This window comes from Sander vitreus, chromosome 14, assembly GCF_031162955.1.
Source record: "Sander vitreus isolate 19-12246 chromosome 14, sanVit1, whole genome shotgun sequence".
NCBI lineage: Eukaryota > Metazoa > Chordata > Actinopteri > Perciformes > Percidae > Sander > Sander vitreus.
The window spans coordinates 26,395,180-26,528,125 of record NC_135868.1 but is presented as its reverse complement, the minus strand read 5'-3'; the positions used below and the strand labels follow the sequence as shown (position 1 = coordinate 26,528,125).

At 42.6% G+C, this 132,946-nt stretch overlaps 10 protein-coding genes across 17 annotated transcripts in view; 5 read left to right on the top strand and 5 right to left on the bottom strand.

Moving 5' to 3' along the window:
• abcf1 (ATP-binding cassette, sub-family F (GCN20), member 1) overlaps positions 1-15,319 on the top strand; it is a 20,526-nt gene extending 5,207 nt beyond the window's left edge. For both annotated transcript variants that reach the window (XM_078267520.1, XM_078267519.1), the window contains exons 4-25: positions 1,641-1,767; positions 1,856-1,890; positions 3,573-3,662; positions 4,949-5,005; positions 5,101-5,178; positions 5,490-5,585; positions 5,742-5,864; positions 6,084-6,184; positions 7,556-7,641; positions 8,176-8,315; positions 8,816-8,964; positions 9,054-9,137; positions 9,614-9,738; positions 10,961-11,073; positions 11,847-12,021; positions 12,435-12,509; positions 13,126-13,196; positions 13,275-13,307; positions 13,535-13,703; positions 13,784-13,848; positions 13,931-14,003; positions 14,981-15,319. In XM_078267520.1, the coding sequence (XP_078123646.1) occupies positions 1,641-1,767; positions 1,856-1,890; positions 3,573-3,662; positions 4,949-5,005; positions 5,101-5,178; positions 5,490-5,585; positions 5,742-5,864; positions 6,084-6,184; positions 7,556-7,641; positions 8,176-8,315; positions 8,816-8,964; positions 9,054-9,137; positions 9,614-9,738; positions 10,961-11,073; positions 11,847-12,021; positions 12,435-12,509; positions 13,126-13,196; positions 13,275-13,307; positions 13,535-13,703; positions 13,784-13,848; positions 13,931-14,003; positions 14,981-15,147 (2,232 nt within the window). In that variant the 3' untranslated portion in view covers positions 15,148-15,319. The remainder of the gene's footprint in view (positions 1-1,640; positions 1,768-1,855; positions 1,891-3,572; positions 3,663-4,948; positions 5,006-5,100; positions 5,179-5,489; positions 5,586-5,741; positions 5,865-6,083; positions 6,185-7,555; positions 7,642-8,175; positions 8,316-8,815; positions 8,965-9,053; positions 9,138-9,613; positions 9,739-10,960; positions 11,074-11,846; positions 12,022-12,434; positions 12,510-13,125; positions 13,197-13,274; positions 13,308-13,534; positions 13,704-13,783; positions 13,849-13,930; positions 14,004-14,980) is intronic.
• Positions 15,310-18,478, bottom strand: LOC144528734 (small ribosomal subunit protein mS40-like). The gene is made up of 6 exons (XM_078267521.1): positions 18,289-18,478; positions 18,111-18,208; positions 17,933-18,001; positions 16,385-16,451; positions 16,239-16,298; positions 15,310-15,628 (listed from the first exon to the last, which is right to left on the bottom strand). Exons 1-6 carry the CDS (start codon positions 18,461-18,463, stop codon positions 15,429-15,431), a joined length of 669 nt encoding a protein of 222 aa, XP_078123647.1. The 5' UTR covers positions 18,464-18,478; the 3' UTR covers positions 15,310-15,428.
• A 1,321-nt stretch (positions 18,479-19,799) lies between these two features.
• Positions 19,800-23,293, bottom strand: LOC144528625 (small ribosomal subunit protein mS40-like). The gene is made up of 6 exons (XM_078267328.1): positions 23,177-23,293; positions 22,272-22,440; positions 22,094-22,191; positions 21,916-21,984; positions 19,987-20,053; positions 19,800-19,900 (listed from the first exon to the last, which is right to left on the bottom strand). The coding sequence occupies exons 1-6, from the start codon at positions 23,255-23,257 to the stop codon at positions 19,833-19,835; spliced, it is 552 nt and encodes a 183-aa protein (XP_078123454.1). The 5' UTR covers positions 23,258-23,293; the 3' UTR covers positions 19,800-19,832.
• A 518-nt stretch (positions 23,294-23,811) lies between these two features.
• ppp1r10 (protein phosphatase 1, regulatory subunit 10) lies at positions 23,812-35,037 on the top strand. Of its 4 annotated transcripts, XM_078267327.1 has the most exons (20): positions 23,812-23,831; positions 24,002-24,289; positions 25,584-25,652; positions 27,519-27,627; positions 27,735-27,821; positions 28,142-28,277; positions 28,378-28,429; positions 28,572-28,661; positions 29,071-29,199; positions 29,294-29,399; positions 29,512-29,618; positions 30,165-30,292; positions 30,525-30,684; positions 30,775-30,918; positions 31,004-31,250; positions 31,365-31,440; positions 31,601-31,819; positions 31,998-32,121; positions 32,267-32,653; positions 32,991-35,037. In XM_078267327.1, exons 4-20 carry the CDS (start codon positions 27,521-27,523, stop codon positions 33,140-33,142), a joined length of 2,451 nt encoding a protein of 816 aa, XP_078123453.1. In that variant the 5' UTR covers positions 23,812-23,831; positions 24,002-24,289; positions 25,584-25,652; positions 27,519-27,520; the 3' UTR covers positions 33,143-35,037. The 4 variants fall into 4 exon arrangements, with proteins under 4 accessions (XP_078123453.1, XP_078123452.1, XP_078123451.1 ...); XM_078267326.1 differs by lacking the exon at positions 25,584-25,652; XM_078267325.1 differs by lacking the exons at positions 23,812-23,831; positions 25,584-25,652 and having other exon boundaries at positions 24,002-24,079; positions 29,515-29,618.
• Positions 35,038-42,160: 7,123 nt separating this feature from the next.
• On the top strand, positions 42,161-45,591 carry agr2 (anterior gradient 2). The gene is made up of 8 exons (XM_078268095.1): positions 42,161-42,244; positions 42,877-42,998; positions 43,087-43,150; positions 43,231-43,283; positions 43,610-43,686; positions 44,238-44,301; positions 45,183-45,266; positions 45,353-45,591. The coding sequence occupies exons 2-8, from the start codon at positions 42,890-42,892 to the stop codon at positions 45,400-45,402; spliced, it is 501 nt and encodes a 166-aa protein (XP_078124221.1). The 5' UTR covers positions 42,161-42,244; positions 42,877-42,889; the 3' UTR covers positions 45,403-45,591.
• Positions 45,592-55,638: 10,047 nt separating this feature from the next.
• tspan13b (tetraspanin 13b) lies at positions 55,639-63,735 on the bottom strand. The gene is made up of 6 exons (XM_078268479.1): positions 63,527-63,735; positions 61,447-61,614; positions 59,617-59,697; positions 57,710-57,823; positions 57,500-57,610; positions 55,639-56,324 (listed from the first exon to the last, which is right to left on the bottom strand). The coding sequence occupies exons 1-6, from the start codon at positions 63,587-63,589 to the stop codon at positions 56,250-56,252; spliced, it is 612 nt and encodes a 203-aa protein (XP_078124605.1). The 5' UTR covers positions 63,590-63,735; the 3' UTR covers positions 55,639-56,249.
• A 6,795-nt stretch (positions 63,736-70,530) lies between these two features.
• On the top strand, positions 70,531-83,805 carry LOC144529448 (ankyrin repeat and MYND domain-containing protein 2-like). The gene is made up of 10 exons (XM_078268543.1): positions 70,531-70,597; positions 71,070-71,134; positions 72,109-72,247; positions 72,421-72,519; positions 72,609-72,769; positions 74,624-74,838; positions 79,348-79,483; positions 79,602-79,730; positions 79,824-79,947; positions 83,651-83,805. Exons 1-10 carry the CDS (start codon positions 70,531-70,533, stop codon positions 83,803-83,805), a joined length of 1,290 nt encoding a protein of 429 aa, XP_078124669.1.
• A 15,134-nt stretch (positions 83,806-98,939) lies between these two features.
• LOC144529415 (sclerostin domain-containing protein 1-like) lies at positions 98,940-106,234 on the bottom strand. The gene is made up of 2 exons (XM_078268492.1): positions 106,039-106,234; positions 98,940-99,361 (listed from the first exon to the last, which is right to left on the bottom strand). The coding sequence occupies exons 1-2, from the start codon at positions 106,232-106,234 to the stop codon at positions 98,940-98,942; spliced, it is 618 nt and encodes a 205-aa protein (XP_078124618.1).
• A 2,605-nt stretch (positions 106,235-108,839) lies between these two features.
• ssr2 (signal sequence receptor, beta) lies at positions 108,840-113,714 on the top strand. 2 transcript variants are annotated; one of them, XM_078268011.1, is made up of 6 exons: positions 108,840-108,924; positions 109,478-109,662; positions 111,272-111,370; positions 111,923-112,031; positions 112,129-112,206; positions 113,229-113,714. In XM_078268011.1, the coding sequence occupies exons 2-6, from the start codon at positions 109,478-109,480 to the stop codon at positions 113,337-113,339; spliced, it is 582 nt and encodes a 193-aa protein (XP_078124137.1). In that variant the 5' UTR covers positions 108,840-108,924; the 3' UTR covers positions 113,340-113,714. The 2 variants fall into 2 exon arrangements, with proteins under 2 accessions (XP_078124137.1, XP_078124135.1); XM_078268009.1 differs by having other exon boundaries at positions 108,861-108,930.
• A 7,384-nt stretch (positions 113,715-121,098) lies between these two features.
• LOC144528730 (tropomyosin alpha-1 chain-like) lies at positions 121,099-132,711 on the bottom strand. Of its 3 annotated transcripts, none has more exons than XM_078267513.1 (9): positions 132,598-132,711; positions 128,230-128,355; positions 126,207-126,340; positions 125,405-125,522; positions 125,049-125,119; positions 124,050-124,125; positions 123,246-123,308; positions 121,942-122,011; positions 121,099-121,181 (listed from the first exon to the last, which is right to left on the bottom strand). In XM_078267513.1, exons 1-9 carry the CDS (start codon positions 132,709-132,711, stop codon positions 121,099-121,101), a joined length of 855 nt encoding a protein of 284 aa, XP_078123639.1. The 3 variants fall into 3 exon arrangements, with proteins under 3 accessions (XP_078123639.1, XP_078123642.1, XP_078123641.1); XM_078267516.1 differs by having other exon boundaries at positions 126,207-126,238; positions 128,254-128,355; XM_078267515.1 differs by having other exon boundaries at positions 126,207-126,289; positions 128,305-128,355.
• Between the last annotated feature and the right edge of the window lie 235 nt (positions 132,712-132,946).

The window sequence follows — 132,946 nt, the reverse complement described above, 5'->3', positions numbered from 1 at the left end:
TAGAACACTTGTAGGCATGTATACTGTCCCTGTCAGGTCAGGAAGAATCACATCCCCCGGTACCTGCGGTACAAGTCCGCATTTTGGCATGGACTTGGTACCGTATGGGTTCTGTTGACATCCCTAGCCGTTACACACTCAGGCGCACCGCTGTGACCAATGAAAATGTTTAGTGGCACCTGACAGATTTTTGGTCGCACTCCGGAAAGGACATCTCGATGGGTCTTTGTTCCCGGACCCAAAAAGACCCTAAAAAATGTACTACCTGGAATCAGACCTGTCTATTATTTGACAGCTGGGACCAGGACCCTTGCAGAACCGAGAAAGGTCTGACTCGCACCCGACCAGACCCGGGAGACACACCCGATCGGCAGCGATTTGACAGCTGATTGCTATGAATGTCACTTTACAATTTGTAACGGAGGTGTAACGTTATGAATGGCCGCTGTTCTGATTCGGGTGCCTGGGTCTGTTTCCCGACGGTTCAGTAAACTGCCGTTAGCATCCTTAGCACCGGAGTTAAGTGCTCACCGGGTTTGGATTGCTGTAATGATAGTGGCTGGCTGCTAGCTGGCTGGGGGCTGACTGTGGATGTGTCCCCGGGGCTGTTGTCAGCTCTCATCCTTACTGAAGCCTTGCAGCGCCAGGAGAGTGAGGCAGACCGACAGGGGTGTGTTAGCTGGCTAAATTACCATTAGATTAGTCGTCTGTCTATACAGTTAACGTTACTGATGAATTCGTGGGTTAGCCCAGAGTTGTTAACTATGGTCAAAACAATCATACTAAAAATAACTGAGCGTGTTGAACGATGTCGTAATCTTATGTTACCCACCAAGAATTAGCTAACTTTATAGACCAAACATTAGCATTAGCTACTTAGCACCTTTTATAGTAGGCTAACCTTAAAGCAACACCAAAGCACTTTTCCTCTTAGGTCCCTCTACAGGTTGGAAGTGGAATTGTCCATTACTGTTATCATTACCATTATTCTTATGTCTCACTCGAACAAGTTGATGAACCACTGAACCGATTTTGGAAACATTATTTTAAGGTACAAAAGAATCTTTGGTGTTGGATCAATCAATTTCAATAAATAAGGTCTCTGTTGTATTACTGTGTTGCAAAGTGGCATGTAATCAATGACAAAACGATGCCATGTGGCAGTATTATGTTTACTGAGTATAAAACATTCATTAAGGAGAATATAAAAACAGCTAAAATGGAGTAATACAGGCATGAAATACAAGAATAAAAGTGACCAGTGCAGTGTAAGAAATGAACAATTACTTAAAAAAGGAAGCATCAAACAGAAAGGTCTTCAGCCTTGATTTAGAAGAAGTGAGAGTTGCGGCAGACCTGCATGTTTCTGAGAGTTAGTTCCAGATATGTGGAGCATAGAAACTGAATGCTGCTTCTGTGTTTAGACCCCCCCCCCCCCGAGAGGTCTGGAGGGTTCATTCTCTAGCAGCAGATCAGAAATAAACCGTTCAGTGCTCTAGAAACCAACAGTAGGGTAAACAATGAGCATTTTACGAAACGTTAAGCCGGCCAGCTTCTTATTTTACTCGCTGCATTTCTGATCAACAAATGTCAATGTCAGCTTTTAAATGTGAAATTGAATTTGAAGCTGTTCTTTTCAGTCTCAGAAAAAGAAGAAAGACCGTCGGAAAGGCAAAGGCGGTGATGTGGATGATGATGATGATGAGGATGTCATGCTGAAGTTGAAGAAGCTTTCAGTGCAGGCTAGTGACGAGGAAGACGAGCCAGGTAGGATATGTCAAGACTTCTCCTAGCAATGCAACCCTCCTTGTTCTCACGTTTGTACAGTCATTGTAATGTTGTTTCTTTTCCACAGTCGTGGCCCCCAGGAAGGGAAACAAGAAGACTAAGGTTAGTATCAGTCTACATGGCCCGCTGTGCTCACTCTCACATGTTGCAGTGTAAAGGCCGTTACATGGAGCTAAATCAGGGCCAAATGTTTTGTTAATTTGAAAAAAATATATATAGTTGAAAAACTAAAGCTTGAAATTGAAAATTTAAGTTTTGGTCTAAAACTTGAACAATTAAACCATGTATTCGAACTAAAAATAAGTTTGAATAAAATTTAGATTAAATTCTGGAATTATTTTTGAATAAATTATTAATTTTCATTTTTCACTTTTATATTTATTTTCAGTTCCACATTTCATGTTTTCAGATTCAAAACTTGTTTGTTGTACCGAAACCCGGTTCCACTATGGAACTGGTTCCTACGCAACCGGTAGGGATCGGACCAGATTAGAACGCAAATTTCGGTTCCTCATTTTGGTTCCACTTAAAGGAGAATTCCGGCCAATTTTTACGTTAATCTTGATCGCTATAGCTACGCGAGTACTTTCGATAGAAAAAAAGCCGACCCGAATCAGTGCAGGTAACACGGAGAAGCTGCAGCTACGTACTACAAGCGTCCCCTGAGCTAAAACGGCAGTGGTTGGGGCAAGTTTTAGAGTGCCTTCGTCCCTCTTAACAGACACAAAATGCAATTAATATGTCTGTGCCACATGAACAGGGACCTTACATGTCAACAAGATGCGTTTTCAACTCACATTGTTTAAATTCACTTACCCTGGTCCTTGTATCGATCCTGCCGGTAGCTAGCTTGCCCTTCTAGCTGATAGCCGTTAACCGTTAGCTGCTAGCTGCCGTCCAGTGAGTGTATTCAGACAGGCTTCTGTAATAATCATCCCAATAACAATCCATCCGGAATTCTCCTTAAATGTGTCGACTGAAGATTTTTCCCTTTGTCGCTCCGAAACGGACGTTAAAATATCACACTTTCTCTGTAGTCTACCGTTAGCTAGCTACCGTAGATGTAGGCTACTTTTAAAATGCCATATTTTCGTGCTGGGCTCACCAAAACGGCATATTAGCCATTTACTGCACGTGATTGCTAGTAAACCTATTACATCTTGGATGTCATTTTTCAGTTTTTCAAGAATCGGTTTATGAATCGGAATCGTTTTAAAAGTACCGTTTCGGCATCGGAATCGGAAAAATCCAAACGATACCCAACCCTACGTTGCACACTGTGCGTGACGAATTAGCGAAGCGAAAATGCCAAAATAATCGCCTGGGAATAGTTCACATCAAAACTGTTCACGCTGGCAGCGTTGCGATTTTGCGACAGTTTTGAATAAAGTTTTGGATATTCGTGCCAGCTCATCTACCATGTCGGTGGGACAGCTGCTGAAGAGAGAGAGAGAAAGTGACGGTGACGCAGTGTCAGCGGACGAGAGAGAGCAGAGGAGAGTTAACATTCAAGATATCAAGCGATTGTACAGTAGCTAGAGACTGCAGCCTAAGCACAAATAAATGCCGCAGCTCCTCAAAACCATTGCAAAAACTCAGAAATCAACCTTGTTTCGGGAAAAAAAAATGAGGTCGCTTTATCACCACGTAATAATCTTGCTCTGTGGGAAAGTGCTCGTGACAAAAACAGCAGTTTGAAAAAATATATTGATGTGCAAATTAATCGCACGAAAAATCCGTCCCCGGTGTGTAAAAGACCTTAAAGCAGCTGTGGTCTCCTTCAGGGGGGAAACATCTTTGCTGCTCTCAGCCAGGGCCAGAGTGATGAGGATGAGGAAGCTGACTTGGATGAAGACGATAAACCAGCAGCAAAGGTACAGTGCTGTTTTTCTCATGGCTTGAAATTACCCCCAAACAAATGCAGCATGAGTCTGTGCGGTGTTCACTGATCTCATCTCTGGATATTGCACTTCTCAGAGTTGAAATGATGCTACCTTTTGGCTGGAGCAGACTATTTTAGTTGTTTTGGAGGGGTGGGAGGTTGGCACACATTTCCTAAAGGGTCCTTAGTGTGGAAGATTTAAAGTGCCGACATGGAAATAAATAAAAAATAAATAAATAAAGTGAAATACAGTAGACATTGTTATATGTATTTCCTTTTCATATGTTGATGGAAATGTGTTTATTGAATAAATAAAGATGTAGCCCTAGTATCATGCAGCCCTAGTTTTAGCTTAGCCCTTAGCCCGCCATCTTCCATCTTCAGACCCAAAGTTTTCAGTGAAAAAATAACTAGATCCTGAAATTAGCACCCTTATGTACTGAATCAAGAATCAATTTTGAATTGGGAATCGTGACCACAAGAATCAGAATCAAGAGATACCAAAAGATTTACACCACTACTGAAGCGGTTCCATAAAGGTTAATTCAAGCTCACTCAATCAGACTCATTTGAGACAGGTTCAAGCAGTCAACATAAGTGAAAGTCGACTGTCGATTAAACGTTGCTACCCTCGCTAGTTGGCACCAGAAATACTAGTCTGTTAAGCTTATTAAAATAATTTTATGAACAGGGTTATTTCTGCATAGAGGAATGTTTGCTGCCCCCCAAAGAGGTTTTAGCCTGCGCCAAAGGAAAATCACCAGTGCCGAAACATCTTTGACTTGCAGCAGAGAACTCCCCTCTCCGTCATCCACGGTGCTATTTTACACATGCAGCTGGCGCTGATAAGCCAGCTGCTGCATCGTATGACTGGACGTGAGCGTGACGTGAAGCTAGCGCTAACCCCTGTTTTCCACCAGCCGCGGTTTTGATCTGTCCTCCACCATGTGCCATACCGTCTCAGAAGCTGAGCGGCTTGCCTGGCGCACATCTTTAGCGAAGAGCCGCTTCACGCACGCTTCTGGGACGTGCCGTGACACTGGTGGTGAAATATCAAGCATTGACTTAAATGGCTGCGATTGCCTGCAGGGGTCGCAGTGCCTCAGGGAATGCAGAGCAGATGCGCCTTGTGGAAAATAGGGGTTAGGGGATCTCAGTTTGACCGTGCAGAGTGAGGCTGTATCGGACTCTCCCGGTGTGTTGATCTTGCTCTGGACACCTTTTTTTAATTGCGTGCATTTGTAATGTCTGAGTTTTTAACTGGGCTAACCTCTTTAGTCACCAGAAAATGATGAAGACGAGAAGCCAAAGAAGGGGAAGAAAGAGCAACACAAGGCAAGTAATAAGCATTGATGTTAGCTCACTTCTTTATCATTTTGATATCATTTTCAGCATGGTAACCCAAGTGTGATTGCACTTTATCCATGTAGAAAGGCAAAGCTGCTGAACGAGCCCGCAGCGAGGATGAAGATGAGGAGGAGGAGAGTGACGGAGGTGACATGATGAAGGTATGTCTGTTTTCCAGCAGCTGTCTGTTCTCCCCCTCTGCTCTGGATCAGAGTGCTAACATTTCTCCTGTCTGACTGTTACCATCAGTGTGCTAACGTTTCTCCTGTCTGGCTGTAACCATCAGAATGCTAACGTTTCTCCTGTCTGGCTGTAACCATCAGAATGCTAACGCTTTCTCCTGTCTGACTGTTACCATCAGTGTGCTAACGTTTCTCCTGTCTGGCTGTAACCATCAGAATGCTAACGTTTCTCCTGTCTGGCTGTAACCATCAGAATGCTAACATTTCTCCTATCTGGCTGTTACCATCAGAGTGCAGAGGATGTGATAGCAGATCAGGCCAAGCAGCAGGAAGACGACCCATATGCTAACCTCACCAAAAAGGAGAAGAAGAAGAAAAAGAAACGGGTAATTATGATGTCATTAAATATGCTGTTATGATGCACTCATTATATACACCATGTGAAAGCAGTTGTCTAATGCAATGGTAAACGGCTGCACTCCCTCTCAGGGATTTTTAGGGATGCAAAGATAGCGATGTTGTGTTGTGTGTCTGTGTTCCAGATGGAGTATGAGCGTCAGGTGGCCAGTGTTCGTGCTCAGGATGCCTTGGAGGGAGATTTCTCTATTTCCCAGGCGGAGATGTCCTCCAGACAGGCCATGCTGGAGAACGCCTCTGATATCAAGGTTCTCTACTTCCATAATGTTCTGTTCTCTTGACATGTGAACCTAATTATAAGAATATTGCGTAAAAGCTCTTAAGATGCTTTTAACAATGAAAACCTTTTGGAAAAAACTGCGTGCGGTGCAGAACTATGTACTGAAGATGTGTTCTGTGGCCTGTAGCTGGAGAGGTTTAGCATGTGTTCTGTTAGTGACCATGTGTTGTGTGTGTGTGTTGTGTAGCTGGAGAGGTTCAGCATATCTGCTCACGGCAAAGAGCTGTTCGTCAACGCTGACCTTCTGGTCGTGGCAGGAAGAAGATATGGTTTAGTTGGACCAAATGGGTAAAGATCTTTTAGTTTTTGTCCTTTTACCTGACTGTGAATACTCTGATGATCAGGTGTTGGTTTGGATATGTAACCATCAGAACAGGGTTGGGATTAGTTTAGAGGACCAACATGGTGAAGATGCTCTCTGACATACTAAACTATTTACACACCATTGAAAAGGAAAGATGGGACAGCTTTAAAGGAAAGAAACGAAATAATGATTCAATAAACAAAAAACGAAATTAACAGGTGATACGGGAAAAAGACGACAAAAAGACGGCATCACATAAAAGCAAGTCTATAAAATGGGTTTTAAGAAGTGATTTAAAAGAAGTCAGGGATTCAGCGGGCCTTATCTCCTCGGGCAGGCCGTTCCAAAGCCAGGGCGTCCTGACGGAGACGATCACCTCTGGTTTTTAACCTTGACTTTGGAACGGTCCTGCTCGAGGATCTAAGGCTGCCAACAGGCTCGTATGAGGGGCTGGATCCAGACGAGCTCTAAAAGTAATCAGTAAAATCCTAAAATCAATTCTGAAACAGGAAGGGGGAGCCAGAGAAGTGAAGCTAGGATTGGAGTGATGTGAGAAGCCTGAACGGGGAAGCACTCTAGTATTAACAGAAAGTTGAAACTTATTGATTTATTTATTTTATTTTTTAAATACCTGGGGCCTCATTTATAAAACTGTGTGGCAGATTTGCGTCAGAAGTGGCGTACGGACGAAACATAGGCTATGAGTACGCACAGAAATATTCAGATTTTATAAAACGGATTCCCTTTATAAATCACAATCGACTCTTAATGTGGCGCAGCTTTTGCGGCCCATAGTTTCCCTTAAATGGTCAGTGAAACGCCCCAAATTTAATATTCATCCATACCGACATCATGGGCAGAGAGGAAAACAAAACAAAGGGCTTTCACTCAATGTGAAGTTGTAGTTCTTGTTAGAGTGGTGGAAAAGAGGAAAATATGTTTGTAGAGCACAGTTTGGGCATTACGAATGTCAAAAAAGCTGTAGAGCAAGTGGCAGCAGATCAAGCATCAATCATCACATCCATACATATATTAAATAGATCCATCAAGACAATACAGGAATAAAAATAAAAACCTACTAAGATTGGCATCTGAGCCATTTTTTTCAGTGCCTGCTTAAAACCTCCTAAACTTATGACCATCTTTAGATTTCCTGGCAACTTGTTCCACAGGCTTGTTGCTACATACAAACATCTATTTAAAACAATGTTTGCATCAGCCCTGCATGCAGTACTTAGCTGTGACTTGAACCTGTGTTTTACTGCATGGAATCTACCTGTAATGTGAAGTGTGCAGGCTTCCTGCTGCTGTCTGTATCTCTGTTCACTGTCCACTTGTCTCTGTCTCGTCCTCAGCAAAGGAAAGACCACGCTACTGAAACACATCGCCAACAGAGCTCTCAGCATTCCCCCCAACATCGACGTGCTGCTCTGTGAACAAGGTGAGGGACCTGTCCCTCTGTCTGTCTCTGTCTCTCTCCCTCTGTTTCTGTCTGTCTTTGTCCCTCTGTTTATCTCTGTCCCTCTGTCTCTATCTATCTCTGTCTGTCTCTCTCCCTCTGTCTCTATCCCTCTGTCTGTCAATTCAATTCAATTTGCTTTATTGGCATGAACAGAGAAAACATGATGTTGCTTACAGAAAATGCATATATAGTACATATCACATATTAAATACATACAGTAGGCGTCACATGGATTCTATACTGCACTGATCGTTATACAACACGCTACATTACAAAACATTTACATAACACAATATAATACTTAACTGTTTTGTACAATAACATTACTGTACGATACTAAAACAGTCTTTAATGTTAGGATCTTATAGTGGTGAGTCCCTCAGGTTGTGGCAGGCAGAGACATATTGAGCTGCCAGTGGAGCTGCTGTCCCTCTGTCTCTGTCCCACGCTCTGTCTCTGTTCCACAGTCCGTGTGGTCTCTGACTGTGTCCTGTTGTCCTGTGTGTGTCCCAGAGGTGGTAGCAGACGAGACCCCGGCGGTGCAGGCGGTGCTGAAGGCAGACACGCGGCGTCTGAAGCTTCTGGAGGAGGAGAGACAGCTGCAGGCTCTGCTGGAGAAGGGAGAGGACAGCGTGGCCGAGAGGCTGGACAAGGTCAGAGACGGCCCGTCCCGTCTGAGAGCCTAACCCTGTGTCTAACACACACCGTCACACATATGTATTCATTGAAGCTCTGTTAGCATTCTCCTAGTCTATATCGACGGCGTTTCATTTATTGGATAGTCCCGGTGCCGTCGGAGGTTCCTTTGTTTTTCCTACATTTTCGGCCGGATGTCCGTCCCCTTCCTCTTCATTTTGTGTTGGAATTCTAACCTCCGGTGGATTTCTGAGGACTGTGGTTAACTGCTCCCCAGATCTCTGCAGGGTAAATCCAGACAGCTAGCTAGACTATCTGTCCAATCTGAGTTTTCTGGTGCACGACTAAAACAACCTTTGAACGTACACGTGTTCCACCAAAACAAGTTCCTTCCAGAGGCTATATTGCAGAGGCGCCATTGCTCTGCCTGGTTTAAAGAAATGCCAATAAAACAGAGCAGGTTTTTCTCCCATATAGGATTGAGTCATTGTTAAAGTAGCGGTGTGCTGCTCCACAGGTGTATGAGGAGCTGCGGATCATTGGAGCTGCAGCAGCCGAGGCCAAGGCCCGGAGGATCCTGGCCGGTCTGTCCTTCACCCCCGAGATGCAGAACCGAGCCACCAAGAGGTTCTCCGGAGGCTGGAGGATGAGAGTGTCCCTGGCCAGGTACTAGGTCACAAACATGATGTGTGGAAGGTGTCCAACAGGAGCTGTTGGAAGGTGTTTCCCCTCACTGTGACTGTGTGTGTCCACAGGGCTCTGTTCATGGAACCCACTCTCCTGATGCTGGACGAGCCCACCAACCACCTGGACCTCAACGCCGTCATCTGGCTCAACAAGTACACAGCAACTTTTTATTCCCATGTTTGCCTCAATCTTACCGGCGAGCATCTGATAATTGTAGTTTTTATATAAGTATTAAGAATAGGAAGGGCTGTTACCGCTGCTGGTCTGTGACTGAGACTGTGGAGACAACGAGGCTGTGCGTGTCCTGGCAGTGGGACACTGTGAGCCTGAAGCTGCTTGGCTTCAGTTAGTGCAGGGGTTCTAACGGGCCGCCTCTTTATTGCTGCAGCAGAACCATGCAGCAATATGAATAAATGCTGCATGGTTCTGCCGCATGGCCCAGTCTGTGAAAGGACTGGCAGGGCAACGCGAAGCAGACGATGAAGCCACACCAAACACCACAACCACCAAACAAAGACACGAGAATACAGAGTGGTGACCACAGGTCATCTCAGGAGCCCACTGCTGACTCATGTTTCTACTGCTTTTTTAATTATATCGATTGTGTGCTTGTAAACTCTTTCCACAGCTACCTTCAAGGCTGGAAGAAGACTCTGCTCATAGTGTCCCACGACCAGAGTTTCCTTGACGAAGTGTGTACAGATATCATCCACTTAGACAACCAGAAACTCTACTATTACAGAGGCAACTACTGTAAGTATCAGGATACACGACATAACCCCCCAATAACAACATCCTTCTCACTCCATTAGCTTTGTCAGTTGAGGTTAATAGCAGTTAGTTTCAGTCTGTAGAGCAACAGGACGTGTTGCACTTTACCGTGCAGTCAGGGCTGCACCATTTAGAGAAAAAGTCATGTTGGGATTTCCAATACTGCCATTGTCATAGAATGGTATCATGAGTCTACTTGCTCAATTAATAAGAAAAATACACCAAATTTCAAATGTGTATTTCTCAACTTGAACATACTACGGTAAGTTAAACGAGCATAAAAAGAAATCTCTTCTTAAAGTCTGCATGCTCTGAACCCCTCAACACTTCTGGTACTTGACCATACGGTCAGCACACTGACTGATCACTGGTTATCTTCAGGTGGCTTCATCTGACGGTAATACTGTCGGTAAAGTGAAGGCTGTTACAACATGGAGACTACAGTGCACACGGTGTCACGCACACACAGCACACCTTTTAGTTTATTTGAATTGCAGTTTTTTTGTTTAGATCATTTTTTTGGGGCTTTTCCGCCTTTTAATTTTTGACAGGACAGCTAGGACGAGAAAGGGGATAGAGAGGGGGAAGACGCGCAGGAAATCATCACAGGTCGGATTCCAACCCTGGACCTCTGCGTCGAGGCATAAACCTCTCAGTATATGTGCGCCTGCTCTACCCACTGAACCAACCCGGCCACGAATTGCACAGTTTTTGCAGTTATGTATCACGATTAGATTGATAGTGCAGCCCTACTTAGTTTTATCGCATATTTCTGTACTGGGTTAGTGTTCTGGTTAGACAGAGTAAGACATAGAGAGAGCGTGCACACACACGTTTGTTTCACTATCTTTGTGGGGACCCGTCATTGACATAATGCATTCCCTAGCCCCCTTACCCTAACCTTAACCATCACAACTAAATACCCAACCTTAACCCTTACCCTCACCCTAACCATAACCTAATTCTAACCCTAATCCTAAAACCAAGTCTTAACCCTCAAACAGCCCTTTAACCTTGTGGGGTCCAGACCCCACAAGTATACTGTGTTCCCTGGTTTTTGGACCCCACGAATATAGTAAAACAAGCGCACACACACACACACACACACACACACACACACACACACACACACACACACACACACACACAGCTGAAAAGTGGAACTGCTGCTTGACTTTGCTCAGTGTTTGTGCTTTTCTTTCAGTGACCTTTAAGAAGATGTACGTGCAGAAGCAGAAAGAGCTGCAGAAACAGTATGACAAGCAGGAGAAGAAACTCAAAGACCTGAAGGCTGGGGGCAAGTCCACCAAGCAGGCTGTGAGTACAGCGTTTCCCACAGGTTGAGAATGTCCTTGTGGTGGTGGGTGGCGCAGGATGCGACGGCCCGGCGTGTGAGGGCTGGGTTCAGTAATAAACTAGCCAAACAAAGGTTTATGAACTATTTATTGAAAACAATGACTAGGCAACGTAACCTTAACGGATCATTTTGAAATGAATAACTATTAAGTAATAGACATATCAGACTAAAAGATGGATCAAGATACAGATGGAGTGTATAGCCATGATGTGCTATGTCAGTTCAATCTGGTTGGTTTGTCAAATGTTATGGTTCAGCAGATAAAATACCTGATTACCCAGAGCCCAAATAAGCTATAACTTAACCTTAATACTATGATGCATACAGAAAGTTACATGTTATTAAAAATGTCATCACTGTCTCATCCTTATTCCTGTTAAATCATATAAGACTAAGGCTATCTAAAGTAAATGTTTGCTTGTTTGTTAGATCATTGTTTTCAAGTGTTGTAATACGTGTTTTGGGGATCCTAAACACACAGTTTTGTGTTGTTGCATTCATTAAGATCTCATCTGAACAGTTAATGGATTCCGGCACGGAGAACTGGAACTAAAGGCTCAGTTAGCAACTAGAGATGTTCCGATACTGATACCAGTATTGGTATCGCCTCCGATACTGCCTAAAACGCTGGTATCGGGAAGTACTGGAGTTAATGCACCGGTCCGATACCGCGTATTAAAGCCCTAAAGAAAATCTACGTTAAATTGTAATGTGTAAATGTGTTTCCTCTCAGGAGAAGCAGACTAAGGAGGCCCTGACCAGGAAGCAGCAGAAAGGCAAGAAGAAGGGCGGTCAGGAGGAGGAGAGCCAGGACGCCACTGAGCTGCTGAAGAGGCCTAAAGAGTACACGGTCAAGTTCACCTTCCCCAACCCCCCGCCTCTGTCTCCACCCATCCTGGGCCTGCACAGTAAGAACATCTGCACACCAAACCACACACGCCTGTTAGCCTGAGCGACCAATCAGAGCAGGGAACCGTGTCGCAGCGCTGAGCGGAGGCCAGCTGTGATGCTGGAGCATCATCAGGCCATCACAATTGAAATTCCAAACGTGTCCACGGCGCTCCTCCTGACTCAGCTAGGTTTTACGCTGGCCGCAGTGTCCCTGACTCGACGGCGCACCAGCCCAGTCATCGCATATTTTGCGTAATTCTACGTTCTCACCCCCCAAACGAAGCGTACCAGAGTTCATTTGTAGCCACCTCCTGGAGGTAAACGCTCCACGGGTTCCCTCAAAACAGAACTAAACAGGGCAGGTAGTCGTGGAAACTTGGTTGAAAGCTGAAAGTGCAACATGTGACTCGGTGCTTCCTCTCCTGTACAGGTGTGGACTTCGGCTACGACAGTCAGAAGCCTCTCTTCAAAAACGTGGACTTTGGAATCGACATGGGCTCCAGGAGTAAGTAGGCTGCAGCCGGCGTCACTCGGGCAGCGTTGAGGGCTCGGAGGGGTTTGGAGGGGTTCGGCTCACAAAGACCTTCATGTAATAAAGTCAACGAGCCAGGTTAGCCCTCTGAGCTAATGTGTGCTAACAACTGTAGCCGAGGGTCATAAACCAAAAACACAGAGGCTTCATAATCTGGACCAGCGTGAACCAACACGGCCCACACACTTTCATTAACTCCCGCAGTGACAACAGCAGCGCATGGCGCTGGCTTCACTTCTCCCGTTTCTACCCTTCACAATAAAAGCCCAGCTTAAATTCACTCCGAGCATTTCAATACATAGCTCACACAACACTGGCTTTTGTTTATTATCTATCTAGTGTCTGCAAAAAAAAATAACATCAGACACTCTATGGCATTACGTTTCTGTGAGCTGTAAACTGAGCCCTTCTAAGCAGACAGCAGAAGATAAGGGGCAGAGAGAGGTCTTTCTGCCCGTTGATGGATGTATCCTCTGTTCTGTACTCGCTCTGTGTTGGAGTAAAGGCAGAAGTTGAGATGAGTTTGTCGTGGCTGCTGCTGACAGGATTTTGTATCGATTCTGACAGGACTCTGTGTTCCTCCCTTTAGTTTGTATAGTTGGACCCAATGGTGTGGGGAAGAGTACCCTGCTGCTGCTGCTCACTGGGAAACTGGGTCCTGTAAGTGTGCACATCCGCAAACATGCGAATGGGACTGAAATCCATGGACTGCTGAGGTAACGCGTGTTTGTTTTTCAGACTAAAGGGGAGATGAGGAAGAATCATCGCTTGGTGAGTACCTCACCTCTGTAACATCCATCCCGACCACTCTGAGCTATTCCACGCTACTCTTGTATCACCATGTTTGGATGGAAACATTTTGATGTGAATGAGTGAATTAGAACTAAACTATGGAAGCGACCCCCGTGTCATTTTCTAAAATGAAAAGGTAGTAGTGTGGATGTAGCCTTAGACCAGTTCTAAGTCACTAAAGTGTGTGTGTGTGTGTGTGTGTGTAGAAAGTGGGCTTCTTTAACCAGCAGTATGCCGACCAGCTGAACATGGAGGAGACGGCCACAGAGTACCTGATGAGGAACTTCAACCTTCCCTACCAGGACGGCAGGAAGTGCCTGGGCCGCTTTGGCCTGGAGAGCCACGCCCACACCATCCAGATCTCCAAACTGTCTGGTAAGAACCTGAGCCTGACACCCTGCCTGCCAGCGGAGCAGACAGACATGTGAGTGTGTGTGTGTGTGTCTCTCTAACAGGGGGGCAGAAGGCCCGCGTGGTGTTTGCCGAGCTGTCCTGCCGCCAGCCTGACGTGCTGGTCTTGGTAAGGAGTCTCTCAGCACTCTGCTCACATTGTATCTGAAGGCCTCGGCCAGCCTCTGACTCACTGACTATTTCTCTAACAGGATGAACCCACCAACAACCTGGACATCGAGTCCATCGACGCCTTATCAGAGGCCATCAACGAGTATAAAGGAGGTAAGAGGAGATGAAGGGATGATACGATGAGCCACATGTTCGACTGTTGCAGGTTGAAGTCGCAGGCCAAATGGCCCTGCGTAACATTGACTGGCAGCCTTTTACATTTATTTAAAATGTTTTGAAAGTTTTTCTGAAAGAACAAAATCATCCATGTTTATTTTAGATTTGATCATTAACCCTTGTGTTGTCATTGGGTCAAATTTGACCCGTTTTCTAAAGGTCTCTTTTTAACTACCTAATTTTGATAACACGGATGATTCCATACAACGCTCTTCGCAAGTACAACAAAATATCAGATCTCTACTTTCATTGAATTTTGGGTGTTTTATTAAATTTTTTTCGCATTTGAAAAAAAAGAAAAAAAAAAGAAATTCCAAACAGTCTCCTGACTGAACGTTGACCCTTCTGTGATTGTCCTTCCTTTAATATTAGTCTAAACAATTCATAAAATCTGCTTTTTTTTAAAACTTAATTAGGTATAATTTCCTACAAATGAGATTTATTGACCATGAATTCCAAAAAAAAAACTAAGATTAGTAATAAGTTGGTATTAGTGGTGTTTATACACGGAAGTGAAAAGAAGCATTAAACGTCCAAAAAAAGGGCCAAAAACATTGAAAAAGGGCCACAGGTGTTGGGAAAAAAAAAAAGGGTCAAAACAAATCTATTTCATATTTTTGAAAATCGATATAGTATTGCTAAATAAAATGTCGCGATACTCAAGTGTATCGATTACGGAGCTGATTTCAAGTGCCAGTGTGAAGGCGGCGCAAGACCATATTAATGTCTTAGATGTTAAACTGACCTAATACCTGCCAACAATGTTGACAGTACTCTTTTCCTTTTGCTTTGTGTATGTTGAAACAAACAAAGTACAAAAAAATAAAAGTAGGCGGTTGAATTCAGAGCCTGACCGATGGATGTGTGTGACCTGTTCCTGATCAGCTGACTAACAGCCTGTCCTTCCTGTGCAGCGGTGATCATCGTGAGTCACGACGCGCGCCTCATCACGGAGACTCGGTGCCAGCTGTACGTGGTGGAGGACTGCACCGTCAACCAGATCGATGGAGACTTTGAGGACTACAAGCGGGAGGTGCTGGAGTCTCTGGGAGAGACCATGGTCAACAAGGTCAACCCCTGATGGAGCAGAGTTCCTCCCCCCCCCAGTAACACGGAGGATATTTCTACTGGACTCTAACATCTTCAACAGCATGAAGTTGCACACATATTAGAGTGTTAATTTCTACAAATGAAAGTGTAAAATCTGTAGGCAAGATCTACAAAGGCCAAACAATAAAATAAATCCATTTTCATCATGTTTTTATTGTGATTATTTGTATACCAGACGCACATATAGATCAGTTATTGGTTATTATTAATGGCAGCACCATGACCTCCAGCAGGAAGGCCTGCTCTGTCCTCTCAGCTCTTTAGGTAAGCCTTGTACGTCTTCTTGACTTTAGCCACTTCCTTCTCATCGGGGCTGATCTCACTGTACCACTGATACCAGCTGGTGCCGGAGATGAGGGATTGGGGCGGAGGGGTGGACCCCACAGCATCATGGGAATTGGAGTAGTCCTCTCCTGCAAATTCCACATATGGAATCTGAAAGGGGAGTAACCCTGAGAGAGGACAAAGGTGTTAGTGATGGCTGACTGGTTGAGTTAATAAAAACCACTTTGAGCATGTGATGAGAAGTTTGAATCCATGGAACAGAGAAATGCCTTCAGGGGTCAGACTGGGGTCTGCCAGTGTTGCTTAACAGTGTAGTGACTGCTGAGATGTTAAAAACACAATATTTCCCAGCTCAGCTTCTATCCGTTTCTCATGGATACTTGTAACAAAACAAAAAATAGTTACTGCCTGCAGCCTTAGTCCTCAAATACGGTTTCAGTTTCCTGACGTGTAGCTAGGCTGAAGGTCCAACCCTCATTTAGTTTCAGATAAATGCCATTGGCTTGTACAGGGGACATGGTAAACTGGATTGTCCTGCTGCCACTATGGCCCTACAGAGTCCCATTTACTGACGGGACCTGAAGTATCTCATGGCAGTTTGATGTCTGTTTAAATATGAATTTAATTTATAGTGTCAAATCATAACAGGAGTTATCTCAGGACACTTTACAAGTGCATAGATTACAGATGCATAGGTTACCGATGCAGGTTACCGTTCAAAGAGAGAAAAGAATGGGAATGCAAGGGGCAGCTGGTAGTTATTGTGCCGTTACGTACCGTGATCTCGTGCTGTGTTCACTGCCTCGTTCAGCTTCTTCTGCTGTTTCATACACACACCTGGAGACAGCGAAGGCAACACAACATGAGCCGGCTGCTGCTTCAGCATCAACACATGAGCTCCCTGTGACGACAAGCTGACTCACCTGTTTGAGTGGGGTCATACAGCAGGCCAGTGTGGGGGCTGATGAACTGCTGCAGCAGTTTTACATTCTGCGAGAGAAGACACGCCTGGGTTACCATGGGGTTGGCGCTAAAGCTGTGCACCTTGACATTCTGTTCATTAAACAAGCTGCCAATATCACAGTGGTCAGAAACAAAGCAAATACAGAAACCCCGAGCCAACGCAAGCCGTCTCCAGGAGACACTAAAAAGTGACGCACGTGGCTGGGACATGCGTGTTGTTGCCATGGTTTTGGCCTATGAAGTTATTGAAGTGGGCTGTCTGTCTGTCGGCGGAGTTGGAACTGGCTGACGTGTTTCAGTTTAACCATCTGAAGTTTAAACGGTTAAATCTATTCTCCTACTCTGAATTTATTTTGCATCTGTAATCTTTGCATCTGTAAAGTGTCCTGAGATAACGCACGTTGTGATTTGACACTAAATTAAATTCATATTTAAACAGACATCAAACTGCCATGAGATACTTCAGGTCCCGTCAGTAAATGGGACTCTGTAGGGCCATCTAGTGGCAGCAGGACAATCCAGTTTACCATGTCCCCTGTACAAGCCAATGGCATTTATCTGAAACTAAATGAGGGTTGGACCTTCAGCCTAGCTACACGTCAGGAAACTGAAAACGTATTTGAGAAAATATTGGGTAGATGAATCAATAATAAATCGTTATTTGCGTCCCTCATTAGCTTGGCATTGCCATCTTCTATCAGGGGAGGGGATACGGAACCACAAATGTGATGTCATTTAGAAACAGTTGCCGGAGCCTCGACACTGGGAAATGTCCCGCTCACTAAATAGCTTTCATGACCACCTATCAAAATAATGTTTGTGTTTATGACAAAAGGTCATATGGCAGATGTACAGTTTTTTTTAGACTCTTTATTAAAAGCTATACATATTTGTATCAGATGGACTGTAGTCCTGATTACGGTGAAAAGGTTTGACGTTGGATGGCTTTGACCTTTTTGTTTCAAACACGTTTTACACATTGTCTAGAAAGCCAAGATGCACTCCAGTTTCCTCTTTTTATACTGAACCAACTTTACAGAAGCACAATGATAAACATGATCACACGTTCACTTTCTTTCTGCATGTGGTTTTTTTTTTGAGGTTTTTGAATGGAAACATGCCTGCCACAGCCACAGGAATGAACACATGCTGTTCCAGGTGAGCTGGAGATAGCACTAAGATGGAGCAGTTTGCATAGTTTTCTGTAAGGCTGATGTGGGTAGTGGTGTGTAATAGAATTGTGAGGCTTTGTGCTTTCAAACTACACACAGTGTGTCATGGTTACGTAAGAATGCAACTAACCCTCCTCCCGGCTGCTACGTGTTATACACAGTCCACTCATGCAGCAAGATGCTCCATATCCAAATATTACAGACAGATTAAAGATGTATTGCTTTCCTTCAAACAAATGTGTTAAATGAGCAGGTATAGTGCTTGGTTCGAATAACTGATAACTTATAAATGATAATAGAAGACTAACTGTTATGGCATATGAGACGCTGACCCACCTGATGATGGATAATAACGTTTGGATCCCTGCATACTGGACAGGGGTTTCCACATATCTTGTCTCCTCTCTGCAGAAACAGAAGCACTGTTAATGTTACTTTACTTTACATGACAGATGTACAGTGCTGTAGGTGCTGCATGGAACTAATAGAAGATGGATTCAAATAGAAATCTTACGATGCAGGTCTTGCGTGTCTTCTGTGGGGGAATGCCACCTTTGTGGTTCCTCCTGTAGCCGGCCCACACCGGATTGGCTCCATACCTCTCAATGTACTCTGGTAGGGGAAAGGAATATATTGTAAAACCAAGTATCAGGGGCTAAAGATGTGACGTGACCGGACTTTCTTTGAGGTACCTTCACTCTCCAGATAGTCCCATGGTCTGTCCTTGTAGCGGAGGAGAGCCTCGGCAGCCTGAGCAGCCTCCCTGTCCTGCAGCGATGCAGTTGTGCACAAACAGTGATGCGGCGGTACAAACGGAGGGAGAGCCAGGTAGGATCTTACAGGTAACCTCTGCAGACACGACTGCATGAAAAAGAAAATCAGCACAGCATTGTTATCATCGAAACATCCCTAACACATCCGGCCAAACGGCCCACGACTACATGTATGTATTTTGGTCAGTCAAATGGTCTATGGTTGGTCAGTCAGTCTACATAAGATAGGATACAACTGTGTCTGTCCTGAGGGACAGCTGCACTACAGAGCGGCAAATGTTAGAGTACAAATTGATAAAATAAAGATTGTGAGTAAGGTGCAAAAACCAAAACTACGAAATAAAATACGACTTGCCTTTCGGACACCGTAGCTAAATATCCCGTAAACATGGCTCATAGCCCATGCTCATAGCTCACTGGGCGGGACGTTAAAGCTGCTGGAATAGTAATAAGTACTGGAATAGTTTCGTGAATAACACAAGCACTTTGTAATTACTTTAAAAAGGTACCAAACTCACTTTAAAAGAGGCAGAAGCTGTTATTGCTTAGGTTGTTTTTCTCTCATAAAGAGAATTGTTCTTTAGCGGTTGATGAAAATACTTTCTATAAATGCCAGAGGACTACGAAACATTGTTCAAAGAAAAGCCATCTTTATTTTTTGTAAGGACTACAATGCGGATGTTATTTTCATCCAAGAAACTCACTCATGTAAAGAGGACGAAAAGTTATGGAAGAGTCATTGGGAAAAGATTAGCGAGGACAGTAAAGAGATATCAAAAGTGCTTTTTATGAAAAACTTTACTCGAGAGATATTAATCTCAAAGATCCAAAGGAAATCTTTAGCTTGATTAACTCACCTAAATGTGTGGATGCAGAATATAATAAAATCTGCTGTCAGGACATAACTCTTGAGGAGATTATATGGGGAATAACTCAATTAAAGAGCAATAAATCAGCAGGCTGTGATGGTCTGACCTCTGAGATGTATAAATGTTTCTCTGAGTCACTAGGTACATTTCTTTTAGCTGTCTTCAAAGAATCTCTTGACAGAGGGGAGCTTCCTCCTTCTCTGAGGCAAGGTGTCATAACACTTATCCCAAAACCCCACAAAGACCCTCTATTAATTGAAAATTGGCGTCCCATTACATTGCTAAATAATGACTATAAGATTCTAGCATCTATCTTAGCAAAACGCCTCAAATCTAAATTACACACTTTAATTGATGAATGCCAATCTGGTTTCATGAAAAATCGTCACATAGCCAATAACTAGGGTCGGGCATCGTTTGGATTTTAACAGTTCTGATTCCAATTGCGGTTCTTCCTTTCAATTCCGGTTCTCATCGATTCTCGATTCCGATTCTTTGAGGGGTGGAGTTGAAACGGGTCACATGCCTCAGAGGTTACCGTTCAAAGAGAGAAAAGAATGGGAATGCAAGGGGCAGCTGGTAGTTATTGTGCCGTTACGTACCGTGATCTCGTGCTGTGTTCACTGCCTCGTTCAGCTTCTTCTGCTGTTTCATACACACACCTGGAGACAGCGAAGGCAACACAACATGAGCCGGCTGCTGCTTCAGCATCAACACATGAGCTCCCTGTGACGACAAGCTGACTCACCTGTTTGAGTGGGGTCATACAGCAGGCCAGTGTGGGGGCTGATGAACTGCTGCAGCAGTTTTACATTCTGCGAGAGAAGACACGCCTGGGTTACCATGGGGTTGGCGCTAAAGCTGTGCACCTTGACATTCTGTTCATTAAACAAGCTGCCAATATCACAGTGGTCAGAAACAAAGCAAATACAGAAACCCCGAGCCAACGCAAGCCGTCTCCAGGAGACACTAAAAAGTGACGCACGTGGCTGGGACATGCGTGTTGTTGCCATGGTTTTGGCCTATGAAGTTATTGAAGTGGGCTGTCTGTCTGTCGGCGGAGTTGGAACTGGCTGACGTGTTTCAGTTTAACCATCTGAAGTTTAAACGGTTAAATCTATTCTCCTACTCTGAATTTATTTTGCATCTGTAATCTATGCACTCTGTAAAGTGTCCTGAGATAACGCACTGTTGTGATTTGACACTATAAATTAAATTCATATTTAAACAGACATCAAACTGCCATGAGATACTTCAGGTCCCGTCAGTAAATGGGACTCTGTAGGGCCATCTAGTGGCAGCAGGACAATCCAGTTTACCATGTCCCCTGTACAAGCCAATGGCATTTATCTGAAACTAAATGAGGGTTGGACCTTCAGCCTAGCTACACGTCAGGAAACTGAAAACGTATTTGAGAAAATATTGGGTAGATGAATCAATAATAAATCGTTATTTGCGTCCCTCATTAGCTTGGCATTGCCATCTTCTATCAGGGGAGGGGATACGGAACCACAAATGTGATGTCATTTAGAAACAGTTGCCGGAGCCTCGACACTGGGAAATGTCCCGCTCACTAAATAGCTTTCATGACCACCTATCAAAATAATGTTTGTGTTTATGACAAAAGGTCATATGGCAGATGTACAGTTTTTTTTAGACTCTTTATTAAAAGCTATACATATTTGTATCAGATGGACTGTAGTCCTGATTACGGTGAAAAGGTTTGACGTTGGATGGCTTTGACCTTTTTGTTTCAAACACGTTTTACACATTGTCTAGAAAGCCAAGATGCACTCCAGTTTCCTCTTTTTATACTGAACCAACTTTACAGAAGCACAATGATAAACATGATCACACGTTCACTTTCTTTCTGCATGTGGTTTTTTTTTTGAGGTTTTTGAATGGAAACATGCCTGCCACAGCCACAGGAATGAACACATGCTGTTCCAGGTGAGCTGGAGATAGCACTAAGATGGAGCAGTTTGCATAGTTTTCTGTAAGGCTGATGTGGGTAGTGGTGTGTAATAGAATTGTGAGGCTTTGTGCTTTCAAACTACACACAGTGTGTCATGGTTACGTAAGAATGCAACTAACCCTCCTCCCGGCTGCTACGTGTTATACACAGTCCACTCATGCAGCAAGATGCTCCATATCCAAATATTACAGACAGATTAAAGATGTATTGCTTTCCTTCAAACAAATGTGTTAAATGAGCAGGTATAGTGCTTGGTTCGAATAACTGATAACTTATAAATGTGCAACGATGAATCGATTAGTTGTCAACTATTAAATTAATCGCCAACTATTTTGATAATCGATTAATCGTTTGAGTCATTTTTTTATTAAAAAAAATAAGATTTCTCTGATTCCAGCTTGTTAAATGTGAATATCTTCTAGTTTCTTCTCTCCTTTGTGACAGTAAACTGAAGATCTTTGAGTTTTGGGACAAAGACAAGACATTTGAGGACGTCCTCTCAGGCTTTGGGAAACACTGATCCACGTGTTTTCACCACGTTTTTGACATTTTTATAGCTCAAACAACTAATCGATTAATCGAGAAAATAATCGACAGATTAATCGATCAAGGAAAATCGTTATCGTTCGTTAGTTGCAGCCCTGATAACTTATAAATGATAATAGAAGACTAACTGTTATGGCATATGAGACGCTGACCCACCTGATGATGGATAATAACGTTTGGATCCCTGCATACTGGACAGGGGTTTCCACATATCTTGTCTCCTCTCTGCAGAAACAGAAGCACTGTTAATGTTACTTTACTTTACATGACAGATGTACAGTGCTGTAGGTGCTGCATGGAACTAATAGAAGATGGATTCAAATAGAAATCTTACGATGCAGGTCTTGCGTGTCTTCTGTGGGGGAATGCCACCTTTGTGGTTCCTCCTGTAGCCGGCCCACACCGGATTGGCTCCATACCTCTCAATGTACTCTGGTAGGGGAAAGGAATATATTGTAAAACCAAGTATCAGGGGCTAAAGATGTGACGTGACCGGACTTTCTTTGAGGTACCTTCACTCTCCAGATAGTCCCATGGTCTGTCCTTGTAGCGGAGGAGAGCCTCGGCAGCCTGAGCAGCCTCCCTGTCCTGCAGCGATGCAGTTGTGCACAAACAGTGATGCGGCGGTACAAACGGAGGGAGAGCCAGGTAGGATCTTACAGGTAACCTCTGCAGACACGACTGCATGAAAAAGAAAATCAGCACAGCATTGTTATCATCGAAACATCCCTAACACATCCGGCCAAACGGCCCACGACTACATGTATGTATTTTGGTCAGTCAAATGGTCTATGGTTGGTCAGTCAGTCTACATAAGATAGGATACAACTGTGTCTGTCCTGAGGGACAGCTGCACTACAGAGCGGCAAATGTTAGAGTACAAATTGATAAAATAAAGATTGTGAGTAAGGTGCAAAAACCAAAACTACGAAATAAAATACGACTTGCCTTTCGGACACCGTAGCTAAATATCCCGTAAACATGGCTCATAGCCCATGCTCATAGCTCACTGGGCGGGACGTTAAAGCTGCTGGAATAGTAATAAGTACTGGAATAGTACGACACTTCAATGTCATACATGCTGTTGGCGTGGTAACTTTACTGAGTTATAAAACAATGCCCTGCTTCTACGCATGACGTTAGACTGTTTACAGAGTGTATTACTGCCGAGAAGTTGTCAAATTATATTATATTAAAGTTAACGCAAGGGACATTTTTACCGAACATGATACTAACGTTACTGCACGGCTTGGGAATCTGAAAGCGTCCGTCCAGCCATAGAAACAATACCGTTCAATGTAAATGTCAGTGCGTCCAGCCTTTAAATCTAACGTCAGCCTGTATTAAAACCTTAGTACACTGAATACAAATAAATTAATCGGATGATGAGTATATCAATCATAAGTCTAATAAATACCTGATAATGTCGTAATGGTTGTAAAGTAGAAGGCGATAGACGGCACAAAAGTTTCGCGATGCTCTGAAAGGAGGCAGCCATGTTTGTTCTGTCACACTCACAGTGGGGGTTGAAGGTGAAAGGTTAAAGACCAAGCGATAATGTAGCAATATCAAGCTAACATTTTACATCAGAAATGTATCATTTATAATTCCTTTATATTGTGTGCAAATCCATGCCGTTTTATTTTAGTAAATATATACCCAATATATATATGATTGGTAAATGTTGCGTTCTCGCCGACTGCCACGTGATTTTGATCAACCCCAACAGACAAACCAGTCGCCATTTTAAAGAAATATTATTACCTAAATGTATATATAAAATAATAACTATATTCCAGCAAAATCAACTAAATGTGTCTGTGTGCTTTTTAATCTACTTAATGATACAACTATACAATACTTTCGAGGTAAAACTAGGGAGTAATTCAAAGATATTGTTTCCAAAATGTGAACTACGCCATTACGCCCTTGGATAGACAGAGAAGGTCGGTTATCCACCATTTTGTTTCAGTGGAAAACGGAGAAAAAACGTTGCTCGTGACGTAAAAAACGTCACATAGTATAAAAGCTAAGTCCCTCCTCTTCGAGCTCATTCCTGGATTTGGTCAAAGGTAAGTGAAGTCAGAAAGACAGCAAGGCTTATTTTCAACATTTGTCCGTTTAAAATGCGAAATTCCTTTTGAATGTATTCAACAACCAACAAAGGACTTTGATATAGACGAAGGACGTCGAAATTTGTCAGAGTCGGAATTAAATGTGTGCCTTTTTGTGTGTTTTGCAGGTATGAATTTGCTTTGCCGAAGACTGAACCGTCGAGGACTTCGAACAACTCTACTCAAATTCATATTTTTTTCTTCAAGTAATGGACATTTGATTACTATTTTTGCCTCCAGTTTGTTCCCGAAGGAAAGGCTAGCTTTTAGCTATCACAGCCCCACCCATAAGAAGTATTTCAGTTGATATTAAAACCATGAAGGTTGACGATATAAAATTGATGAAATAAGAGATATAAGTGCCTGAAAAGCACACTCTAATACACCAGAGACGCCGAGGATCTATAGTTTCAATAGTAAGTTGATTTTGAAGTTAAATTGAATCGAGATCAATCCAGTGAAAATGCTCGTAGATGGTAGGCTAGCTAGCGGTAGCTGGTTAGCCAGCACCGTAAGTTAGCTTGGTTCTTTGCAAACAATTTGAATATAGACAATGTTATAGTATGAGCTCACACAGGAAAGTGGACGGAAGCACAAGGCTCCGTTTCTTTGTGTGTGAGACGGAATGGGCGAGTTGTACAAATAAAACTAAATATAGTCAGTAAATTCGTAAAATAACCATAAGCAATCTATTCATAAAGATTGCCGTAGGCATAGAAAGCAAATTCCAGATCATGAAGTCGGACTTTTTGCCTGCCAGATTTGTTTTGTAGGGGCTGCTCCACGGAACCAAAACCCACCGCAATCTATACATAAAGATTGCATTAGCTTGAGGATTGTGGACATATTTTATACAGCACTGTGTGTGTGTCGATAATTAAAGCACAGGGACTTCCCGAAATCCCGCATCATGTACTCGGCAATCTGTGGATAAAGATTGCAGGATGACTCAAGCGAAGTGGTCTTTCGAAGCACAAACAGTCGGGATTGGCAAATATGGTGGATTGGTTGTTGTTTGCTCTTCGTCCTCGGACAGCTCCGGGGGCTAGCCGTGTTCTCGGAGCAACATTTGGGAGTTTTTACAAAACCGAAATGCAGAAAATGTACCGCTACAGACTGCTGTTCATTGTATTGTATGCGCGTGTAGCTCGGTAGATATCTGGTTCGTCGGCTTGTTTTCCTATCAACAGCACGGTCTTTGCTAGCGGAGCCATTGTTGCTTGTGTAGGGATTGGTTGGCCGTCGGCGAAGTGGTTAACGGAGGGAGGGCTCTGATTAGCAGCCGGCCTCCCGCACCCCTCCCCCCCCCCTCGAGCGGTTAGCCACAGCAGCAGCTCTGTTCTCAGCTGTGACACATGACAGGTTAAGGCAAGCCTTTTATAGGCTGCCTCAACTACCCTTATATAACCCAGGGCGTCTTACATTGCTGTTTGTTTGGTTCATTCAGTTTCTCCTTGATTAATATGCCTTGTTGCCTTAGTCATATTCAAGTCTGTTAATCCACCGTTTACAGTAAATCATATTTTTTTGTAGAGGACTCAGTCATTTGAGTACAGTCTTAGTTTGTTTTGCCATAATGTACCAGTGATATATGTAATAACTCCACAGTATGACTGCACAAATAATGTTCTTTCCCCCCACTGACCCAGGAGCCAGAGCCATGTTTAACACTGATTTTGTGTAAATGTGTAACAATTGTGGCATTTACAGGAATTGGGTTATTTGCAGTGTTGTGGAGTTCTGAGACTATATAAAACTTCTACTACAACAGTTACACGGGTAAGACCTAACTGATTCCTCACATCATGACATTTCCAATGAATTGATTTCCGCCAGAATTGCAGGTTCTGAGTTAAATTGGCACAAAAACGGTTTCATTATAAAATGCATAAACATGAAAAATATGTGCATGCTTATGAGACTCAACACAAACAGTCATATCATGAACCATTTGGAGGTTATGCATAAGACCCTTTCTCGTGATTATAATTTAAATCCATAAAATAGAAGACATTCATAGAGGCCAGGTACCTAGGTGTTGGCTGTCTTTGTTCGGATCACATAGGACTTCAAAGTTAATAAGTAGACTGATAGAAATGATGAAACGTCCAACACCTTTTATTCATTACTTTGTTGTACATGTGATGTTGCACTAACAGTTCTATTATTGTGTAATCCATTTCTCTATTGTGCAATACACAGCCAGTACAGTGGCAGTGTGTGAACAGGAAATGGCCTGTAGGGGACAGTGGTGCTCTGATTTGTACCCTGGCTGGAACACTTGACAGTGATGCCACTAACACCACTGAGGATTTAACATTTAACTAATTCTACAGTTGTCAAGCATTTCATACTTCAAACAGTTACCTTCAATCACATGTTTAATTTGTTGGTGCGTATAATCTATATTTTTACCATTCATCATTTCATCAGATAGCCTACCACATGAATTAGTGATAAAGGGGTTTACCAGTCATTATTGATGTTTCTTTTACAATTCTCCTTGATTGAGTTGCATTTGTGCTCATATGTGAATGATTGTGTTAGACGTGTGGCATTAAAAATTTGATAAATCATTACCAGTAACATTTCTTTCAAAAAATTCACCTCTTTGGCTATTGCTATTATAACAAAACTTTGACCTTTCACCTTGTTTTGTGTTTGATACATCTTGATATAATACATGTATTTGTACAAAAAAAAACAGCATTTGTAGCTATTGAATACATATTAATAGTTAAGTTTGATATGATTACGGAAACCGTCAAATTAAGTGAAACGTTAGGTAAAGAAAAGTTGATTTCTAGTGAATGCATATCATTCAGTACATCAGTTAATAACATGCAGTTTGGTTCTCTGCGTTGCTGCGCCTCTAAAATCCTAGCCTGACGGGGAATAAACTGTGTGAAATGAACAATCTGTCAGTGTATATGTCCTGTCCTGCAAGAGGAGACCCTCTGGAGGCACTGAGGAAGAAGTTCCAGCATCCTGCTGAACCAGTTGGCCCATGGACCCCCCCCCCACATCAGCATGGGTTTGAGTGCTTTGTGGCAGCCTGTACTTCTCTGACTCGTGATTTGAATAGGACTATATGAGCCAGATCAGCAGTCTAGATAATGTTCTAGTGTTACAGTCTTAGACTGATATTGAAATGGTTAACTGGATAGGTCAGAGTGCAGCGTGATGAATCGGCTGCTGTGTGCAGTGTGATGAGGCCTGGGGGGCCAGTCGTGGTGCAGACGGGGGTGTTGTGCGTCAGTTCTCTGCACCTCGGTGTTGATGGAATGTCCTTAATGCAAACAGGTTGGTGTTGTCAACCACTGAATGGCTAAAGTGAGATGAGTCAGAGTGGAGTGTGCTGTCACCTTGTTGGCCTGATCCAGTTCACATGGTTGTGTGTCTGGTGTGAGCTGGCCCTTGAGCCTTGATCGGACATTTTATTTGAGTTGAGTACTAATTCCTAAAGATAGTCTGGGTGGAATATGTAGCGTGGAGCTCCCTTTTCTACTTGGCAGGCAAACAGTCCACATTAAACAGCACTGTGTTGCCTTTTCCAAAGAAACATCATATTTTCTGTACACAGCAGGAAATGTAGCAGCCCGGTCCTGTTGCCAAGTGTATTAACTTTGAGGGTGTGTGTTTCAGATATGGCAGGGGGACCAGTGGACCCCAGAGAGATTCTGAAGGGTGTGGAGGCTCTGCTGGGGAAAGATGGAGAGCTCCGCAGCCTGGAGGGAGTCCCAAAGGTGTTTAGGTGAGGAACCAAACATTTCTGTTCCTTAACTGTCCAACCTTCCTCTCGCCAATTGAAGGACTCTTACACTGTGTGCTATCTTAACACCTTTGCTTTCTGTAATGCAGCCTGATGAAAGCTTCTACCAAGATGGTCAGTAGATGTATGTACCTGAGCATCCTCCTGCAGACCAAATCCCATGATATTCTTAACAGGTAGGCCTCTCTTTTACTTTGTATACATCGCAAGTCTTAATTTATATGAACACAGGTGTGGCTAAAGGTATGACACATCATAACAATGCTATGTTACCATTCATATAATGGTACATCTACTCTTTTGATCATTAGTCTCACACCTCCCAGACTTCTTACTGATCATTCTAATGCATATAGCACCGGCCTCCCCATTGGAGAAAATCAACAGAAAAGAAGCACTTATGATAATCTTGGGTAATGATTACCATGTTTTAGTGTCTGTGCTGCTTCGCAGGTGTAATCACTGATCATCTCCGTTTCTTCCCTCCCCGGTCCAGGTTTATCAGAGTCGGTGGCTACAGGATGCTCAACTCGTGGCTCACCTACTCCAAAGGCACAAACAACACGCCGCTCCTGCAGCTCATCCTGCTCACGCTACAGAAGCTGCCCCTCAAAGTGGACCACCTCAAACAGGTACTGTCCCAGTCCATCCTCCACAACTCTCCTCCACTGAGCTAAACAGGCCCCTGCAGCTTCTAACCTGCCGTCTGTGTTTACCTTTATCTTCCCCCAGAACAATACAGCCAAGCTGGTGAAGCAGCTCAGCAAGAGTGCAGACACCGAAGGTCAGTTTTGACTGTACAAACTCCACACACACACACACACACACACACACATATATATATATATATATATATATATATATACTGTCTGTACAGTATATAATGTGTATCATATCACACTAATCTACTTGTCTTTGACTTTTAGAGCTGAGGAAGTTGGCGTCTGTGCTGGTAGAAGGCTGGATGGCTACGATCCGCTCCCAGAGTGTCTCGAGCAGTATCAACTCTCCTGCTGGTACACACCCATTACTTCACTTTAAATGTCTGTCTGTGTTTCACAGTGGCTCCTCCGTGTGCCACACACTGTGTCCATACTACCATACTGTGTAGTATGCCAGGAAGAGATTTAGAATGTTCTTATACATAGCATGTCAAAGGCAGTCTGCCAAAAATACCAGGATGTCCTGACTGCATCCAGTCACTTTTTGCAGTATGCAAGCCAGCACGCTTTTCTGACTGTTCTGACCCACAATACTTTGCACAGCATATATGAGCAGGAGGGTCAAAGTTCAAGGTGCAATGTAACGAAGAAGTATGTCCCAACTGTGTGCCACAGTACGTACGGTACTTTGTGTGGGCAGCGGCAGTATGGAGTGAAAGGAAGGGTTTACAATGGTGACTCAGCCTCTATATTTATCTTGTAGAAAAGAAGAAGAAGAAAGAGGAGGGCAAGGTGCCGGTGCCGGGTGTGAAGGAAAAAAGTGGAGACGAGGAGAAGAAGAAGGAGAAACCTAAAGCTCATGCACCCAGCCACACAAAGATCCGCTCCATAGGTACAACTTTCACTGAGCAGCGATGCATACGGCCCTGGATGTTGTATTTGAAGAGGTTGTGTATAAAATAACCAATGTGTTTTGTGTTATGTAGGATTGGAGATGGACCCCCCCAGCCTGGCCCCTGCTAAGAAACCGCCCCCTGCCCCCCAGCTGGGTGACAAGTACAACATCAAGCCTCCAGTCCTCAAAAGGCCCAGGTACCCCCCTCCACCCACTGCCTCTGTCAGCACAGCCACAACTGCTCACTGCTGCCCTCCGCTGGCTCAGGGCACTACTTACATGTTTCTTTTTCTCTCCATTTCCTGTCAGCAGCGCTGGTCCATCAGATGCTCCACCTCTGGAGAAAAAGTACAAGCCTCTCAACATGCCCTCTAACTCTGCCAAAGAGATCAAAGTCAAGATCATTCCAGCACAGCGTGAGTTACACAGCCCGTCTTTTTCCCGTCTGGACGCTCAGACAAGACATTTTATTAAGTCTGACGTCTTGGTAGTGAAGTTTAATCATGTGAACATTGTCAACAACCAATGGGTGCGCTCCCTCCAGCACCAAACGGCTAGAACCAGTGTTGTTTATGGTTGCTATGGCGCCGCGCTAAGCTAAACGCTAAAGGAAGAAAGATTTCAACTCTTCTGAAGCGAGTCATCCAGCGGAGTTTTACTGGCAGATAACTGCAGACCTCTGGTTACTGGAGACTGCATGTACAGCAGAACAGAAAATCTGCAGGCTTTACCTTAAGTTACCAGCTAACGCTAGCGGTAGCTTGCTAACTTGGTTAAATCTTTCAAACCAAATCTAGTTGTAGTCTTCAATTTGTGAGCCTGCAAGATCTCCACTCTTGTGAGATGGTTGTCTTTAGATGTGAGACAGTGTCAGACTTTGGTCTTTTCATAGTCTGGTAGTATCTGGTAGGCATTAGAGACATGATCGTGGGGTTCACGGCTCTCTTGTGTCCTCTCTGCAGCGATGGAGTGCACAGGCTTCCTAGATGCTCTGAACTCTGCCCCCGTGCCCGGCATCAAGATCAAGAAGAAGAAGGCTGGTGCTGTTAGTCCAGCTAACACCAAGGCTGTCTCCCCCACGTCTAACAAGGTACGTACTCATCTCACTGTCACTATGGATTATGGGCATTGTTAGTCAAAAATATTCAGATATGTAATACTTTGTATTATTTTGTCTGTTGAATTTGAACCAAACATGACAGACTGTGCTGTCTTTGTGATAAGTTCCAGTCTCTCATCTCATGCAAGACTTAATAGCTGTCAACGTCCGTCAGCTCTCTGTCTTTTTGCACATACTCACTCTCACTCCTTTTTGTCCTCAGGCGAGTCCATTTGACAGCAAACCCTCTGCGTATTCTTCATCTTCTGCTAAGCCATCGTCTCCAGAAAGTTCTGCCTCCATCCCTCCAGGTGATGAGAGCCAGGAGCCAGAGCAGCCCGGGACCCCTGTCCCCTCTGAGGACACGGAGCTCTCTGACAACGGTCAGCTTCTTTGACATTATCTGTTATTATTATTTTTTTCTAGTTTGATTGAAAATGCGAGTGTTCTCAATCTCCTGTGTTTGTGTGCAGGTGAGAAGCCCAACGCTCTGGCAGAACCCCGGGGAGAAGAAGAGAGCTTGACCAAGAAGGGCAAGAAGAAGAAGACGGTCCACTGGGCGGAGGAGGAGCAGCTCAAACACTACTTCTTCTTTGATCTGGACGAGACAGAGAGAGGTAAGCCATGCCCAGCACACCGTTCTAAGAAACAAACCATCTGATACAAATCTGAATGATAAATGATATTACTCTGGATTCACAGTCAACGTCAACAAGATTAAGGACTTTGGTGAGGCGGCCAAAAGAGAGCTGATGATGGACAGGCAGATGTTTGAGACGGCCCGTCGGACCTCCCATGACACCATGGAAGAGAGGGTCCCCTGGACCCCCCCGAGGCCCCTGACGCTGACCGGCAGTCTGGTCATCTCCGGGGCCAACAGCACCGAGAAGCTGACCCAGAGAGACCGCGAGATGGGCATCCTGCAGGAGATCTTCCTCAGCAAAGAGAGGTAGGACTCAACCTTTGACCCTTTCTATGTTTATTATATGTAGAATTTCACCCTAAGAAGAAGGGTGAGGGCCTGCAGTGTATGGTAATGATTGTCCATCCTTTCTGATCATAGTGTGCCTGACAGTCCACATGAACCAGACCCAGAGCCGTATGAACCCATGCCTCCCCGTCTCATCCCTCTGGATGAGGTTAGTACACACACACACACACACACACACACATACACATACACACACACACACACACATACATACATACATACATACATACATACACATACATACATACATACATACATCCCGTCTCCCAAATCTTGTATTAAACACCTTGTGTGTGTTTCCCCTGCAGGACTCGTCCATGCAGGATGACGGCTACGTGGAGCCCATGGACACGTCCTCCCAGCAGGGCTCTGCCCTGGCCCAGAGCGAGAGCTCCAAGCTGCCCCCTGTCCTGGCCAACCTCATGGGCAACCTGAGCGGCAACTCACGCAGCCCCGTGGCCCCCAACGCTGCCAGCAGCCCCGTGGCCCCCACTGTCAACGTGCAGGAGCTGCTCTCCTCCATCATGGTAAACAGCAGCAGGAGCTGGTTTTGACACACTTACTTTTTTGACATTCGGGATCACAAAGTACACTTCCCATTTTATTTTTCATGAAATCAAAGTTTCATCTGTATGTAGTGCAGTTGGGTGTGAGAGTGCCTGTCGGTGGTAGTAGTGTAGCTGATGTGTAGCTGTGTGTCATCAGGGTGCATCTGGGAACCAGTCGACTGAAGACTTGATCAAGCAGCCCAACTTCTCAGACAAGATCAAACAGCTCCTGGGCTCCCTGCAGCAGACCCAGAACCAGAACCAGGGTGGACCTCCCCCAGGTAAACTCAAGCTCAAACTCAAGCTCTTCTTCCATGGTTGAACTACATGTCCCCCCCCACCCCCCCTGCTGTCATGGCAACATGTCCACCTGTTGTGATCCATCTGTTACTCATCGTTATTTAACCGCTGTTTTTTTCCATCCAGTCAACCCAGGTTTGCTGGGCCACGGACCAGGCATGAACAATATGAACAACATGAACGTGAACATGAACATGCACATGCAGATGCCCATGAACGGCGGCTACCCCCCCAACAACCCGCCCGGCGGCCCTCGCTTCAACCACCCTCCACCCCCCCACAACCATGGCCCACCCTTTAACCCTGGCGGAGGCCCGCGCATGATGGGGCCGCCCCCTGGCCAGGGCCGGGGGGACAACGGCAACTACTGGGGAGATGAGTCCATGAGGGGGGGGCCTCACAGAGGGGGCCACTTCCACCGAGGAGGACGGGGCCGGGGAGGAGGAGGAGGAGAGCCGGGCTTCAGGGGCCGAGGACGAGGGGGGCCCAGAGGAGGACACAACAACATGAACGGTATGTCTCCCATGTTGATCACTCTCTTCTAACACAAAGCAGCTGAGACTGGTGTCCTCATCAGCTCAGGACATAGAAGGGGACACATTGACTTGTCTCTGCTTTGATTCCATGCTGGACCTTTGTTGCATGTCTCCTCTGCCTCTTCTCTAATATCCACATTTTTTAAAATTGGCCAAAAGTAGAGCTTGACAGTTCATTCCTAACCAGAGAAACTCCCGTGTGCTGGTAATGAGAGGGGGGGCACATAAAGTGACAGCACATGATGTGGAGTAGAAAGTGTGTGTGTGTGTGTGTGTGTGATGTGTTGTAATGCTGTTGTGTTTCCTCCTGACAGACATGTCCAAGAGGCCCGTGTGTCGTCACTTCATGATGAAGGGAAGCTGTAGGTATGAGAGCAACTGTGCTTTCTACCACCCTGGTGTCAATGGACCCCCCCTTCCCCCCAACCACCCTGCTCACAACCACCCACCCCAGCATGGACACTAGCTGCCGGCCTGTGGGCCCCTGGCGGACCGGACCCCTGCGCTCTCTCAGTGAAACAGGACACAGGAGATGTTTACTGATGGGACTGTCTGTTTTTACTGGGATCATTTTTAACAGTGAGACTAAAACAAGCCACCACACTTGACCACTATGTCTGCCTGTCTGCTCCGTCACTTTCCACACCGTTACCGTGGTGACCAAATGGAAGTGTCCTACTCAGCAGAAAACCGACTGAATTCCCTTCCTACTGTGACTGTTGTACTGTGGACCTACATGTCATATTGCTTTCATATTCCCTTTAGTTTGGTACTTCAGGTGCCAGCTCTGTACATAAGAGTCCGAAACGTGACACAAACATTGAGGAAGCACTTTATTATGAAAAAGGCCAACAGAATTTAGCCACAGCTATGATTTATTAAAACTGGACCTGAAAAAGAACTGCACAGTATTTAAACTGCTTTATTTCACCCAAAACTTGAGCAGTGAGCCGCGCTGACCCGCTGAGGTTCTTCCAGCAGCTGGGATTAATGAGAGGAGATGATGCAGAAGCACCAGCTCTCTCTCTGTGTGTGTGTGTGTGTGTGTGTGTGTGTGTGTGTGTGTGTGTGTGTGTGTGTGTGTGCGCGTTATCATATGTAAGCTTTCCCTGTGTGGTCAGCAGCTCAGAGATGGCTGGTTGGCCCGGTCCTGGTCTCTGTCTGCAGCCAGCAGGCTCTTAGCATGAGTCAGCTATATTGAGTGTTTTCTGTGAAAACAATGACCTGTGCGTCTCTTGTGGGACTGTAAGAATGTAATGGTTTTTTGTTGCTCCCTCATGTTTCTTTTTTTTTTTTTTTTGGATGCAATCTTGAGAATGTTGGCCCTTTTTTTAAGATGAATGATGAAATATTTGTATTCTTGTGTTTCTATGAATACAGAATACACATTCATACGTCATATTTTCCGTTGAATTCTTTTGTACACAGTGTATTGAATAAATGTCCAAACATAAATGTACTGTTTTATTTGAAAGAACAACAAGCAGTTTGGATGAAATGGAAACATTCTGCAAATAATAATCAGAGGAAAAGCCCTTTCCAACATGCAGTGTCCATACATTACAGATACAGATCTATATTTACAACTCTAACATGCCGTGGCTTTTTAAATCTTTGCCTCTATCCACACCGGCCTGAAGGGATCACTCCACTGTAAAAGAAGGGAGACACCGGTGTACATTCAACCTTACGGCAAAATAATAAAAAAGAAACCGCATAAACTGCAGCTCCAAATAATTTTTAATGAACATAAACACACCGAATCTTTACAGATGTAGTTATTAGTGCAGGACTCTCATTGGATTTAGTTTAGTTTGTACACGTGTTTGTGTTGTGTCCACAGTCTGAAAGAAGGGAACAGCGCCCCTAGTGGCTGTGCTAGTACTGCCACATACTATTCTTAGAGCCTCTCCAGCAGTGGAGCTCCAAACCTGATGGGGGCTCTCAACAAGTGTCCAAAATGAAAGGCTTCATCCTCTGGGGACTTTGGATTTCATGTAAATGTGTCCATTAGATTGAAATATTTCTTGTGTAAGTGAGGGTCTGATGACACACTGACACACTACAGGTGTCCCAGTGTCTAAGTGATGTCAGACCTCAGGGCTCGCTGTCAGTCAGCTGGTTGGAGATGACATTAACATTAAGGGACAGGGACTCCTTAACGTTGCAGCTCAGTTTGACACTTTCCCCTCTTGAGTTGTCTGATTTGGCAGTTACCCTGTCCTTTCCTCCCTGGAATTCTTTGTCCTCATTTCCTCATGTTGTGAATATCTAGGAATGCATTTGTATACAACGATGATGTTTTCATGTACATAAATAGCTATACAGATGACTCAAAATAAAAATCTCTTTGTTGTAATATTCTGTTGACTGGTTCTGATTGGCTGGTCCTGTCCCACACTTTACAATGCTGCAGGTTTAGCCAGAGAATGATACTACAAAATGATACTCCAAAAGCCTGAGGGCTGAAACGCGCTGTTGCTCATAGGAAAACGTGAAGGAGGGACATTCAGAGGCCTTAGCTGTTTCTTGTATGTTGTGTAACGTACAACTTGTATGCCATTTACAGTGGCGGCTCTGTCTGTCGGTCCATAGGTCCACCACTCAACTAATGATGAACGATGAAGTGTGATGGAAGGTGTTCATATTTCATGTTCCCGTTGGGATAAACGGGGAGAACTCTTCTGATACTCTGGCTTCCATCAGGTCTACATGTTAACGTGTCCAACACTTGCTTTAAGAAGAGAGAAAGACATTCATCAGCCTCAGCTGTACCATACAGTCTATGAGCTGTACACTGTGTTTACTAACCATTAGCTAATGTTAGCATGCTAACACGCCTGTGACTGCTGGTCCAAATGGAGCCAGCATAGACAGTGTCCTGGGACTGAACTACTGGACCATGGGCCACATGATACCCGCCTAGCATGAGAATGTTAGCATGCTGATGTTAGCATCACTGTACCTACCTACAGCCTGACAGAGCTGTCAGCGTGGCTGTAGACTCTTATTCTCTTAGTCAACCAATCTGCCCCACAGAGCACACTGTTGACATTGACCTTTACAAGGTATTAGAAAATATACAGTGGGGAGAACAAGTATTTGATACACTGCCAATTTTGTAGGTTTTCCTACTTACAAAGCATGTAGAGGTCTGCAATTATTTATCATAGGTACACTTCAACTGTGAGAGACGGAATCTAAAACAAAAATCCAGAAAATCACATTGTATGATTTTTAAATAATTTATTTGCATTTTATTGCATGACATAAGTATTTGATCACCTACCAACCAGTAAGAATTCCGGCTCTCACAGACCTGTTCGTTTTTCTTTAAGAAGCCCTCCTGTTCTCCACTCATTACCTGTATTAACTGCACCTGTTTGAACTTGTTACCTGTATAAAAGACACCTCTCCACACACTCAATCAAACAGACTCGAGCCTCTCCACAATGGCCAAGACCAGAGAGCTGTGTAAGGACATCAGGGATAAAATTGTAGATCTGCACAAGGCTGGGATGGGCTACAGGACAATAGGCAAGCAGCTTGGTGAGAAGGCAACAACTGTTGGCGCAATTATTAGAAAATGGAAGAAGTTCAAGATGACGGTCAGTCTCCCTCGGTCTGGGGCTCCATGCAAGATCTCACCTCGTGGGGCATCAACGATCATGAGGAAGGTGAGGGATCAGCCCAGAACTACACGGCAGGACCTGGTCAATGACCTGAAGAGAGCTGGGACCACAGTCTCAAAGAAAACCATTAGCAACACACTACGCTGTCATGGATTAAAATCCTGCAGCGCACGCAAGGTCCCCCTGCTCAAGCGAGCGCATGTCCAGGCCCCTCTGAAGTTTGCCAATGACCATCTGGATGATCCAGAGGAGGAATGGGAGAAGGTTGTGTGGTGTGATGAGACAAAAATAGAGCTTTTTGGTCTAAACTCCACTCGCCGTGTTTGGAGGAAGAAGAAGGATGAGTACAACCCCAAGAACACCATCCCAACCATGAAGCGTGGAGGTGGAAACATCATTCTTTGGGAATGCTTTTCTGCAAAGGGGACAGGACGACTGCACTGTATTGAGGGGAGGACGGATGGGGCCATGTATCGCGAGATCTTGGCCAACAACCTCCTTCCCTCAGTAAGAGCATTGAAGATGGGTCGTGGCTGGGTCTTCCAGCATGACAACGACCCGAAACACACAGCCAGGGCAACTAAGGAGTGGCTCCGTAACAAGCATCTCAAGGTCCTGGAGTGGCCTAGCCAGTCTCCTGACCTGAACCCAATAGAAAATCTTTGAAAGTCCGTATTGCCCAGCGACAGCCCCGAAACATGAAGGATCTGGAGAAGGTCTGTATGGAGGACTGGGCCAAAATCCCTGCTGCAGTGTGTGCAAACCTGGTCAAGAACTACAGGAAACGTATGATCTCTGTAATTGCAAACAAAGGTTTCTGTACCAAATATTAAGTTCTGCTTTTCTGATGTATCAAATACTTATGTCATGCAATCCTTGCTATGTGACGTGAAAGAATCTGAAGAGAAAAGCAATGTGAATACACTGTTCAGCACATCATGTGTGTTAGTATTTCTCAGCTTTATCTGAGGTGAGTTCAGGTGTTCATGAGCTGCTGCATTTGCTTCACTCTGAACAGGAAGTTGCATCCTATTTGAGTGGGCCGGCCAATAGCAGAGTGCGTGTGGAGCGGGTCAGCGTCAGATCCGTGTTATCAGGGCGGGCCTGAGTGATAACAGGAGCGGCCTTTCACCCGGCCCTGTAGTTCAAATATTTACCATGGTGCTGTGCCAATACACGGATATGGGGGGGTGTGTGTGGGGGGGTGTGTTAAGGACACCTCAGCACTGACTGCTCCCACATCCTGCTAACACAGCATCCAACAGGCATTTGTTCTGTTCTTGTCAAGCTGGTTTGTCAAGCGTTTTACTGGAAGAATGTAATACAGAAAGCCTTACAGAGGAATGCAATTCATATGATATATGATTTAAACCAGGGGACCATTACAATGCTGTAGCCATTAGAAACAGAATGAACACACAGTGTGGTTCATCATCATGGAGATGGTTCATCATGTGACCTCAGTATGATGATGGGGTGTATAAGGGGGTAGACCTCTGTCTCTGATATCACAGGTGACTTCTCCATTAACCTTTGACCTCTCCAGAGTGGATGCTGAAACAAATCAGGATACAGTTGTATGGCAGGGCAGATTTCTCTGAAACTTTAAGATTAAAATTCAAACATTTATTTTATTATTATTATTAAAAAATAGAGATAATGCTCTAAATTGCTATGAGATCTGTCATTTTCAACAGCAAATGTCATGTTCTCATCAAGCATTGGTGCATAGCTGTGTAGCTCTGTAACTGGTATGTATTCCACATATTTATGACTGTCAGCAGCAGATTGATATCTGCTATATGCTATATTATTTTTGATATATAAGAGCAGGAAGATCCTCGTAGGTTGGGGGGGATGTTTGGCTCCTAAAACACAGGGCTTTCAAGCTGGGGAGCAGAGTTCATGTCCCGGAAGGAGAAAACACAAGACTTTCACCCAGGAAACGGGTGTTCATGTCCCGGGAGTACTACTCACGGAGACCGCTGTTTTAACCAAAACCACAATCTTTTTTTCTCTTGGTGCTCTGTGCCCAGCTCCAAGTCACCTTTTCTCGGCTAAATTTACCTGTAAAGATCGCTAAACATAACTGTCATGTAACCGGTTGTCAAATGACCGGTCACATGATTTCCTAAGATATTATACGAATTGTTGTGCATAAGTTTTCATACTCTATCATACAAACCCGTTTATGAGAAAAGGTGATTGGCTGCAATCTGCCGTCTCTCCAGGACCTGTTGTCCTCCAGGATGTTGAGGCAGGCAGGAAAGATTGTAGCCGATCTCTCTCACCCTGGACACAAACAGTTTGAACCCCTCCCCTCTGGCAGGAGGCTGCGGTCCATCAGGACCAAAACCTCACGCCATGAAAACAGTTTCTTCCCCTCTGCGGTCAGCCTCATTAACAAGGCCCCGGACCCCCACTGACATTGAATCTAATCCTACATCCTGTCCTCTGCACATTCTGTATATCTTGAACATTTGCACATCTCTCAACATTTTCACATCCTGCACTAATCCATACAGCGTATAAGCATACGTTCTTAATGTTAAATAGTTATATGTATGTGTTATTGTATTTATTGGTTGTTTATTTCATATTTATGTTCAATATGTTTGTTTATGCATGCACCAACAACCATGGCAAATTCCTAGTAAGTGCTACTTACTTGGCAATGAATCATTTTCTGATTCTGATTCTGATGTGAATGCGTGAAGGTAACATACTGGAGAATAAAAGTGGGCCCAGTACTGAGCTTTGTGGGACATGAATGTGATCTGCTAAAGAGTACTATGTGTTTATCGCAGCCTGATGATAAAAATGATGATAAAAACTCATCAGTGAGCCTCCCTGTTGCACCATGAACACACACGCTGTACTTTATTCTGACTGAATCCCACACACTCTGGAATGCTGCCACACATACTCACCAATGCAGAAAATGTTGATTAATCCTCCGCTGAAAATAGTCCCTAACAAAGTCCCTATTTCTTTATAGATTTTTTGGGGGCATTTAATGGATAGGACAGTTGTAGACAGGAAAGTGGGGAGAGAGAGGGGAAGACATGCAGCAAAGGGCCACAGGTTGGACTCAAACCCTGGGCTGCTGCGGTAAGGATTAAGCCTTGCTACATGGGGTGCACGCTCTACCAGGTGAGCTGCCAGGGCGCCCCCCTTCTGTTTGTTTGATAAAAACATTGAGATATAAAGTCATAAATACAATTCTTTCTGATCCCATTCCTGACCTGGACTGGCACACAGCCAGGACTACAGAGCCTGTTAGCTCACTCATTGATAGACAGTGTGGGACAGGGCTGTCCTGTCTAACTACTTTTGGCTTGATTATTTTTTGGCAAGTAAACTTTTATTAAACAGTCCACAGTGAAGAGGCCGGCAGGAAACCAGGAGCAACAGCAGTGGCTCTTTCAATGTTCACCCTTTCACATGCTGACATTTCCAAAAATTGGTTACACTCATAGCAAAACCTTTCTAATAGTAACCTCCAAGTCTTGGCTACCTTTCTATTTCTTATATTTATTCATCACTTTGTGTATGTAGTGTTTATTGTAACAGAAGGTATTTTCCCAGAGAAAATCCAATAATTCTGTCATCTAAACCCCCCAAAATCTGAGAAAATCTATGAATGAATGAATCTTGGACACTCCATTTATGACTATGTGGCCATGTGACAAATAAACACAGCAGTCCACTGTCGGCAGCGTGTGGAAAGTAGCAGTAGAAGAAACACTACCTCTACTAAGCTTGTTAGCTATAAAGTTTAGTAAGTCATTAGTAAACTATCAAGTCCACAGTTATAAAGTCTAATAAGTCATTAGTGAACTATCAAGTCAGCAGTTATAAAGTTTAGTAAGTCGTTAGTAAACTATCAAGAGGTCCATTAGCTGGAGGATGGTTTTCCCCTACCTGGCAATCCAAAAATCTTCTTACAAATGACTTATACATATATGACTTATATATGACTTTATTAAAACTACTTGTTACAACGTATACACTCTTTATAATAGGTAGTTTATCAGAAGCAATACCATGTGTTTGTGATATTGAAACCAAAACATAAACGTATCACACTAACCAGGAAATGTTGGATTGAAACATTAAAATGCAAATTCCTATACATCAGTAAAAACATGCATAAGTTGCATTTGATATTATGTTATTGTGCTTGTGTTTTATGATTTCATTCTCTGCTTCTTGTTTTTTCTTCTTCTTTCTTCTTCTTGTAAAAGTCCTGTAGTGGGAACAAAGCACTGTAACTGTTCACAAGGAAAGCAACGAGAGGACACAACAAGAAGAAGCTGTGTTTTAGCAGCAGAGGAGGAGGCCTGTGGACGGTTAGAGTTAGTGGACGGATGGCGTGGAGAGTTAGAGTGGATGGTAACCGTTAGTGCACTGTTAGAGTGGACAGTTAGAGTTAGTGGACGGATAACGTGGACGGTAAGCGTTAGTGGACAGTTAGAGTGGACGGTTAGAGTTAGTGGATGGATAGCGTGGAAGGTAAGCGTTAGTGCGCGGTTGGATGGACAGTTAGAGTGGACGGTTAGAGTGGACGGTTGGAGTGGACGGTTGGAGTGGATGGTTGGAGTGGGCGGTTAGAGTGGACGGTTGGAGTGGACAGTTAGAGTGGGACGGTTGGAGTGGACGGTAACCGTTAGTGGGCGGTTGGAGTGGATGTTAGAGTGGATGGTTGGGAGTGGATGGTTGGAGTGGGACGGTTGAAGTGGAAGGTTAGCGTGGTTGGTTGGAGTGGATGGTAAGAGTGGACGGTTGGAGTTGACGGTTGGAGTGGACGGTTAGAGTGGACGGTTGGAGTGGACGGTTGGAATGGACGGTAACCGTTAGTGGACAGTTGGAGTGGATGTTAAAGTGTACGTTGGAGTGGACGGTTGTAGTGGACGGTAATTGTTTGTGGACAGTAACCATTAGTGGACAGTTGGAGGTGGAGCTGCTGCAGGATGTAGGGCTGGGCCTGAACAAAGCTGCCATTCAGAGCAGAGCACACACTGTTGAGATGCTTCCAGATAAACTCATGCACAATACACCTCAATGTCCTCTAGACACTATCATCTTTATTACGAACGTGTCTTATTATAATGTAAGGCCCAGTCTAATTAAAGAATAAGATTCCACAAACTGTAATCAATAATCAGAAAGACTAATGTGGCTGGATGTGTCCTTATTTGACTGTTTACTGCAGTTGTGGTCCTTAACCAAACATGCTTATTGTTCATCTTCATCAATCTGTGTTGACTTTGTAGGAGAGACACATTCAGTTACACTTTATGTGTCACATAAAAATAAAAAGATAAATCATCATCCTCCTCCATCTGATGGTATTCCTCAGTTAGAGCTGAGCTGTCCTTGGATCCGAGCCAACGTCTCAGCACGTCACACATCAGCCTGCTGTGGACGCAACCAAACTGCTTGTTAATGACCCCTAACAGTGTCCACACTGTTAGAAAGGGTGAAAAGAGTAGAATAGAATAGAATAGAATGAATGGATGAATGGATGAATGAATGAATGAATGAATGGACATGCCAAAGAACAGGTGTCTATGTCTCTAGCCGTGCACGAGCCGTTCTTACATCTGTGCACAGTTGAATGCCAAACTCCTTCGAAGAAGTGTGATGAGAGCAGTTTATTGGCAAACGCACATGGATAGTACGTAAAAATACTAAAAATAAAATCTTAATTTAAAAATGGTTCCTTTATATTGTTCCCCCTAGCAGCCACACTACATTATTTGGCAATACACCCGGAAATCTCAAATTACCTAAGGGGGGGTTGGGGGGGGGTGGGGGGAGGGGATTGGGGGGGGAGAGGGCGGGCCCGCAGGGGAACGGCTGTTTAAATACTGGCAGGTGAGAGTGCAGGTGCAGCAGGTCCTGGATCACTCTCAGCTGAGCAGTCGGAACAGGTAAGACACTCTGACTATTTTAACTGCGGGGAAAGCCCCATGTTGTCTTCCCGTCAACCTTGAAAAAAACACATTTTGTCGACGTTTTTGACGCCTTTTTTTCACAGTTTGTTTTTGCTTTTTCCAACGTTTTACATTTTTACATTTTTCTTCTACATATTTTCAGTGCTTACTTCTACGTCCCAATTTTTCTGATATAAAACAAAAATTAAAAACGGGTCAATGTGACCTGAAGTCAACACAAGGGTTAAGTCATTTTTATTTCTGTATTTATCCAACAAGTCTGTGATTCTGATCCCAACCATACATTATTCTGTAAGAACTTTCAACAACTAGGAAAGAACTTGTTAATGTAGGCAGAAATGCACACCACATTCCAACAACTCTACGATTGGATTCTTTCTTTCTTTCTCTTCACTCTTGTGGTCTGATGAGAATGCCAACCAAATTAGATTGTTCCTTAGGAGGAAGTGCTGAAGGATACAGGTCAACCGTGTTCCTTCTAAGAGGGAAGGGAAAGTTTACCTTTCTCGCATTCCTGCCAAATGTGATGTCATTTTGATACTATTCCTTCATTGGTCACACAGTTTGAACATAAATGTTCAAACTAAAGTCTGTTCCTCATGTTCCAGTGAGTCTATAAAGATGATCAAAGCGGCGTTGTCGGTACTCCTGGTCCTGGTGGCCATTTCCTCCACCTTCGGGAAATACATCCCCAAATCTGGCAAGAGGATCCCTCAGACTCTGTCCCGAGGTCTGTGAGCATCAGCTGCACCTCTCACACACTAAAGTCCAGCGGGTCAGTGCTGTCTCTTCTCTCTAACGGCTCTGTGTCTGTGCAGGTTGGGGGGATCAGCTGATCTGGGCTCAGACGTACGAGGAGGCTCTGTACTGGTCCAGGTCACGGTGAGTCCTGGTTGAAACGCTGACGCTGGCAGTGATTAAAGATGATGAATACATGTAAGTGAAACTGATTTGTGTTTTAGAAACAAGCCTCTGATGGTCCTGTTTCACCTGGATGACTGCCCACACAGCCAGGGTAAGGCCCACTCCTGACTTCTCTTATTTTCTTCATTAGAATCCTCAGGCAGAGAAAAAGTGTTTCTTTGAATGGGGCGGCGTCTAGCTCGTCGAGTTGAGCGTGCGCCTCATGTAGGCTAAGTCCTCCCCTCTCTCTCTCTCTCTCTCTCTCTCTCTCTCTCTCTCTCTCTCTCTCTCTCTCTCCCCCTTTCCTGTTTATCTTCACTATCTAATGAAAATAAAAGCTTAATAAATAAATAAAAGCTGAATTTGAAAAACCTTTTAGAGGAGCAGCAATCATTTGTTTGCACATGTTGTAGAATTGAAAACCTGTTTCTCCTGCAGCTCTGAAGAAGGTTTTCTCTGAGGACAACAAGCTCCAGAAGATGCTGGATGAGGACTTCATCGTCCTCAATCTGGTGGTGAGTGACAGGACTTTTTAGTCTGGCTCCACAAGGTGTCTTAAAGGTGCATACCACCCAATCTGTATTCAAATTTGAGCTGCTTTCAAAAGTATAAAACCTTTAAAAACCTTGTGTTATACCAATGCATTAATACATTTATATATTCATTCATTATAATGAATGTATTAATATTGGTTTAGTTTCCTGTTCGTCTCTGTAATATTAAATATTCACCACATATCAATTCACTCAAAAGCTTAGTTATTGTTTACCCAGATTTTGATAGTCATCTTATTCATTCTACCGTACTAACTGGGATTGGTGCACAGAAAAGTGTGACATCACCTTTTCCAAACGTAGCCCCGCCCACCTAAAGCTAGTGAAGACAGCTGGGACAAATATACAGTACAAAAGGCAGAAATCTCTGATGCCAATAATACTAGTGTTGTTCCTGTGTCCCTGTAGGCTCCATGGGGATCAGACTGTAGGTTTTAGGGCCAGTGCTCTGAGCTGGCATGGTTCACACTGTGATATGTCTGACCATGTGTTATTCCTTTTCTCGCCTCCAGTATGAAACCACAGACAAACATCTCTCTCCTGATGGACAGTATGTTCCCAGAATCATTTTTGTCGGTAAGAGCTATCTCCTAACACAACTCTTTCTGTTCCCTGTTCACATGTTAAAGGTGCAGTAAGCGATGCTGCGTGAAGATTGTTGATATTTGAACTTAATCCCCCCCTTCAGAATCTTCGCCCACCAGATTCATAGAAGTGCATTTCCATAGCAACCACTTCTGTTAGTGTTTCTGCTGACTTAAGGAAATATGGCAGAATCGATGTTAGCTCACGTTAGGTTGTGGATTAGCAAACTGTCGATACTGCTGTAAAGCCAGCCAGTTGGGAGCAGCCATCACAAACAATAGCAAACGGGCGAGGTTAAACAGCAAAGCTAACGTAACTCACTTCTCCATAACCAGAGCCCTCATCAGTTTTCATTCATTTGAAATCATGTAGGTTTCTGCAGCGTTGAAACGCCTCACCGATGTTAACAAGGCTCTTCCTCCTTTCCCGCTCATGCAACTTCTTTTTTAATTTGTATTCTTCAGTCCTCTTTTGCTGTTTCTCTGCCAACTCGTCTTGTTGATAACTCCAAAATTGTGCTTTGTGGCTCCTGTGCACCTTTATGTTGGTTTTCCATTTACACAGCCAGGGCTGTGAAAGAACACCACATTTTTTCCACGCACACATAAAATAGAGAGCTAGCTGACCGTAAGGAGATATTTGCTGAATTTCACAAAAAGTGTATTGGATTAACATCGCTTACTATACCTTTAAGTTACTCAGCTAACACTTCCTGTTTCCTGCTACAACTGCTACATCATTGGGTTGTGGCTGAACGTTTCAGCTTTCACATAGAAAGCTATTTTTGGTGGTAAGATGCTTTTTGCAAGTTATATTATCCAGCAAGGAGTATATACACAGCTGGTGCTCAGCCAGTCCTTCTGTCTTTACAGACCCCACGATGACGGTGAGGGCCGACATCAACGGTCGCTACAGCAACCGCATGTATGCCTACGAACCCAGCGACGTGGATCTGTGTAAGTGCCACAGCTAACTCATGAGGTCTGTTTGTGTCCATGGAACACACTGATTCAATGGAAATGTTTTCGCTCTCCCCCCTCAGTGAAGCGCAACATGGAGGCGGCTAAGAAGCTCCTTAAGTCTGAGCTGTGAGCGCGAGGACGAGCTCGCCGTGTGGCCCTACTGACCTGACAGGAAGCTGCTGTTTACACATAAAAATACGCACTGGAAAGTTCCTTCACTGGTCATCTTTTCTCCTCAAATTCACTTACTGATTCCTCACTTTGTTATTATTGCTGTGCATCCACAATGTCTTTTAATAAATATGGAACCGAATATGGATCGATAGTCTGCCTTTTCATTCACCAACAGAACTCAAACCAAAACATGAATAATATACAAAAGAATGATAGGACTTCAATGTAAAAGCACTCATGCTACTACTGTTACTGTTAGAGCTGCTACAAACTGAGAGTCACCATATAACAGGAGCCTCAGTATATAGAGCTATTTTACAGTGGGATCTGTATTCCCTCAGCAAGGCCTGCAGGGCACATTGGTCTCCTACAAGGTTGCCAGTCACTTAGCTGGTTAGCCTGCCTAGCCTATTAGCTAAGGTTTGTGGCCTCAGAAAATGAATGAAATGGTGGCCATCACTACTGTACATGACATCCAATGTCAAGACTAACCACTTATAACAATGTAATGTAATTGGAACACATAAGTACCACCTGTAATATTAATGCTTCAAGTATATCAAATACATTTCTGATCTAATGAAGATTCATTCTGCCACCTGGGTTGGAGACTGAGGAAAAGACAAAAGTTGAGTGTCATCTGCAAAGCATTACAGCAGTGTTGGCCAGTTGAAGCTTTATGAAGCTTCAAGATCATTTTCTTTTTTCCTGAGCCTACTAGATGGCACTCTCTGTTCAAGGAAGGGTTAAAAGGACACATAATTGCTGTTTTCTTTAAAATGGTTCACAAAGCTTCATGAGGCTTCATTTGGCCATCACTACATGACAGCCAATGTCAAGACTAACCACTTATAACAATTAAATGTAATGTGAACACATTAGCACCACCTGTAATATTAAAGCTTCAATCAGATCAAAAGATTCATGCTGCCACCTGAGTTTCAGACTGAGGAAAAGTCTGAATAAGTTGAGTGTCATCTGCAAAGCTGTGGTAAAGCCACGTGAGTAAATAACATGACCAATCACCATGAGGTACTTTAGTAGTGAGGCTACAAGGTTCAGGCATAAAATCTGTCCAAGTTAACAAAGTTAGTTTGTTCAGATTTCTTCCAAACTGTTAATTTGCCTACAATCAAACAAAGTTGACACTTTGGTTGAAAATGTCGAAAAGGTACAGGTCACTAAGCATGTATTTTAGATAAGCAAAAGAACAAGCAAGATCCTCTGCTCATTTGAGTAACGTTCCATCCCGGTACGATACACAGAGACATCGTAGCTTCAGCGGGACGTCATCCATGCGACATTGAAGTGTGTAGTCTTTGTAATTACGTATTTTCACAGTCTTATACTTCAACAGTTTAAAAATAAACTGAGACTTTCTTCGGTTGAAAAATTATCTTCTAAATTGACGAACATCATATTTGTAATACATGGCTCAATTCAAACGGGATAAAAAAATAATAACTATTATCTCTCCATTGACTCTCGTTCATATTTTTTTTGAAAGATAGGTCCCATTGGCTGGAAGTAGAAGGTCGTGACTTCGGCTCTCTATAAATATAAATATTGGTTTGCTAATAGCTAAGGTTAGCTAGCTGATACCACCACTAACTTACTACTTAGTTTAGAATGTATAATTTTGTTTCTCCCCCGACGGTCCCACTCCTGACAACAGCGCTTCAATGTAACGAGTGTTGTAAAGCTGTCGGTTATTCAACTTGCAGACAGTGCAAGTAATAATGTGTGTGTGTGTGTGTGTGTGTGTGTGTGTGGGTCCCGACAGCTTTGTGGGGCCAAACAACTTTAAAGGGCTGTGTGAGGGTTAAGACTTGGTTTTAGGATTAGGGTTAGAATTAGGTTATGGTTAGGGTGAGGGTAAGGGTTAAGGTTAGGCATTTAGTTGTGATGGTTAAGGTTAGGGTAAGGGGCTAGGGAATGCATTATGTCAATGATGGGTCCCCACAAAACGGATCTTTTAATTATTGAGCCAATGTGCTTGGTTCACCTCACTGATTCTAAATATTTTCGTTCATAGGATCCTGTTTGAACAGTATGTATATTTGTATGTTTAATGTATGTATATTTCCAAAAATAATTGAAAGTTACAGATGGAAACATATATGTTTGTTTCTCAGTTGTTTATAAATGAAAATGGACCTACTCCCACAGACATTGCCATTTTAAACAAGCCTTTAACAGTATCAGAAACATTAAAACACCAAGTTGTTGTTTAGTGTTATTTCTTATGACCGTGTTATTGAAAAACATTAAGATTTTAGAATTGTGGAAAGGTTATGTAAAATGGTAAAATATTTTACTTACCACAATTTATTGGCCAGAACGACATACAAATTGTACAGAAAGCAAGGGAGGCCCTACATCTATTTATTTTTCATCTTTCTCCTACTATATTCATCTTTTTGTCTCAGTTTTAACCTTTCCTCTATTTATTTATTTTCTTACTTATCTTCATATTTGTGTCTTTCTTTGTCTTTACTGTCAATCTCTTTCCTACGTGATTTGGAGCTGACAGCAAGGCTAGTACCATTGTAGGAACCATGTTGTAATATTCTTAGAGAAATATGTACCCATATGACAGTGTACACCAGTAGTTGACTTCAAAATGAAGCAAAAGTGCTAAACTGAGACGCTAATAAAAACAATTCTTTCAGTGTGATGATATAGATGCTGGACGGGAGTGTATCATCAAGGGAGTATGTATCTACACGGGTGAAGATCCAGAAAACCTTGTGCAGCAATATGTGGTATGTGATGTGTGCTTAATACTCCCTTTTTGTTCTCCTGATTGATCACTTGGGCTGAAATGATTCATTGATTAATAGAAAATGTATTGATTTATAATTTTGATAATCTATTAAAATGTTCTGTTTCATAGCATTATACTGTTTACTGCTTACACTGTTTACTGGCTATATTAGCCCATATGCACAACCCCTCCCTCATTCTCTCAGCATGGACTGAGGTCTAACTCAAAATTTGAACAATGGCTGTAACCCTATTACTTCAAACCTCTAACATTGACTGTTGATTTGTGTCTATCCTACTGTCTACTTCATTCCCTTATAATGCCCATATTTAATGCTGTCTTTTTTTTTACTTTATCCTTGCACTGCTATAGTTTTTATATTACTATACACATCATTCTCTTATATTGTCCATATTTAATGCTGGTCTCTAGACTTTATCCTTGCACTATTGGACTTATTTGCACTACCACCATGACACACACTCTCATAGAGCACCTTACCATGCAGACTGAATCACAGGGTCAGTCCCTGCCCTGTCACTGCAAGCGTCTCATGCTTATACATCCCTTAGTACAGTCATGTGGATTTTTCATTTAATAGCTTTTTTTTTATTGTCCATGCTATTCATGTGGATTTGTTTTTTTATCATCCTGTTTATGATGTATGTGTATGTTGTGTTTGAGGTCTTTAAGCTACTGGGACCTTGAATTTCCCCTTGGGGATCAATAAAGTATCTATCTATCTATCTATCTATCTATCTATCTATCTATCTATCTATCTATCTATCTATCTATCTATCAATACTTATATCTAAAATCTGAGACATGACTTTAGACTGGCTAGTTGTGGTGGGTATGTGATTATTTTCAATGTATTTTCTTTATTTATAAGTCATTGATTATTTAAAATAAGGTTTATAAGTTAAATTAATCGTAGTTAGAGCACTATATATCTTCCCACACTCAACTACTGTTCTGTCAAAAAAAATTTTGTCTCTGTGATTTAATTTGTTTCTCGATTGGTCTTATTTACTGGCCTTTTTTTTTTTTAATAGGGCATGGATGAAGACGCCATCAACGAGGCCATTGAAGACACCACTGTTGGGATTTATGTTCTTAAAGAACATGCTTCAAGTGGTGAACCAGAGGACATTGAAGGCTTGAAGCCATCAAGGTGTTGCGAGATCTTGATAATGTAGCTGTTGCTATGCTGTTTGGACTAATGTACTGTATGCCCTGAACTTCAGCTTCCCCGCTGACCTTCGTTATACCTTTGAGGTAATCCAAGAGATTTTCATGGAACTTGATGAAACTATCCAACAAAGCACTCGCTCTAAAAAAAACAGGTTCTTCCAGTGAAAGGATCAGAGAGACTACGCCGTCAGCCAAATGGCGTAGTTGTCCCTAAAAGCATCGTTGGTATGGCTGTACCGTTTGGACTAGTTTTGTTTGGACTTGCATGGAACTGCATGGAAATAACCTTATGCAAACAAAGCAAACGTTTGCTCTCTAGAAAACAGGCTCTTTTAGTAAAGACTGAGCTGTCAGCGATAAACCAACAGGCATCTTTGGTACTGCTATACCAGATGGACTGCTTTTTCCCTTGTGAAGCCATTATGAAAACAATTTTTTTTTCTAAAACATTTTTCTCTGTGTTTATTCCTCAGGAATTTTTCTCTCCATCATTTGTAAAACCACTTTGAAAACAGAGTGCACAATTTAAAGGGTAACTTCGGGTTTTTCAACCTGGACCCTATTTTCCTATGTTCTTGATACTGATGGGAACAACAGTCTTCGACATTGGTCCAGTATAAAGCGAGATCGCTGCAGTGGGCAGCTGCCAAACAAGATTCAATGTAAATTATAGGACAATTGTTTTTGCTGCTGACAGTCTCAGATTAATATTCTAATTGTCGTACAACATTACAGAGAGAGACCTTTTTGTTAAAGAGTAAGATCCTTTTCATTTCCTTTCCATAATGTTGTCAGACACTTAGAATAATAATCTGTTCACAGTTCACAGTTGCCCTATATAACATTGCAGCTCAATGCTGAACCAATTTTCAAAGATCGTTGTTCACATCAGTCACTTACACACAAAAACATAGGAAAATAGGGTCCAGGTCGAAAAAAACGGTAGTTACCCTTTAAGCTTAGGAGTAAACTAACAAAGCACTAGCTCTTATTTTGCCTTATTCAATTTGTGCCATGTTTGATTTAGACTATTTCAGGGAAATGGTGTTATTCTTTTTTTTATTTGCTCTCGGGAGAGCACTGTTTGTGAAAACAGTTCACAGTATTTTGTATTTGCACTTTTAAATCTAATATGAAAAGAGTACTATCATTTTCTTAGCCATGTCCACTGAAGATATGTTTGAAGTATTATAAATGTCTTTGCTGCTCGAAGTCCACTATGAAGATATGTTTTGAAGTATGTATATGCTCCTATTGTTACACTGTGAAGATGGTTAGTGCGAGGTTACTTTATATTTTAAACCATTGTACTGTATGCAGAATTTACAACAATATGAAAACATTGTGGTTTGCATAGTTGTGTGGTTGAGTCCACTGCTGTTGATGCAGAGGTTAAGATTTTTGATCCCTCTGTGAATTCTGTTTATGGCAACTGCACGGAGTCATTCGTTTTGGGTAAAATTGGTACATTCTAAGTTTTAATACTCAATATAGACAATTTTGAGTACAGAACTCTGACTCCTTTTTAATCAATGCAAATCATTTCAACATACAACTGTATTTACACACACACAACAAGGAACCGATGGCTACAATACATTTGCATAGATGATACATGTTAGATTTAGAGACCCCACTCGGGTACCAGGGACATGATGAAATTGCCTTAAAGTTACATAATATTATGTTAAATTAACACAATTTTAATAGACAGTCTAATGTGAATAAAATGTGTTGGTTTGACAAAAAATAAGTAATAGAGTGAGAGAATAAAAGTGTCAGTTAGCCACATTCTGATCATGTGGGACCAATTTGCATACAAGTTTTTTTGTCAGTGTGGGATTTGAACACAGGATTTTCTGTTTACAAGGCAGGCACTTTAACCACTAAGCCACAGCACCACATAATTTGGCAACAAAGACAAAGAAATTCTCTCATATCTTAAGATGTTTGATATAGGGCCAGCAGTGATGAAAAAATGACTCCCAGTAATAGTAAATGGTAGTCATCAACTTGTCAGTTTATTGTACAGATTGTACAAGGTGAAAGAAAAAACTGTCCTGTAATTACAGAACCTTATCACATTATCTTCTCTATAAAGACACCCACCTCAGAATCATTTGCGTGTCCTCTGCAAGTTTAGTGGCACAGTGAGATCCCCACTTACTGCAGTAGCTGTGCAAAGCTTGAAACCTGAAAGACCAAACTGAGGACACAAGCTCTCTTCACAGTTTGCTCAAATGTAATGCATTCTGGGAAGTATGCCAACTAGCCAACAATACATTTGTTGTTCATCTGTTCCACAGAATGAGCAGTTCAGTAAAAGCGTCTGAACGTTCACAGCTCATGTGGACCAACTTATCTCTAGAAGCTGAGTAAGGTAGTGAAAATTAGTTTCATTCAAATGAGTTGTCGAGGAATCTATTCATTGAGCACGTTGTGTGAGCAGTACTAGATGGGTGGGTTCTTGCAGGTTCACACTTCCCCCACTCAGGGTGTTTTGCTGTTGTCAGGTTACTGAGGCTGTTCTGTTTCCTGAGCTGCACAAAGCAGCCCCTTCCTGTTCCCTGTGTAATCAAATGAGTCGGCAGAAACCTACAAAATACAGAAATTAATTTAGTGTGACCTGAAAAGGAACATGCAATAGTTTACCCCCTTTTCAGGCCTCACAGTTCAGTGCATTAGTTGGACAGGTGTTAAATGTAAATTACTCTTCTGATTTGAAATACTTTGTTCAGTTCAAAGATGTGTAGTCACTGACTATGTACTGTATGTTGACGTTTCTCACCACAGTGGTCCCATCGCCGTTCAAATGCAGCTCAAATTCAGTTTGTACAACAGTAAGTGAACCTAAGTGAACCCTAACCCTGGCTGCTGCATTTTGAATGAGTTGGAAGCGTCCTACTGATGTTGTTACTGTTGTTTGTACTGATGTTTGGATAATCCTGCAAATAAAGCATTACAGTAGTCTAACCTGCTTGAGATGAATGCATGCACCAGTTTCTCAGAGTCCATTTGAGAAATGAATGCCTAAGTTTTGATATATATTTTTAAGTGATAAAATGCTGTTTTGGTGATATGATTTTCAAAATTGAGATCAGTATCAAAAACAATGCCAAGCTTTCTGACTTGCTAACTGTATTTCAGAGACAGTGAATCCAGGTGTAAATAAATCTTTTGTCTATGATTTGTAGGACCAACAACGAGAATCTCAGTATTGTCTTTATATAGCTGTAGAAAGTTTTCGGACATCCAGCAATAAATATCGTTAATACAGTCAACTAGTTTGTTAACAAAGCTGAGATCATCGGAGGAGAGTGAAATGTACAACTGTGTGTCATCGGCATATGACTGGTAGGATATATTGTGTTTCCTTATGATAATACCAAGCGGGAGCATGTACAGACTAAAAGCAATGGTCCAAGGACTGACCCCTGTGGTACCTCAGAGAAGATTTTCCTTTCTGTAGATTTAAAACATAAAACCTCCTGTCCTTTAAGTATTATGAAAACCAGTTAAGAACAGGGCCGGCTAAGTCAATGGAGACATGGAGCCTTTTAATTAAAATGTCATTGTCAACTGTATCAAAAGCAGCAGTGAGATCAAGCAGTACTAAAATTGAAATTTTCTGTAAGTCAGTGTTTATCTTGAGGTCATTAATTACTTTTCTGTGCTCTTATTCCCGATTGGCATGTATCATATATATTGTGATTATATTATTATATATTGCATCCAGTTGTTTATATATACTTTTTTTCAAGTATTTTACTTATAAAAGAGATATTGGAAATTGGTCTGTTACTTGGATACTAACTTGATTATTACGTGTACCTGGATCAAGATTGTTCCACTTCAACATAACAGCACGCTTAGGCCGGCTACACACTGGATGCGTGGCGTCAGCATGTCAGCTGCGTGGCGTGTCCGTTTTTGAAAACGCGTGCATGCTATAGAAATAGGACCGACGCCTATTTTTCACGCGACACGCAAGCATGTTGGAAGCGTTTCCAGGCAAAATAGAATAGGAAAAGATGTTTATATGTCATTTTGACACAAATACATTTAATAAATGACATTTTGATGTTTGACATAAATGCATAAATTACATAAATGTAATAAAAAAAATAATTGAATTTCAAATATTGCACCTGCACGCCACGCATCCAGTGTGTAGCCGGTCTTAAGAGAAGCAGGTAAAATGCCAGTCTGCAAGGAAATATTAATAATATTTTCTATGGTATTTATAAAGCAATGAAAGACTTTGAACAGTTTGGTAGGGATGGAATCAGGAGAACAAGTGCTAGACGTTGGGCGCTGGATTACTTCATCTAGATCTTTGGAGTTGACAGGTGAGAACGTTGAGATTGAGCTGATGACAGTAAATTGGTGTGAGGGTGGAGCGGGACTAGATTTATTGATAGTTATATTATAAATAGTTATATTACCTCTAATATGAGAGACTTTTTCTTGGAAAAAGACAGCAAATTCATCACATTTAGCTGTTGAAAGGAACTCATGAGGGATAGATTTGGAAAGGTTAATCTGTTTGTCAATTGAAGAGAATAGAAATAGGAGAGTATTGTTGTTGATTAATTGAGGGATGTAGGACTGTCACATTTCATATCTGAGTTATAACAATAGGGTGCATGGTTATAAATTTCAAAATCAATGCAGTGCAATTATTTTTTTCTCCATTTCCATTCAGCTCTCCGACTCTTTGCCATTTTTACTCTTTCACTGCTTCTCCGAGGTGCTTTTGGTGCTCCGTGTATCTTTATAGTTTTGACAGGGGCAACATGATCAATGATTGGAGACATAACATTTGTGAAATTTGTCAACCATGGCATCACATGACAGCAGCAATTCATTGATGAATGTGACTGCAGTGTCAATTAATCTAACCATATTCATCTGTTCAACGGAGCACATAACATCAACACATATGAAATAATGATCAGAAATGGCAACATGGAGGACAGCTGTTATTATAGCATCAAGACCTTTGGAAAGGACGAGGTCCAGTGTGTGTGGACCCGGTGACATGTTTCAAATCTAAAGATTCCAGTAAACTAAGTGTAGTTTCCACTGAATGAGTTTTAATCCACATCAAAAAAATCCACAGGAGCACTCGGTAAAAGTTGAACTATTTACTTTTACACACTTAAAAAAAACAAAAAATAGTACAGTACAATATCCACTTCCAAAATTAAGGAGAGAAAAAGCGAGAGGTCAGAAAGTGTTTGGCTCCACTCTCGCTTAACTGACTCTAAAATCTAAGACTTTCCTCCCCTCTAGTGAGTATCACAGGTAATTAGAGGTACACAGCCATGTTTCCCCAAATATCACAAATGTAAAATATCTGTCACGATTCACTAAAGCAGAACCCAGAAGCATACCAGGACAAGGTGAGTTGAATAAAGGTGAGTATTTATTAAGAGACTTAAATGTGGAAGCAGGAGGTAGGCAGTGGAGGTGAGAGGGAATGAGCAGATCCAATGCTGTTTCCGAAGCAACAGACGACCAGGCAGAGGTGGAGTGAATATCCTGGGAGAGTAACTGCAGACAGAGGAAACGAAGGTAAGTTCACAGCAAGCAAAAATAACAGAACAGCAAAACTAACTCTTAGTAAATGAGGCTGATACGCAGGCACGACATACTGTTCACGGCTAACGATCCGGCAGGGAATGCATGTCAGGTCAGAGCTTATGAAGTGAAGAGGTGATGATCAGGACCAGGTGTGCAGATGGCTGATGAGATGCAGGTGTGGGTAGTTGAGAGATCTCCCGCCTTGCTTCATCGCCAGGCAACCAGACAAGGTGCGTTCAGGAAACTCAGGAAAAACAGACTCCAGGACAGAATACAGGCAACTCAGGCAGAAAACAGACTCAGACAGCGGGATTCACGACAATATCTAAATGAAACTGCATGTGTTTTTAAATGATCTCCACACACACATATACTAAGTGTAAAAAATACACAATTAACTTCCTTTTAAATTAATCATCCATATAAATTACTGTAGTTTCACTATGTATTAACTTAAATTGTTGTATGCCAATTTGCAAAACATAAATAACTGCATTTAGGCACCTAGCCAACCACACTTTTAGTGACTTCATGTGACTTTAGGACTGAATAATTGACACAAATATTTTTGCAGAGTTGAATTCAAACATTGTATACACTCCTGAAACCGAATGATTTAAGGGAAAAGAAACAAAAGACATGAAGCCAGAGAAACAGATTTATTTTTCTTTCTTCCACCAATGTTTTGTTGGAGTTTACAGTACAAAGGCTGAGAATCCTCAGTGCAGCTCTCAATCAGTAGCTCGTATTTGCTCAAGAGTCATGCAAAAGGCCAAACACACACACACACACACACACACACACACACACACACACACGCACACGCACACACGCACATGCACACGCACACACACTCAGTAGTCATGTCAATATGCAGAGCAGCAGTTGACATTATTGCGTTCAGTGGGGCAGACAAACAGAAACAATGTTCAGGGTCAACATCAGGCAGGCTGCATAAATGCTGTATATAATAATACTTTGGAATATACAGCAGTAGACAGTATTGCCTATTTTTACACCCAGTGCTCTGTGTACTAATAGTGAATGTTCAGACAGAGCTGTCACACTGGAGGCAACATGTGTGCGCTCTTGAACAACCAAACACAGGACATTATAAGAGCATGCCTGCAGCAGTCAGTGAAACACACACAGGTCAGTCAGGTATGTACAGGTCGAGCCCAGAGAAGTTTCAACACACAGGCGAGTCAGGTATGTACAGGTCGAGCCCAGAGAAGGCCCATGGAGGTGCAGACGGCTCACAGGAAAGCACTGGGGTTGGCTCGGGGGTCCTTCTGGTTCCTGTAGCGATAAGTGAGCCAGACTCCCAGAATCTGACAAAAGGACACAGTCACAGTCACACACTGAGAGCGACACACCAACATCTGCTCATCTTCGTGTAGTCTACCAAATGTGGATTCATTCGCTGCTGAAAATAGTCCCCAACAAAGTCACTGTTTCCTCCTGTTTGAATCATGTTAATGAAAAGCAACAGTGCCCAGCTGCTAGAGGAAATTACTGAGCCTTTCTTAAACGTCAAAAGATATGTTTGTGAGGTGTTTTTAAAGATTTAGCTCCTCAGTACAAAGTCTAAACATCTTCCGCTGCAGGCTAAAAAAACACATCTCTTCAGACTGCACCTTGGCTAACAAGATGATGGTTACACAAATAGCATTGCACTTATATGTGGCTCCTTGCAGTTTGGATTATTTTAAGATAATGTACTTTTTCTATGTGATTCTTTCTGTTCTGACTCTGTACCTTTATGGTTGAATGCACTTATTGGAAGATGCTTTGGATAAAAGGGTCAGCTAAATGTGATGTCATGTAAGCCACATGGGAGACATACAGAATTAAATTAAATTAAAGAGAACAGCCCTATGATTTATACACTGTTGGAGTAATAATTCTACGATTCCATCACTACATTTTCATTTCATTTATTTATTGACTTATAAGCACGTTAATCAACATTTCTGTATATGTTTCCATAACTAGTTCATTAGTGAAGGCAGAAATGTTCACTAGTGAACTAGTCAAATCTTGTTAGACCTTACTAGCTAACCAGTCATTTTTTTTCCATCACATGGTACCTGCTCGACTCGCCTCGACTCTACTCGCCTTTTTTGGTTTTCCATTACGAAAAAAAGTCCCTGGTACGTGCTAACAGGTACTTTTTTTTAGTACCACCTCCGTCGAGGTTCCAAGCAAGCTGAGGCGATACCAAAAGGCGACGTGAAAACCTGCAGGCTACTGATTGGTCGGAGAGAATCGTCACTAATTACTGCGTCATCATTGCTAGCGACAGACGGGGGTGTCACAGGCATGAGGTGGTACTAAATCTGCAATGGAAAATGGAGGACGGGGCACCGCGGCCGAGTCGAGTCGAGCAGGTACCATGTAATGGAAAAACGCCATTAGTCATAGTGATATATATGATCAAATAATGCTGACTACATGTTGACTGCTGAACCTGCACACACAACACACCAGTGTTGTGCCGGCTCACCTCGGTGAAGCTGAAAAAGAGTCCGATCCCTCCTACAAAGTGCAGCACCTCTCCGGCATGTTCCTGGATCTTATCTGCGCACGGCGAGCACGAGTTGTTGGGGAAGCAGGCCTGCAGAGAGGAGGACACGACACGGTGTCAGAGAAGAGCTGCGCACGCTCCACACAGCTAACGGGGGGGATCCTGATCTCTTTTCAGGATCAAACTCACAGCGTCACAGCTGAGGCTGGCCTCCACCTGTCTGAAGCCACAGCAGTTGAGACTCTTCTCCACGTCCCTCTGAGTGCTCTGAGAGTTGTTCCAGCCCACCTCCAGCAGCTGGTCCTAAACACACACACACACACACACACACACACACACACACACACACACACACACACACACACACACACACACACACACACACACAGTTAGTTGAGTCTTCTCTTTGTAGATGTATTAATGTCTGATGAATGTCGTTTTTTGTCTGTACAGCCTACAGTGCTATCTGCAGCCACAGCTTCACTCCCCCAGTGTAGATGTCTTCAGTAATGCGTCTCACTCTGAGCTAGTCTACTTTAACTTAGTGCACGAGTGGTTGTGAGCTTCAGCGTGCGCGATGCTATCCGTCTGGGCACTGTGACACACGGCTGAAGGTTTCTCTGGCTCACCTTAAATCTCACACCTGGGCCTACCTGCACGAGTTACGTCATCACAATTTGGAAGCCAATCACGGTCCAGTATGCAACCTACACAACTGGAAAGTGGAAACCTAAACAACATTTTAAATATTAAATGTATAGATTCTCTCTTTCAAAGAGTTGACTGACCCAAATTATTACTCAAAGCAGAATCTTTTCTAAAAAAATGTCTGGATGGGACCATTACTAAACACGGCCGTCAGTAGGATTCAAATACATATCATTCAGCAGAATAAAAAGAATATTTATGGTGATACTCTCAGTCTGACCATCTTTTCTTGAGACCAGTCAAGTGTTGGACTGTGTCCCATTTCTAGAGCTATGTGCTTTATAGCTGCCTCACACTGTTAACTATGGATCCTTTTATACAGCACGTCATAAAGAGGTGTTCTAATCTCTCTGCGTCATCAAAGCTCTCAACTAATCACTTCCACTTCATTACTGACAGCACAAAAACCAGAGAAGATGATGATGATCCCTGCCAATCACCTGGGTGCATTTTATTCCTCCGTGTCTAACTATTCACATTCATTTCACTGTTCCAACGAGAGCGGAATCAAAAGGAGAGGAAACATGTTCCACATTAAAGAGAATTTTCCGACACTTCCTCTCATCCTGCCTTGTCCGCTTCTACTTCACTAAGTGATTTCCTACATGGCCCAGAATGCCTTTCACTTACTCCGAGGAAACATCAACGCATCAGGCTGCAAACATTAACAAAAGTTCTTTTGTTATGCACCCTTAAACAAGTAACTGATGTGCAATCTTTGTGGGGGACACACATAACACAGAGAAGAGAGAACTCAGCCACATAAAGGACACATTTCTCAGAGTATGTTCCCCAGAGAATGGAACAGGAGAAGATTAGGATTTAGAGCCACTGAACATGGTGCTACAGGATACTCTCCTGTGGCCTGGCGCAGGCTGTGCTTCCATCAGCCCCCCCCCCCCATCGGGTGTTCTTTTCTCTGGCTTTCTGTCTTTGATGTTATAGGTGATTTCTCATTTCAGTTTCTCTGTAAAGCACGTTGGTCAGCCGCCGGTTGGTTTTAAGCTGTGCTATATAGATGAAGTGACTTGACAAGGAAAACATTGTGGGATTGCAGGTGATGCTTGAATGGAAAGAAAAGCTACTTGCTAGCTTGCGAGTGTTGAAATGCCGACAGTGACAAACGATTTTCACTGCAAATGTGCGTTAATACTGAACAGAAAGCAAAGGTTAGAGGTGGCACGACTGCATATAAAGCCAAGGCATGAAGGACCAATTTGCCAAAATTTGAGGTGAAATCAGATTCACAAATTGACATGGCTAAATGATGTGTGTGTGTGTGTGTGTGTGTGTATGCTCAGTTTAACCACTCTTGTACAGCTGCGTTATACTGTGGGGTTTCCTGCTAAAAACTGCTGTCATGGAGAAAGGGAAGCAGTTGATCTTACCTGTTGCTCTCTGTTGATGGCTAAGCAGGCACTGGAAACAGAGAACTGCACAATAAACACCATGAACAGGATGATCATGTACTGAGCTTCACTGTCAAGGAGCAACAACCAATGCACACATCATCATGCTGTGTTCCTGAGCCTCGGCCACCGTGTGTTAGTGGAGGGGTTTAGCAGTGCTGCTGTCTCCGGCTCACTGAGCACAGTGAGAAACACGACACTGCTCTGGATCCTGTTGCACATGCATACATGAATGGAAATGGATTTTCCAAAACACTGAGCCGAAGAGAGCGTAGATTCACATAAGCATATTCATCATTCATATGATGAATATGTTTGTCTGAAAATTCATATTCACCAAGACAATTCACAGATCCATGGAACAGTGTTTGTGTACATATCCTACACTTTGTTACTTTCAGAATTTTAATGTTTAAAGTATGAAGTTAAAATCATGACGGCACTCAACAACCACAATATATTAGCTAACTGTTAGGTTTGGGCATAACATTTTGGGGAATACATTTTTTTCGCTTTCTGTCTGAGCCTCTGGGGGTAACGGCCAACATTTGGGCTGATCCGGTGTAGCCAGAAGATAGCCAGGCCAAGATTTCCTCCCTTGTATGCCGGGTCTGATAAGCAACTTGAGACGCGAGAAAAGAGTTGAGAGTCTTTTTATTTTAATAAATAAAAGCTAATTAAAAGCTAATCGTCGTCAGATGATAGCCGATGGGTTACGTGATTACGTTTGGACCAATGCATTCCGTCTCTTATGCTCTCTACACAGACTGTTTGTGTATGCAACCAAAGCCTGCTCAAATGTGATTGGTCAATACTAACTCGGACTATAAAAAGGGAAACGGAACGCTTCCGATCCCAAAATATTGTCCTGTTGCCTACAGATTCTAAAATTCATCTGCAAATATCTGTTCATAGAGGTTAGAGAGCTGGAGCCAGAGTTGAGACAGCTGGAGTCAGGACGGGGGGGAGTCTAGTGTAGCTCTGTCACCACCAACTCCTCAAGTAGAAAGAGTTGGAACTATTACATGGCAGACAGTTTCCATCTGCTTCCAGTCCTTATGCTAAGTTAGGCTAAACATGTCCTGACCCCAGCGTTGTAAATTACAAATAGACATGAGACTGAAGCTAATGTTGAACTATTCCTAAAAGGAGTTGTTGATCTGAAAACAGCTCCACATACATTGGAAGTAAGCTTTGAGGAAACGAAAACTTGAGCCCTACGTGTGAACTATTCAGAGACGTGCCGAGAGGCTCCCAGATATCTAGCAGGCTAAATATCTGGACCTGTCCGGTAATCCAAGAGCCAATGACAGCGCCAAACACAGGTTAAGGGGAAACCTTGTAACAATAGGAACTTAAGTGACCCAATAGGCTATAAAAGGTCATTTTGTATTATTGTGCCATGTGTGCCAACAGAAACATCAACAAGCGTGACTACAGGGGAGGTTCCACGGATTGCTTGAACAAACAAATCACGTCCCATGTCACTTCTTGCGTGTTCTCGTGTCAAAACGTCCGATCGCAATACAAGTTGTGCAGCGTGAACAGTACAGCGATCTGATGACTCTGAGTCGGGCAGAGTGAACTTAGCTTTAGTTCTCAGAGAACAGATCCACTCCAACGCTCTGATGTCACATTCACAGACACCCACAGAACGAACAGCAGCACTGCTTCTCTATCTAATATTGGTTGCTTCTGAGTGTAAACATCATAAGTGATATTCAAACATATGATTCATTACCATCTTATATAAGTAGTGAAATAAATGGCAGTGCTTAACAGCCATAGCAGGAGCAGTGTGAAGGATACGAAGAAGAGCAGGACCTGGTGATGCTTCATGGCCCCGATGAGGCCGGCCAGCGCCACGAAGAACAGGAAGACGCCCACGCCGATGATGCCCCCCACCACCTGGAAACTGGAGACCAGACCCAAACACTTCCCCCATGCCGCGATGCCGATCATCAGCAGGCTCACCATCTACACACACACACACACACACACACACACACACACACACACACACACACACACACACACACACAGATTATATTTATAGTGTCAAATCACAACAGGGGTTGTCTCAGGACACTTTACAGATAGAGTAGGTCTACACCACACTCTATAATTTACAAAGACCCAACAATTCCCTTTTAGCATTTGGTGCAACAGTGGCGAGGAAAAACTTCCTAAAAAAACGGGCAGAATCTTCGGACAGATTCAGGCTCTCGGTGGGCGGCCATCTGCTGCTGCCGGTTGGGACACAGAGACACAGATACAGATATACAGAAATATGATTCATAATAATTATATCAGTTGGTATGATGAACAGTGGCAATTATAGTAACAATTAGGATAATAGAACTATGACTATAAATAATAGTTGTAGCACTGCAGGGTGTAAGTCAGTGTAAGAGTAGCAGGCAGCTTCGAATAAAAAATGAAACTGGTGAGGATGAAACCGTGTCAGGAAGACCAACATCTGGATCAGCTTCATATCAACTTTGTGTGATCCTGTCCACTGCACCGGACATCATACCGTACTGTACACTGCACCGGACACTGTACCGTCCACTGCACCGGACACTGTACCGTCCACTGCACCGGACATCATACCGTACTGTACACTGCACCGGACACTGTACTGTCCACTGCACCAGACACCGTACTGTACACTGCACCGGACACCGTAGCATCCACTGCACCGGACACCGTACTGTACACTGCACCTGACACCGTACCATCCACTGCAACGGACATCATACCATACTGTACACTGCACCGGACACCGTACTGTAAACTGCACCGGACACCGTACCGTCCACTGCACCAGACATCATGCTGTACCGTCCACTGCACCGGACACCGTACCGTACTGTGACAAACACCAGCTCTGTTATATTATTTACTATCATAGTCACAGACAGTTGCATGTATGACCAGAGGACATATATTACACCATTCTGTATGATCATATCATGACTGTGATGACTAAACTTCAGCTCACTGACAATATGTATAATATGTCCATGAAAGAGTTATCGTAGTTTTTGCTCCTGGCCACACTGTAATCCCTTCATACAGCATTAAAGGAGCAGTGTGTAGGATTTAGTGACATCTTGCGGTGAGGTTGCAGATGGCAACAAACTGAATTGTAGCAACAGAATGGTAGCTACTGTTAAATGAATGAGTAACGATAACCATTCGTTACTCATTCATTTAACAGTAGCTACCATTCTGTTTACCAGCAACTAATCATTAGTGCTTGAATCAGTCAATCATGGGCACCAGGGACAATTACAGCCACCAATAACACCTTCAATGTGCATATGAGCATCGAAATGTTGACTTGAAAAAAAATGTGAACTCATCCTTTAACACGGCAGTTTAGTATTGCTTAAGCGTGACACTTTTCATGAAGTTGATCTACAGATAACGGATAATGCGAATGACATCATTATGACATCATGATTGGGACACGTCTGACCTATGGAGTAAAACCTTGTTGGAACCTGTTTGGGCAACGCACACACGCACACACGCACGCGCGCACACACACACACACACACACACACACACACACACACACACACACACACACACACACACACACACCTATAGCCTAGTTGAGGTTGATAAAGCAGCGGTGATAAGAGCTGACGGACAGGACAGGACGTCCTCTGTAATGCCATAAAATGTCTTGGAAGGAAACCATGTCAGCCTTAAAGGCTGGCCTCCCATCTGTAATGAAAGCAGGCAGCTGGATAAACGTGAGTTTGTCATTAGTTGAATGTGATGGATACAGTGAGCATGCGATCCCGGTTCCACGGTGAATCATTGATGAGAGCAGATCTGTTAGAACCCATATGGTAACGGTATGTGTGCTACTCACCACATAGAGGATGTTGAGCACGCACAGGGAGTGTTTGGAGCAGGTGAATCCAGCGCAGCCCATCTTGCTCAAATAAAAAAATAGAATCAATCCTTTAAAAAAAGCGTTTCAATAAATATTTCGGCTCCAGAGATAAAAATCCAGACAAACAAAAGCCCGCAGGAATAGACGGTCGCTCAGCAGCAGGTCTAACCTGGAAAGAACGGGACAACAGTAAAACCGGAGTGTACAGGAAGTTACATGTTTAGCCTTCAAAATAAAGGCATGTCATCACGGGACAGTTTGGATGTTAGCTCGACTTCAGTAGGAGGGCAGACAGGGCTGTGGCTACCATTAGCCTGGTTGTCTACACTGTACATTCTCTAGCTTTTTATATGCTGCTTACACTAGTTTTAGACTCCCTTATTTTATATTTAGATTTGACTACTTTTAAAGATAAACAAATATAAATAAAGTGAATAAATGAGTTAGTATTCATCCACCACGGTTGTATTACTGCTTGGACAAGGCTTTGAAACCAGATTCAGACCTTCAGCGTGGGGAGGCCTTCCACTCACTGTATGATCGTTTTACAGTACGTTTCCTGTAAAGAACTATTTAAGCCTCTGCTAAATATGTGGAAGAGTTTGTAAGTGTAATGATTCCCAAACAAATTTTAATTTATCACATCAAATCGAAAACGCAATAATAAAATAAAGGCAAGATAAATCAAATGTGTCAAGAACATAACAACTTGTGTCTTTAGAAGAGAAAGTGTTTCTCTTTATAATGGCACATCAGTTGATCTGAATACAATTAACGAGAGGGTATGAAGCTTTTAAATGCTGTTAAAGCAAGAAAAGGATCCAGTAACAGCCTGTAGAAAAGATGATAACTCAGTTACAACACTTGTTTATGTTTGCTTTGGATGTGACATTTGATGGATGGATGGGCTGGTTGACATCTATCTATAAATTGCAGGAACGTCTGTCTGTCTGTCTGTCTGTGTGTCTGTTATTCGCATATCTCTCGAACCGTTAGTCCGATGGATTTCAAACTTGACAGGTGTCTTGCTACGGGCACGAGTAAGTGCAGTGCCAAGTTTGATGCTGTTCGGACTAGAAATGCAAAATATGTTGTTATTATATAGGTAAAAGAAGAAAACATTGGCTTTTGCTGCTCTAGCCTCTGGCCTCTCCCCCTCTCACACTGGACCAGAGACAGAGAGCAGCGGAGCTTTGGGAGCTAAAATGTGACATACACCTCAGACCCACACTACTTTGGACTGTCTTTGACTTTGAATAAACAAACGACAATTTTCCTGCTATTGTATTAAATTGCTGTGAGCTGGCAGAACATAATGGAATCTCGGAGATTATTACTTCACAGCGCTGTGCAATACGAGAAAATCTCAGAGTTGAACCAGGCAGACACAGCACTTTTCATCAGACTCACCCTGGGTCGGGTTAATCAAGTCTACTGCTAACTTACAACACTAATAACATTACCGTCGCCAAAATACCCCCGCAAATCAAATTCATACTCACTTTTAACTGTCAAGCTACTAGACCTGTATGAAAATGAACACCTCTGCTGAAGTGTTAAATTCGTTAATGATCATACGACACGAGACAACACCGTCTCTCTCTCTCTCTCTCTCTCTCTCTCTCTCTCTCTCTCTCTCTCTCTCTCTCTCTCTCTCTCTCTCTCTCACTTTCTCTCTCTCTCCGCGCACACACACAAGGGGCAGTAACTATGAAACGACTGCACCAAGGCTGTATCCAGCCACTCAGCAGTCACAGCAAGACAATTATTTCATTCTAAAGTCTAAATGTATGCAGAGACATGGAGCAGATCTATCAATGTCTCCTTAGTTAAATAAAAAAAAAAAGAAGCTTTTTAAGAATCCGTCTTCAGTGAAATGGATTTAAACAGTGGCATACAGTCTGTCAGGGTTTGTTCAATGCATTTTACCGGAAATTAGATGCTCTTATTATGAAATTCCGGTGTTAGTGTGATCATCTGCTTTAACTTGACGCCTGCTCAGCATATGACTCAGTGAGGGACGGACTTCAGAGCTGATTAGCTACACAGAAGTACTGTTATTTCCTCTGAAACACACGCACACACACACACACACACACACACACACACACACACACACACACACACACACACACACACACACACACACACAGTGTTGGGGCAGGTGACAGTGTGATATCTGTGACATCAGGTAGTTGGGACATCCTGAGCAGCAGCCTGAAATTGTCTATCACCCACAGCTGTAAAACATCTGGGATGGAAGAGAGACGTCCTTTATTGTCATTGCACAGAGTGGAACCAATCGTGATGGTCCATTCACACACATATTCACACATATCAAGCACATGGCTGAGCTGTAGTGGCCCTGTATACAGGTAAAATACAGGTAATATACAGGTAAAATACAGGTAATATATAGGTAATATACATGTAAAATACAGGTAATATACATGTTATACTGTTGCCAATAAATATGGACTGTGGTGTGAGTATGGTAGTGCAGATAGTGTCAGTGTATACGGCTCTGGGTACAAGCTGAGTCGGAGTCTGTCTGTGACTGGATAGATGTGAAGCGTCCACCAGAGGGCAGCAGGGGACACAGATGGTGTCCAGGACAGGATATTCTGCTGAACAGTTCCTCCACAGAGGCCAGCGAGCAGCCTCCAGCAGCACGCTGTGGATGGACAGCAGCAGCCTCTCCTGGCGAACCACACAGTAACTCAGCACCCAGCAGCACGCTGTGGATGGACAGCAGCAGCCTTTCCTGGCGTACCATACAGTGACTCAGCAGCACACTGTGGATGGACAGCAGCAGCCTCTCCTGCAGGGTGATGTCTCCTGAGGACCAAAAGGAAGTGGAGGTGCTGCATGATGTTGGTAGACCGGGAGAGATCTTCAGCCATGTGCTAAAGATCTCTAGAAGTCCATGGGTACGTCTCAGGTCCCTCAATTGCATCCACGTTTCCTCCACTTGCTTCCCATCCTCCCCTCCTCTCTGTATCCTCGCTCATAGCTCCTCAGAGATCCCTCCTCCATCCTGTATCCTTGCTCTTTCATCCTGGCTCCTCACGAAGGAGGGCCCGAACAACTTCCGGTTCAAGCGAGGAGACATTCCTCTAATATATGACTTACGTTTTCCTGTCTGGGTGTGGGTTTCTGCAGCCACCACCACAGCTGTCTGAACGTCCTCTGACCATCAGATGGTGAACCCAGCACTACACTCTCTTCCTGATCAGCTGAGTACTGTAGTAACCATAGCATAGTAACCATAGCAGTCAGGTGTTCCTCCTAGAACCAGCTGAAGTGACAGACACATCATTGCATGTGGCTGCAGATTTAGATTACCATGTAAGGTACCCCCCCCCAAACAACTGAGTAACTAATGGAGTTAGCACAAAGAGCTGGAGTGAGGCCAGGCTGTCACACACAGAGCAACAACCATCAGTTCTGTTTGCTATATTTCAGTCTAAAATTATCACAGAAGACTATTTATATCAGAATACTGATTCTGAGCAAGAAGATAGTGTGCGCGTGTGTGTGTGTGTGTGTGTGTGTGTGTGTGTGTGTGTGTGTGTGTGTGTGTGTGTGTGTGTGTGTGTGTGTGTGTGTGTGTGTGTGACTATAAGAACTTTTTTTTTCTTCTCATATCCAGAAATCAGTTTTGGCTCCACAGAAAATAAACTGGGAGACATTGATTTTAATGATTAATAGTTTTTATTAGTTGAAAAACAACACAGATAATACATCTCACAACATGAATCCCCCCCACACTGAACCCCCCCACTTTATCACCCCTCCATTAGAGAAAAATTAAGACAAGATGAAATAATAACCATAATATTGAAGACAAGACTAAAATAAACAATAGAGATAGATAGAGATATTGATTTTTAAAGGAATAGTTCAACATTTTGGGAAAAAATACAGAGCTGGATCCAGGTTGGTTAGCCTAGCTTAGCATAATGACTGGAAGCAGAGGGAAGGAGCTAGCCTGACTCTGTTTTTTTTTTTTTTAGCAATTTATTTGTCATTAATTATGATTTTATATACACAACATTGTAAATAATAAAAGAAATAAATCCATTGATTAATGAAATGATTGAATGTAGCTAGGCTAAATGAGTCAGTGTCACACAGGACGGCTGTAGCAGGTTATAGAGTTTCATCATATAGAGCAGACTGTCTCACTGTGGGCTGTAGTAGTTTATAGAGTTTCATCATACAGAGCAGACTGTCTCACTGTGGGCTGTAGTAGTTTATAGAGTTTCATCATATAGAGCGGACTGTCTCACTGTGGGCTGTAGTAGTTTATAGAGTTTCATCATATAGAGCAGACTGTCTCATTGTGGGCTGTAGTAGTTTATAGAGTTTCATCATATAGAGCAGACTGTCTCACTGTGGGCTGTAGTAGTTTATAGAGTTTCATCATATAGAGCAGACTGTCTCACTGTGGGCTGTAGTGGTTTATAGGGTTTCATCATACAGAGCAGACTGTCTCACTGTGGGCTGTAGTAGTTTATAGAGTTTCATCATACAGAGCGGACTGTCTCACTGTGGGCTGTAGTAGTTTATAGAGTTTCATCATATAGAGCAAGCCCCCAGCTGCTACGTTGGAGTTTACCCCGGTGGACAAGGCAGTCGCCTCCCTACGCCTGCGGGTTGTGGGGGGGAAAACTCTGACTATCGTTTGTGCATATGCACCAAACAAGAGTTTGGAGTATTCGGCCTTCTTGGAGACCTTGAGTGGAGTCCTGCATGGGGCTCCAGTGGGGGACTCCATAGTTCTGCTGGGGGACTTCAACGCGCACGTGGGCAATGTAGGAGATACATGGAGAGGCGTGATTGGGAGGAACGGCCTCCCTGATCTAAACCAGAGTGGTTGTCTGTTGTTGGACTTACATTCAATTTATCGCACCGTTGTGACGAAAAGAGAGCTGAGCAAGAAAGTAAAGCTCTCGATCTACCGGTCAGTTTTCGTTCCAACCCTCACCTATGGTCATGAAGGCTGGGTCATGACCGAAAGAACGAGATCCAGGGTACAAGCGGCCGAAAAGGGTTTCCTCAGGAGGGTGGCTGGCAGGAGGGTCATCCGTGAGGAGCTCGGAGTAGAGCCGCTGCTCCTTCGCGTCGAAAGGAGCCAGTTGAGGTGGTTCGGGCATCTGGTAAGGATGCCCCCTGGACGCCTCCCTAGGGAGGTGTTCCAGGCACGTCCAGCTGGGAGGAGGCCTCGGGGAAGACCCAGGACAAGGTGGAGGGATTATATCTCCAACCTGACCTGGGAACGCCTCGGGATCCCCCAGTCGGAGCTGGTTAATGTGGCTCGGGAAAGGGAAGTTTGGGGTCCCCTGCTGGAGCTGCTGCCCCCGCGACCCGATACCGGATAAGCGGACGAAGATGGATGGATGGATGAAACGGTTCTAACAATAGAACCGTAGAACCGGATCGCATAGGTAATAATATAAGAAAAAGAAAACACCTTCGTAGGGAGATAATCTAGCACCTTTTAAATTGACCCTATTAGACAAAGAAAAAAGGACACAGTGCAATTTTTTATCAGTGTTTTTCTTTGCTGCTGTTACCATTATTCTGAATACGTATTTGTCAATATTTCCCAGGAAAAAGTCCGCTTTAGAAGTGTTGGGGATCTTCGTGTGAAATATTTCTTCCATTATTTGATGTACCTCTGACCAGAAAGGTTTTAACCCAGAATATATGCCAACAGTTTGCATCCCGACCTCCACAGCCTCTCCAACAACTGTATTTTCATTTTTTTTTTAAATGTGAAATCCCTCTATGTGTGTGAATTAGTACATTTCTATTGCAGTTCACAGTAGCTATGCCATTCCTCTTTTGTCATCAAGGTCTCCCTCTCTTTCCCATGTATCTTTGATATAATCTGTAGAGGATGTTTTCTTTTTAAAGTAAACTTTTATACAGTCTAGAAACAGTACCTTTGTTAGATTCACGTGAATATGCCCTTAGAATATTTTTTCATCACCGGATCTTCCAAATCTATTGGGTATTTTTGTTCACATTTATCAAAGTAATTACGTAATTGCAAATACCTATAGATATCCCGTTGCTCTAAAGAAAACTCTTCTTTTAAAGTTTGAAAGTCCTTTTGTTGCCCTTTGTTTGCAAGTGAGTAGAATGTTGTGATCCCTTTTCCTTTCCATGTTTTAAATCTAAGATCTAGTTGATTGGGTTCAGGTGCCCTCCATCTAATTATCCATCATTTATCCATTTTATTTTTATGGATTTTTCAATGTATCTATTATTTGACCAATTATTTGTTGCCTATAACTGCCTGAATAGGGAAGTCTGTAATCAAAGTATTTTCTATATCCTTCCATCTTGCAGTATAATCTTGATTAGATACATTTAATAAGGGCCTGATTTGGGTTGACTAGAAATAATCTTTCAAACGTGGTGCAGCCATACCGCCTTCTTTTGTCAGGAGTTGCAGTGTCTTTCCCCCTGCTAGATAAACCTCGAGAGAAGTTTATCCCATTCGTTGAATTCCTTGATGCTAATTTCTGCAGGGAGAGCCTGAAACAAAGACAAGATTCCGGGGATGATATTAGTCTTACTGGATTCTATTCTTTGAGTGAGGCTCAAACATGGGTTAGAATTCCATCTCCATGTGTCTGATTCGAGCTTATGACGGAGTGGGTCGGGCTGTAGTAGTTTATAGCATCACTGTCGCCGCAGGGCAGTCTGGACCTGATGACACATTCAACACAGTAAGCAGTCAGAGCTGAACACATTGGAAAACTATGTCAATCAATCAATCAATCAATCAATCAATCAATCAATCAGGGACATTTACAACATTGACTACTATTTCATTCCGCAGATCAGGTGTCCCCGCCCCCCCCCGTGTGTGGGACAGTGGTATGTTCCAGGGTTGTGTACACTGCAGTGTACCAGTCTACCTGTAGACTCTAACTGTGAGAGGAGAGCAGAGGTGACTGGAGAGCATGGCTGCCCCTCAGAGAGGAGATCTGTCAGCGTCGGAGAGGAAGATCCTGCAGCTGATCGCCGCCGGTGAGCACTGCTCTCTTACACACTTTACACGCTTTATTCACTCTGTTATTGGTTTTTATTGGGAACACTCTGTACAGTACAGTGTCAAAGTGTAGGCACTCACTTAAGATCATTTTGAAGCACAATACATTGTCCACTATAATGGTAAAGATATATAACTGGGATGTGTGCAGTGCATCAGCAATACATGAGAAACATGTATTGTAGATAGAGTTTGCCTGAACTGAGTCTTCAGTTCAGCTCAACATGAACACACGTGCATACCACTCAACATACAGTATATGAAGAATAACATTTCCAATAATAAATAAATAATAACAGATTTACCTAGCTTTACCACAATTCTTTATTTAATTAGGATATATAGTTATATATATGTATACATGTATGAATTGTGTTGATGTTAGTTTTTATTTCGACATCTATCCTTTGTGCACCCTTACATTCTGACTGTGTCTGCTTTGGTCTGCAGGTGATGCACAGGAAGCTGCCCAGCTGCTCGCTAGCAAAGAAGTACGAGTCAACTGTTTGGACGAGGTACGCAAATAGAAGGAACAATTGCTTGAATTATGTAAACAGTCATTTGAAGTGACCCTGTGTGGGCCCCAGCCCAAGGTTGAGAAACTCTACAACAGCCCTGTTTCGCTCTCATGTTCTAGTTTGTGGTGCTCAAAGTGATACTAAATTACAGGAGGCTCATGTCACTGGCACAATGTCAGTTATGTCACTGTAACATATGTTATTCATTGTGATGGAGCCATATGGTTGAGAGCTATGTGATAATAGCATCACGCCACTCCAGACTGTCTGAGTGTCAGGATCAGCTGTGGCGGCATATACACACACACACACACACACACACACACACACACACACACACACACACACACACACACACACACACACACACACACACACACGTACACAACCACACATATGGAAAGCATACACAGCAAGTGGTCAGAAACAGTCTGTTATTGAATAACAATTACATTTGTAATTGTTATTTGATTTAGTTGAATTTTTAAAACTTCACTATGACCAGCTAATTATTACCGACTCTGTGTTCAGAGAAAGACTGTATAAAGCCAGTGCCCCCTCCCTACTCAGCAGCAGCAGACAGTCAGACAGTAGCTGGGAAACATCGTGGAGTATTTAGCAGTGACATAGACACACATTTCCCTCCGGAGCTGCTGGAGACCAAAGCGGAGCTAAAAGAGAGAGAATATTGGACTGACATTCATCAGGTGGACACAAACACAACTCCTGATGAATGATCATGTTGCTCATGTTGCTCTGTGTTGGCTGATGTGTATAGAACAAACTGCTTCCTGACGTGTATGCCATATCAACTTTATAAGGCGATAATAATATATCAATGTTGTATTTTCACACTTGTTGGGATCAAACAAATGGATTAATGCTGCTTTGAGTCAATACCTGGCTTGCTTCTTTGCATACATATAAACTAACTGCTCATGTAATGTTGCCTCTCTCCTGTGTTTCTGAAGTATGGCATGACTCCCCTGATGCATGCAGCCTATAAGGGCAAGGCCGACATGTGCCGTCTGCTGCTGCAGCATGGGGCTGATGTCAACTGCAACCAGCATGAATATGGATACACTGCTCTCATGTTCGCTGGCCTGTCAGGTACACCTGTGTGTGTCACTCCGCTTTTCAGCATCTACGGTTCTCTCGAAGTTTAGATGAATTTAAATGTGGTTACACTAACATTCATTGTCATTTTAGTTTAGAAAAAATAATTGGTGGTGCAATGCAGTGTTATACTTCTAAAAAGCAAATGACTGACCCACATGCTCCAGGGAAGACAGACATCACGTCCATGATGCTGGACGCAGGAGCAGAGACGGAGCTGGTGAACTCTGTGGGTCGCACTGCTGCTCAGATGGCAGCGTTTGTAGGTGAGACAGGCTGACACTGTGCTGTGTGTGTGTGTGTGTGTGGGGGGGGGGCATCTCTTATCATCTTAACCTGGACACTCTCCTTCCAGGCCAGCACGACTGTGTCACAGTGATCACCAACTTCTTCTCGCGGGCAAGGCTGGAGTACTACACCCAACCACAGGGGCAGGAGAAGGAGCCCCGGCTCCCCCCCCGGCTGGCAGGACCCCTGCACAAGATCATCATGACCACCAACCTGAACCCGGTCAAGGTGAGGCCCGCTCCCTCACACGTTTACTGCAGGTGACTGTACATGCACGGTACATGTGAACACTTCGACGTGCTGGTGGTGCTCGATGAAATGTGAGTAATTCTTTACTGTCATTAGGATGCAACCTCTGGGGACCTTCCATATCCATATCCAAAATTCATGACAATCATGTCATTGCACTCAAGACAAATAAAGTTGTTCTGCCGGTGCTGCTAGAGGGAAACCTCCCTTCAGAAAAAGAAAGAAGATAGCCATCACTTTATTCAGCTTCACTTCTGAGTTCTTAGCTCATAAACAGTGACTGTAATACTTATAGGGGAACTATGCAGTTTTTTTTACCTTAATTTACCTTAAACGAACAGCTTCAGAGTCATTGGAATGGTTATATGACTTTTTTTGAGTTGAACGGTGGTCGTCTCGCTTCCCCCTAGCGCCTGTGAGCGGAAAAACCAGGATTGCAACTTTCAGCTGGCCGCCAGCCTCAGCGTCAGGAAGTATCGCGATATATCAGATCTCGCGATGTAACGAATTGCTTCACGGCACTGCACACATACGCCCATTCAGGAACTGGCTAACAAGAACAAGGTAGCGATGGAGTTTTTCACACTATCGTCATGGCTGAGCCGGCAAAAAAAAAGCAGAAAGCTAGGAAAGCATTGTCGGAGGAACAGAGAAAGAGGAAACGGCAGACTGACCGAGCGAGGAGTCAGACACGAGTAAACATAGGAGCTGCCAAATATCCATTCCGAAGCTGTAGGGGGAGCTCTATAGAGAAACATGCGAGCAAAAAACGAGAAAACAGCGAAGAAATGGCCAAAACTGCATAGTGCCCCTTTAATTCATACAAACCCACAAACTCCACTTTTTCACAAATGAAAGATTGGTAATAATACAGCCCATTTATAGTGTAGTTTCCTGACATTTACCATACAAAAAGCAAAACATGAGTAAAAGTACAAGTAAGTACCAGAAAAGGACTTTGGTAGAAGTTAAAGGTGCAATATGTAATACTGACAGCTAGTGTTTAAAATAGTTACTGCAGTACAAATTCAAAATGCTGGAGAGAGTCGCCTCCTCCCCAGACTTGAGGTTCACGGAGGTTGCCAGGCTGAGACCACAGCATCCACAACAACCAGTATGTTTACATGCACACCAAAAATCCACTATTATTCCGAGTATGACATATTCCGAATTTGATACAGGTCATGTAAACAGTATATTCCGGTTGGATATTCTGAATAAGGCCTTTTTCCTGGAGCTCTCTGGCATTCTCTGACATGTTTGGGTGCACATCTTTTTTTTACCCCCACTTGGCTGGGGTTATGGTGGCATTTGCCTGATGTGGTTGAATTCAGAGTTTCTTTCTGTCAAAGTTTCTGGATGCAGGCCTTCAGCACGTTGGGGATTTATTTGAGTTGTAGGCCTGCCCGCTTAGGCTATGGCTCAAATCAAACAGCGAGCAGCAAAGCAAGGCAGCTTTATTTATTTAGCACATTTCAGCAACAGAGCAATTCAAAGTGCCTAACATAAAATATTAAAGAGCAGTTAAAACAATTAAAACATTTGTTAAAGAGAATATAAAAACAACTAAACTACAATGGATGGCAATGTCTCCACAACTCTGGATGGATTCGTGTTCCCCAGAGGATAAAGCCCCTGAGTTTTCCCTTAGCACCACCATGAGGTTGATTACTATTGGATGGATTGCAATAACATGTGGTACGCATATCCTTGGTTACCAGAGGATGAATCCTTATGAACTTGGTGATCTGCTTATGTATTGTCCTCCCTGTCTCAAACCATGACATTATTCTGTCCAGAAATGTTTGTCTGACCACCTGTCCAATCTGTCAGATAGTCCTGCTGGTAAAGGAACACCCTGTGCTGGTGGACATGGCCGCCCTGGAGAAGTGTTACCAGGTGATGGACATGCTGTGTGAGCAGTGTGTGAAGCAGGAAGACATGAATGAGGTTCTGGCCATGAAGATGCACTACATCAGCTGTGTGCTGCAGAAATGCCTGGCCTTCCTACACAAACAAGATGACAATCTGGATGCACTTGTTAAGAGGTGAGGCTTCTGAGTGTGTCCTCTGAATACAGAACCAGCAGCACTCCCAGAACTCATTTTATTTCATAGTTGCTTTCACTGATTACAGCCGATGGGTAGATCAGCATCAAGTTACTGGCATAATAGTGTTTATATCAATATGTGGATTGCTATTAAGGGCCCGGTCCTTTCTCTTCTTGACCATTGCACACGTTTGTATAATCTTGGTATCCAACGTGATCTCACAGAATTCCATGAAATGAACACGGCCCCTTAACTCAAAATCTGTGGCAGTTTCACAAAAATTCTGTGATGGGCCCACGGAAGAATTCCGTGAAATGAACACGATCGCCGAAAATTCCATGATGAGCCCACGGAAGAATTCCGTGAAATGAACACGATCGCCGAAAATTCCATGATGAGCCCACGGAAGAATTCCGTGAAATGAACATGGCCCCTTAAGTTAAGGAAAAGGTCGTGGGTGGGCTTACGTTTCCATGACATGTGGGACAACAACAGGACGGTTGGGTTCAGGAAAAGAAGAACAGGATGGTTGGGTTTAGGAAAACAATAATGGGACGCGTGACAACAACGGGACGGTTGGGTTTAGGAAAAGAAGAACGGACGGTTGGGTTTCGGAAAAGAAGAAAGCGGCAGTTGGGTTGAGGAAATGTGACACATGGGACACGATCCCCGGTCTCCTGGGTGAAAGTCCTGTGTTGGTTGACCCATCCACCACCCCAACCCAGATTTTCGGCCTTTCATACTACTCGCTACCGTAGTCGCTCTTAATGCTACGTCATCTTCTCATTGACTTTACATTGGCATTGTTTTCCGTGGTGGCCACACGGAATTTTCACACATTCCGTGCCACCACCACGTAATTCGGTGTTAACAGTTCGTGATCATTTCACGGAATTCTGTGAGACCAGGCTGTGGCATCACATCTTATGACTCTCTCTCTCCTCTTATCTTAATATGGTAATGTTCTGTAGATCTAACCAAGGGCCCCCTCTTCATACCCGCATCTTATGGAGGTGAGGGTATGAAAGGATTCATGCTGTAGGAACCATGAGGATATCAAGGTACAAAAGGTAGTCTACATGTCACGCATATATAGTTTATCCATCAACTCCCCTGTGAGGAAACCCATAGCAGTCCAACACTCAGCTACAGTAATCATGATAAATACCAAAATCATAGTGGGACACCACTATGCAACAGTGTCCTGTTGCGTCCTGCGGGACCCTGCTGCGTCCTGCTACGTCCTGCTATGCTCTGCTGTGCCACGCTACATCCTGTAACGGCCTGCAGTGCCCTGCTATGACTACTACGACTACCATTTGTAGTCACTGTTCCATTATCTTTATTGTGACTATTATTGCCACTGTTCATCACATCCCCAACCGGCACAGTCAGACACCACCTACCTAAGAGCCTGGGTCTGCCGAGGTTTCTTCCTAAAAGGGAGTTTTTCCTCGCCACTGTTGCACTAAAAGCTTGCTCTTGGCGGAATTACTAGAATTGTTGGGGCTTTGTAAACTATAGAGTGTGGTCTAGACCTACTCTATCTGTGAAGTGTCTGGAGATAACTCCTGTTATGATTTGATACTATAAATAAAATTGAATTGAATTGAATAGCATGGATGCCTTTAAGGGTACTATTCAGAATTGCCTTATTTGATTCATAATAATGCTGAGACATCATGCATTTTCTGTTGTGTATTATGATGATGTGTTGGAATGTCTTCTGCTGAGATTTATTTATTCTTCCGTTGTTGCTATTATTGGGATAATTTTGATGATCTGATGTCTGATAGGGTGACATGAACAAGTGTTCAGGTGTAATGCACTTTTGGACTGCCAGGATCTCATAGATTTTGTGAGTAAACTAGCAAATTTTTGGACTTTGGGCGATCAAAGATTAAATTAATGGTTTGAAATAGTGCTGGGTGGTATACCAGTTTACACCGTATAGCGGTATTAATTTCCCATGAGGAGAGTGCTACGGCCAAAATAATCTTTGAGTGATTTGAGAAGGGGACGCTGTTTTCTGCTTACCCAAAAGAGCAAAGAATTTTTAAAAGCGGCTCCTGCCACTCGCTGGTTACCGCCAGAAGTTCAGCTTGTTGAACTCTGGCAGAGCAGAATCTGTGCGCGTTCACATGCAACTGCCGCCTTCCCCTTATTGAAATGACCGGAGGCTGCTAATTACTAATTGCGGAGTGAAAGCCACATAAGGCATTACTACCAATATCTGTCCTCAAGAGCATTTCAGCACAGTTTTCAGAACGAATCTCTGTCCACATTAACACCTGAAACCTGGCAGGCATCAACTTACTTTACTTTCGTCAAAAACAATCAGGAAAGTCATCCAGCGTGTGAGTAATTGGGTTAATGGAAAAAGTGTGCTGAACTATAATCTTAGCGGAAACTTTAGTAGTAGTAGTTTATAGTAGTAATACCTGCCTCAGATTGATCTGAGACAGGTACCAACAATCCATTCCATCGTCATTCGCTTATCCGGGGAAGGGTCGCGGGGGCAGCAGCTCCAGCGGGGAACCCCAAACTTCCCATTCCCGAGCCACATTAACCAGCTCTGATGGGGGGATCCTGAGACGTTCCCAGGTCAGGTTGGAGATATAATCCCTCCACCTAGTCCTGGGTCTTCCCCAAGGCCTTCTCCCAGCTAAACGTGCCTGAAAAACCTTCCTAGGGAGGCGCCCAGGGGGCATACTTACCAGGTATCAACGAAAAATTTGTTTAATTATAATCATACCCAAATGACCAACCATTCCTTCTAACCAGTCCAAAGGGCCATCAACAGTGCCTAGGAACCATGGAGTGTCATGGCAGTTCTTGCTAGTTCTGCTACATGCATTGCTTTTGTTGATTTGCACAGTTTACTGACTGTCCTTTCCCCCCACACCTATAGCAGGCCACATCTCTGGCTAGGCGCTGTCATTTTCCATGACCAGTGGGCATGGCTGCCAATCACATGGTGCTTTTGAATTTGCTGATGTGTGTGATTTAGGGTCTTGTGTTTTCTATTTTCATTTTTAGGTTCCCTTCTGAGCTCTGTCACTTTGGATTGTCTGGCACACTCCAGACGCTCTCACCACTCCCTCTGTTGGACTGATTTATGTAGTTTCTTTGCTAGATTTGCTATATCTTTATATATCTATACATTTATACAATGCATTTCGTAGTAGTAGTATTCTATTATTACTACTATTACATTGCACTTATACTATATGTTACAGCTCATACTACACTACCAGTCACCAAGTCATATACTGCATTATATTTGTGGTGTACGCTGTTTTATTCGAATATGTCTATCGTTACACCCCTAGTAATTAAATAGTCTTATTTTGACCTGCAACTTATCTAATAGAGAGAGGAATTAGGTATGGTATTACTTTACCACACATTTACACGGGCAGATAGATAGCGGTTAAGTCTTAGCCTAAAGAAGAACTCAGCAGGAGCACAGTCTGGCCTAAGTAAATCTCCCCCCATGCAGCTTTGATGTATCTAAAGGCTAACATTAGAGTTTGTAATTAAGATTTTGCAAGGGAAAGTTTTGCATAGCCTCGGGGCTAAGCCCCCCCTGTCTCTCAGTCTTTCACCATGCCATACTGTGGTCTCTCTCCCCCATGCAGTACATAAATGTGTTCACCTGGTTAGCTTGTAAGCTCAGATGTAGATGTCAGAACACTGTGGTGTTGCAACTGCTGACTTTGTTAAGCGTGTTTTACACTAGACGCATCCAAGGTGGCGTGCACCATCGTGACGTCAAAATGACGTAATATCCTTCCGGCGCGCCCGATTTATGGCGCGCAAGCAGAGGTCGCGCACGGCTTTTTTTTTCAGCGGCGCGCGACAAAGCGGAAACGGGAGGCTTGAACGGGTTCGCCGACAACCGGATGCCAGGACTCTCACAGTGACTGCACGTCTCTCTTGTAAACTTACTGTGTTAAGATGAGTTCTTTTATGGCGAATGAAAGGCTTGATCCGACGAAGTAGGTCGTCGAATCAAATCGAAGCATTGATGGCAATGCTGCTGCCAGTTTTGCCGTTGTTAACCTTTTTCTTCTTCTTCTAGTCACTAGAAAGAGCAACGTCTGTAGCCTTTGCTCATTAGCGACACCTCTGTTCAGGAGAAGACTGCAACTAGTGTCGTGAGCACCAGCGCGGGTATAAATAGTCACGGCGATCCCATGATGTCACATTTGCGCGCGCCAGCTGGGCTGCGTCTAGTGTATAAGACCCTTTACTCTGTTACTTTGATGGTAATCTGCACATTAGAACGTGAGATGTGAAATGTTGGTCTGTGGATGAAAGCTTAATAATGCAGAGGTTCATCCTCTTGGGATCCAACATATCTACAACAAATATTAAAGGAAGGAACCACTAGGAACAATGCACCCTGTACAGTGTACAGTACCCATTGAGAGCAAACTTGGAATTTAAAGCTTTAAGAGATGTTATGTCTTTTTGTTGTTGTCCGTGAACCTGGGTCCCCAGCCTGCTGAGGGGGAGAGACAGCGATGGCTTCCCACAGTACCAAGAGAAGTTCATTCGGGACTGTATCAGGAAGTTTCCTTATTGTGAGGCCACGCTCCTTCAGCAGCTGGTGAGGAGCATTGCACCAGTAGAGATTGTAAGTGAAGAACATATCAGAGAATATGCAGTATATAGAATATCATTTTTAGCAAAAAGCGCATCAATGAGGGATAATGTTGTCATAACTTTAATACACACTTACATATTATATCCAGGGCAATGACCCAACAGCGTTCTCAGTGTTGACCCAGGCCGTGACAGGTCAGATGGCAATTGTAGATGCTGACTACTGTGCTACATGTGGGGAGAGGGGAGCACACAAGAGGTGCTCCCTTTGTAAAGCAGTAAGTCAAAGTCTTCTGTAATATAATTCAGTCATGTCATGAGAAATGTCCACGTTGAATTACGTCCAGGTGATTTTCTTTTATTTGTCGTAGGTGACTTACTGCAGTGTGACGTGCCAAAAGCTCCACTGGTTCACTCATAAAAAGATGTGCAGGTCTCTGCAGGAGCAGGATGCCGAGCTGGAGACGGATGCTCCGAGGTTTAAAGAACTGAAAGGTGAGGTAGAAGAATTTGTTTTAAAGAATACTTCACTCAGGATCTAAATTGAAGAAAACAATATTTACTTTGTGCTTTAGAACAGTGTTTCTCAACGGGGGTGGTAAGAAGATGATGGGGGGCGCTGGAAGCAATATTTTGGAAAGTGGGGCGTTGAGGTGCCCTTGGTTTGAAAGCTAGTTTAAACTAAAGACTCACAATAACAATACATGTTTACAATTTAAACTACTAAAAAACAGTGGTCTGCAACATTAAACCCTGCCAGTTCACGGCACTGCGACTAGACGAGACGGGTATCAGAACTCATCTGTGCTTCTGTCAGCTTTGTTTGGCGCTAGCTCCGTGCTGCCTTCACGGAAGGCAGTTCAGATTTAAAAAACAAAAAAGCAATCGCCGCGACGTCCTGTTGTGTTCTTCAACCCCCCACCCCCACTGTAGCACAAGTAGACTTTATATTTCACAGTAACAGTTTTTCGTCAGATCGTTTATAGAACGAGCAACGTTTCCCATTGCACCTGAAGGCAGCTTCATTTCACGGAGAAAGAGAGAAAGAAAAGAGATGATCGAAAGATATCGACTGTGCTTTGTTGTTTGGCAAACATTTAGCTGTTTCACAAACTCCCGGGCAGTTCAGGGCTTGTGTTTGGTGTTTTAAAACGTTCTAGTGGAAGCGATAGAGGAAGTGATGTAACCGTTTACTGCAGGCTACAGGATTCTCACACCTCCTCAAAACACAGCGCGATATGGGGTTGCGTTTCTCCAAACGTTTTTTTCTTCTGCTATTTACTCGCAAGACAGGCGAGAGCAAACCTAGACTCTTCTAACCTAGACTCTTCTAACCTAGACTCTTCTAACCTAGACTCTTCTAACATAGACTCTTCTAACCTAGACTCTTCTAACATAGACTCTTCTGACCTAGACTCTTCTAACATAGACTCTTCTAACATAGACTCTTCTAACCTAGACTCTTCTAACATAGACTCTTCTAACCTAGACTCTTCTAACCTAGACTCTTCTAACCTAGACTCTTCTAACATAGACTTTTCTGACCTAGACTCTTCTAACCTAGACTCTTCTAACCTAGACTCTTCTAACATAGACTCTTCTAACCTAGACTCTTCTAACATAGACTCTTCTAACATAGACTCTTCTAACATAGACTCTTCTAACCCTAGACTCTTCTAACCTAGACTCTTCTAACATAGACTCTTCTAACCTAGACTCTTCTAACCTAGACTCTTCTAACATAGACTCTTCTAACCTAGACTCTTCTAACATAGACTCTTCTAACCTAAACTCTTCTAACATAGACTTTTCTGACATAGACTCTTCTAACCTAGACTCTTCTAACCTAGACTCTTCTAACATAGACTCTTCTAACCTAGACTCTTCTAACATAGACTCTTCTAACCTAGACTCTTCTAACCTAGACTCTTCTAACCTAGACTCTTCTAACCTAGACTCTTCTAACCTAGACTCTTCTAACATAGACTCTTCTAACCTAGACTCTTCTAACATAGACTCTTCTAACCTAGACTCTTCTAACCTAGACTCTTCTAACCTAGACTCTTCTAACCTAGACTCTTCTAACATAGACTCTTCTAACATAGACTCTTCTAACCTAGACTCTTCTAACCTAGACTCTTCTAACCTAGACTCTTCTAACATAGACTCTTCTAACCTAGACTCTTCTAAGCATCAACAAAGGGCTCTCGCTTTCAAAGGTTGTAAACTTATTTCCATTCTGCAGTAGGTGTCGTTCTTCAAGTCGTTTGTCATCACCAAAATACTTTTCTGTGTGTGTGTGTGTGTGTGTGTGTGTGTGTGTGTGTGTGTGTGTGTGTGTGTTCCTTCTGCTTTTACCCCTTGATAAGTGCCAGCTTGTTTTCCGTTGGAACAATTGGATTATAGATTTAGATTTGAATGAAAAATAGATTTGAATGTTAAATTGCTAGCTGTTTCTGACTGGCTACTGTTAGTGTTTGTAATAATAATAATAATAATAATAATAATAATAATAATAATACATTTTTATTTAAAGCGCCTTTCATGACACCCAAGGTCACTTCACAAACAAAAAAGGACATTCTAATTATAGTCATCTTATTTAATTAAAGGTGCTGAGGTTCACACCAGGGACATGCAGCAGGCCTTTTGATAATACCTAATTATAGTTTGAATGTTGCATATCTAGTCGTTCTGATTGGCTGCTGTTATTTCAATTGAATGTCAAATGGTTGCATTTAAAAAAACAACAACAACAACCTGTAAATATATATAATTTCTATTCACATGGCTTTTTTGATACCTGGGAAACAAATACATGTGTTGTTGGTCATTCAATGATATGATTTTTTGAATATTTTTTACAACAATAGTAACAACAATAATAGGCCTATATTAGGGCGTAATCATTAATATTCGTGGCAATTAGCCTACATATTATTTGATGGGAATACATCATGCTTTAGAAGAATACATAGAATGAATTTCATAGCAGTCATGAAATCTCTAATCCAGATTAACATTCAAGGGTAGATTGAAACAAAAGGTTGTGGGCTGGGCTAATGAAGGGGTCTGAGTGATACCACAACAGCAATCAGGAAATCCCAGACAGGCTATCTAAACAATACGATGTGATTCAATCTGCGGCTGGCCCATTTGGCTAATCCCTTCAGCACCTATGACAATTTAGTGTCTCTGTCTGCCTTGGGGGCAGTCTGGTAAGATTAACTCACATGTAAGAAAGCTTCTCAAAGGCTATCTAAGTTTACACACAGTGATCTGTATAGAAATGGAAATAACCACCCAATACCAATGATAAACAAATGAATGAAATGCTGCTTCCTAGAAAAAGTAATTCATGCCTTCATTACATCCAGGCTGGACTATTGAAACTCCCTTTATTTAGGCCTCCCCCAATCTTCATTAGGTTGCCTTCAGATGGTCCATAGTGCAGCTGCAAGGATGTTGACTGATACTAAAAAATGTGAGCACATTACCCCAATGCTAGCCTCTCTTCACTGACTCCCTGTCCACTTCAGAATCTAGTTTAAGACCCTGCAGGTTGCCTTCAAGGCCCTCAATGACCAGGCACCATTTTATATTACGGATCTTATTCAAAGGCACTCAGCCTCGTCATCTCTTAGATCTGAGGACAAATCTCTCCTCTATGTCCCCCGATCTCGACTCAAACTAAAAGCTGACAGAGCCTTTGCAGTTGCTCCACGACTGTGGAACCTGCTGCCTTTACATATCAGATATGCTCTCTCCAGTTCTGTTTTTAAATCTAGGCTAAAGACACATTTTTACTCCCTGATCTCTCAATCTGTTATAAATGTTTATCATTCAGTATCTGTAAATTGCTGCTTGTTGTTGTCATTGGGATGTTCTTTATGTGTTTTCCTTCTACTTTTATGTTTACATTTTAATGTCCTTTTATACAGCACCTAACTGCGTTTTTTTTTTTTTTTTTTTACAGCACTTTGGTCAGCTTAAGCTGTTTAAATGTGCTCTAGAAAATAAACTTCACTTACTTATTTACATACAGTATGTTGCAGTGACTAGGCTACTAGAATCTTCCTAATGGTGTGATTGTATGCATCAAAGGGTGAAATTGAGCATAAAATTCTTGAGAGATTTCAAAATATGAAGATATATATATATATAACGTCTGAATAAAGTGTATTTCTGCTCCCTGTAGATGATGAGAGCGACCTGGTAATGGAGACAGCCAACTTTCTGCAGCAGCTGTGTCTGCGGGCAGAGGAACAGGTGGCTGCTGCCGGAGGCTGCCCTGCACAGCTCCTGGCTGGTCCTTCCACCTCTGCTCAGGGACCGTCCTGCACCCAAGACTGAGGCTCCTGAACGATGCTGACTCATCTCTTTTTGGGAATTTTTTACAAACGTTATGTATGGAGAGGTGTGGCGAAACAGAAACCATGTCAGCAGGGTACATCTTCTTTATATATTTAACACCACACCGTTTAGTTTAAGATAATCAGTAACACAAAAGCAGCTGCTTCAGGTAACTTTACACAGTGGAAGCTGCAAAACGTAGAGGTATTGGAAATCCTGTATGTTAATTTCAGCAAACTGAAATTGGTCTGATTTGTAAATAAGAGTGGCATAAAGTGAAGTCCGATGTTGGTAATTCCAGTCTTTTCTGGGCGGAACAGTTGCTCAGTACTGTTGAAGGCACCATTTGGATGCATCTAAACTCCACCACTTAATAACAAAAATCTATGATTTGGCATCTCAGATAATAAGGATAGACCTCTTTCTTTCTCATTGTGTTTCATTGTGTAAGGTGATTAGGAAGGATTATCAGTTTCTTAGCAGGGTACCTCAAAACGTTATGAATGAATTAGCATGTAGACCAGGGAAAAGGTTGTTCATAGGTCATAACAAGTGATTAATATGATTTTTTTGTTTGCATATCAACATAGGAAGAGAAAAGTCCTCAATTTGCAGCCCAATGGGGGATGTTGGAAATTTATATTTATATATATTTATATATATTATGTTGGACGATTCTACCTTCAATGACAACATCCGTTTTTTTAAATTCTCACTTTCAACAATATCGGTGCATTTCAAATATGGTACAGTTAAGGTTAGGGAAGGATTGTGGTTATAGCAAATAAAAAGGGAAGTAACTGCAGTTCTGTGTTGCAGTTACAGTTGTCTTTAGTAATGTCTGGAAACAGGAGTGCTATGGCAGGAGTATTATCCCCGTCTGCCATAGCATTAAACACAACGGTAACTGTCATGTGTGTAGGTCTGTGGTGGAAGAATTATTTATTATTATTTACTGTAGTTCGAGTACTAATACCACCCTGTCAGAATAATCCTGCATTCCTGCATTTAACGGTACAATATGTAACATTTCTGCATTAAAATGTCTAAAAACGACAATACCTGTTATATATTGTGTTGAGTTGTGTACTTACACTATCCTAAATGTTTTCAAACCCAGAAAAATCTGTAATTTTATATCTGACACGGGATGTTTTGTTCAGTTGCCTGTCAGTGGCGTCATATAACTTTTGACCCCTCTGGTTCCTCTAACTTCCGTCAAAACACGGGAACCCAGATGATACGTTCGAAAGTAATTGTAAATCATACAATGTCACAGAAAGAGTTAGTCTCAGTAACCGTAATACTGCTTTTTTTCTGCCACACGGCATCATTTTGTCATTAATTACATGCCACTTTGCAACACAGTAATACAGCAGAGGCCTCATTTATTGATACATTTCAATATTGATCGATCCAGCTTAACGTTATGCGCTACGTTGACAAGTAGCTCATGCTAATGCTTAGTGGGAAACGGTAAAAGGTTACAACATCTTCAACACGCTCATCAAGTTATTTAACGTTAAACAGCACTGGGCTAACCCACGATTATGTTCACCAGCTAGAGTTAACGTTAGCTGTATAGATAGAAGACAAATCTAATGCTAATTTAGCCAGCTATCCAACCCTGGTTTTTCTGCCTCATTCCACGCCACTAAGGAACTTCAGTCGGGATGAGAGCTGACAACAGCCCCAAAGACATGACACATCCACAGTTAGCCAGCAGCCAGCCATTATTATTAACTTACAGCAATCAGAACCCAGCCAGCACAAACTCCAGCGCCGGGTAATAACGATGCTAACGGCAGTAACAGAAAGTTTTATGTTCTGTCAGGGAAACAGACCATATTGCCTAAGGTGTTGTGCTGAAATCCCCCCCCCCCCCTTAAGCATTTAGCGGTCTTCTTTACAGTTTGACCGACAAATGGTGACTGTCCTGCGGCAACAACAGTTAAGTTTAGACACCAAAAAAACTAAGTAAGTTAAGAAAAGCTGAAGGTAGGGAGAATTCCGGTAGGAACACCCGCCAGCCATCGGACGTAAAAGTTATCCGATGGATGTAGACGTATCCCAGGCCGGTATCTCTGGGGCCGCAGCTCGGCCAGCCCCGAAAATACTAGCCAGCCCGAGCCGCGAAGTAAGACTCTCAGTAACAACCCAACCCCAACTCCCATAATCCCACGCCACTTCACAACATAATCAAAAGTCCGCTTTTATATCCATTGTTTTGATTGAGAGACTTCTGGGAACTATTCTCCACAGAAGGCGAAGCACTGCTACTTGGGCGGAGTGATTAGCGCAACACCTGAAAAGCACCGTTGTTACTCTCTGCTCCTCACCACGGGGCTTCTCAGGTGCTGCGAGCAAATCACTCCGCCCAAGTAGCAGAAGTAGCAGTGCTTCGCCTTCTGAGAATATAGTTCCCAGTACGGTTAGAAGACGGCTGTGTCTCATGTGACCTGTACACGCTGTGACAACAAATCACAACATGCACAGCTAGATGGAGTTTTCCTCCTTAAGAAAAAAGGAAGAAGACATGCCTTTATTTATGCCTATACATGCCTATATTAGTCATAGTTTTTTACTGATATGAGCATGTTACTACACACACATGCTCAGGACAGTACATGCACTAATGGAGAGATGTCGAGTGAGGGGACTGCGTATTGGATGGATGAGTGCCCATGTTCTAACATTACTCCAGTTACAACACTAGATGGCAGTTTTTCTCTCTTATGTTGAGACTGAATCTTAGTTTGAGGTTTACTGTTCTTCATTAGCTCCATCAAGATTGATGCTAATAAGCCTTTTTTCATAGGATTAAAAAGATTATATTACGTTCCATTCAATTGTTATTCATTTCATTTTTTGATTTCGACGAGGTCATGGCCCCTGATTAGAGATTATTAAAATGGTCATTAAATCAAGTTTCACTAATGCGTTGCTACTTGAACTTTAGTGCATCAACTAAGCCTAACTGATAATCTAGATATGAACTGCATGACAGCTGGAAGACAGATATTCAAAGGGATGCCAACAGGGTTATCAGGATAAAAAAGGCTTCTTCTCATCCTTGCATTCTCACACATGCTGAACATCCTTCGGCGATGCATTAGATTTCTATAGAGCTCTGTCTTCTGACTGCATTGTTCTCCACTCTGCTCCCACGGGAGCACACTGACCCCTGTCACTGTGTTCACAGGACAAACAGCAAGCATGGCTGCTGTCACGCTTACTCAAGCCCTGTCCCTTTCCCCCCCTATTATTACCTCTCCCCTTATATGTGTGTCACACTCACTCTGGACTGCAAGCGAGCATAAAAGCTTGATCTCAAATTTCCGGTTTCTGAGATGTAAAAATTAGCGAACGCTCTGTCAGATCAAATGACTTATTTCAAGCCCCCCAGGTACTTTTTTTCTCAGCTGCTCCTCATCCACACCTCCACCTCGATGATGTGATGTGACAAACACAGCTTTTTAGGGTAATTGGAGATCATTTTGAGAGCAAAAGAGGGGAAAGAAACTCCCTACCTCTGTGTAACAATAATGGCATGAGCTGGACACTTTTGGAGTGGATTTATTTCCAGTGGCACCAAAGAGGAGACAAGGAGAGCTGGAGTAAAGTCATTGTCAGAGAGCCCTGGGAAAGTCTTGTAAGAGGACACCTTGGGTCTTGGGGGCAAAGTTTCGGCAGGATGAAGGTGAACAGGAGGCTTTGTCTGGCTACTGTATGATTTGGATAATGGACATACACATTCATCATGATGGTGAGCTCATCCACTCAGCTTTGGCTGGATGAGGCTCAGTGAAAAACCTCCATCCGGAGCATGAAACATACTCGTCCTGCTATCAGCTGATTCCCACACTCTGAACATCACATCCCATCAGAATCAAAGTCTGGCTTTGTATACTGTATGAGGTTAATCTGAATCAACAAGACGCGTATACTGAGGAGCTATAATCGAGGATACACCGATGTATCCTCTGTGGAAGTCTTTTCACCCGTGGAATGTAAACAAAGAGGCGTGACAGAGAGAGAGAGAGAGAGAGAGAGAGAGAGAGAGAGGAGTAGAGGTGGAGAAAGGGAGATAATATATCCACGGTCTGGGTCATCCAAATTAACATTCTGATTTATAGCGGTTGGGTGAAATAACACCGAGGCCTTATTAATGAGGGAAATATTATTAACGTTCTTTATAGGTGTTTGGTGTTTTAAGCCCCCAACGTCGACTTCAACAGATTCTCACTCCCATCTCGTAAAATATGGACGCTTGGTCAGGTGCCTTTGTCGTTGTTATTGATTCTTAAAGTCTCCTTTCGTGCCATATAACGCGCTTTATCTAAACGCGCTTGGTCGGGACTATCGTTTTGACCTTTTGATGCAGTTATGTTAAGGAAAAGGTCGTGGGTGGGCTTACGTTTCCGTGACATGCGGGAAGAACGGGACGGTTGGGTTTAGGAAAAGAAGAAAGCGATTTTAGGAAACGTGACACGCGGGACACAAACTCCAGTCTCCTGGGTGAAAGTCCTGTGTTTGACCCATCCACCACCCCAACCAACCTCTTTACGTGGAATTTCGGCCTTACATACTACTGGCTACCGTAGTTGCTCTTAGTGTTATGTCATCTTCAAACCCCGTGTAGCTGCTGCTCTCCACGGTGCGTTCTACAAACACGCTGAAGGGCGCTTTTTTCGTCGCTTCAGACGATGACAGCCACTGTCCAAACGTCCATATTTTACGAGTTCCTGGAAGGCATTAGGATTAGGCAATGGTTAGGTTTAGGGTTAGGGTTAGGTGCCTTGAAGTCGACGGTCGCAGCGCTGCCTTGAAGTCAACGTGGGGGCTTAAAACACCATCGCGCTTCTTTATAATGTGAGCATATCAGAGCTGCTGTCAGACAGACAGCTTAATTTGCAAGTGCATCTCCAGAGAGACGCTCGAGAAACAGCAGTTTAAAGCAACACTAGAGAACTTTTCCCGCTTTGATCCCCCTACAGGTTGGAAGTGGAATTGTCCATTACATTACATTGTCCAGTTCATTCGAACTACAGATCTGCAACCCGATCTGGCAGACTTACATAATGTAATGTAATGGACAATTCCACTTCCAACCTGTAGGGGGACCGCAGGGGGGAAAAGTTCTCTAGTGTTGCTTTAACTTCATTAGGATTATTCCAGAAGATTATTCCTCTGTCAGGTTATAAACCTCAGTCAGTTTTGCTGCTGAAATGTCCGACGATATCAGCTCATGTGACATTATTGCACACATAGAAATGTTTACCAGCAGCCTCTCCAATCATTGAAGTAAATCCTTAAAGAAAACACTCATACATCATTACAATACATCATTTAAAAAGCAACGGAGCCTGCAGGGACTGTAGAGGGCCAGTGAAGTGTCCATGCGGGTCTCTAAACCGGTGAAATGAATCCATTCAGGTGGGTGGAGGGTGGATGATTTTAAGCCTACACGCGATCCGGATAAAGAGCTGATCCACGCATTAATAATAGAGAGATAAAGTGAGTTTGTGTGTATATAATATAGCTAAAAGTGCTTTTCATACAAACATTTGTAGTGTTTTAAACTCAAATAGCCTATAAGTAATTTACTGTGTATGTATATTTTATAAATATGTACGTGTTAAATACAACAAATAATGATGTACGACCCCCGTACATTCTTATCACATTTTGCTATGTTGTGAATTGAACTCATATACACTTATATATATATATATATACATACATACGTATACATATACATACATATATATACATACATACAGGTGCTGGTCATATAATTAGAATATCATGAAAAAGTTGATTTATTTCAGTAATTCCATTCAAAAAGTGAAATTTGTATATAATATTCATTCATCACACACAGACTGATATATTTCAAGTGATTATTTCTTTTAATTGTGATGATTATAACTGACAACTAATTATAACTGACGAAAATTTGAATATTACTTAAGACCAATACAAAAAAGGATTTTTAGAAATGTTGGCCAACTGAAAAGTATGAACATGAAAAGTATGAGCATGTACAGCACTCAATACTTAGTTGGGGCTCTTTTTGCCTGAATTACTGCAGCAATGCGGCGCGGCATGGAGTGCATCAGTCTGTGGCACTGCTCAGGTGTTATGAGAGCCCAGGTTGCTCTGATAGTGGCCTTCAGCTCTTCTGCATTGTTGGGTCTGGCGTATCGCATCTTCCTCTTCACAATACTCCATAGATTTTCTATAGGGTTAAGGTCAGGCGAGTTTGCTGGCCAATTAAAAACAGGGATACCATGGTCCTTAAACCAGGTACTGGTAGCTTTGGCACTGTGTGCAGGTGCCAAGTCCTGTTGGAAAATGAAATCTGCATCTCCATAAAGTTGGTCAGCAGCAGGAAGCATGAAGTGCTCTAAAACTTCCTGGTAGACGGCTGCGTTGACCCTGGACCTCAGAAAACACAGTGGACCAACACCAGCAGATGACATGGCACCCCAAACCATCACTGACTGTGGAAACTCAGAGATGGGGACTCGAGTCTGAGACTTGGACTCGAGTCGCACTTAACTCACACAAACAGCTGACTTCAGACTTGACTCGGACTCGAGCTTTAAGACTCGTCAACAACCTGTTTTCATGCAATTATTGCTTTTTAAATCAAAATGTATTCATGTATTTCTATTTTCTTTTATTGGCGCATATACGAGGAAATGTATGACGAGCTGTATGTCCCCTGCCCTTTGCCATAATGTGCAACGTAATGCATGCGCCTATGTGCGCGCACTCACATATTAAAATATGCATTGCCGATGGCGACACCAAATCCTCCTGGAGTTGCGCCTTTTCTCATTAGTTTTGCTTTCAATAACTTGGTAAACAGAGGCAGTAAGCTAACAGCTACATGCAAAGTGTGTGGCACCAAGATAAATGATGCCGGCTCAACAACGTCGGACTTCATCATACATCTCAAAACGCACCTAAATAGGTCAGTCACTCACACACTAATGTGAAATGAGACGTTACATTTAGCATATATCATCACAGGTAACAAGCTAACCATCGCAAAGTGTTGTGCTAATGCTGGGAACAGGCAAATTGTATCTTATAGTTAGTGGTTGCTGAGGCTAAGAAATCCATGGCGCACAGGAGGCGGGACGCACAGATCCATCTCCCCAGGAACAAACGCTGTGTCGGGTGGGCAAATTCATGTGATGCGTAATTGATCCCATGGATGATTTGTAGGCTATTAAGTGAACAAGGTGTACCCGGTCCACCAAACACTGGGCCGTCTTGACTGTCTTAATTCTGCACATATTTCTGTTACTGTAGTCCTATTTACTATTTCATTATTTCACCCATGCGTGGCGCAGCGGATCCGTGCGCACTGTCACTTGCCGTGGAGACGCTGGCCTCACTAACCTCTCCTCCTCCGAGTCGGGTCTCCCTCGCGCTGGACTCTGTTTCACTGAGCGTAGTAACACTTAAAAAATAAATGGCATTACATCAGTGAGTTCATACTGCTTATTGTGCGTAATTTGGACTGACACTGAGATGCATGTTGTTCTGTAACTGGTGTGGCGCTGCCACTTTTCTCTTGAATTCCACTTCGACATTAGACATTTTTTTGAGTGAAAGAGACATTACATTTAGCATATATAATCACAGGTAACAAGCTAACCATCGCAAAGTGTTGTACTAATGCTTGGAACATACAAATTGTATTTTTATCATTGTATCCATATGATGTGACAGACTTAGGTTAATATTTCACCAGGTCCGAGGTCTAGAGGGATGTGTTAAGTAGACCCCATAAAGTTATCCTACAACTGATTTTGATACTGTACTGTCTGGATGGTAGCTACAGGACATGCTTTGAATTCATAAGATTTAACAATACAGTGTTAGGGACAGATCAGACGGCCAGAGACTTGAGACTTGACTTGGACTTTTGGCAAAAGACTTGAGACTTGACTTGGACTTGCAAAAAATGACTTGTGAACATCTCTGTGGAAACTTTACACTGGACTTCAAGCAACGTGGATTCTGTGCCTCTCCTCTCTTCCTCCAGACTCTGGGACCTTGATTTCCAAAGGAAATGCAAAATGTACTTTCATCAGAGAACATAACTTTGGACCACTCAGCAGCAGTCCAGTCCTTTTTGTCTTTAGCCCAGGCGAGACGCTTCTGACGCTGTGTCTTGTTCAGGAGTGGCTTGACACAAGGAATGCGACAGCTGAAACCCATGTCTTGCATACGTCTGTGCGTGGTGGTTCTTGAAGCTCTGACTCCAGCTGCAGTCCACTCTTTGTGAATCCCCCCCACATTTTTGAATGCGTTTTTTTTCACAATCCTCTCCAGGGTGCGGTTATCCCTATTGCTTGTACACTTTTTTCTACCACATCTTTCCCTTCCCTTTGCCTCTCTATTAATGTGCTTGGACACAGAGCTCTGTGAACAGCCAGCCTCTTTAGCAATGACCTTTTGTGTCTTGCCCTCCTTATGCAAGGTGTCAATGGTCGTCTTTTGGACAGCTGTCAAGTCAGCAGTCTTCCTCATGATTGTGTAGCCTACAGAACTAGACTGAGAGACCATTTAAAGGCCTTTGCAGGTCTTTTGAGTTAATTATCTGATTAGAGTGGCACCAGGTGTCTTCAATATTGAACCTTGTCACAATATTCAAATTTTCTGAGATACTGAATTTGGGGTTTTCATTAGTTGTCAGTTCTAATAATCAAAGTTAAAATAAATAAACACTTGAAATATGTGTCTGTGTGGAATGAATGTATACATTATACAAGTTTCACTTTTTGAATGGAATTACTGAAATCAACTTTTTCATGATATTCTAATTATATGACCAGCATCTGTATGTATATATATATATATATATATATATATATATATATATATATATATATATATATATATATATATATATATATATATATATACTGTATGTTATTAATATTACAAACAATAACTTTACTTTGGGGAGACCCTTGATAAGCCTTTTAGGCTTTTGGCCTCCCTTGCATATTCTGCTTTTATTAATATTGTTAATGTTCTTTTTTCATGTGCTATTAAAGACATGAAATGACCTGTGTTCATATCAGCGCTATGGACTGTAATTTCAGAGCATGTTGGTGCTAATGCAGGTTTCCAGAAGGATGAGATCATTAAGAAAGCAACAAGGCTATCAAATGTTCCTCAAGCAGTCGGTGTTGACACCTAATACCTGATGAGGAACAAACAGCACAGCTTTCATGTTCAGCTGGCTGCAGGGTTGTGCGTGTCTTACAAAAGGATAGGAAACTCTGTATCCTTAATGTGTACTGTAGTGCACCATCTTAGCGCAGTCATCAGTTTATTACTGCTGAGCTTCATAGTAATGATCAGTAATGTAATGGTAAAAATAAGAACATCTCCTTACACGTGATTAGCACAAAGCTTACAACTGTCCTTCCACTTTACTCAACATGTTCAGGAAAAGTAACCTTCAAATAACTGAAGTTATTGCTTTTTAGTTTATTGCTTTTTATACACATCCTGCATGAACTCTTTGTCCCAGATGTTCATACACAGAAAACCAAAGTGTTCCTATGCATGCATGTTTATGTTGTTTTGGGGGTCTTTCTAGTAAGCAGGGACAGTGATTGGCTTGCAGCACCCTTCCCTTTGCTGTATGTAAGTGCGGAACACCTGACACATAACTGGAGTTCATATATGGGGAGATTGGGCTTCATTGTCTTGTCCAAGGACGCATATTAATAATTCATTAACAAAGTATTTAAAGTCTGTTCTCAAGTAATCATAATTATCTTCTATATAATCCTGCTATCCCCCTTCCTTTTCACCACCTACACTGCAGACTTCAAGCACTGCACTGAAACATGCCATCTGCAGAAATGCTTGAATGACACAGTCATTGTTGGGTGTGTGGAGAGTGGACGGGAGGAGCAGTATAGGGATGTGGTTGACCGCTTTGTGAGCTGAAATGGGGAGAATCACCTACAGTTGAATGCGGCAAAGACAATGTAAGTAACAGGATGCTCCCGATGTTCTATCAGTCAGTTGTTGCAAGCACCGTCTTCTTTGCTGTGGTGTGTTGGGGTGCCGGCATCAAAGCAAGGGATGCCAACAGACTGAACAAACTCATTAAAAAGGCTGAGTCTGTAGTTGGCACGTAGCTTGCCTCTGTGGAGGAGGTGGTCAGAGACAGAATGCAGGTAAAACCGCGGACGATTATGAACCATGACACAAAACACTTGACAAACTCAAGAGCACCTTCAGCCATAAACTCATTCAACCCCGCTGCTCAAAGGAACGCTACAGTGCTGCACTAAAAAATATTTATGTACAATCATATCTATATATTTGCCTTATGTCCTCTCTGCACCGTATCTATTTATCACATTGTAAAGCTTTTCATTGTGCAATGCATTACCACTGTATTTGTATTTGTATCCCTCCTCTAAAAGTGCATTTGTGTTGTATTGTATTGTATCATATTGTATTGTATTGTATCATATTGTATTGTATTGTACTGTATCAATAATATTGTTTTTAAGGTACCTGGCTGCGAAGACTCATAAATTATCAGGTGGTTCCTTACTTGTTCCTTACAAATTATTTGTTGAGGTGTTAACTGTTTCAAGACAATCTACAAATGTTTGATTAGCTCGTCCATTTCTTTAGCACATTGCATTGTGGGAGAGTAGTGCACAAAACCAGACTCAAAACCAGTATTTATAAGCCTGCCCACTGTTTGTTTCTTTTAGTATACTGTAATGAGTTATATCACTTTTCAAGGTCCAAGGTTCATTAATTGTCATTCTATTCGTTGTAGTCCCTTAATGCTACACAAGATAAAAAAAAAAAAAAAAAAACGGGTCATCAGGCCACTCCCATCAACTACAGAGCAATCACAAATCTGACATTCTTTTCAAAACTTTTTGAGAAAGCAGTGGTTCAGCACTTTATAGATTATAGATGTATAGATTAGCTCTTATCCAATAACCTGTATTAAGCTCTTCACTCACAATGTTCCACAGCACAGAAACTGCTCTGACAAAAGTGGTCAATGAAATTGCTTCAGACTGGCTCAGTTTCAATAATGGTGCTCCTAGACCTCAGCAAAGCTTCCTTATGATTGAGCACCACATTTTATTACATTGCTTAAAGAGGTAACATTGGTCTCACCGACACTGCTCTGTCCTGGTTTAGATCATACTAATCTGACAGATCTCGCTTTGTTTTACACAACAACTGTTCATCAGACCACAAGAAGATCAGTTATGACGTGCCACAGGGATCTGTGCTCGGTCCTATCTACATTGTTGCTATGAGTTATCTGGTTGAAATATGCTTGATGTGCATTTACGATTAGTTCACAGTTACTTATCTGGAAAAAAAATCTCAGGCTGTGCTCAGACTTGATGTGGTGGTGTGTTTGGTACATTTTCTGGTTTTAGGAAACATTCAAATAAAAAAAACACACTGAGTGTATTGACCAACAGGTTGACCCTGATGTTAATTTGAGCAGCACAGGAGAGGCTGGACCACTAATGTAGTAGTCACGGACAGTTGATGAAGATTCAGATTAATTCATTGCAACTCATTCCAAATAAAGAAAAAGAAGAAAATAAGTTGCCCCGAAAACAATATCTGTAATGACTGTAACGTTTCTGTGCAAAGAACAACAAATACAAAAACAGTCAACCAAACTGGTAGAAAAGATGCTATTTATTCCACTTTGTTTTCATTAACATCATTATAATTGGATCTAGTAGAGAGAAGAGACATGTGATCCCTGTGAACCACAGAGTCATTGTCTGCTCAAGGTTTTCCTTCACTAACTTCCTGCCTTCATGACAAACAGGTGTGTCTGAATCTCTCTTTGATTGTTGAGGCTATTGACTGCAGAACACACATGTCGACAGACATTCAGCAGAAGGCACCTTTCACAGCTTCAGCCTCAGGACACTCAACAAAATGGACCTTTGAACGATTCTATTTTGGTCTTTTTTTACTGTGTATGATTGCAGATGATGCATTTCTGCAGCTTTTGATGTGGCTCCCACCCTCTCTTTGATATATACAAAAGCAAACATGTATTCATACTATAGGAAAGAGGAAGATTAGTACTTGTAGAGAGACTTTATAGGATGTAGTGTGGCTGTAAGCCAGCAGTGGTACAATATGTTCTGGTCTAGACTACAAGGCTTCCAGACAAGCACTTGTGACTTGTAAGAAATCCAGCAGTATCACTGACTGTGCTCTAATCCTCTATTCAGATATGTGTGAACTCTGCAGGGAGAACTTTGTGTTTGTTGTATTCAAAGAATGAAAAATGAATGAATGAATGTAAGACTCCAGGGTTTGGCAGGATGTGGAGTCAGTTCAGATTAAGTACTGTACAGTAAGCCTCTGCTTAAGGCTGCATCAATAGACATGTAATTATAGCTGGTAGGGATGTTTGATGGCCCTGAAGCAAGCGTCAGAGATTGCTCTCATGTTGGAGGGACCAGGGTCAAACAGTTCACTTCCTTGCTTTAACACATTATCACTCCTTTTTTTCCCACATTGTCCCAGCACCTTGTTCAGGGATCTGATCTATCTGACCAACATCTGACACAGGGAGCTATGCATACTTCTCACTGCATACTGTGACATATTGGCCCTGTCTGGCTCTGTTAAAGCCATAGCGTAGATTCAGATACATGTCCCTACCAATGTCAAGGTGCTTCTGTCCATAGCAGCATTTTTTTTAATTGGTCATTTAAAGGAACATGCCGACTTATTGGGACTTTGTCTTATTCACCGTATCCCCCAGAGTTAGATAAGTCCATACATACCATTCTCATCTCCGTGCCGTGTCGTAACTCTGTCTGACGCCCCCACCGCTAGCCTAGCTTAGCACAGATCCTGGAGGTAACCGGCTCCATCTAGCCTACTGCTCCCAATAAGTGACAAAATAACGGCAACATTTTCCTATTTACATGTTGTGATTTGTATAGTCACAGCGTGTACAAATAACAAGGTCACATGAGACACAGCCATCTTCTAACCGTATACAAACTGGGAACTAGAAGGTGAAGCAATTCTGTTGTATGGACGCGGTGTCCGAAAAACAGTCTTTGTGGGAAAAGTAAGTTTGAAGCAGCAGCAAGTATGGCCATCTCCACCTTCAATGAAGGTGCCTCTGCCATGCTTTCTGTTATGGAGAAGTTATGGCTTCAGAGCACAGTTGTGATGGTCAGTTCAATGAGAGAAACTGATATGCTCAGGATCTCGAAAGCTGAGGCCGTCACAACTGCCGTGCAAAATATAGGCGCAAGAGTCTGAGCACAGCTAAAAAGGTGAAAAGGCATCAGCAGGAACTGGATGAGGGACCTACATATGAAGCCGGCATGGACAATTAGGCTGTAGACAGTATCTAGGTTAGGACCGTTTCTGTGTTTACACAGTTTTTTACTGGGGTTCTGTTCAGTTGAAGGTCATAAATGCTGTGTTATAAGTTTTGATGTGCTTTAGGTGTTTTGTATTGTTGTTGCTAATGATTTGATGAGATATTGTGTCAGTAAAAAACTCTGAATTATTACAATACAAATCTTTAAAGGCCGTTTTCTCAAAATGTTTTTTTTCTCATACTCTGAGCCAGAAATCTCCACTTTAGCAGTACATACACCAAACTTTCCAGTTGTATTCCTATCTATATTCTTAAGGTTTTTACAGAGGGGTTTGTTCATATATATCTGATTTATAAAAATTCTAAAAACTTTTAATACAAAAGAAATTTGACTTAATGTCAGTAATGAACTGGGGAAGTTTCATCTATCTATTAGTCATGTTTTTTTTCCTATTCACCTGGGGTGTATCCCCTTAACATTCCTACACTTCACCTTGGTCTCTAACCACAGGATACTATCCACAAAGGCACACCAATTCTTTTCCCTCTGCAGGTAAGACAAGTTAAACATCCTGTTGTCATCCAGAGCAGGTGATTCTATTCACTTCGTCCCTCAGCCCACAGCTTTCAGAGAGAAAAAACATCAACGGAGACATGGAACAATAACGCGTGTTAACATCCTGCAGTAGCTGGAACAAGCCCCAGGCGCCCCGAGGGAAAGGGATCCCCTTCACAATTAAACAAAGTCTGGCCTCTGTTTCATCTCTGACTAATGCCTCTGTTGGAGTTCCTGTCCGCCTGCAGCATTATGTCACAAACACAGCCCTGTAAACAATTTCCTTTTTCATTCATGATTATTTTTTATTTATTTCAACAACAATAATATAAAAAAAGAACTTCAATTGTTCTGGTACAAAAATAAATTACATACTATTCACTCTGAAAAACCCATACAACTTTACCCTGCACATATTGTACATTACATTCACACTACAGACTGCTATTGTATAAGTCTAACTTCACATTTGGAACTTTTATTAATTATGGCAACATTATGTTTTACATGTCTTCAATCCAACATCTGTTGAGCCTTTAACTATGTAATTGATTATTGTTTTTGATTATTTCACATGAACTAGCTGCCCTGTTGCACAGGACTACATCACCTTTAGTGGCAGCAGAAGACTCACTAACACTGCCTGCCATGTTGGATGCCCACAGTATTAGTCTCTCAAAGGGGCAGATTCAGAACAAATGCAAGAGCGAGTAGTTTATGCGAGGTAGAGCACCAAATGAACCATGAGCACATAACTCCCTCTAAAACCATATTGTCATGTTTACTTTTGTGTTCAGAATAAACAAATAAGATATAACATGTTAGTCAGTGAGCTTTCGAGGTGTTGGTACGTGTATTTTTAAACTTTGGACAGAGCTGGGCAAGCTGTTTCCCCCTGCAGATTATATGCTAAGCTAGGCTAACCATATCCTGACTCCAGGTTGGTACCTTATACACACACACACACACACACACACACACACACACACACACACACACACACACACACGAGTCTGAAAGAAAGCAAATATCTGTTTCTTCCTATTAAACTGTGTTTTGGGCCACAGACTAATCTGAACTAAAACAGTTTTCTATGTTACAATAATCTACGTTTAGAGACAAACCATACACTACTGACTTTGACCTCTATCTGGCTTGGCTCTTAAATATTTGTTAGTTGTCAGACTGCCTTGCGGCCGTCTCCTCAGGCAGTGCAGCCTTCCTCTGATGTTTCCTCTCTTTCCCACTGTGGACAGATGTGTCCTTGTGTCCTGAGTCATTCTGCTGTCTGGAGTAGCGCTTGCACTTGCAGGAGGTCACCACCGTGATCTTGTAGGTCCTGGAGCTGCCATCCTGGCACTGCAGCTGGATCCGCTGGCTCCTGGTCCGGTCAATGACGCAGCGCCACTCCTGGGAGTCGCGGCGGCTCCAGTGCCTCCCAGTGTAAGCCCCAATCCAGTTAGGCAGCAGGTGGGACGGCAGACACTCCCCAGCACACACCAGCTCCTTGATGGGGTTGACGCTGGTGCACTGGCCGTCGGAGATGTACTTGGTGGACCTCAGCTCCCTGCAGCCCACCTGGCTCTGCTCTGTGCCTGAGACATGAAAACTCAGTTAGATATATGAATGCTCCTCCTGTTCACAGGCCGTATTACAGAAACGTCTTACTGCAACTTACAGATCCTATCTGAACTGTTTGGTAACCATTGAAATTATGGGTTAAAGGACAAATCCGGCGCAAAATGAAGTTAGGGATTAATAACATGTGTACCGAGTCAACCGTTCTCTGGGATATGTTTTCATGCTAATCGAATGTGACCAGTTTTAGCGCAAACCGCTAATTAGCTTATGAAGCTAGTAGTCGGGGCACGGGTAAAGTAAAAAGGAATCGCTATTTCTATAACACTAACACGGCTCAAAATAGCACCATACTTCCACGGTAGAATAATGAGGGTCCCTGTACCCGTGCCCTGACAACTAGCTTTATAAGCTAATTAGCGGTTTGCGATGAAACTGGTCACATTCGATAAGCATGAAAACATATATGTGTAGGTTCATTTTGCGCCGGATTTGTCCTTCAAGACCTGATGATGGAAAAAACCCATTGCGGATGAACAGTTCCTAAGTCAATGCTCCTACTTTAAGTTAAGATAGGAATAGTGTTACACAAGCATCCTAACTTCCCAAATAAACTCTCTTAACTTTTTAAGGTCTTTTTTCTGGCCATCCTACACACAGAGTACGCCAGGCAGACACACAGGTGACAACCTAGCAGATGGATGTGGTAGAGACACACTCAGACATAGGCTACCTTCAGCATCCGTGGACAGCTGCAGACATGTTCCGGTCATGCGGACGTGCAAGCAGGTACATTCTGGGAAAGTGGGAATGTGACCACAACAATGCACGCAAGATAATGGCTGGACAACCGGTACATGTCCACAGCTGTCCGCAGACGTAGGAAACGGAAATTATGTCCGAGCTTCCCTGATGGGTGAACTGGGACTGCTTGCGAATAACGGTTAATGATCGGTTAACGAGGGTTGACAATTGGTCAAAAGAAAATTCTAAACTAGCATCCTAAGTTTCAGGCTTATGTTAATCTAGATGATATGAAATGTACATGCAGGTCAATCATTGGGGGGGTTATTTCCCTCCAACCCATAACAGGGACTTTAGAGGGACGATGGTCCCTGTATTAAGTTATAAGTTTCTGTTCTTGTTCCAATGTTCTTGAATGTGTGTTACTTTTTTCAAAAGTGGTGGAGATCTGTTTTTTGTAAGTTATATGTAAGTTAATGTAAGTTATCTGCACCTGAGGAAGGGAATACCTTAAAAAAAACATAGTACCCGATAGAATATGTAATATGGCAATCAAAACTAAAACCTTGAGTATAGGCACCACATGGTTAATGTAATTTCTCTGTAAAATCTCTGCCCAATCAAACACATACAATTCTAATAAAAAGAGAGAACATAGACATTGCATTTCTGCAAGAAACTCACATGATGGGGATAGAACACGAAAACTTAAAAAAACAAGGATTTAAGTATATTTTTCCTTTTCACAAAACATACTAGAGGGGTAGTTATACTGATCTCCGAAAGAGTAACGTACGAACACATCTACTAGTAAGGAAAGGGAAGGCAGATTCATACTGATAGAGGGAAAAGTGTGAAAATGTGTTCCCTCTACATTCACTCAGGGTCAGATGTCTATATACAAATGCTGGATAGGATTGTAACAGGGTGACGTCAACACCACTCTGAACCCTCATCTTGACTCACCAGGAATGAAAAAATCCCATCCACAAAAAATAACAAGAAAATAAACTCAGTAATATCAGAAATAGGGCTGATCCATCAGATAAAGACTATACCTTCTCTCCATCTCCACATTCAACATACTTAAGAATTGATTACTTTTTATTATTTGGAACGGATAGCAGCAGAGTGCAAAAAGTGTCATACTGGAACAATAGATCTTGAAAAACCAAGTTGGAACATAAGAAGTCAATGGATCCCAAGATTAAAGTAGAAATAAACTTTAGAAACAACAGGCAGATAACGCGATATATATAAGATAAATGCCCCCAAAACTAAGGACACCCACCACCAAATAAAGGACATTAAAGATTGCTTAAAGGAATATTATGAAAAAGTATATTCAAAACCCCAAGTCGACAATGACCAGAAAATGGAGACACTACTCTATACTATTTGCCAACCCTTACAGATATTAGATAGTGGTACTATAATAGATAGTGGTGGGGAAAAAATCGATACAGCATAGTATCGCAATATTTTCCGTGGCAATACTGTATCGATACACAGACGCCAGGTATTGCTCTTTTATTATATATTATTATATGTGTTGGTCAGTTTGTCTGCTTGACAATCCCATTTTGCAGCAATAAAATTGAAGTGAGATGAACAAACTGAGAAATGTATCTTTTTAGATAAAACTGTTTATTGTTGACAAAGTTTCCTTTTGGGGACATCATTTGAAATTGGGAAAAAATTGCAATATATCGCAGAATATTGCAATATGTTTAAAATCACAATAATACGGTATCGTGACATAAGTATCGTGATGATATCGTATCGTGAGGCCTCTAGTGATTCCCACCCCTACTTACAGAAGACAAAATAAAAGTCCAAAACCAAAAGTCTCAAAGAAGCCCTGACACCTAAAAAAACATTCAACTGGGTCCTGACAGAGGGGGAAACTCCAGCCGCATGGAAAGAAGGGAACATTTCAGTTATACCTAAGGGACAGAAAGATAAATTAGAGTGTGCAAGCTACTGATCAATTAGCATGCTAAACCTGAATTACATTTTATTTTCCTTTAATCATTGCCAAAAGACTTGGTAAAAATCGACCTGAAATATCAATATGGACAACAGATTATCACTCCCATTGCATAAAATACGGATGCTTGGTCAGGTGCCTTTGGCGTTGTTACTGACGCGTCATATCTAAACATGCTTTACCTAAACGCACTTGGTCGGGACTATTGGCGTCACTTTTGACGCAGTTAGGTTAAGGAAAAGGTTGTGAGTGGGCTTACGTTTCCATGACACATGGGAAGAATGGGACGGTTGGGTTTAGGAAAAGAAGAACGGACGGTTGGGTTTAGGAAAAGAAGAACGGGACAGTTGGGTTTAGGAAAAGAAGAACGGGACAGTTGGGTTTAGGAAAAGAAGAACGGGACAGTTGGGTTTAGGAAACGGGACACGCGGGACACGATCCCCAGTCTCCTTTGTGAAAGTCCTGTGTTGTTTGACTTGTCCACCACTCCAACCAACCTCCCTACGCGGATTTTCGGCTTTTCATACTACTCGCTACCATAGTCGCTCTTAGTGCTACGTCATCTTAAAACCCCGTGTAGCTGCTGCTCTCCCTGGTGCGTTCTACAAACACGCTGAAGAGCGCTTTTTGCGTCGCTTCTGACAGCTACTGTCCAAATGTCCGTATTTTACGAGTTCAATGGGTTTATATGGACCAAACAGGATTTGTCTGGTCACGTCAAAGTCCTGATAACATTATAATAACTTTACAAAACATTAGACATATTAATCAAAACAAAATACAGGCTATGCTGATAAGCCTAGATGCTGAAAGGGCTTTTGATTCAGTTAGATGTAAATTCCTATTCAATTTCATGGAGAATTTTGGGTTTAATCAAACAATCATAAGGCGTTAGAGATGGGCCATTGGTTAAAATTGAGAAAATGAATAAAGAGCTCACTGATTGCTTTCGTTTTGAGAGATCCACAAGACAAGGCTGCCCAATAAGTCCACTTCTATTCAAGATTATCAATGAACCGTTGGCACAACGGATTAGACAGGTCCTTAAAGAGTAAGTACCGTTTTTTTCAACCTGGACCCTATTTTCCTATGTATTGTGTGTGACTGATGGGAACAACAATCTTTGTCATTGGTCCAGTATTAAGTGAGATCGCTGCAGTCAGCAGCGGCGAAACAATCTACAATGTTAGTTAATAGGGCAATTGTGCAGCTTGTATTTACCTTCACAAAAGTGTTTGTTTTGCTGCTGACAGGCTCAGATTAACATGAGTCAAGTGACAAGTGTCTGACAACATTATGGAAAGGATTTCTAAGGAGGCCGACCTTTCTGTTAAAGAGTAAGATCCTTTTTTTATACATAAAAACATCCGCGAAATTGCGTTTGCTAAACCCACCAGACTCCATGTAAATAAACAGTAATTTTAGCATCGTAAAAGACACTTCATTCAAAGTCGACAGAAACAAAATAAAACTATGAAAAGCCGTTTTGGCTCGTCTTTCCACTTTTCCAACCATCACAACAGTAGTTTTGGTTGAAATAAACACAGAGTTTACAGATTTACATGTGAAAATATGTTGGCTCTATACACACTAAAATTAAATGGAGATTTAGCGCTAGCGACTTGTTTCTAGTTAAACAGAAAGGTCTTAAAGAGGTTTTAAAGGTCTATCTCTGTAGGGATCCAGTTGGGGCTGTGATGAACAGTGGCAATTATAGTCACAATAAAGATAATGGAACTATAACTAGAAATAGTAGTTGTAGTAGTTCATGGCAAAAGGAGGTTGGTTTCTGTAGAAGTCTATGAGAAAGTGATCCACTTCTCACTTGATTTATTACCTCAGTAAACATTTTCATAATGAGTTTATGGTCTCAATCGTTAGTTTTAAGTCTTCTGCAACACAGAATAATGTTCGTTTTTTGAATTATGGTTTCGTTGATTTTAAAATCTGTGATAAAGCAGGGGGTGTTTTAGGGCGTGGCTATGATGTGATTGCCAGAGAAAGTGTGTAACGTAACGTGTAAGCAGCTCCTCCCTCACTCTTCCCTCTCGTCTAAAATCGTCACATCCGCAACCAGGATGGCTGCGCCCGTAACGGAAAACTCGACGACTCATAGCAGATCTCCAAAAACCAATGGGTGACGTCACACATGCTCTGTCCATTAATATTAACAGTCTATGGCGGCGGGTAGAGACAGAGAGTCAGAGGAAGGCAGGGAGAGGGTAATACATAAATGTGACTTTATGAAATAAAAGTCCCCCCAAGCATTATCAGAGTATAGGTTTCCAAAATTATTTTAGCCTGGGCTGAAAGCAATACTGGTACATCGGCACTGTTGCCTTGGAAATTACATCAGGTACCAGAATATGAAAAAACAGGCCTTTTTTCGTTTGTGTTTTCTAGTGATTTTATTTTTTGTTATATGAAATAGAAAAATGAAAATCAAAGCATATTTTAAATTTCTTTTACTACCTTTTGACCATGAGAAGGAAAAAAACATCTTTTATTTCAATTTCAAATTTTGTATTATACAACAAAAATCAAACAACCACTCGTTTTTTGTTTTTTTAATACCCATTTATGCAAGGAAAATCGAATGACCAAAAGATACACTGACCACTTTGTTCCTCCTCCCCCCTCTTGTGATTGATGTTGTACCGTCACGTGACTCAGCGGCGCCAGGCAAACAAGCAAGCAGCGGCCAGCAGCACCAAAGGGGTAAGCGCGCGACCACAAAGCGTAGCTCCTATGGCGCCATTTTGTTGCTATCAAGCCATCCCATTGACTGCCATTCATTTTGACGTCACTTTGACAGCGAATAACTTTACATCTGAAGTGTTTAAAGACTCTATTTGTCCATTGTTTATTTCTAAAGAAACACGACAATGTATAAAAGGCTCCATTACCTTGTATCTCACGTTTTTTGTAAAAATAGGCTAACGATTTTGTCATAACCACGCGACTTACTGTCGCATAGTAGAGGAATTACCGTATAGTACAGGAGAAGCTCTCAGGCAGTTTCGACTTACATTAGCTGTTTAAGTTTAATTACTAATGTTAACTAGCATTTTAGTTAGCAATAATTAGCCTGTGTCTATGTTATCTCCTTACATATACCTACGCTCTCCGTCTCTGCAAGATTGGGAATGGTTGAGATTTCTCTTGGCACAGCTACCAGAAGACTTCCAACTTTCAGACAGGTTGCTCACGTCACATCTACGTCTTCAAGCTCAGTTGGAGGCTGCGCAGTAACGCTCCATCACCGGAAAAGTGCTTCTAATATACATCACTGGTCTCGAAGTTGTAGAAAACAACGGCGTCACTTTGTCCATTTATTTTACTGTCTATGAGCAGGACACACACACACACACACACACACACACACACACACACACACACACACACACAACAACAACAACAACAACAGCAACAACACGCCCTGTATTTACTTGGTATCGATCAATACCAAATGTTGCAGTAGGATATCGCACACCACTAATAAGCACTACATGTCTGTGTGGACAGCGATCCCTCTGGTGCACCAGTAGCCTTTTCATTTCATGTTTGTTTTGTGGTATATACAACAGTTTCAAGTTTGATTATGAACAATATACAGAGCTGGTTTAATATTGTGACACAAGTTACACAATGAATGGATGGGTAGATAGCAGCTGGTATTTGACTTAGGCCTACATTGCAAAATCCATTTATTCTTTTCTTTCTTGCGTTTTTGTCCCTTATTCTCTTGTTCTTCCTAACTTCTTTCTTTCTTTCTTTCTTTCTTTCTTTCTTTCTTTCTTTCTTTCTTTCTTTCTTTCTTTCTTTCTTCCTAAGTCCCAATATGCATCGACTCACTCACTTTGAAACAATAGCCTATGCGTCAAGCTTTACTGAGCAAGACAAACCATAGGCTACACTTAGACAAATGTTAAAGTGCTGTAACTGCGCATGCGGACTCACCGTTCCGCACAGCGTCCCCCAGCCGCCTCCCGCCGTGCCTCGGCCGGTTCGTGTCCTCCTCCGCCGGCTCGTCCTGGGCTGGCTCAGTGTGTCCGGACTCTGTGGCGGCGTTGTGAACAGCTGAGCTGCGCGTGCTCAGCAGCAGCAGGAGCGCAAGGAGCGCGAGCAGCTGGAGTCTGCTGACAGGACGGAGCATGACTGATCTGAGAGCTGCTGTCAAGGACAGATAGCGTTCCACCTGATTAGATCTAAACTGATCTGAGAGCTGATGTCAGGGACAGACAGGGTTCCACCTGATCAGATCTAAACTGATCTGAGAGCTGCTGTCAGCTGACAGCAGGGGACCGGGGTCTGACTGACTGACTGATCTGATCCGAGAGATGCTGTCAGGGACAGTGTTCTGACTGATGTGCGGCAGCTGTGCTTTATATATCCAGCGGTGCACACCGGGAGGAGCCCTGCCCACCTGACAGCAGCTGCACGCCCTTCTGCTGCTCCACAGTTCTCAGCAACAAGTCCTGTTGCGCCTGTTCAGCTCATCAGTAAACCATAGGATGCTTGAGGTGTAGGATGCTTCAGCTCCGGAGCCTCACTGGAGAATACAATGTTACTGCTCCTGATGAAAATGTAGCCTAAATCTGTATTATAATTTTAAACTTTTATTTTGAAAATACAAATACAAACATAACTATACCAGTGCCACACCCTAGAATTTAAATATACTGTAATGTTGCTTTACATGAAAAGAAAAAAAAGGAAGCAGAACTCCCATATTGACATATGTGCCTCCATGACTCCATCTTTTCTCTGACTCACATCATTTCTAAAAGAAAGAAACACGTGTGCCGCTGGAGGCCATATCTTTCTGTTCCTCAGCCTATGTGACATTCTTTCACATGCAGTAACATTTGTCGCCCAGAATTCCGGTTCTTAAAATGTTTCCGTCCAATAAGTATTGCTGTCTTTGTACAGTCCTTCAAACAGATCATAATAAATACAATATTTAGACAGAATACAGACTGCAGGCCTGTAACATCAGTATAACAGGTGAATCAGATGTTGGATTGTCCACAGTAGGCTACATAGTGTCCCTTCATCTTCCTCACATGTCCAGCAGGCTACAGACTTTCAAACTGGATGTCAAATGGAACCGTACTGTACCTGAAGAAGGTTTTTTGTCTCCACCTAGAGGCTGAATATGGTTCAGTTTGGTAAACACTATTACTGATATATAAATCTGTTGGATAGGCTGCACCAAATACCTTGAGTTTACCATTAAAATATTCTTGCTGAGTTGCTTTTTATACATCCATCTATAATATATTTCATGTGGAAATCAACCAGCATACACCTGGAGGCTCTATGGCAGTAAAGCTGTGATTTCTTTGTTGGCTTGCCAAGAATAAAGAAAGCACAGATGAGCACTACATGTCTGTGTGGACAGCGGATCCCTCTGGTGCACGAGTGGCCTTTTCATTTCAAAGTTTGATTATGAACAATATACAGAGCTGGTTTAATATTGTGAAACAAATTACACAATGAATGGATGGGTAGATAGCAGCTGGTATTTGACTTACATTGCAAAATCTATTTGTGCCCACTATTATTGAACTTTCTTTATTTCTTTCTTGCATTTTGTCCCTTAAGCTCTTGTTCTGCCTATCTTCTCTTCTCTTGTCTTCTTTCTTTCTTTCGAAGTCCCAATATGCAGTGGAAGCCAATACCTTTCTCTTTAACTTTTAAATCCCGATGGTAGCTGTAATGACTCTGGCCATCTGTTCCTGCATGGTACATAACCCTGTTTTTCATAAAGTAGGCTAAAATGAACTACTTCACCCAGGCTTTACCCGCGCTGCTGCAACAGAGTCAGCACTCGCAAATACGGCATAAAAGTGCATCCAAATGCAGGAAATGACGTTGTTGACACTCAAAATTTCCCTGGGGGAGGAAACCCAGACCCCCCAATATGATATGCCCCTCTCTTCAGGAGGCTGAGAAGGCCTTCCTCTCTGGGCCAGTTTATAATCGTAAGAGGTAAGAGTAACTTAACACAATGCAATGCATTCTTTATCAACTATTTACTAATATTAGTTAATATCTTAATTTAGAAGTAGTAATGCTACTGAATGCATCTTCTTGAAGTGTTACCAATATTTCTATTAACCCAGCAGTGATTGTGTTGTGCTTTTATTATTTCAGTAAAGTGGAGGACATAGAGGCATTGAGGAATTGAGGAAAGAAGGATGAGCATTCAGTTGGTATGTAGTACTGTTACCTACTTCACAATTTGGGGTTTCAGTACTGAAGGGTCAGGAAAAGTCAAACGTTGATAAAATGACATTTCTACCCCTCTCTGTCTCTGTTTCTCTCTCCCAGGGATCAGTGAGGTTCTGTGATCCTCCACTGTTTGTGTCGCATGCTCACTCAGCCATCAGCACCAACGGAAAAAAACATATTTCTTCTTCTCTTTGATGGGGGGTGGGGTGCGGGGTGTGGAATCTGTTTAATATGTACTGTTGTTTCCAAATAAATTAGATGAATTAAAAATTGCCCAACATGCAACTCTTAGCAACCAAGTTGAATTGGAAGACATAAAGTAAGGCTAGTATTTGGGTGAAGTAAACCTTTAAAACTATAAGTAGTTGGACAGAAAGTAGGATTAGGGTGGAATAAACCTTTAAAACGTTTGTGGTCATCCAATTCCACCGGAAAGGGGAGGGACTTCCTCTGCAGTCAGATGAAACACCGCCCCCAGCCACCAGGGGCGCTGCGCTGCTCGGTACACGCATGGACGTAGGGGACACGTCATGCAAACAGCAGCTTTACCCTTCTGAGCATGCGCATTCAGTCCTTCAATATCCGAGATTGGAAGAGCAGCAGTGGACGGTAATGGTCTGTTCCTTTATTTCTTTTAACCGTACAAACTGCACTCATTTCTAACTTGGTATTCCAGAATGAGGTACATGAACATGACTGGCTCAGTTTGAATGATGTAGACGCTGTTTAGTGTAGCGTTAGCGTTAACTGTTAGCTAGCTTTGTCTCTGTCTCTGGGAGCTAACGTCACATACAGCCCTAACGTTAACGATATGTCTCGTCTTGTCCACGTAAGCGTCTGGAACAGTGTCGAGCACTTTGACGTTAGAGCGAGCTACAAATGTCAAACACATGAATTCATCAATTGAGGAATGCTGTCAACATTTAGAACAATTTGTAAATAAAGCTTTGTTTAAAATCTGGAAACTTCTGGTCGGTTTACAGCTAACTGTTAGCCGAGGACATATTCAGTGCTTTGTTCCATAAACATGTCTTCTGCTGTAGTTTGTGTAAATGCTGCTAGCTTCATTAAAGTAGAGATTGAGCCTTGTTCAGTTCACAGCCAGATGGCTGCACTGAGCTAGCGAGTGTGTGAGCTGTCAGATTTGCTCTCTCCTTTGCAGATGACGATGATGATGATGATGAAGATGAAGATGGTGCTGCCCGTGTTTCTGCTCCTGGCTGTGTTGGGCCTGGGCTCCGGAGAAGAGGGAGCCCGCCTGCTGGCCTCCAAGTCCCTACTGAACCGCTACGCTGTGGAGGGCCGGGACCTCACCCTGCAGTACAACCTCTACAATGTGGGCTCCAGGTCAGGCTCAGTGCTCTGCTCCAGCTTCTCTCTCTCTCTCTCTCTCTCTCTCTCTCTCTCTCTCTCTCTCTCTCTCTCTCTGTGTTGATATTATAAACTGTGAATAAAACTAAACAACGGCACAGTAAAGGTTGAGACACCGCAGCCGTCTGCGCAGAGCCGTCGCAGCACACGCGTACACAATAATGGTGAGACGTCGCGTGAAAGCAGTTTTCCTGCAATAATGTAGATACGTTAGCCGTAATGTGCTAATCGCTATGAGCATCACAGATTGGACAAACTGCATGGGACCGGAGTATTAAAACTGCCTGTGTTGACCTTGTTTGCTTGCAGCAGGCCCCAGCCAGGTAGGGGGGGGGTGTTCTCTTTGGACTGTGCCGACATCAGCAGCATTGGGGGGGGGAGTGTCAATGAAACGGCCCTATTGTGTTCTCAAACTCCCCAACAAAGCACAAGTAAATTCACAGTTACCATTTTCCGTCAGATCGTTTATAGATCACGACGTTTCCGAACCGCACTTGAAGGCGTCTTTATTTCACAGGAGAGGGAAGGAAAAGAGACAAGCGAGACATAGCGAGTGCTTTGTTGTTGCAGAACTTTTCCACAAACTCCTGGGCACTTCAGAGCTTGTGTTTGGTGTTTTAAAACTTTTTTTGTGGCAGTGATGTTTCCCGTTCCCCACACCGACTCAAAACACTCCGACATGTCTGATCGACGCGCACATGACTGGCCACCGCAGCGGGACGCAGGGTGGAGTTTCTACAAAAGTTGAGTCGGTCTCAACTTTTCGCCACAGGGCCGCTGCGTTTCTTTGATAGTCCCCCTGCGTGTTTGTTTTCGGAATTGGAATGAGGCAACAAACATCGAGGAGAAACCTCCGAGCCGGCTCGTCTGCGTAGTTTTTCTCTTTTAGCAACCGTGCTAACAGCTGTTCATGTCACTTTGTGCGTAACAGTGAACTTAATCATGAGTACCATAGTGACACGGCATGCGGCTGACAGCTTTTTCAGACTTTAATTGTGATTTAATTTGAGTGTTCTGATATGGAACGGTGCGCTCTCTGGGCCAATGGGTCTGACTGTCTGCAGCAGCACACAGCTGGCTGCTGTTCCGACATCATGTAGCCAATGGGTCTGACTGTCTGCAGCAGCACACAGCTGGCTGCAAGGGCCCAGTCGTCGAATCAAGGGGAGGGTCCACTTCTTGCAGAGTTGTTGGGAGCTGAATGTTGTGTTTGTCCAGTACGGGCCAGTCAGGAAACCCTGGTTGATCCCTCAGCAGCTGGAAACGTGGAATGTTAGCAGAATGTGACAAATATAGTACTATATCTGTGCTATTGTACTGGGTTATTTATCTGGGTGTGTTCTGGAAACATTGGTCAACTTTAGATAAACAGATGGATATAGAGTTGTATGAATGGCTGGCTCCTAAATGATGGGACAAACTCCCTATTGACATCAGGACAGCTGAATGTCTACACATCTTCCGCGCGGCAAAATAAAAACGCATCTCTTCTGACTGCACATTGGCTAAGAAAAAAACCCAGCACTTAACTGACTTAAATGACATGTAATGTATCTGAGTGTCCTCTCTCTGTCTGTTTCTACAGTGCTGCTCTGGAGGTGGAGCTGTCGGATGATTCTTTCCCCCCTGAAGACTTTGGAATCGTTTCAGGAATGTTGAATGTCAAATGGGACAGGATTGCACCGTATCCTTGAACTGAAATGTCTTGTTATCGGTCCTCTCAGCCTGCGGTTGTTGCTGCTGTAGGAGCGGGTCAGTTATGGAGTTTAATGGGAGAATGTGTGCTGACTCAGGGCTCCACACGGACACACAGTGATTCACCGTCACAGGCGAAAAACAGGGGGAACTGAGCATGGAGTGAAAACAAGTTGAAATGACTTGTCAACGTCACAGACTGCTGAACCTACAACACAGTAGCACTGATGGGGAGAGTTATTCAAAGCTTGGCGGGTAAAGGTGTGTTCAGGTGGCAGAGATCGGAGCAGTCAACACACAGCATGTGTATGAGCACACGCATGAATACAGCAAGACGTGTTAGCACATTGTCACACAGGACACTTTCAAATCAACGTTGGGCTCTGAAGTGTCAAACATATCACTCTACTGTAACAACTAAAAGTCTAGAGAGACGCTCGGGCCATGAGGGTTTTTTCCCCCTTTTTGAATTGCTTTCAGATATGCGTGCATGGACTCTTGATCATTTTCCAGTTGTCAGATTTAACTGTTGAACTTCCAGAGCCAGCAACGTGTCTCACACAGTGGTGCTGCGCCCCCTGAAGGCTGGCTACTTTAACTTCACCTCTGCCTCTGTCAGCTACCTGGCCCAGGAGGGAGGACAAGTCGTGGTATAAGCCCTTTATCTTGATGGTGGAAGCAGTTAAAGTGTGTGGTGCAGTGAAGCTGAATCAGGTGTGTGTGTGTCTGTCTCTGTCTCTCCTGCAGGTTGGCTACACCAGCGCCCCCGGCCAGGGAGGCATTCTGGCTCAGCGCGAGTTTGACCGCCGCTTCTCCCCCCACTATGTAAGTGTTCCACTAACTGTAATACCCCTTTCACACCGAAAGGGGTGAATTGATGTGCTAAATTACTGTGCAGGGCTTGAAGTATTCCGGCACCGTGCCAGATCTCCGGCGTGAGGGGGGGGGGAATTGGGAACTTGCATGCGGTTTAATATTTTCGAGTCAATTAATTTCACCTACCAATCATATGAGAGGAACGCAGGTCTAACTAACGCAGGGCTTAAAGTACTGGGCCTGGTGCCGTATTTCTGGCGTATGACTATTTTAGAAAAATAAATTAATTTAGAAAGTCCACATAGGATTTGTTTAATGCGCTGTATTTAACCAATCATCGGACTTCCACCTACCAAAAACGAGTTCTAGCCAATCAGATGCAAAGTAGGGCGGGTCTTTGCCGAAATGCGAGAGTGCGGTGCCGGTGTGGTCTCCGGGGTGACGCGCCTAAAAAAAAAAAAAATGGAGGCAAAGTTGATCAAACTTAGAGCACGTAGATACAGCCTTAGTTGAGAAAGGAGTTAAAACCAAATGGCGTGAAGGGTGGAGACGGGAAGCCGTTTAGCACTTAGTGCCTCATTTTTGAGGGAGGCGGGTGCTTGCTTCTGCAGCGCGCGTTCAAGGAAGACGCTGTACGGCAGCAGCTGTAAGACAGGGCTGCTAGTCACAAAGCTTCGGTCCGTGCACTCTGTCATACGAGTATGTTACCGACAACGACGGCTACCGCTACCGCTGCGACTGATTTGGAATCAGCATGGCAGGTATTTAAACCTAACGGCCTTGTCCCAGAGTTAAGACGTCTAGCTATATGAAAAGCTAAACAATGCAACGTTTTTGATAAATGATGATAATGTAAACATGGACAAAATCATGAATGTACTCAATCGCTTTTTTGTAGTTCTTAAAAATGATGACATTTATTATTGTGTAATGTAAGAAGGACTTTAACAGTTTTGCCAGTCAAATAAACTTTAGACTCCCATTGCACACAGAGCATGGGTAATAAAATGCCCCGTGTATGTCTGTTGTAGCTGGACTGGGCTGCATTCGGCGTGATGACCCTGCCCTCCATCGGCATCCCGCTGCTCCTCTGGTACTCCAGCAAGAGGAAGTACGACTCGCCGAAGGCCAAGAAGAACTGAGCTGGGATTCATCGGGGGAAGAAGGGGGGGAAGCGGGAGGGGGGGGCACAGGGGGAAGGGGGGCACAGGCTCTCTGAAAAGCTTAATAACCCATATTGGGGTTGAAAGTAAAATACAGTGACCAAGGAACAGGGTTGTGATTTGATCAAACAGGCAGCGTGATTCAGGAAGAAGAGCAGCAACAGTACCGTGTGCTTCTCCCTATGACCATGGCCGGCCGTTCCTTCACATTTGCAGATGGTTCATGTGACAGAACATTTACTCCTGTTAAAAGGGTTTTGTGGTTTTGTAATTGTGGAATTTGTAGATTTGAAGTTTATAGCCAGGTGTTGAACGTCAAGATGAATGAATAAAAACTAGCTGGGTTTTTCTAAAGCTGTGTCTGTCACTTTTTGTAACCTAACATTCCATGGAACCACGAGAACAGATTTTAAGGTTATTGGCTGATGTGTAAACATGGCAGAATCAATCAACAAATCATCGAGCATGAGCAGAGAACAAGGTAGCCTGGTGTAGCGGGGACATTATGCACCCTTAAAATGTAACTACCATTTTTTTCAACCTGGAACCTTTTTTCATATGTTTTTGTGTAAGTGACTGAACAATCTTTGACATCGGTCCAGTAGCTTCACAAAAGTGCTCGTTTTGACACCGATATGCTCAGATTAACATTCTAAGTGTCTGACAACATTATGGAAAGGATTTCTAAGGAGGTCAACCTTTCTGTTAAAGAGCAAGATCCTTTAGTTAAACATAAAAACATCTGGGAAATTGCATTAGCTAAACCCACCAGACTCCATGTAAATAAACAGTAATTTTAGCATCGTGAAATACACATTCAAAGTGGACAGAAACTAAATAAAACTGAAAAGCTGTTTTGGGTCGTCTATCCACTTTTCCAACCATCACAACTCTAGTTTTGGTTGAAATAAACCAAATATATAATAGTTTACAGATTTACGAGAGAGGATGTCTGAGACATATTATAGGTGGTTTGCAATATATTCATAACTTAAAAACCTATTAAAATGATCACGTTTAAATATGTATTTTACAGACAGTAGGTCACTGATGAGGATGCTTAGGGATTTGCTAAAGACTTCAACACAAACTAACAACTGAAAGTTGAGAGAAGATGTCTGAGAAATATTACAGGTGGTTTGATGTCAATATCTTCAGAAATGAAAAACTTATTAAAATTACAATCTTGAAATGTGCAAAAAACATTTGCTGTATTTGTCTATTTGAAAAGTTTCTTTCTACTAACTCAGAAGTGTGAAATGTTTAAGGGTTGCAACTTTCACCATCATCCCGGACATCCTCAGCACCAAACTCACCCAGCTCACTGTGCCAGCCTCCACCTGTCAGTGGATCACAAACTTCCTGACTGACAGAAGTCAGCAGGTGAGGCTGAGGAACATCACATCCAGCACCCGGACTATTAGCACTGGCGCCCCCCAGGGGTGTGTGCCCTCCCCACTGCTCTTCTCCCTCTACACCAATGACTCCTGAAGTTCGCTGACAACACTTTCCTTTATTGTGTCCTTTATTATCTTTTTTTGTGTCATTTATTATCTTTTTTGTGCACATTATGGGTTTACAAAGTGAAAAAGCCCAAAGTCCACCCCAAAGGGACTTACCATCTCCAATAGAAAACACTGTTCACAAACTGCTCCAAACAGCTCTGTTGTAGTCCAGCCTTTACTTCCGTGACGAACGAGCGTCACTTTGTAACACACATTATTATGCTCGCCTAGCTGCTAGCGTGGCACGCCCTCATACTCTGCTTCTGACTGGCTAGTAGTCCTTACCTAGCTACTGAGCATGTGCGACTCCCAACAAAGATGGAACAGAAGTGAGATGTCTCACTCTGTAGCTAAAACAGAGAGCTCAACACACAGGGTGAAAAGAGGAGCTGCAGCAATGTGCTGTACAACAAATATATGGTGTTTTTTTTTTTAAATTAAACCATGTAAACCTATTCTGATATAACCTCTAAATACAATTATGAACCCGAAAATGAGCATAACATGAGCACTTTAAGTCTGACAACCTGATCCTCTCTGAGCTAACAGTCAGTGCTACGATGGTGCGAGTGTGATGTCGGGGAAAAGAGGAGGCGTCCAGCAAACACTGCAGGAGAAATTGGAGCGAGAGGGACCATATGTTCAATGCTTCAACCATCAGTTATGTGTGTGACATGCTTTATAGGTTCATGAAAAAGCCAACTGTGGCTGCAGTGTACACGGGAGAACGCCTGAAAAGGCTATTAGATCAAAGGTGGACCGGTCACCTTGGCACCGTGTCAGTGATCGTGAACACCTCTGAGGCTGGCATGCAGTTCCTTGTGGAGATTGACAGCAGTGGCATGCACGCCGAAGTTAGAGTTGCTGCAGGGCGTCCTAAAAGCAGTGCAAGAGCCCCACTTCAGGTTTACTGTGGTTATGGTCCACAAAATCCTCGCCCTTCTAGACCCTCCTAACAAGGTGTTGCAGGATAGAAAAACAGACCTCTACACTGGAGCGAAAGTTGTAAGAAGTGCTTTGGATTGCGTGGAGAAGCTCAGGGGTGACTCAGAGTTCGAAGCCATTTGGGCAGACTGCACTGGTAGGCCTGTCGCGATAGTCAATAAATCAATTAATTGCACGATACAAAAAATGAGCTCGATAATTTTTCCGGCCGCGATCATTTCCATTTGCATGCTTGTTTGTTTTCCTTGTCTCTCTCTCGCTCTCTACCAGAGACTGGATGACCACTCTCGGTTCCTTAGCGTAATGAGGAGTGAACCCTCTTGTCAGTCGCATGGTCTTTGTGTGGGGAGGCGAGCTCCTGACGGAGAGAGAGAGAGAGAGAGAGAGAGACGCTAGTTGAGAGTTGGAGCGGGGTTTCCACACTGTGCAGTTAAGGCGCCGTCAAAAAAAAAAAAAAAGTATATGAGCGATATCCGCCGTGTTACTCGGCGTCCTGTTTTCTACCTTTCATTCCAAAGCACACAGTTGACAACCTGAAGGTGGAAGCGGTGGAGACAGGCTCGGACATACACGCACGCCGCTGTGGACTTGTCAGTCTCGCAAGCGGTTTCAGGAAAGTGGCTGCATGTGTCCGACAATGCACAGAACATTAACAAGCCTACAGCTGTCCGCGGACACGGAGTGCGGAAAGTGTGTCGGAGGCTCCCAGACAGTGAACTGAGACTCCGTTACCTGCTTGTCGGTCAACGGTTAATGATCGGTTATTTAATTTTATTGGGCTTTCTTTTGGAAGGCTGGCTGCCAGAAATCGCCACTTACTAGCTAATTAGCTATCAGTAAACAGAAGTGACGTGGTGGCTGGCGTTTAGTGTGTGCGCCAGAGTTTGTGTGTGTGTGTCTGTGTGTGTGTGTGTGTGTGTGTGTGTGTGTGTGTGTGTGTGTGTGTGTGTGTGTGTGTGTGTGTGTGTGTGTGTGTGTGTGTGTGCCAGTGTTTGTGTGTGTGTGTGTGTGTCGGCCCGTCCCCGCAAAGCTCCGACCTGCAGACAGCAGAGGAGCAGAAGAAAGTAGCTGCACCTTCGCCAAAATGAAGACTGAAAAACAGAACTATTTTGGTACAAACATTTACTCGCCATGTGGCAGATATCCACATAGATATAGATAGATATAATGTAATAATTATATATTTATATATTATATATATGTTTAATAAATAGTTGTTAAATGTAGTACAGAGTCTGTAGTCAACAGACGCACAAACACTCGAGGAATGCTGCAAACATTTGACAGCCAGTACGAATCGCCTGGGAGAACATACGTGTCACAAACGGCAATTCCACAACTGTACAACATCGTGAAATACGACATACTAAAGGAGATCAAAGACATATTGTGGATATTTAAAATGTCTTCCAGTTCCAGTGTTAAATATTCTTTAGAAATAAAAGTGTATTGATCTTTGAAAAGGTGTTCCTGCATTATTATGCCATTATCATTATATTAGATGAAAAGGGTCTCAGAACGACAATATTATCGTTTATCGCAATCATTTCTGGGACAATTTATCGTCCAGCACAATTTGTTATCGTGACAGGCCTACCTGGCGGCCCACTTGACGCATCAGAACCAGCAGCTCCTCTGCCAAATAAAAGAGTACGCCAAGTCCCTACACACTTGAAGCAGTATGTGGTGGAGAGCACTGCAGGCCAGCAGGAAAAAGGTGAGACAGAGTGCACATTGGACAGCGTCATCGGGGAAATGAACAGAAGATTCAGTGAACGGAACAGCCGACTGGTCGAGGACGCTCTGTGCCCTTGACCCAGACAATCTTCACTTCTTGGATGAGAAAAAGGTAAAACCACCGATTGAGCTCACGAAAACAACTGTAGTGGAATCGGAGTTTGCTGTAGCTCGACACTTTTTAAAGTCTGAAATGGCCCACTTTACGAATGGGTGGACCTCCGCTGCCACCCTGCAGCGCTTTTCCAGGCCTCTTGCCACTATGCCAAACTAATTAATATGAATAATGATAATTTTTCAACCGAAGAAAGTCCCGGTTTGTTGTTAAACTGTTGAAGTATAAGACTGTGAAAATACGTAATTAGAAAGACTCCACACTTCAAAGTCGTATGGATGACGTCTTGCTGAAGCTACGATGTCTATGTGTATCGTACCGGGGATGTAACGTTACTCAAATGAGCAGAGGATCTTGCGTGTTCTTTTGCTTATCTGCTGAAAACACTTCACTGGATAAAACACACCAGGTAAGATAATGTGACATGTGTTGTGGAACAGAGCTAAGCTAGCTAGCTAGCTAGCTAGCAAGCAAGCATCAAGCTAGGTGACGTAAATTGTGTGAGACGAGAGATGTAGTTCACTTTCACACAAAACTTAGTGGTCATATGACAAACCTACGGCTAACTGAGACTTTCTTCGGGTTGAAAAATGATCTTTTAAATTGACGAACATCATATTTCTAATCCATGACTCAATTAAAACGGGATCAAAAAATGATTAGGGTCTCATGAGGTCCACCGGAAGAGGCGTTTACAACGTTACATAATGGTGGGAATGACATGGGGCGCCTTCAGGGAGGTTTCCTACTGATATGTCATTGCAAAAAGCCATGTGTAAGTTTAAGCGGGTTTAAGACATTGCTGTGGAGTAAAGTTTGTCACCAAGCATCAAGCACCAATTTTACTAACCCAAGTCCATTAAATGAACCCTTTATTTCAATTAGCAACCACTCCCCCCAAACACACACACACACACACACACACACACACACACACACACACAAAAAAAGAGTCATGGACACAAATTCATGAAGTCAAGCTTTCTTCTCTCTTGTTGAACTCTGCTACAGAACAGAGTTGATACACAAGTACAATGAAGAGTGAAATCAGACAAACAACATCCGTAAACAGAGAACATACAATGAACAATTGCTATTAGAAGACGACTGAAAAGGAGCAGGTTCAGCAGATACGTTAAGAAAGGGCTAAAAACAAAGTACAAGAGGCACATTTCAACAGTTCACCAGTTGAGGAATGAGGATAGACGGAGCCAAGAGATGATGTTGAGCAGTGAAACCACAGCCTGACAGGGTGCTGGAGCTTCTGGATGGTTAGCTGAAAATACAAAAAGCGAGAGAAGGTGGTGAAGTGTTGTTTTTTTTTTTAGCTAACCACGCCTCAGCAATGCAAGCAACACAACATGTCAGCAGGGTTTTCTCCGATGATTATTGTTTGTCATGGCTGAGTTTTTCAGTCCTCGTCTGTCACCAAACAACAGGGAGCTGTTTCACCAAGAGAGCAAAGGGTCGCAGCATCACCTTAACAAATGACTGTCGCTTGCAATACATTTGTGAGTACTGCTAAGCTCACATCAAGTCAAGTCAACTTTATTGTCAATTTTGCAATGTATTGCAGGCAGGCTCTGTACTAGACATACAGAGGAATCGACAATACATTTCTCTCTGACCCACGGTGCAATAAGGACAGGTAAAACAAGTATAATATAAAAAATAAGTAATATACAAACAAATGTCCATGCATGCCTCAAAAGTAGGGCATTTTTTAATTAACAATTTGTGTCATAATGAGAGAAAGGGTAAATGATCTTCTGTTGGCCCTAAATAGAGAATACAAGTTGGCAGATTACCTGATTACTTTTAAAAGTATTAGATTAAGAAAATTCCTGACGGTGTACAGACTTAGTGCACACAGTCTAGCTACAGAGACGGGTCACTTCAAAAACAGCTGGCTCCCAGAGGACAGACTGTGCTCTCATTGCCACACCCAGGAGTATACTTCCCCCAAGTAACACTCACACACACAACCTGAATTAAAACACACAACACACACACAAAAACTATGATATTTACTGGGAGAAAAACATGATTGTGTGATGATAGCAGCATCATTTATCACAGCCTGTGAGAATCTGAGGACGCGCGTACGCATGCACGAGGCCTTGAACACATTTACACACAGGGAGTGTTCATCACTGTTCAAAAACTTTAAAGGGTAGAAAAAAAGATAAAGACTCAACCCAGCCGAGTGGGAGCCGACAATATCTAAGGATGCTCGAGAGCTCCAAAAAGAAACTGCTCGTCTGTCCATCAGAACCATCAGTGAAAACAAGATATTTTACATTTGTTAGTGCTGTGTTAATATCAATGATGTTTTCCTATTCACTATTCAACATATAGTTTATAGTAATTCAACATTATACTTTAATGTCGTGGTTGTATGCAATAAATGACAAAAAAATGTAATGTCCGCAACACTGCTTTAAACTCCAATATTTAATATAAATGCAACGTTACGACCCAGTAGGGTACTTTCATTTGTCCTGCACCTGCCAGAAGGTGGGATGTGCACACAATTACTTTTATAAAAATTGTATGCAATAAATGAACATTAACAATTGAACTGCTGTTCTCCAAATATCCATGTCAGTGGCAGATGATGTCCTTTTTAGCTGAATGAAGGCTTCTGGACACACTGAAACAATTCTGTTGCTGCATAAGGACAGATAACTGACAAACATCATAGGTGGATTTCGTGGCTCAAATCAAACATGATCTAAGCGTTATTAGTCTTTATGTGGAGTGACGTATAACGAGTTAGGGTTAGACCGTCTTTGTCACGATTGGGGGTTTTCTGTTGTAGTTTCCTGTTTTATTTTGTAGTCTGTTTTCTCCCATGTCATGTCTTGTTTTACTTCCTGCCTTATGTTTTCCTGCCTTTGTGATTGTCTGCCCCACCCTGATGTGTTTCACCTGTTCCTGAGCCCTCTCTTGTCTGATCATTGTATTTTGTGTGTGTGTGTGTGTGTGTGTGTGTGTGTGTGTGTGTGTGTGTGTGTGTATTGTTACCCCGGTTGTCTCTGTGTTCCAGTTTATTTTGATTCCTTGTCTTTTGGCTTCCTGAAAATTTTTTGGAACTATTTTTGCCTGCTTACTTCAGGATTCTTTTTGTTGTAACCCTTTTTATTTATTAAATCTTTGAACTCAACACTGCCCCGTCGTCTCTGCATTTTTGGGTCCGCCATTTCTCTAAATCCTGACGGGCTTACTCCAGACTGGACTGGGAAACGCTCAGAGAGTCTTTTACCTACATGATGATACATTTCATTCAAGTGTTCATAGAATGCAAAAAAGTGTTTGCACTCCAATAAGATGCTCAACCTTCAAAAATACAGATCAGTTCAAAAGTAGAAAACAGTGGCACACCATCAGAGCAATCAATGTAAAGGCAGGCTCTGTAAATGAAACATATCAGTACTCACATAGAGGTCATGTCGTTGAGGGCGTGGTCCAGTTCCTCACTGATGGCTTTGTACTTGAGTTTCTGTGCATAGAGCTCATCTGTATGTCCACACAGAACAAGACAAATGAAATTAGCATTGTGGAATATGTGATAATACAGATTTTTAGTGACCAGAGAAATATAAACACATGGACATTTTTGGCAATTCAATAGAACAGAAACCGGTTAGAACCGGGGATAATCTATTCGACATGTGTCCAGAATGTCAGGTAGATTCTATACAACTCATCGAAAACAACTACAGCTCCAAACTATTACAATCCAAACACTATTTAGATATAGAGTGAAGTTATTACATTTCTGGATGCACCTCAACTTCTGCTTTCTATATGAGTCAAAGTCAAGTAAGTTCACTTCCATTATCATTTATTAACCTGACCAGGATCCAGCTATTTTCTTCTCATCACTTATTGCCCTCTCAACCAATCTGAAACCAATCTTACTGTCTCAACGGATTCGTTGGTTTAGTTCTGTTTATGTATTTCTACTGCCAGTTTAGCTGACAACAAAATGATACATTTCCACCATGTTCCCTGATCTTATAATACAATATACTTAAACCTTTGACAAAAACCACAATACATTTTATTAATCAATAAATGTAATAATAATAAATGTAAAAAGTCAATAATAAAACAGGCAAGGAAACAACCAAGCTCTGCCTCCAGCAGGATCATGATTCCATGGCTCCCATCACCACATCGTCATGCTCGCATCACAAACCTCTTGTTCTTATGTATTGTAAAGTCTATTAAATGGGTGCATTTAGTATTGGGTAAAAGTGAAATCATTGTGTACCTTCCAGATCATCGATCGTCTTCTCCAGCTTGGCCACAGATCTCTCAGCAAACTCAGCTCGGGTCTCAGCCTGAGATGACAAAAGCACAAGTCACCGACCGACCAGATAACATCTGAGGTCAACAAACTGAACGTACACGTCTCACACATCTTACTGAAATCTGTAGGGTGGATTTACATTAAAATATGTATATTTATGTGTACAGGTTGAGGGTTTATGATATCATCAGATGTCCTCCCCCAGAAAACGACAGTATTAGGCGGCGACCTCTCATGGCTGTAGTAATTATCGTGAATGCAAACGAGGAAGTGAAGTGACAAAGTAAAAGAATGTTGGAGGGGTGGATGGGTCAAACAAACACAGGACTCCCTCAGGAGACGGAGGTTTTGTGTCCCGTTCAATCCGTTCTCACCCCGAACTCGTAAAATACGGACGTTTGGACAGTGGCTGTCAGCGTCTGAAGCGATGAAAAAAGCGCCCTTCAGCGTGTTTGTATAACGTACACGGGGTTTATGTATGTTATGTTCATGAGTAGTATGTAAGGCCGAAATTCCACGTAGCGAGGTTGGTTGGGGTGGTGGATGGGTCAAACACAGGACTTTCACCCAGGAGACCAGGGTTCGTGTCCCTCTTGGCACGTTTCCTAAAGTCGCTTTCTTCTTAAACCGTCCCGTTATTCCCGCGTGTCACGGAAGCGTAAGCCCACCCACAACCTTTTCCTAAACCCAACTGTCGCATTATTCCCGCGTGTCACGGAAACATAAGCCCACCCACGACTTTTTCCTTAACATAACTGCGTCAAGAGGGACGCCAATAGTCCTGACCAAGCGCGTTTAGATAAAACGCGTTATATAACGCTAAAGGAGACTTTTAGAATCAATAACAACGAGCGGTCCCTTCTTTACATTTACTGACTTTTACAGACCGACGTCTGTGACGCAGTTACGCTCTCATTTTAGGAGTTTTACGTGACTCGTTTTAAGCTAATCCCTGATCATTTCCGATCCCCAACTATTAAACTATTTAACCCCTTAACTATTATTTATTAAAAAAGGTATTTTTTACCTAAACTTAACCAGTTCCATTTCACAACTACGTGTTTAAAATGACAGCGCTTACCTTAAATGGAATGGTCACATGATTAAACTGCCACAGTGGTCACATGTTATGGTCACATGTTTAAAACGGCCATTTTGCGACGGTTAAAAGAACGTTCATAGATAGTGATTTGGAAGTCATTGGAAATGGACCTATCCTGTTTTTTAGCTATGAGGACGTGTTGATACCATTCCTTGTTGCTCACCTCTTTCAGCTTGTCAGTCAGGATCTTGATCTCTTCCTCATACTTGTCCTCCTTTTGTGAGTACTGTGTTGAGAAACAACAGAATTCAGGTGCTGATCTTTGTTTAAGCAATTTGGCATGTGACTCCACATTGACTTCTTAAAGTGCTCATATTATGCTCATCTTCAGGTTCATAATTGTATTTAGAGGTTATATCAGAATAGGTTTACATGGTTTAATTTAAAAAAAAAAAACACCATATATTTGTTGTACTGCACATTGCTGCAGCTCCTCTTTTCAACCTGTGTGTTGAGCTCTCTGTTTTAGCTACAGAGTGAGACATCTCACTTCTGTTCCATCTTTGTTGGGAGTCGCACATGCTCAGTAGCTAGGTAAGGACTACTAGCCAGTCAGAAGCAGAGTATGAGGGCGTGCCACGCTAGCAGCTAGGCGAGCATTATAATGTGTGTTACAAAGTGACGCACGTTCGTCACGTAAGTAAAGGTTGGACTACAATAGAGCTGTTTGGGCTTTTTCACTTTGTAAACCTATAACGTGCACAAAAAAAGATATATAACATGATAAAGGTAAGGGGAAAAGCATAATATGAGCACTTTAACATAAAAAGGTATGGAAAAAAGAGATAGGGCATTAGTGCTGACACAGTCCCTGCTCGGTGTAAAACTACCTTCACACAGGTTACAGGAAGCCAGTTGGGATCTTCCAAAGTTAGAGTCTTAGTACTACATTTGTGTGGATTTTCAGGAGGACAAGTCGAGCCAAACCAAAGCTAACCCTGCTGTGCCATGCTGTGCCTGGCCCTACCTTCTCCGCCTGGGCCTCCAGAGACTTGAGGTTGTTGGTGACGTTCTTCAGTTCCTCCTCCAGTTCTGCGCATTTTCTGGTTTAGTTTGATTTCAGGGAAGTAAGAAGAGAAACAGGAGATAGTAAGGACATCCGATTAGTTTGGAGAACACTGTGAACAGTGGAGAGAGTTGCACATTGTGAAAAGAGTGTTCAGGTTCTTCACTTTAGTAACAGTAGTAATACCAAGTAGTTATACCACAATTAAATACTAGTGAAATACTAGTTGATTTATGTCATTATTTATTTATCCATGAATTCATACTAAAAATGTATTCATCTTCGACTCAAAGACATTCATGGCTAATATCTGTGAAACAGTTTGTGCCATAATGCTATCCTTAACTTCCACCACCAGATGTCCTCATAGAGTTCTGAAGCTTCGAGTATTGAACCTTTTTTCGATACAATTGGATTGCAAGCTTCACTGGTTCAGAAAGCTTCAGTTCGCCATCACTATGAAATACTCCAGTGCATGTAAGAAGAATGGGCTATGGTAGCGGCAGCCTACAGAGCAGCTCCTTCCCATCCTCCGTACTTCAATAAAGGGACTGCGACCTGCATTTGGTGGTGCTACGCTGTGTTGTAGAATGGCAAAGTTCTCCTTGCAAAATGTATTAAAATAGAAGTACAGAAGGAAAATGAACTGAATGTTAAAATTACAAATGCCCATTGTGTAGAATGGCCCATCAGTGTGTTATTATGTTACTGAATCATCATTATTATTAATGATTTTTAGCAGCATTTCAAATTTCTGGCTGTGTGGAATCTAAAATCAGCCAATGGTAGTAGAAATATGCAAAACAGAGACATAGTGCTTTGTAAAATGAATCAGTGTTTTGTGACAGCTTGTAATGTTTCTGGACTATGATTGATGAGAGCGAGGAAGGCCAACCCTGACTGATCAGCTCATGACCTCATGACACACAGCCAATCAAATCAGTGGAGAAGAGAACTTACGCCTCGGCCAGCTCGGCCCTCTCCTCTGTACGTTCCAGCTCTGCTTCTACAATCACCAGCTTACGAGCCACCTGCACACAAAATGATACATTAAATTATTCATCCATATGATATATCCATATGAATATTAGACGGCTTAAAACATGATCAACTCCTTGATAGTCACCAGAAAAAGAGATATTTATTATGTGGACTATCAGTTTGAGTGCTGATCATTCATTCATGGTGGCTGTTAGTGTGAAGCCAGAATACCGGCTATACGGTTGTATTATTTTCCATACTGCCCTAATATCATAATCATACATAGCCTACAGTAAACAGCTGCTCCAGGGGGTAACCAGAAACAGGAAACTCACCTCCTCGTACTTGCGGTCAGCCTCCTCTGCGATGTGTTTGGCCTCCTTCAGCTGGATCTCCTGAAGCTCCATTTTCTCTTCATCCTTTAGAGCCCGGTTCTCTATCACCTTCATACCTCTGCACACACACAGATGTTACAAATATTTGTTTAATTTTAAGTCTTTTCTTTTATTCTTAATTTATTCTTCATAAATATTATCTAATGTTAAGAAACCACATAAGAAAAGCCTGATCAACAGCATATTTACTATCACTCAATGTAAAACTTTGGCACGTTTCATACAATTCAGGCTTAAAACTGGGTAAAATGCCAAATTGTGCCAGAGCTTCTGATCGGCATCAAACAGGAAGTTTATGTATGTGCACAAGCACTAAAAAAGGGAATTTGTCATGATATGTCCCCTTTAAGGAGCTCTACATGTTTCTAGGGTGGCGTTTCCCTCCCTAACCTGTGGAAGAGGTTAGAGTAACGGGCTTGGATGTAAATGGACTGTATTTATATAGCGCTTTTCCAGTCTTAACGACTAGTCAAATCGTTTTAACATAGTACAGGAACTATTTACCATTCACACATTCACACACATTCAAACACTGTGGCCGAGGCTGCCATTCAAGGTACCACCTGCTCATCAGATAAACATTCACGCACATTCACACACCGATGGTGTTCGGGGGTTCAGATATGGGACTGTAGGGCCAGGGATCGAACCACCGACCATCCGATTTGTCCTTTAAGTGTACTATGCCAACATGGCTTTTACGGTTCGTATCCCTCTGATCCCAGTGACAGCAGGAGATCACCTCTCGCTCTCATCAGCAGCCTTCTCAGCCTCCTCCAGCTTCTGCAGAGCCGTCGCCAGTCTCTCCTGAGCTCGGTCCAACTCCTCCTCCACCAGCTGGATCCGTCTGTTCAGAGAAGCCACTTCTGCTTCAGCCTGAGCACAGAAAAACATGGTTGAGACACACCGGCTGCACAGGTCTGAGCTGCTTACAGGGAAGTAGCTTTTCCTTGGCTCTTTTTCAAAGTCCAATTCTAAATCAATTACACATTTATTCTAAAACCAATTTGAAAGAAAACGTGTTTTGTCAGATAGTGTAGATACGCTGGAGTTTATGGAAAACAAGTTCCTTGCTGAAGACCAGCAGATGGGAATATTAGCGTTCCATCTATTAGCCCAGATGTGTTAACTCTTGCTGCGATGCTTTAACATTCAGCCTGCACAGACAAATACCTGTAAATAATGTACATGGCAAGGAGAAAAGTGGTAGGAGAAGAAGTGCTATACCAATTTTGCATTTAGGACTCAGGGTATTTTAATACATAGTATTTTTTATAGTTTATTGTTGAGTAATAATGCTGTACAGTCAGGTTGTTACTAGGTAAAAAATCTAGGTAACAACACAGATATTCACCTTAACGCACAAACTGTTGATTTATTTCAAATCATGACATGCAGTACTTTAGGATAAATAAAAGAGAAGAATAGTAAAATGCCCAGTGGATACAGGCTTATTGTTATTCTGCTGTACAGTTCTCTGTATGTTTTTTTTTAAACGATGATATGCTTGCTAAAACTGCTGGGGTTCAGTAATTGAAAGGTTAGAGAAAATTAAAAGAGCTCCTAAATCCTCTGTTGTTCTTGTCTATCGATGTCCTGTTGTCTACAAAGTTAGACTCGCTGTTCTCTCTTAAAGTATTGCGTGCAAGCTTTTGGATTCTACACATAGTTGGAGTCACTTGTTAGTGGGGCACTATTATTTTATAATTTTATTATTATTATTAATTATTTTACACAAGTTGTTTAAATAAATTCCCATGATATGTTACAATGTACATATACTATATCTGTTCATTTTTATTTGTTTGCTTTTGATCTTTTGAAAAAGGGAAAGTCTCTGTGATAATATGGGATGGATGAGATGTGAGTGCTGATTTTAGTTGATAAGCTAGAATTGGGAGCTTGCTCGTCCTGGATCCCTGCCCTTACACTGGTATTTTTGCCAGGCATTCTTTAAATGAAGAACAATGGCCTTGCTGACAGCTGTACTTTCTATATGTAGACTCATTTCTCTCAAACTGAAAGGAGGCAGAAGATTACAGTCTGGAATGTTTTCTTTCCTCTTTAATGATTGTAGATTAGCATGGTTGGTGGTCAAGTTATTATATATATGTATAAACACAATTTAAATGTATTATTTGTGGTTGTAATCTGACAAAAAGGTACTTATTGAAATGTATTAAGTAGCAAACATTTTATATAAATCATTGACTCCAAAAGGAAAGAGACTAAATCCATACTGTGACCCAGGAGGAATGGATTAAGTACCTAAAATGGACTCTGACCATTGTTAAGCCTGCAGTCAAGGCTGAGCGGCTGACATCATTGCCAAAATAGGGTTCTGAATCCCCCCGACAGCTGTGAGGAGTCCATGCAGAGCATGATGGGAATGGAATGTAAGGGAGAAGCCTGCTTTATACAGGCAGCATCACAGCTTTAATCAGAGCCTCAGGCCAGTATGGGAAGGTACTGAGTCTGTGATATTTACAGGTTTACTTTGTGCAGTGACAGTTCCTCTACATAATCAGGTAGAAATAGTAAATACAAATAGACAAGGTATTTAACTAACCTTTAACCTAAAGAACTAACTAATTAACTTAAAGAGGCAACTCCACTCTAACACTTGTATGTCTAGGCCTAGGTTCTGGTGCAGAGGAGTATGTTTCTATTCTCTTGAATAACTGGTCAAGCATAGACAATATCATGTCACAAAGTGAATCAATCACAAAGTTTGCATATTGCACTTTTGGAATTGTATTACTCACATCAGCAGCCTTCTTGTCGGCCACCTCAAGCTTCTCCTGAGCATCCTTCAGGGCCTCAGAGTATTTATCAAGCTCATCCTCTGTCCCTTTCAGCTTCTTTTGCATTTGCAGAATTTCATCTTCATGCTGATGGAGTGGAAGATTAAACACAGAGTCAGCAGGTTTGCAATATCACGTTCAAAAATGTCATCATCAGACAATTTATTAACATGCTTAATACGGTACATTGTTTGTAAAACCCTGGATTATAATATGTAATATGTATTCCTGTTAAAGTTCAGTCTCAAAACAATACTCACATGCCAATATATACATTGAAGCACCTTTTGTTTGCTGTAATCAATCCTTCATGCTGGCCATTAAAAGATCCCTTCCTGACATGCTTCTAATGGGAAACCCACACATCCTGTGCAAAGAGTAAATGAAATACCAAAATGACTGTAACTTTGGAAGCTATCCAATCAATATGACTAACTCCAAGTGCAAAAAGTTTAGCTTCCTGTGTGTTTGTGTAGCCTGTCCTCTTTGCAGGTCTTCATGGTGGAGAGGAGGCAGTGAGGATCAGGCTCTAGCTGTTAGGTCAAACCTGGAAAACTCTTGACAACCTCCTGGATCTATTTTCTTCAAATATGTTTACATTGCATGTATAATGTATGAATGCCTACATATATATTTTATTATTATTTTATTATCTATTGGTAGTAGGCTGTACTGTTTTTCCTTGTCTGAAGCGAGGGTCTAAGGACATTGGTGTCGTGTGCTGTATAGACCCTACAGGCAAATTTGTGATTTGTGATATTGGGCTATATAAATAAAACTGACTTGACCTTACTGAAGCCTCATAATAGCATTTGGACGTCGCCCTCTAGTGGCCGTAGTAATTAGCAAATGAGGAGACCAGGGTTCATGTCTGCGTGAAAGCAAAAGTCAATTGGGACTTTATAAAATGAACTCACACTGCAACAGACGTAAGTCCCTGACTTGAATATGTTCTGGCTGTAGTTAGGTCCTTGACTCAATTTAAGCTGGCCCATGACCTTACGGTTATATATTGATAAAACCTGTTTGCAGACAACATGTAAGGCGAGAAGCTTCAAACTAGTTCATATCGGCATATGTCGTCAGGGCCTGTCGGATTTTCTGTTTCGCAAAGCCACAAACATTGTTGAAAGCAGCCCTTCCAAATCCAACATTAGCATGGTGTGTTAACACCACATACTGTAAAAATAATGGACGTAGCATCAGTGATGTCACCCACTGGTTTGTGGACTGCTGTTTTGAAGCATTGAGTTTGGCAGTATGGCAATCGCCATCTTGTTTTTTTTAAACTGGACGCGACAGGTGTTTTTAACGAGAGGGTGGAGCTGGTGGTATGACGCAGCTAAGCCAGTAGCGTCTGTGGTTGGCGCTGCACTAAGCTAAATGCTAACGAGGAAAAGTTGCTGATTTTCAACCCTTCAAGTGATCAGGTGGAGTTTTACTGGCCGGTAAACACAGACCTCCGGGTAGTGGAGCCATTCATCTGCATATATGGCAGTACAGAAAATCTGCAGACTTTCCCTTAAGTTACCAGCTTGCGCTAGCTAGCTAGCTGGGTGACAAGGTGCTGCCAAATGCTGAACAAGACATTTGATGAAAGGGGGCATGGCTAAAGCATAGGGGACAGGGCAAACCAGCACCACATAAAAGGAACTCCCTGCTGAGTGCAATGATGTATTTTCTATTAATGGTCTATTTGAATGTCCACAGTGTTATGGTTAACATTGCCAAGCCTCTGTTCTGATTGACAGGTCCTAAAGCATCCGCTGAGTTATCCTCTATTTTAAAATAAACGGGACCATCATGGAAGTTAAAGAGAATGCAGTTTTGAAGAGATTCAGCTTTGGCTTCACTTTTAGGGGAATTTGACCCTAATCCCCCGAAAAGCACTTCATGTGAAGCATACTGATGCCCATAGGCTACATAGACATTTTCACCAAGATTACCTTTTAATGATGCTATAATTATGTAACAATCTTACTCTTTGCACTTGGGCCATATTAACATAGATATGTAATATAGTATATGTTGTAGTATAACAGTATAACATATTCAAATAATAGAGTATAATGTAAAAAATGATACAATGGAGAAAGAGAGTTCACCAGACGCTGGCTGTTAGTTGGGCAAAGACATCTTTCATGAGTTTGATTTGAACAAAATAGAAGTCATCACAGCTTATATTAACGTCTGTTCCCAACAACGCAAAACAAGACCTACATTACCAAGATTGTCTAGGGTTGTATCAAACGAGGCTTGCTTTGAGGAATTAAGGACCAAATGCAACTCAAGATCAGCACAGAGGGAGCAGAACCACAAACTCAACACAGCTAAAAGACAAAACAGGCAAGCCACTGGAAAGGACTTATGTGCAAAGAAATACGAAGAAACTGTAGGCCACTATGAAATCTATTAGAAATATGACTCCCACTAGGAAACCACAGTACACAGCAGATGGCAACGCTATGCCAAATGATTTGACAACGTTTATGGTAGGTTTGATTTACAGGATTTATTTTTAGAACCTGACAGTGTCACTGACACCAAAACAATTAATGATTGTGTTCCAAGGATAGAAATGAGTCCCAAGACTATTTAAAAGAACAAACACCAATAAGGCAACGGGCCCTGGTGATGTCTCAGCTTTCCTTTTGAAGACATGTGCAGAGAAACTAACACCGGACTGAGTCTCAAAGGTCTGTTGATTCACATATAGTTCCATCTCTCTAAGGATTATAGCCCTGACCTACATTGTAATAAAGTGTCTGGAATAGATAATGGTGTCAGAGCTGAAGTCAAACATAACTGTACAGCTAGATTCTTATCAATTTGCATATACAGTAAAGACAATCATGTCACTGATGATGCAATACATACATACATACATACATAATACACTTTACTTTGCAACACCTGGAAAACCCCAAGACACTGGCTTTAGTTAGGACGGTAAAACGTTTGTACAGTGGTGTGATAGAAGAAATTATGTTTGATCTGTGGGATCATTCTCCACTCTTGGTCCATAATGCATGTATTACCCTAATCCTGTCTACTTATAATTATGTCATCATTCAAAACTGCATTCTCCATAACATTTCGTGGGGAACGTATTTTCCCATTGTGTTTGGAATGTGATTAGATCACCTACAGATGTGTTCTGGGTCACTCTGGGATTAGATCTCTGCCAGATGTAAAAGTGATTAGCAAGACCACATCAAAAATAATGTGCCCAGCAAGTTGAAAGGCCTCTTCCCGCTTTCTCAATCTACCTGGTGTGAGCTGCAATTAATAGCAGTAGTTAGCTTGTCTTCCTCGCATAAAGTGATCTAATGATGAGATAACATGACATTATGATGCTTTTCTTTACGGGGCACAACAGGGTAAGTAAGGATCAGATAATCATGAAGTTTAGCCTTGTGAGATTTACTCAACATCAACTCAGTATGATGTTATCAGTTTACTTGAGGCTACACAAAAGAGTAACTAATGATTAAGTAATCGTTATTAGCTCAGAGGCTGATTCAGAAATAATCAGGGCCAACTCATGAAGAGACTTTTTTATTTTTTATAATTGGGTACTCCGATTCTATCAGCCAGTGAAATACTAGACACTCATTTCTACAGTATTATACATTGTGGAACAGATGATAGCGCAGGGATGGGATTTCTGCATTCTCTTCATTTTGCAAATTAAGCTGTCCTGTCCAATATATATATATATATATATATGTATATATATATATATATATATATATATATATATATATATATACTAAAAAATAGTAAATAACTTTGCATTCGAGGCTGTTGGGTTCCAGCCTCACCAGACTGCTACCTGACCTGAAGCTAATAACATTCCAGGTTTCGGGCCATTTTGTTTTGTGAAGCATTGGGCTCAGGTGGTTCAGGTTGGGCAGTGGGAAGATTAAAAGCAGCAGAGCAAAGCAAAAAAAAATAACTCCACGTCTCTAGGATTCAGTCAGGTCGGGTCTTAAAGATGCAGACAGGCTGGGTTCGGGTCTAAGCTTTAGGCCTGAGTAGAACTCTTTGACTCTTAGACTGATCAGATTGTCATCATCCAAAGCCATAATAGGAAATAGTTTGAAGATACTATCCAGAGATGATAGATACTACCTCAGATTTATATCAGTCAGAAACAAATGAAATTGTGATTATTAGGCTTTTGTAACCCCTAATAACTTAATGAGAAACGGCTCAGTCACTTAACGGAGTGACAGGTATCCTTATGGCTAGAAATCCTCATCTGCCTCAGAGAACTCTAACACCTGTTAGTGAGTCACACCTGTTTAATGAGACACCATAACCCACCTGCTTGCTTCTGTCTTCAGCTGCTTTCTTGTCTGCTTCAGCTTGTTCGGCCTGGTCCAGTGCATTCTCCTTGTCCAACTTCAGCATAAGCATCTTCTTTTTGATGGCCTCCATTTTGGCTGATGTTTACGTGTAGAGATGGGAAGACAAACTGTTGCAGGACCGATGACCTGAGAGCCTGGTGGAGACACTAAACTCTGACAAAGATAGAGGGAGACCATTTATACGAGGAAGGAGGAGACACTCCCACTACTAAGCCCCTTCAACTCACCCTCCACTATCGTCCACAGTTACCACTCACATGAAGTAGACCTGCACACTAACGTGTTTGCCTGATGCTTGGAGACAC

What these genes read in the sequence shown, in the direction of transcription:
- agr2 (XM_078268095.1), top strand. Translation starts at nt 42,890, where the DNA reads ATGATCAAAGCGGCGTTGTCGGTACTCCTGGTCCTGGTGGCCATTTCC. An exon ending in TCATCGTCCTCAATCTGGTG is followed by an intron (nt 43,687 to 44,237) that starts GTGAGTGACAGG and finishes TCTCGCCTCCAG; the next exon opens with TATGAAACCACAGACAAACA. An exon ending in TCCCAGAATCATTTTTGTCG is followed by an intron (nt 44,302 to 45,182) that starts GTAAGAGCTATC and finishes CTGTCTTTACAG; the next exon opens with ACCCCACGATGACGGTGAGG.
- tspan13b (XM_078268479.1), bottom strand. Translation starts at nt 63,589, where the DNA reads ATGGGCTGCGCTGGATTCACCTGCTCCAAACACTCCCTGTGCGTGCTC. An exon ending in CCATCAACAGAGAGCAACAG is followed by an intron (nt 57,824 to 59,616) that starts GTAAGATCAACT and finishes GTGTGTGTTTAG; the next exon opens with GACCAGCTGCTGGAGGTGGG. An exon ending in TCTTTTTCAGCTTCACCGAG is followed by an intron (nt 56,325 to 57,499) that starts GTGAGCCGGCAC and finishes TCCTTTTGTCAG; the next exon opens with ATTCTGGGAGTCTGGCTCAC.
- LOC144529448 (XM_078268543.1), top strand. Translation starts at nt 70,531, where the DNA reads ATGGCTGCCCCTCAGAGAGGAGATCTGTCAGCGTCGGAGAGGAAGATC. An exon ending in CCTGCAGCTGATCGCCGCCG is followed by an intron (nt 70,598 to 71,069) that starts GTGAGCACTGCT and finishes TTTGGTCTGCAG; the next exon opens with GTGATGCACAGGAAGCTGCC. An exon ending in GAGTCAACTGTTTGGACGAG is followed by an intron (nt 71,135 to 72,108) that starts GTACGCAAATAG and finishes GTGTTTCTGAAG; the next exon opens with TATGGCATGACTCCCCTGAT.
- LOC144529415 (XM_078268492.1), bottom strand. Translation starts at nt 106,234, where the DNA reads ATGCTCCGTCCTGTCAGCAGACTCCAGCTGCTCGCGCTCCTTGCGCTC. An exon ending in GGGGGACGCTGTGCGGAACG is followed by an intron (nt 99,362 to 106,038) that starts GTGAGTCCGCAT and finishes TTCATGTCTCAG; the next exon opens with GCACAGAGCAGAGCCAGGTG.
- ssr2 (XM_078268009.1), top strand. An exon ending in CTCTACAATGTGGGCTCCAG is followed by an intron (nt 109,663 to 111,271) that starts GTCAGGCTCAGT and finishes CTGTTTCTACAG; the next exon opens with TGCTGCTCTGGAGGTGGAGC. An exon ending in GCCGCTTCTCCCCCCACTAT is followed by an intron (nt 112,207 to 113,228) that starts GTAAGTGTTCCA and finishes TGTCTGTTGTAG; the next exon opens with CTGGACTGGGCTGCATTCGG.
- LOC144528730 (XM_078267513.1), bottom strand. Translation starts at nt 132,711, where the DNA reads ATGGAGGCCATCAAAAAGAAGATGCTTATGCTGAAGTTGGACAAGGAG. An exon ending in GCTGCTGATGAGAGCGAGAG is followed by an intron (nt 125,523 to 126,206) that starts GTGATCTCCTGC and finishes GTGTGTGTGCAG; the next exon opens with AGGTATGAAGGTGATAGAGA. An exon ending in GACGATCGATGATCTGGAAG is followed by an intron (nt 121,182 to 121,941) that starts GTACACAATGAT and finishes GTGGACATACAG; the next exon opens with ATGAGCTCTATGCACAGAAA.
- ppp1r10 (XM_078267324.1), top strand. Translation starts at nt 24,004, where the DNA reads ATGAATTTGCTTTGCCGAAGACTGAACCGTCGAGGACTTCGAACAACT. An exon ending in TCCCATGATATTCTTAACAG is followed by an intron (nt 27,822 to 28,141) that starts GTAGGCCTCTCT and finishes TCCCCGGTCCAG; the next exon opens with GTTTATCAGAGTCGGTGGCT. An exon ending in ATCTTCCTCAGCAAAGAGAG is followed by an intron (nt 31,251 to 31,364) that starts GTAGGACTCAAC and finishes TTCTGATCATAG; the next exon opens with TGTGCCTGACAGTCCACATG.
- LOC144528625 (XM_078267328.1), bottom strand. Translation starts at nt 23,257, where the DNA reads ATGGCTGCCTCCTTTCAGAGCATCGCGAAACTTTTGTGCCGTCTATCG. An exon ending in AACCATTACGACATTATCAG is followed by an intron (nt 22,441 to 23,176) that starts GTATTTATTAGA and finishes TTTTTCATGCAG; the next exon opens with TCGTGTCTGCAGAGGTTACC. An exon ending in GGACTATCTGGAGAGTGAAG is followed by an intron (nt 22,192 to 22,271) that starts GTACCTCAAAGA and finishes TTCCCCTACCAG; the next exon opens with AGTACATTGAGAGGTATGGA.
- LOC144528734 (XM_078267521.1), bottom strand. Translation starts at nt 18,463, where the DNA reads ATGCAGTCGTGTCTGCAGAGGTTACCTGTAAGATCCTACCTGGCTCTC. An exon ending in GGACTATCTGGAGAGTGAAG is followed by an intron (nt 18,209 to 18,288) that starts GTACCTCAAAGA and finishes TTCCCCTACCAG; the next exon opens with AGTACATTGAGAGGTATGGA. An exon ending in GTATGACCCCACTCAAACAG is followed by an intron (nt 16,299 to 16,384) that starts GTGAGTCAGCTT and finishes CGCTGTCTCCAG; the next exon opens with GTGTGTGTATGAAACAGCAG.